General features: G+C 37.3%; 1 protein-coding gene across 4 annotated transcripts; it reads left to right on the forward strand.

Moving 5' to 3' along the window:
• Positions 1 to 10,724: 10,724 nt before the first annotated feature.
• Positions 10,725 to 119,790, forward strand: LOC121321868 (protein bicaudal C homolog 1-like). 4 transcript variants are annotated; one of them, XM_041261165.1, is made up of 22 exons: positions 10,725 to 11,198; positions 50,436 to 50,482; positions 78,799 to 78,868; positions 94,735 to 94,814; positions 97,017 to 97,175; positions 101,122 to 101,175; positions 104,563 to 104,751; positions 104,910 to 105,161; positions 106,488 to 106,619; positions 108,316 to 108,490; positions 108,684 to 108,845; positions 109,360 to 109,547; positions 109,658 to 109,799; positions 110,054 to 110,101; positions 110,560 to 110,716; positions 111,530 to 111,695; positions 112,247 to 112,286; positions 114,454 to 114,608; positions 115,019 to 115,175; positions 117,706 to 117,866; positions 118,365 to 118,464; positions 119,084 to 119,790. In XM_041261165.1, the coding sequence occupies exons 1-22, from the start codon at positions 11,006 to 11,008 to the stop codon at positions 119,212 to 119,214; spliced, it is 2,958 nt and encodes a 985-aa protein (XP_041117099.1). In that variant the 5' UTR covers positions 10,725 to 11,005; the 3' UTR covers positions 119,215 to 119,790. The 4 variants fall into 4 exon arrangements, with proteins under 4 accessions (XP_041117099.1, XP_041117100.1, XP_041117102.1 ...); XM_041261166.1 differs by having other exon boundaries at positions 111,530 to 111,686; XM_041261168.1 differs by lacking the exon at positions 110,054 to 110,101.
• The last annotated feature ends 22,365 nt before the right edge of the window (positions 119,791 to 142,155 follow it).

A 142,155-nucleotide genomic window follows, 5' to 3' on the forward strand; every position in this document is an offset into this window, starting at 1 on the left:
ATTATATGCAAACTTATGGAAACTATAATAAGATCCAAAACTGAAAATGACCCATATAGTAACAGTATCCTGGGAGAAAGACAATGTGGTTTTAGGAAAGGGAGATCGTGTCTAACTAACCTGCTTGATTTCTTTGAGGTTGCAACATTGATAATGGATAATTGCAAAGCATATGACATTGTTTATTTAGATTTCCAGAAAGCTTTTGACAAAGTCCAGCATAAAAGATTAATTCTCAAACTGAATGCAGTTGGGATTCAAGGAAATGCATGTACATGGATTAGGGAATGGTTAACATGTAGAAAACAGAAAGTACCGATTAGAGGAGAAACCTCAGAATAGAGTGAGGTAACCAGTGGAGTACCACAGGGATCAGTATTAGGTCCTTTGCTATGCCTAATCTACATTAATGATTTAGATTCTGGTATAGTAAGCAAACTTGTTAAATTTGTAGACGACACCAAAATAGGAGGAGTGGCAAACATTGTTGCAGCATCAAAATTATCTAGACAAGATTTAGAAAAGGGCAGGCACATGGCAAATGACTTTTAATAGAGAAAAGTCTAAGGTACTGCACACAGGAAATAAAAATGTGCATTATAAATATCATATGGGAGATACTGAGCTTGCCTAGTACGGCTAGGTCCCCTGTGGCTCAAAATCATTGCCAAAATTTGCGCTCTCTTGATTCCTCACCATGACTGTACAGCAATGTTGGCACCACTATGTCACTTCCATCTGATCCCATTTTTTTTCACCAAGCATGAACAAATTATCACAAAATCCATAATATCTCAGTTGTTGTCATATATTTTTTCACCATTTAAAAAATCATTTTGTTTCTATTGTAAGTATTTATAAGTATTACTTGTCTCACTGAAAACAGATGGACTTTAACAATGTCTCTCTCTCTCTCTCTCTCTCTCTCTCTCTCTCTCTCTCTCTCTATATATATATATATATATATATATATATATATATATATATATATATACACTGATTCACAATGAAAATGCAACAGTCTGCATTTTACATCAATAACTCATTGGGCACATATATAATGTTATTTACATTTTAAATAGTGGGCAGGTTTGTTGAGTAGTATTGTTCCTTGGGATAAAAGTATACTGAGCTCAAGGCATGTGATTTCATAAAAACACCAGGTGCTCAGTGTTTGTTATTTGAGTTGAGTTAAAATTGCCAAAATTAGTTGATTAAGAATCTGTATAAATAGCCATTTGAAAATACATTATTTTAATTAATGCAAGGACAGAGATTACAATTGCACGACTTCAGAGGTCTTGCCATGGCCAGCTTTTTCTCCTGACCTGAGTCCAGTAGAACATCTGTGGGACCAAATCGCCAGTGCCATCCACAGGAGAGAACTGGCTGCAGCTGCACAGCAGTCTATCCAGAGGCTGCTCAGGTCTATGCGTCAACGCTGCCAGGATTGTGTTAATGCTCAGGGAGGTCATACCCATCACTAACTTTGTAATGTTTTCATTTTGACAGTGTGTCATGTTTCATACTCAAAGCTTACCGTGATTCTTTGATCTGTATTTTTGTTCACATTGTGATTGTGTTTGATATCTATATTTAAAATATTTGATTAAATCCATTAAACCTGAGTGGCGCATTTCTTTTGTGCATCAGCATATGTACAGTGCCTATAGAAAGTCTACATCACCTTTCAAAATGATCACCTTTTGTTGCCTTATAGCCTGGAATTAAAATGCATATATATATATATATATATATATATATATATATATATATATATATATATATATATATATATATATATATATATATATATATATATATATATAATTTTTTTTTTTTAAATTTATCTACACATCCTTTGTAGAAAATTAATTAAAAATAAAAACTGAAATACCTTGGTTGGATAAGTGTCCACCCCCCTTGTAATAGCAAGGTGGAACCAGTCGCCTTCAAAATCACACACCAAGTTAAGTGGCCTCCACCTGTGTTAAAATGTAGTGATTCACATGATTTCAGGATAATTTCAGCAGTTCTTGTAGGTTCCCTGTGCTGGTTAGTGCATTTCAAAGCAAAGACTCAACCATGAGCACCAAGGCACTTTCAAAAGAACTCTGGGACAAGGTTGTTGAGGCACAGATCAGGGGATGGGTATAAAAAATATCAAAGGCCTTGAATATCCCTTGGAGCACAGTTAAGACGATTATTAAGAAGTGGAAGGTGTATGGCACCACCAAGACCCTGCCTAGATCAGGCTGTCCCTCCAAACTGGATGACAGAGCAAGAAGGAGACTGATCGAAGAGGCTACCAAGAGGCCAATGGCAACTTTGCAGGAGCTACAGGCTTTTATGGCCAAGACTGGTCAAAGTGTGTATGTGACAACAACATCCCAAGCACTCCACAAATCTGGCCTGTATGGTAGAGTGGCAAGAAGGAAGCCATTACTCAAGAAAGCCCACCTTGAATCCCGTTTGAAGTATGCAAAAAAACACTCAGTAGATTCTGTAGCCATGTGGCAAAAAGTTTTGTGGTATGACGAAACTAAAATGGAACTTTTTGGCCTAAATGCAAAGCATTATGTTTGGCGCAAACCCAACACAGCGCATCACCCAAAGAACGTCATCTCTACTGTGAAGCATGGTGGTGGCAGCATCATGTTATGGGGATGTTTCTCATCGGCATGGACTGGGGCACTTGTTAGGATAGACGGGAAAATGAATGGAGCGAAGTACAGAGAAGTCCTTGAAGAGAACCTGCTGCCCTCTGCAAGAAAGCTGAAAATGGGCCGGAAGTTCACCTTTCAGCATGACAATGACCCAAAGCACACAGCCAAAGCTACACTGGAGTGGCTAAGGAAAAAAAGGTAAATGTCCTTGAGTGGCCCAGTCAGAGCCCCGACCTAAATCCAATTGAAAATTTGCGGAATGACTTGAAGATTGCTGTCCATCAACACTCCCCAAGGAACTTGACGGAGTTTGAACAGTTTGGTAAAGAAGAATGGTCAAATATTGCCAAATCTAGGTGTGCAAATAGAGACCTATCCAACAGACTCACAGCTGTAATTGCTGCCAAAGTTGCTTCCACCAAGTATTAACTCAGGGGGGTAGAGACTTATCCAATTATGATCTTTCAGTTTAGTATTTTTAATATATAATTTTTTCTCACTAAAAACTTTTTTTCTCCTTAACAGTGTGGTGTATGCTGTGTAGATAAGTGGAAAAAAATCCTCATTTAAATGCATGAAACTCTGAGACACTGACACAACAAAATAGGTTTCTATAGGTTTTCTATATTTTGATGTCAAAGTTTTACTCCAAATGATTTTTGACTACCTCAACATTCTTATTTGATTCTTGCCTGAACAGATTTTCTGTACTGTAGTTTAACATCTGCTAGCCAATATGGAATTAGTTTAAATTGGGATATTTTGAAGTGCAATAGTCAGATGCAATTATAACTGAGTTTTAGCAGATCATGAACTTCTTTATAAAACTGGTCACTTTAGTAAATCAGTAGGAAAGTAGTCAGAGACAAGGAGGAGATTCTTGTAAAGGTTCTGTAAAATCAACATCCAAGTTACAGAAGGAGAACATTAAGGTAAGTAAACCGTCTGATCTTTAACCTTGTCAGCACTGTGTAGTCTCAATTAAATGACCAGATTGCAAGAGATAAAATGTTACCAATTATATTCTCTGCCATTATTGAAAGGGTTTGGTCTCATTAAACTATATCACGCCGGGAATCCTAAAATTGCATTAACAGGTGGTAATTCCCCAGTGCTGTTAAATGGCTTACACACATTTTTATTGGCTAATATTTAATATTTAAATGATTGATTTAGGTTACATACACATCCAAGTTTGTCTTTGTCTGTTGCAAATTCAGTAGGGCTAATATTTTGTCCATGTCCATCCAGGTCTGAGTGTGTCTGTAGTTCAGTTCACTTCTGAAACCCATTGTACTGTCCATTGCACGACAACCTTTTCCTAATACCCACACACTAAATGATCTGTACTTAGGGGCATTGGTAGCACAAGGGCTGCCACTGTAGTATAGAACCACAGTAACATTATGAAAATGTTTCACCGTGGTACAGTGTGAACCAATACACATTGGTTATCTATTGATGTACCATATCAGAACCACTGCCGTACTTGTTCCAGAACCATTGTGTTAGCATTATTGTTAATGCTTATTCTAAGGGTTATTTAAGTTGATATACTGATATTGTAATGGTTTACCTGCATGTTTTATGCTCTAAAATGAAATTTTGTATTTATTTTCGTTGTCTTATGTATAATTAAAGTAACAGGCCCTTTTATGTTAAGGTCTACCCTCAATTATAATCTTGCAATATATAAAATACACCACTAGGTGTCACTACAATATTTAGTGTACACTGCAATCACACAGATTGTGCACCAGTACAATACATTATTTAATTAGCTGCCTTTCTGTGAGGTTGTCTGCTCTTCGACATTTCAACAGTATCCTCTGAGAAAATGTCATTGTATTTGTGACCTTATAATGCTCATGTTTAAAATATCAATAGGCATTTCAGGTAAAATGCTGCCAGAACTGCAAAAACAGCATTTGATAAAGGGTGATGTCCTTTTTTTAATTTTCTGTTTTGCTTCCTGGACTATATCATAGCCTGAAAATGCCATCATAACCTCCTGTTGATTGTATCTGGGGTCTATTTTAATTATCTCAGAAGTGTAATTCTGCGTTAATCTATATTAACCTCCATAGTAATGAGGATTCATATGGAGTTGTTCTCCATAGTTTATTTATTAACATAATTTAAAACAATAAAAAACTGATTTCTGTTATCATGTCACTAAACAGCTCATTAAAATAGACTCCAATGTTCCTTTGGCTCACATAGTGATAGAATCATAAGAAGTTCTTAAGGTGGAAGAAAGCTTGTCGTATGAGAGCTAGAACTACAATGCGAACAAACCAAACTGCCAAAAAGGTCTTTTGACAAAGAGAAAAAACAGTTCACAGAATGCTAAATTATAAGAAGAATGCAGTAAATAAAAAATAAAAAAAGGAATTATTTGGCAGCGTAAAACTGAATGTGATTCTGCATGGGCTCTTAAATTAATTGTCTGTAAGTAAGTCAGAGCAGGACTTTAGGGACAAAAGTTTAGTAACTTATGTTATTCAGCTCTCCAATAATATGGCTTTGTAATTTAAAAAAAAAAAAGTGATTTACATTTTTGCATATTTATGTAAACAACAACAACTTCGCTGATAAAAATAGAACCTTGAATTTAAGTCAAAATACAATAGCAAAGCAGATTTGTACTGGTAAGGGACAAGCAATAATTAAAATGTCATTGTAAATGAATTTAATTACAAGGAAACATGCATTTTTTTCTGATAAAAATTAGCTTTTTTTCACTGAAGTTACAGAGCCCAGTCATATGATAATTGTTTCTAAGCTATAACTCTCTGGAGCAACTGAAAGGCAAACTATTTGTCTGTACTGGAGAATTTATGAACCATTATGTTAGCTGAAGACCAAAACTGTGCCCTGGAGCTTCTTTGTGCAACCTGTGTGTTTATGCACATCTGCCTTGACATAGTGTGTGTTTTATAAAGCAATCCGTGTGGTAAAGAAGACTCATTAATTTCTAGTGTCTTGTTTTGTCACGTTGTTTTTGGAAACATTTGTCTAAACAAGCTTTTGCATGAGTCTAAAACTTTTTTAAATGGGTCATAGTTTACTCAAGCAATTATAAACCATTTGTACAACGGAAGCTTGCATACTGATCATAGGAACAATCAGCATACTGAGTGCTGAATACAATGACACTAAGTAATGTGTGTGATTTAGCAAAAATAATGCAAAGAAAATGTTCTTTAGAATTTAGATCATACAGTAGATAGTTTTTATAATTATTATATTTTTTTGTTTTAGTTTCAATCCTAGTCCTTTCTTTTTACTTTATCCAGTTTAAACAGTTTTTTTTTTTTTTTTTTTTTTTTTTAAGACAAGCATTCTGAGTCAATTTGGGTTTTATTAAACTCACATTTAAGAATATACCTGTTGCTTCTAACATATAGCATAGAAGGGAGTGGGGTCTTAGTTTAACATGTTCTGGGTTTTGTAAGTATAGACAAGGGCCAAACAACCAGGACTCTAACCAACTCCAAGAGATTCAGTCCAGGGAGTTACTGTACAGCAGGGATGAGCAACCAAAGCATGCCTAAGAGTTACACATGCAGCTGCAAACAGCCAGACTCCTTACAACACTGCTCAGGCGTAAGACATGTAATACACTTGATGTTTTAGACTGTCTTTTAGTATTTTTTTGATCATACCAAGGTTTTCTTTTTAAGCAAAAACAGAAATTGATGATTTGATGTCTATCTGAGGTAGGATGGGCTTCAGATAAAGGGTTGTACACACTTGGTTTAGAAAAGTATGTTGGTGACATTTTATTCATAAATAAATATTTAATTGATGTTTATTTGACCATTTATTGAATTAAGTTTCATGTTCAGTCCGTTAGTGTGTAAGTTATTGTTGTTGTTTAATAATAATCTTTATTTTTATATAGCGCTTTTCATAGTGGACCACCATCACAAAGCACTTTACAAAATACGAGACTGGGGTGTGTGAACCATGCATCAGCTGCAGAGTCACTTACAAGAACGTCTCACCCAAAAGACGGAACACAAGGAGATTAAGTGACTTACTCAGGGTCACACAATGAGTCAGTGCCTGATTTGAACTGGGGAATTCCTGGTTGCAAGTCTGTTTCTTTAACCACTTGACCACACAGTCTCCTATGTGAATACCATACTTGTATTATTATTAATAATAATAATAATAATAATAATAATAATAATAATAATAATAATACCACCACCACCACTACCATTAATAATGTTTGTATTTACTTCTTCAGATAAAGTTTCCTATTTGCTTCTTGTGTTCCACTTTAGCAGTGGTCTTCTTGTCATTTAAAAAAAAAATAAGTACCTCCTACTTTTCTCACAAATGTGCATTTCCCCTATAGAGTAAATGCAAACTAGCACAGCCACTCATGATTATTTCCTTGTGTTGCCCTCAAGAGTCAAATTACTATCGTCCCACTGCACTTAAAGGCTCTATTACTTCCCTTAATTTCCTCAAGGGGTTGACCAGTACAAAGAAGATGTATTATGTGGCATTTCTTTCCCTTTTATTTGAAATGAAATTATTATTTGGCTAAAGTCTTAAATTCCATGGTCATACTCTTATACAATTGTACCATAGTAAAAGCATAGCATAGTGAAATAAATGTGAAGCCCAGCAAGGTATAGTATGGCAAAACATATTAAGAAACCATGGTAAATGCATAGTATAATAATCTTGATATAGTGCCTTTCATAGTGGCCTACCGTTACAAAGATGAGAGATACAAAACTAGGGTGTGTGAACCATGCATCAACTGGAGAGTCACTTACAAGAACATATCACCTGAAAGACAAGGAGATTAAGTAACCAGCAGGGTCACACAATGAGTCACTGGCTGAGCTGAGATTTGAACAAGGGACCTTCTAGTTACAAGCCTGTTCCTTTAACCACTAGACCACACAGCCTCCTAAAACCTTCCATCACCATGGGAATAGCTTGGATATCGGCAAATGTACCATGGTTTATAGAACCGTTCTGGAAAGGTGTGATGAGCAACAAGATTTCATAGTTATATTTAAGAAAGGGGTTTCCTTATATTAACCTGCATTGAAAATATCAGCTCTGTAGGTGTTTCATGTAAAAAAAAAAAAAAAAAAAAAAAACCTGTCAGTATGAAATGTGCTTCTCTAGTATATTGGAGCTTGCAGGTGGATTCCAAACACCCCTGCTTCTGTAGGTAGTATAGTACAATCATGCTTGGGTTCAATGAGAGACTAAGTGGCAAAAAAGCTTCCAAGAGGGGGGCAACTAGCGTGCCTGGACCTGACCCTACCTTGAGGGGGTATATTGTATACAAACTAAAAACCCAGCAGGATTGTGTTTCTAGTTAAGCAAAGGAAAAATAAAAGTACAGATAAAGGACTGGAGAATGTACAGTAGCAGACAGTTACCCAGGAATCACATTTAAATGTGTGGTTGCTTGTTGAGATATAATCAATATCCATCTCTAACAACAGCATGGTGTATCAATATTTGTGAAGATCCCCAAGTTTTATTTACAGACATCTAGACCTGAGACAGGGTGTTCCAGAGGAATCTACCACTGCTGCAAGTATCAGCAGGATCATGTCTATTGTGCACAAGCACAGAAGAAAACAAAAGCATGAAATTATATTTTAGTGTGAAATAAGAGAGAGGCAATGCTGAACATATATTAGATGCAAACGTGTTTCTCTTTGGAGCTTTACATCTATGTCTGGAAGAAATTGGTGAATGTATCTTTATTATTATTATTTTTAGTTAGATTGATAACTTACCTCTGCCTCACAGTAGAAACAGCTGTGTAACCACCAACAAATTGCAAAATATACTGTGCAGGTTTAAGAGGAAATGGGGATATGAGAGCAAGGTTAAACTAGGATTTCAGTGCCATTGAGTTAACAAAAATGGGCTCTGACATCTCAACTACCTAATTAATTTAGTGACTCAGTCTTAAGCACTGCACCATTATGGAGGAGTAGAAATTCCTTAAACCAGAAAAATAAAACTTTCCCCAATTGTTTAAAAACGTAAGAAAAATAGATACTGCAACTATGACGAATACAGAGTATATATATATATATATATATATATATATATATATATATATATATATATATATATATATAAAATCAAATAAATATATATACACACACACACACACACACACACACACACACACACACACAGTGGCTTGCGAAAGTATTGACTCCCCTTGGCATTTTTCATATTTTGTTGCCTTACAACCTGGAATTAAAATGGATTTTTTGGGGGTTTGTATCATTTGATTTACACAACATGCCTACCACTTTGAAGATGCAAAATATTTTTTATTGTGAAACAAACAAGAAATAAGACAAAAAAAAAAAAAAAAAAAAAAAAACACAGAAAACTTGAGTGTGCATAAGTATTCACCCCCCCAAAGTCAATACTTTGTAGAGCCACCTTTTGCAGCAATTACAGCTGTAAGACTCCTGGGGTATGTATCTATAAGCTTGGCACATCTAGCCACTGGGATTTTTGCCCGTTATTCAAGGCAAAACTGCTCCAGCTCCTTCAAGTTGGATGGGTTCCGCTGGTGTACAGCAATCTTTAAGTCATACCACAGATTCTCAATTGAATTGAGGTCTGGGCTTTGACTAGGCCATTCCAAGACATTTAAATGTTTCCCCTTAAACCACTCGAGTGTTGCTTTAGCAGTATACTTAAGGTCATTGTCCTGCTGGAAGGTGAACCTCTGTCCCAGTCTTAAATCTCTGGAAGACTAAAACAGGTTTCCCTCAAGAATTTCCCTGTATTTAGCACCATCCATCATTCCTTTAATTCTGACCATTTTCACAGTCCCTGCCGATGAAAAACATCCCCACAGCATGATGCTGCCACCACCATGCTTCACTGTGGGGATGGTGTTCTCGGGGTGATGAGAGGTGTTGGGTTTGTGCCAGACATAGCGTTTTCCTTGATGGCCAAAAAGCTCAATTTTAGTCTCATCTGACCAGAGTACCTTCTTCCATATGTTTGGGGAGTCTCCCACATGCCTTTTGGCAAACACCAAACATGTTTGCTTATTTTTTTCTTTAAGCAATGGTTTTTTTCTGGCCACTCTTCCGTAAAGCCCAGCTCTGTGGAGTGTACAGCTTAAAGTGATCCTATGGACAGATACTCCAATCTCTGCTGTGGAGCTTTGCAGCTCCTTCAGGGTTATCTTTGGTCTCTTTGTTGCCTCTCTGATTAATGCCCTCCTTGCCTGGTCCGTGAGTTTTGGTGGGCGGCCCTCTCTTGCCAGGTTTGTTGTGGTGCCATGTTCTTTCCATTTTTTAATAATGGCTTTAATGGTGCTCCGTGGGATGTTCAAAGTTTCGGATATTTTTTTATAACCCAACCCTGATCTATACTTCTGCACAACTTTGTCCCTGACCTGTTTGGAGAGCTCTTTGGTCTTCATGGTGTCCCTTACTTGGTGGTGTTGCAGACTCTGGGGCCTTTCAGAACAGATGTATATATACTGAGATCATGTGACAGATCATGTGACACTTAGATTGCACACAGGTGGACTTTATTTAACTAATTATGTGACTTCTGAAGGTAATTGGTTGCACCAGATCTTATTTAGAGGCTTAATAGCAAAGGGGGTGAATACATATGCACGCACCACTTTTCTGTTATTTATTTTTTAGAATTTTTTGAAACAAGTTATTTTTTTCATTTCACTTCACCAATTTGGACTATTTTGTGTATGTCCATTACATGAAATCCAAATAAAAATCAATTTTAATTCCAGGTTGTAAGGCAAAAAAATAGGTAAAATGCCAAGGGGGGGGGGGGGTCAATACTTTTCGCAAGCCACTGTGTGTGTATGTATGTGTATATATATATATATATATATATATATATATATATATATATATATATATATAAAATCCAAGTCACTGTAGTTGGTTTGTGCCTGAAAGACTGTATACATCATCTGGACCCCTGCCTTAAAATCAGTGGGGGAGGTTAGTGTGTATGACATAAGCTGTGGGTTCTCGTTCAGCAATATTCGTTTGCTGGAAGAGAGATGCTTCGCTAAACTTGAAGAGTTACATTGCTCAGTCGAAATAACATGGAGAGGGTTCTCTGGGCGGCGCTTTGCAGCTGTGGCAAAGTCGAGTGCTCGAGGAAATAGTAGAAGAAAGAGTACAAAAAAAAACAATGAGAGTAGGCAGAGAGTTTTAGTGAATGGGACGAGGAATGAGAGTGATTAGTTTGTTTTTTAAGTCTAGTATATGATATACGACTAACTCCGTGTGCGGCGCAGTGGGGACTGGTAGCGGTGCTCAGCAGACGCCATGGCTGCTCAGTGCGCATCTTTGAGCGGGTACTTGCAACAATCGGACCCGGGCTCGAACAGCGAGCGCAGCACAGACTCTCCCGTCCCCGTCTCTGAGGATGATTCAAGCGGGCCCCATGTCACATCGGACCCAGAATGGACCGAGGAGAGGTTTCGCGTGGATCGCAAGAAACTGGAAGTCATGTTACTAGGTAAACGAAAGGAACTGGCACAGTCCAGATTGAAACTCGCCTGGAAAATTGGTTACTTTTTTTGGTGAAAAAGTTTAAATACAGTCAAAACTGTTGATATGAACCAGTAACCCCATTAAATATGTAGTAAGAAAAATATGTAAAGCAGACAACATGGTTTTACTTTCAGAGTTGTGCAATTTACAGTGAATCCAGAAGGATGTAATGTTTGGAAATTACGAGTTTTGGTAGTGCACTTTGAGTCAGGGCTTTTACAATTGTTTATAAGGTCAACGTGAATTTAGAATTAGTACTTAATGCATTACAAACGTTTACAATGTAACGAAGATCTTAAAAAAAGACAGGAAATTACTTAAATACAGTAGTTTGAAACAACCATTATGTTTGACACGACAATGTTCAAACTAGTGAAACAATCTCTCCGGCCGAGAATGTTGCACTGATGTTTTCAAGATGATTTTTTTTTAAAAATTGACGAAAAACTTTGAAACTTTTAACGGTGAAAAACACAACCTCCATTGCTTTCTGTTGGTAAATGACTTGGTATTAGCAAACACATGTTATGCATAGTAACATAATCTCAAGGTGACTGTCTCAAAGGTTGAGTTACATTCCTGCAGTCTGAACAATCTGTTTAATTGGTAAACCAGTATAACTAAGAACACTCGGTTGTATCCAACATTTCTGGTTAACGATTCCAAATTTAGCCGAGGGGATCTGAAAGTAGTCAAACTTATAAACAAAAAGTTTAATCAGTTTCATGCAGTATTTAAAAATGTTTTCCTGCACGAGTGCACGTTTCATCAGTATAAACTGCATTTCTAGTCCCGATAAGTTTCGTATTAGTAACATATTCGCATTACTTTAATACAGTAAAGCACAATGAATGTCCTTTCAAAACACGTGGTTGTCATTTATTTCATTCACATCATGTTTTCTGTACATAATGATTGTCTTAATTATATAGGTAGTCTCAAAAAGGTCATGTATGTAGCAAATGTGATAATTCAGATTTTAACCCCCATAAATACCTGAAAGGTTGAATTGTGGTTTGTCTGCATTTCTCATGCGCAGTGGGGTGTAATATTGCCAATCTACATCATTTACATATTAATTGTTGGCTTCAATATAACTGAGCTTTAAAAACAAATCAGCAAAGTCTGGCTTTCAGGAATTTGATATGCTCAGTCACTGCTATGTTTGAAATACAGAGCTGACATAAGCCACTTCCGCACTGGCATGCTCCACCTGCTCCTCTTTCACACTGGCATGCTCCACCTGGATGACAGAAGTAAGTGCACAATGTGCCTACACAATGCCCTGCAAGCAGCAATGTTGATGTGACCACCCTTTCATCTGTTCAGGCTTTCAGGATGGCATGCTTGTTACAGATGTTTCCATCCAAGCTTCTCTGGATTGAATCATAGCTCCAGATGTTGATTTAGAGCAAATGTTTCTTTATCGCTCCACGCCACCCCAGCAGCAATCTGGATCATGGTGTGTCTCAATCAGCAAACGGTGAATAAATAGAAATGCTTGCCTAAGTGAAACCTTCACGCAGGCGTCAGCGTTTGTTATTTCGTCCTCTAATGAACGGCTGTCATGCATTTTCTCTCGCACGACCCACGTCAAAGCGTGTCAACCGACATCCTTAGGTTGGTCGCTGCCAACCTGGTTTGAGCTAGGGTTGACCCGGGTACATGGTTTCACACTATGCGGGATTGTGACCTTGGTAGTCGGAACCCGGGTCGCAGCACCAGTGAGAAAGGGACTGTGGTTGCATTTGGGTATAATGACACAATAACAAAAAGCCCATGGGGGTGTGGTTGAAGCCCATATCATTTGGTTAACTAACTATGAGTGTTAACTTCAATGTTGAATGGATAATCTGTAGCTTCAAAAACACAGCTTTCTAGCTGCTCAGAGCTAATTAGCTGAATGATATGCACATATTTACTTCAGCAACTGTTGTTCTTGTTCCATACTGCACACTGCATCGGCTAGATAAGGCGCAACATGTGAACATACCCCAAGCCAAGAAACATTGTCAATCCTGTGCAATTAAACAGAAATTGTGGTACTTGTCTTAAATTATTGTGTTTAGGAAATGAGAAGTTTAAATGGTATCCTTTTATTTTGTAAATCACTAACTATTCTGTTATAATGGGAAATCTTCAGGTAAGTCCTGTTATCGTGTTCAGATATATGCGATCATTTTGAAAAAGTAATTGCGAATGAAGTAAATGGCAATTATGCGGTTTCAACACATGTAAATTGTGCATTATTTAGGTAGCCTTAACCCTTTTACATTGGCTTAGCTTAGAGAGCCTTAGAATATTGAATAACACTGAGACCTGCAACTATATGGTCACAAGATTATTAAAGGGTTGCCAGCTGTTAGTGATAATTAGCAGTTTTGAAGGGTGCTAAAAAAGGGTTAAGCTTGACTTTTGTTAACCTTCTACTAGTTCCCCAGACCCTGATTAGCACTTGTCTTGGGCTAGCTAATATTATATTAGCTTCATCCAGCAGTTTATGTTTCTGCTGAAACAAATTAAATATATCTGTCTCGTGTAGGATTGCATACCACAGTTTCAGTCATTTCCATCAGGCAATGATTCACTACAGATAAGGATTATACAGCAACTATTGCCTGTGTGATATGGACCTGTATCTTTCTAGAAGGAATTGCTGTTTTAAAACATAAAACAAGTACATATTGCTATACTTACCGTTTTGACTTTAATGGACTTGGATGACACCAGTCTCTCTTTCTGTATTCATGTGAATGACACTGTTTTTCCACGAATCAGAAACTCACAGATACCAAAGAGGAGCATCATGTTTGACTGCATTTTCTTTGCGATCTACAAATGTTACTACAATTGTCTATGTGATTATAGTGCAATATATATATATATATATATATATATATATATATATTTTTTTTTTTTATTAATTGTTGTAATTGTTCTCAATGCAGTTAAAGGAAGCGCCATCTTCCAACAGAACGTAGCAGAGTTTTTCTTGGAGACATGCAGTACTGTAGAATCGGTTGTCAATTTGAGAATTGTTTTGCCTGCGTATTTTACTTCATGAGGTGTAGATGGGAATAGGGAAAGGTGCTTCTCCTTTGTTCTATTGAGCTTTTTGTGCTTCATTATTCACACATTTAACCACTAATGAGTTGAACAATCCAGTATCCTAGTGTTGGATTCAAAGCCTAAAACCCTGAGGTCGAAGCTGAGACCTAGGCTGGGATTCTCAGACTGATGCAGGCGCCCTTTTAGAACGAGGCCAATGTCGGTGTATAGGCTGAGATTGATTCATTATATAGGACAATATATAATGAATATAATCAGTCATACATACAGTTCTGTTTACATTTTTTTTTCTTAAATAAGAAAATAACCAAAATGAGCTTAAGTAATGCATAAGAAATGCACTGACAATTTGAAAGAACAGCGAACCTGAGTGCAGGGTCAAGGCTGAAAACGAAGGCTTAATTGCCCTGAAGTCGGGATTCCAAAATTGCAATGTATTAAACTTTAACAATCCTTTTTTTTTTTTTTTTTTTATTATGATGATTTTTTTTTTTTTAATTTAAACTATAGAACATTAATATGTTTCATATATAGCTGTGTAATTTTTGCACTTCAGAACAAACCATGTATTTTTCACTTTTTAGAGATGGACAGCTTGTTTAAAACTCAACATGAGTCGGTTTTTATTTGGCAGTGTCTCACATTCCTATGTATGTCTCCATTTCGTGGGTGGGGAGTTGGTCAGCGATAGGATTGCGTAGTTTATGCTGTCTTATTTTTTGTAACTTTAAATACAATTCTCCAATTTGTTTTAAACTAACTTTTAAGAAGTGTGTCTTTACAGAACGAATAACAAAAACCCTGATTGTTCAATTTTTATTCGGAATTTGATATATTTTGCAATGTACAACTGGAACCTTTTTTTCTTCCTGTTTATTTGATGGGATATTTTATAGCATGCATACATGCTGCCAAAAGATAATTGAAATACATTCTGTGGAGTGTTTATGCTTACAGCAAGGGCAGTGTGCCAACAGTGTGCTGTTCTACTATGTGACCAACATTCACTGAAGTTGCTCAAGACATAGTCTAAAACACCAAAAATCTCTAATGCAGTATATCTGCTCTACCCCATTAACCCTGTCTGTGACATGAGGTAAAGGAACAATTCTAAATCTGGTCTGAAATAATGTGTTGCTTTTGGCAAAAATGTCACAGTGCTCTTGACCTCTAAAGCCCTGCATACCTGTACTTCTCAGGAAGGAAAGTGAAAATCTAAAATGTGCCGACATTGGTTTTCATTTTTGTGACCTCAAGGGATGATTTTGTTGTTTTCTGGCCTCCCGATGCCTCGTTGAGTAGGTTGCTGCTGGTTTAAAATGCAGCAGCCAGTCTACCTCTCAAATTTCCCCATTTTTAAGGTCACTACATTGGCTTCTACATTGCTACCTACTTAAAAGGCTATTATGCTTTTGGTCCTACCTATTTGCATACTCAGACCTGCCAGAAATATGCTGGCAATTCCCACAACTCACCTTAAAAAGCTATGGTGCACTAAAGCTCTTTTACTTAGGAACTCGCCACGTTCTATTCAAATTTCTGAGACACTCAATATTTTATAAATCCTAAGGTTTTGTTGATTTGGTCTTTTGCTAGCAAGCAGTTTAGAGATATTTTTAGTTCTCCCAAATGCTCTGGGATGCTTGTACATGGAGAATGGTGTCAAAATTAAATAGTTTGGTATTGACGTAAGCTGTAAGCATTTTTCACTTTTGACAAGTTCATTTTGAGTCGTTTCCATGCAAGTGAAACAATTAGTGGGTCATGTTACTCAAGCTTTAACTCGGGTCAGTAATCCTGAAACAGTTCTTCTTTAAGCATTATGATAATAACCCAATGCATAGGTGAAGCAGTAGTGCAAGCTGTTCTGGAGGAAGATGTGACTATTCCTCAGCGATTACCTCCAGTATTCCTGCAGGGGAGTTGTGTCTTGGAACCCGCCGCTAAGCCTGTTCTCTAGGATGTTTTGGATATAGCTGCTTCAAACCGTGAGAGTAAACGTTCAAGTTCTTTGTTGTTGTTAAGCCAGACTATTGAGAAGCATCGTTACTGGACAGCTTCCAGAATGCATGCTTGTTTAAAGGCTACCAAGCCTGTCGCAAATTAACTAGCACCTTAAAATGCCTCATTTGTTCTCCTGCTTAAATAGTTACAAAACATGTCGCTTGCATTTAGTTGATGCCTTTGTCCTCTGCCAAACATGCAATATTATGTGAGGCGATCCCAGGCTTATGTCCATATACTTGGTGTATTCACAGTCATTGCAGTATCTGGTATACTGTGTGTGCTTGCATTAAACTATGCACACATCTTGTCAAACTGAAAGGAACACTTGATTGTATTAACTAAGCTGTATTGGCAATTGCCTTCCATCTGTCATGTGGGTTATCATTTTGAGGGCAAATAAGCCAGATGTGCAATGCTAAGTGATTATTACTAATGTAGCTTTTATGATCAGTATTTGCAGTGCGGTTGTTTAAGCAAAATGAACAGTAGCATAACTTGTTCTGTATCCTCTGTAGCATATAGCTTCAGTTGTATTACAAACTTGGAGTGGCATAGTCTATAAGTGTAAATGGGCTTTTGTCTAAAAAATATTCATTAAAAAACCTTTAGCAAACTCGTGTTAAAACCTATGTGAATGGGGCCCACAATGTCACTTTTAAGAAGACTATTTGAATGACAGACTACAGTGTATTAAAGAAATGGAATGGGGTTGAGGCCTTCAGTTGGCTATTTAGTTAAAATATCAATATACTGTTTAAAACAAAATATAAACCAATGTCCTCATGCTTGTTGGGTTGTTATTGTGGTCAAAAGGTTTGGGAGGTTACGGTAGGTTTACTGCATACCGTTTGTTTTTTTGACAAATGTACCTTCAAATAAAGGAGGACAGTTTAATAGTAAGGTTATTGGGATATGTCTACTGCCAGTGTGTCCCATACCCTGAGTCGCTCAGTTCTATAGCATGACTGGCTGAGTTCTATAGCCGGACTGGCTCCGTTCTATAGCCGGACTGGCTCCGTTCTATAGCCGGACTGGCTGTCTGTATGGAATTTGCTTGAAGTGGGTTTTCTTTGCTGGGGGTAGGTTAATCTTTAACAGTCCGACATTCTTGCTATAAAAGCTTCTTAACAACAAAATGGAGCTTGAGCTTCACATTTCTCTGGGCATATATTTTGTTTTGCAGTTGTCAAATGTGAAATATCATCAAATACAAGTGGGAACAAATTCACAAAGGCATTTGGCAGTTTTAGAAAAAAAAATACTCTGGCCGTTCCCCTAGTGCTGTTACAAAAAAAAAAATAGTAGTCCTGTATAGTGGTACCCAAAAAACAAGAGGGACCAGCTTGGGGTGGGGGGGTGATTATCGCAACCTGTTAAATGTGTCAAATAGCACAGATAGAGGAAGGCTCTTCAACGTTTTAGTTTCCTTTGATTTATGACCTTTTTGTATAGAGTGATAAAAGCAAATGGAGCCAATGGAACAGCGCTCTCTGCACGTCACACTTGTCTGCTAGAAAGACTTGCGCTATACTGGTCAGCATGGTGCATTGTTGGGGTCTTGGCAACGCCCTGGCAGACTGCTAGCTCAGTAGCTGTGGCATTTGTATTTTCAAGGCCCTTTGAGTCTTTTATCCACATGTTTTAATGCAATGCCAGTGTTGCTGTCAGGCCCTGAAAAATATCCTCTTAATCGTTCACCTAGAGAATGTTTGTCTTTTGTCTGCTCCACTTGTTGAGCATTGTGGCCCTTAAGCAAAGAAAAAATAACTTTATTACTAGACAGGCTCCATGAAAAATGGAACTGGTTATTTATTACCACTATAGACAGCTACAGGAACCTTAAGTGACGGAAAGCGAGATTGCTTTTGAAAAATGAACGTTTTGTTAATGGAAAATTGTTGGTTATAAGCTGGTCACTTGGTTATACATTATGTCAATGTATTTCAACAATATAACTTTACTAGTTGTATGATTTACCTTGCACATTTCTGGTAAGGGTAAATAAATAAATTACTTTTATTTATAAAAAAAATGGATGTTCACCTACTTCTATAATGAAAGTTTAAATTCTTTAGATTTTAGTCATTCTAATGTACTGTGTTTCAGTGCATAAAATGTTACTTAAGTTAGTGTACTATAAAGCAAATTAGAGGCCGTTTAGTAATTTTTTTTAGAAACAGAAATTTTAACTGGAATTATCAAACTAGTTTCAGTGGTGGTTGTGCACAGTTTTACAAGTTCATGTGGATCTTATCGTTAAAAAAAAAAAAAAAAAAAAAAAACCCCCCCATTATAAACGATGTCTCTTATAACAAGGAACACCCTACACGTGACTTAAGTTGGTAATAATAGAGGAGGAAACAACACACACGATTCAATGTACTGTAATACTATTTTTTTTTTTTTTTTTACGATATACTGTGATTCGTAGTACAATTCAGGAGGTGGGGTGAGACGACTTAGGTTTTACAGAGGACTTCACAAAGCCCTAAGCTACAATGAGTATCACTTTTCTAACCATTTTTTAATGGGGCATGGGTGGTACTTTATGACTGCAGTGAATATAAATATTTTTTTAGAAAATGATTTTAAGCATCTCCACATACTCATAGAAGGTACTGTAACAAGCAGAAGTGTGTTTTTTATGACTAATTAAAATATGTTTTCAATTACTTGAACATCATCTGGCAACATCATTTGTATGGTGTTCATGCATTTCACAAAGCCTTGTCAGGCAGATGTGTAATTCTTATATCAGATTGTTTTGAGACCAACTGTTTATTTGTTTTGATTTTTGAAATACAAAAGTATTTTACCTCAGTGTACCAGGTTTCAGGTGTGACAAACAGTCTGTGGTTAGAACTGGTTTTTCTGCATTGGTTTTGATTGGCTTATGAGTTGCTTTCCCTAGGCCTTTTACAGTTTCAATAGTATTTCAACCTCTCATGTTTTTGGCTTAAACAATGCTGCTGGCTGTGCACATTCCTCAAATATCAGCTTTTCCTGGAAAATACACTTCAACTGTAAGCAATGTTCCATGCCACCAATCTTCTATGAATCTTAAGTGTGGCTATTGAGTTCTGTCAAAAAGAACATGCTTATAATTGGAGGAGAAATTGTTCACAATTGCAAGCAGATATACAGAAACATCTCGATTAACCTCGACGGGAGGCTGTTGGGACTCTATATATTCAGGAGGGATACAACACTATTCTGCATTCTGTGTTTTACATGGTTTCTGTCATTTAAATTTGTGAAAGGAAAGCTACAGATGAGCCTTCAGAACGCCTTTAAGTCATCACTTTTTTGATTTTTCCCTCATGAAACATCAGTCATTTGTGAGTCTGAGCCAGGCAAAAAAATGAACATTCATTTGTGCAGTCTTGGTTTCCAAAAGGTACAGGTATATGTACTTTTATCGCTCTGTCAGTTCTGCTCTCTTATCTATCGTTATGGAAGTTGACTATTTCTTATTACAGTCGCCACCGCTTAGAATGGGCGTGTTTGTGTTAACACGATTCACCCTCAGTAAGCGATGGACGGTATAAACTCCCATACAATAATCTGAAATTCAAAATGTCCTGTAATCACCAGTACAGTAATCAAAACAACAAGAGTATATGTGTTTAAAAAATCTAAGACATTCATTATGCTAATAAAAAATATGTATTAAAACCTAGGAATGTAGTAAAGTACAGTAATCCATCGCGTTTCAGACTGCGATGGCACCACAGTAAGAGCAGAGATGTAAAAAGGCGGATAAATGAATCCTGTTTTAAGTACCATTATACACAGTTGTAACAATTACTGTGGTATTATTGTTTTGAGATTCATTTTTTATTGGGGCTCTCCCCTAAATCCCCTGTTTAGAAAGATACAGGATATTAGTGCCTGTGAGAGCAGCCGTTTGGAGGCATGCTGCTGAGTGACAGGCAGGAGACAGAGGTTGAAGTTGATATGCCCTGCAAGTGAACAGGATTTATATTATAGCACTGAACTGCAGGGTTTCCAGGATATAATGAGACAGACAACAGTTTTGGTTCAAAGCAGTAGGATTTATTATTGTATTGTTTTTTTTAGCGTTGTGAACAATGGCTCTCAATCCTCTCCCCTCACTCACAAACTGAATTCTCTCTCTCTCTCTCAATTCTCCCACCGCCAGATCCCGCTTCTCTCTTTCGAACTGTCATCTCCACCCACACACACCCAAATCCCTCCCCCTTCCTCACTCATTGGTCCAACACTCTATATCTGACTGCATGTTTCAGACCGTCCCCCACCTCCCTCAGTGACACACTCGCACAGTCTTTCAGCTCTAGTCATACAAGCACCAGAACACACAGAGTACGCTAACAGATCTGAAAAAAAAATGAACACTGTTTACAAACAACATTATTTACAGAGTACTCCCATTCCCTTCCCCCTTGCATAATCAGGTCCATTCCCACACTGTCCCCAGCTTTTTGAAGCAACGTTGCATTGTTTGCTGATTGACAAAGAGTTCCAAGCATGCTTTAGCAAGCGCACAACATCTAACAGAGACATTTTGTTTACACTGAATTATCTTGCTGATGCTCATCGCTTTTCTCTTTCCAGCCATGCTTGCTTGCTGTTGCAGTCAGTGCTAAATAAACCTGACACTGCGTACAGGGATTAAATAGCCAAGGTACAGTACAGGGATAATTGCTCAGTAAACAGCTGACTGATCGATCTGTCAAGCTTATTTAACAGTAAAGTGCTGCTTTTTTATTGAAATATGTGAATGGCAAGGTAAGGAGGTGAAAACAGCTGAGTTTACCCAAAATGTACGGTATAAACAATGTCTGTTATTGAATTCAATGGGAATGGCAAAAGCTATTTGTCCGAAATATAAACGGCTGCCCGAAATAACCCTGTACGGTACAAGTGGTAGATACTGTACTAGATTTCATTGTGTATCTCCTGCAGGTGGCCTGTGGAATTCACTAATTGGGGGAAATTAATTTTGTGTATATTACAACTGGGTCACTGCAATTACATCAAGTCTGCTAAATGCAATATGCTTAGTTTTTTTTTTTTTTTTTTTTTTTTTTTTTTTTTTTTTTTTAGTGATTGACACAATTTAAACAAAATGTGATGTCAACATCTGTCAGGATGAACCTGAACTTGTTTGTGTAGCGAGTGTCCATATTTATTAATATTTTTAGTAGTAGTGAAATGTGACTGTGAATGATAACCTGCTTGGAACAGTGACTGTTAAATTAAGTTTGTTTTGCTTAAGTCCACTGCAGTTAGTGCTGCTACAATTCAAGCTTACTCTCAAGCAGCATCAATTGCGTGTAAATAAACAATGTGTATTTTTATTTAAATTATAAAGTCATGATTACTGTTCTACATAATGTATTTTTAAACTGCATATGAATGTTTTATTCAGTTTATATGACCTGTAAAATCAAAGTTTTGCAATCAAATATAAACAAGTAGCTATGGTGACGTCGCCAATAAATTATGCAAATTAGTACCATTGAAGGTTTAAACCTTCCTTCGTAATGTGTTCCGAACCATCAAAGGTCAAAATGTACCCTTCGTTGTAGTCCTAATAAGTGATATTGGAAATGTAGTATGTGCACTAGCCACAAGTCACAGCTTCAGCTATGGCCCATAGGGATACTGTATTCCACTATTTAATTGACACAATTAGTGGTTTGACGATCAGACCTTTTAGTTGTATACGAATCCCGTAGTCCTCTAGAGTTTAAATGTATTTGACACAAACATATTAAAACATTATTGAATACATCATACAGTTTGCATTTAATTTAAATTGATCTTATGGTCATTTGTTCGAAACATCTGTAACCTGGTAAAGATATTTTGAGAAAGGACAGTTGAAAGTATAATTTCGTTCTGACCTTGTTTTTTCAATAATTTACAATGTTCAGTACTTACAGACGTGGGCATGTTGATCTCAAAGCAGAAAATGAACATCTGCTTGTATTTGCTCAGAAAACACAAGCAGTGAATTAGTAGAAGCATTGGGACCATATTATACTGCCTGCCAGTATTGTATAGTGACCCCTACTGTGCATGCAATTGATCTCTCCGGTACATGTAATGATAAGCATGGTCATAAAAGGTGTTCTGTGAAATAAGAATTCGTTCTTGGGCTGTTCTAATGTGTGTTTTGTAACCTTTTTAATAATTTAGGATAAAAAATAAATGCTTATTCATTGATGTTTTTCTTCTTCCTGCCGTACCAGATGTATAACTCCCTGTCGATTTTACATTTCCTGATCAATACCAAAAGCTAATTTTGTGTGCAACTCTGGGTTGTTAAGTTTTGCTTGGAAATATTTATTCTGGAAGCAATTGATGTCAGCAGTATTCTACTTGCAGTACCAAATAGACAGTACAAATATAGACCGTTTAAAGCTGAACGATATTAATGGTGTCTAGGTCCACCACTGTGGGTAGTCAGGTGCAAAGTGTTTACATTTGTTCTGGGGGGGAATGTGACCATTTCTCAACCATATTGCCGAACTGCTTTATGTAACAGGACTCCTCTTGAAATCAGCCTTCGGTTGTTTTGGGTGAGATTTATAATCCAAGTTATAATCCAGCGCTGCTGGTATGTTCTGTATAACTTTTTGTAGTCTTCCTTGTTTGTTTGATATTTATTCACTGCCTCAGGGCTGTGCGTAAGGGCATGGTTAATCTTTTATTCCATGGTGTTGAATAAAAGCTTTTGGAGGATGTGAATGCAGTTTGGAATGTACTTTAAGCTTGTAGTGTTCTGGAGTGGGGCCGAAAACAGGACTGGGTTGGTTAAAGAGTTAAGCATAGCATGTTTATTGGGTTACTCAGTTAGAGAAGCTCATACAGTATGTTGGGTTACTCAGTCAAAAGCATTCATACAGTATGCACCTATCCATAACTAGTTACAGATATCCTTTTCAGCCATGTCTACATGTCTACTGAAGTTAAAAAAACAATTTTAGTTAACCTCGTTAAATAACTGTAGCCCTTTTGTTGAAGGCTCCAAATCCATAATATAGCAGTGTGGCAAAGTGCCCGCCCCTGTGTGTATTTTCTGTTATATGTAGTGTGTTAATGTTGGTGTATAGTCATTGGTACACAGGATATAAACGGGTCTGTGTAACACAAGTGTTTAAAATGTATATTTGTATTTAGGCACAAGGATTGCACAGCACTTCACGTGCAAGTAAAAAGTAATATGTGAGCACGGGGAATTGCACTTTATTAATTCACGTGCAGTTGTACCGTGACTCCAATTGAATGATTGATTAGCAGTCGAGTCTCGGTACATGCGGAATAAAAGCAGCATGTTTTCACCCACTCGGGGTTGTGTGTTTGGTGAGTGGAGAACGGGATTTGAGACAGAGGTAATTGTAAAAGCAGTAAGAAGTTAAATATCTGCTCACCGTGTTTTGTCTGTATAGTTCGTTTTGTTTTGGCGACGAGTGCCGTGTCCTGTGTGTTTTTGTCTTACAACCTTTTTATTTCCTGACTGTCTGTTCACTTACTAAATGCTGAGCGAGACCATTCACTCAGCCCCTCGAAACTCCACCTCTCTTGTTGTTTATTTCCTGGCTCTGGTCTGACGCCACCCATTCCGGCCGTCTTTGACAAGCAGTTATTGGTCATTTAGCACCAATTTGAAATGACAATAAAAGCTACATAGAGAGGTAAACATCCATCCATACAACAATTCTTTTCAGTTTTACTAGATCTGTTTTCAACATTCTTCCATAGTTTATCCTTCTGTACACTCCAGAAACCAGACCTTAAGACGTTGTTGCCTGTTTACATTCCCTAAATGTAGTTTCAGCTGTGGCCACACAAGTTTCATCCCGCTTTCACAATGCAGCTTTCTTGACACTTTGTCGTCTGGTAACTAAACAGACAAGCCCCCCTGCTACTACCTACAGCAGCAGGAGCTCATGGATATCATGAACACATACAGGCTCTGCTGAAATCTCGGGGGGGGAAACTAAACAAAAATATTAACAAGTGTTGGATTGGGTGTCATTCATACAGTACGTTACTATCTGCACAATTTTCCCATAGAGACTATTTTTAAAAGAAAGACATACAAGACTAGATCACAGGTCTTTCTGATTCGTTATACATTTTGTGAGCATCTTGCTATACAATTGGTCCTTATTGGAGAACTGTGCTTCTAAGGGGAGTCGTAACATAAGACTGACATCCAGCTTGCATTGTTCTCCTCCGGCCACTCAGTCCGGCTGCGTTAAATAGCTCATCCCAAATAAAGAACACATTTAAGTGGCTCTGAAACCTGAAGGTTTCACAGTATTTTCAATGAAGAAACTGAGTTTACTCAAAACAAATCAGTTTTGAGTGATTTATGACAGTATTTAGGTAAAAAAATAAACATTGAAAAGTTCAAGCTGTAAATTTAATTTGACATTAGCTTTTTTGACTGCCGCTTGCATGCTGTTGCACTCCATGTTTTTGGTAGTGCAGCTCGCCTAAGACACTGGTCATTTCAGTTGATCTAAATACCATTTAAATATTGCTTTTTACTTCTGGTTAAAAAGACAAAAGATTATGAAGATAAAATAACAGTACATTAAAGATACTTGCGGAAACTTAGTAGCATTGTTTTCAACATTGGCAGTATTTATATCTGCTGTTGTGAATAGATCTGTGTGGTGACATTGACCAGTCCCATGCACTAATGCAGAGTTTGGCTATGTTCATCAGTGCAGTTTAGAAATCTGAGATGGACCATCAAATGTTATCCATCAGTGCAAACACATGATAATACCCACTCTTCTAAATTTGAGCTTTGATTGTAAAAGTAGTTAACTATGGGGCAACCAGTGCTTGGAAATGTTTGCTGGCTTCACACTTACTCATGAAACTTCTGTTCATACTGTTTAGGGCACTACTTTACTTTGACAGTCAAGCTTACAAGATGTAATTGCATTGATGTCTTCAGTTTTTCTATCCTAAAAAATATATTGAAGTTTGATTTTAAAGTGCTTTTTTTTGTGTAGATCTTAGCTGGACCACTTAACCTCTGCACCTTTCTGTTCAGCTGCATTGTGTTTTTGTATACTTTTTATATACGTTATAAATCCCCCTCAAGCTGATACAAACTGCCCAGTTCAGTCAGAGCAAGAAACTCCCATTCAACATTGACATGCATTTTAAATTCCATTTAATATTTTGCATACAGAGTACAATATAAATTTCATATAAATGGAATGTTCTGAAGCTGCTCAGCCATATTCAGTATGCTAGTGTGCTGCATTTTCTAGGTGATACATGCTTAAAGTTCCCTTTGCAGTATGTAGTATACTGCTGAGATTCTTGCAAAAAGTTTTGTTTGAAACATTGCTATTTAAATCCCATTATTGTTGAACATTGTTTGTTTTCAGTGCATTCTTAATCTCATAATATGTAAATATTATGTTTGATCAAGCAGTTTTGTTTATTTTTTTATTTAAATAATGTAACCACAATATGCAGAATACATATTCCTCTTGCATTCTGAATGACTGGCTGAAATCTCTTAGAGGAATGGATTGGAAGGTTCACATTGCACACAATGGTTATAATGTTTACCAGCTTTTACAAAGATTCTTTCTTTTCTTTTTTAGTTTTTTAATTTTTATATTGGCTCCAATTGGCTGCTATTTGTTATTGCAAGAGCTGGAGTAGGCCAGAACAATCTGGGGAGCCAGTGTGGTGCTGTGTGATGTGGTTATAACTGAGTGGATTCTGAGTTTGTCAGGAATGAACTGTCAGATTCAAAAGTATTGCTTCCTCATGATTTTACAATGCATTTGATTCTGTGGACACATTTTAAAATCTCTCCCTTAGTGTAACTATTTCATTGCAATGCTGTGGTCATCACTGGTGGCCAAAACGAATGCAGTGGCATAAACATCTAAAACAAACGAGTAACTTAAAGTCCTGTTTTAATTATCTTACAAACCTTCTCTATAGGGGACCTCTTAACATTGGTTCTAGGTCTCACTCGTGCATAGATCATTTATAATGTAGTGTGATTGGGCAGCACCAGGCTGTGCGAACTTCTGATTGGCTGAACTGACAATCGGAATCTAATGATGTGAGTAGAGGTTCGTTGCTGTGCTAACGCCTCCACTTGTACCTAGATGAGGGTAGCAAAACAAATAAATATGGGGGAAAAAAAATAATTTACTTCAAATGTTAGACTAGTAACATTTTACAGGAAATGCCTAAACAGTCCATATCTTGAACATGGGATTTCAAGTAAAAATGGTTTCTTATACCAGAAGGGACACTACACCTTTTAAGTCGGGTTTGCTACTTGGTCTAAGTGGATTATTTCCACACAACTAGGAATTTGCTGAAATAAAGTGGCTGCATTATTTGGAGCTCTATAGTTAAATACTGTTTAATTGTGGTTCTGGTCACTCAGATGCACAGGGTTATAATAGTGACGCTAGCCCTTTATTTGGAGGTATACTAATGCCATTTATGGATGAGTGATATTTATTGAATGTGTTTGGCATTGCATTTGATTGTCGATATGCTGTGATGTGGCAGGTCCAATCCAGCTTATGCCAGAGCAACACAGAAATATTTAACCAAAACATTCTTGGAGCAGAGGTCATTGCTCTGGGCTTAAACTCTGCAGGCACACTGGGGGTGTCACCTGTGTGCTTACCATATAGAGGGGGAAACTGCAGTTTGACTGCGATTCATTTTGTGTGTTAACAGCAGGGCCTTGTATTCAGGTGCAGTAAGGCTCGTCTACATGGTCACCTATTAGTCAGTAAACCCTGGAATGTATTTTCTTGTTCAATACAAAAGAGAGGTGGCTGCACCTTGAAAAAGCAGCCATAAATGCTCTCTCATTCACTAGTGACTGGGTAATTCAGGTATGACTTCCTCTACATCAACTGTGAGTGCCAATGAGCTAGCAGTTTAGTTAAACCCATACAACCAGGGAAACATAATGCCTTTAAAAACTCCAAACCATCAAGTCTGAAGGGGGGAATGGCTTTATAGAATACAGTATGTAATGCATTAAATTAAATATATACATCCACCATCCTGAAAATAGTATTGTGAATCTGGCCCAAAGTTTCTGAAATGCATTGAAAACACAGTGCGTCCCCTTATAATGCTGTAGTCGATAGCCATAGTTAAGAGACTGTGCTGTTTGTGTTCAGCCTTATAACGAGAATACTAATGTTAGTGTAATGGCATTATGGGGCAAATGGGAGCCATGACCGTACCACCTTATAACCTGTTCCGCAGTATAAAGGGCCATCTTATAAAGAGGGTGCACTGTATGTGTTTTGTAAACCGAAAAGTTGGGGGTTTAACTTTGTTTAACCTTTGTATGATTAACAAGTTCATGTTGTCTCATAAGGTATTGAACAGTGTATGGGTTAAATCAAAAGACAATGTAAACCGTAAATTGCAGGTAACCGCTTTGGTAATGTAGGCTGTATATTTCAGCATCATGCAGCATGGTAAGTTTTTTAAAGACAGCGGAGAGTGAGGGGGGGGGGGGGGTGCGGGTGCCACGACTGCAGCTTATGCTAACATGAGACTCTTCCTGTTGGCTCCAAAAATACTACAGCTAGAAGAAAATCTTCGGTTCTCTACCAAATCCTTTGGTGCACATTGTGCATGTGTGTGCAAATATTCTGCAGCCTGCATACAATTATGTAGGTACTGAGGTCCTGAATGCCTCACCTAGTCATGTTCTCATGATGTCATTGATTGGATCCCACTAGTGCAGAGTTGGGGATGTTAGGACCTACAGTGTATAATGCAATGACTTTTGTGGTGAGGGAGGAAAATTGGATGGGGAAAGTTCACCTCAGGCATATGAATAGCCAAGCTGGGCCTCACCTCCAAGGTTCAGTAACTTGGCAAAACCCATCTTTAGTACACTGTAACTCTGTTGCTGGAGAGGTGCTGTGTGACACAGTGTAGCAATTAAGTAATTATAAAAGCATGCACACCAACCCTGATGAAGTCGTCAGTGGCAAAATGTTAGCAAGGCACTGGAATCTGGAACAGAATCTGGAAGTCAAAAATACGACGTGATGTTGATTAATTGATTTAACTGTGCTCCAGTACTCTTACTTTTCTTGAGTAGCCCAATGTCATGTTATTTAAACGTATGTTACCACAGGCTTTGGGCATTATTTCCCAGTCAGTGTTTATATCATTAATCCCAAATGGATCTGTTTTCCACTATAATGTGAAAACTGCAGCCAATGTTTATTCTGTTAATCTACCTATGATGTCATAGGGCAATTGTACTTTTAACTTTTAACTGAGGGCAATAGTTATTTGACTGTATTGACTGCTAGAGTGACTAGTGGCTGGTTTGTAGGCTTTGCACAAACTGTTTTTGATCATGTGGCAGCGTATTGGCCAATGAGATGATATCTGTGTTGTAAATAAGTTGCTCCAGAAGGATTGCTGGAATTTAAAACTGATCTGTTTTAATTGTTTATTTAACAGGGTTGTGTGGGAGTATGCTAACACATTCACCAGGCCTCAATAGCTGTGGGCTAAATTCGCTCAGCACCATCAACCATATATTATAGCATTTTCCCAATGATTTCACAGGTAAATTGAATTGGTTTGAGTTTTGTAAATGGGCAGCCTGCTGGACCGTTGAGTACTAGAAAGTGAGTGGGCTGCAATGCATACGGTACAGTCTGTGCACACAGTGTCGCAGACAGCCTTTTTTTCTTTTCTGTAATTAGAATGCTTAGTGAACCGTAACCATAAATTGTGACTCCAAGGAATTTAAGGTCCGTATTTCAGCTTTTCTAACTTGGAAAAGTACTAGAAATAAATAATAATACATCCAGGCTCTTCTGAATTTGAATTTTTATCTAATTTTAAATATTTATTTTGCATTTATTTGTTTTTAAAGATACGCGTGTGACCTCACATTTTTACATTACTTCACAGGTTCTGTCTGTCAAACAGATTTCCAGTTTACAGGTCATAATCCTACAAATATATAGCCTCTAAACTCAGATTCTTGGAACTGTAATGCAATACAAATTTAAAATAAAAACACAAAAATAAATGTTTAGTGCATGCTAGCAAAATTACCCTTGGCAGAAGACATTAGGATATTGGACAAGGATGCTGGGACCAGGTTCTAGTAAAATTTAAATAGTTACTAAGCAATTTTAACTGGAATTTGTAAAAAGGTCGCGCATACCCTATACTTCAAGACACCCGTGATGGTGACTGTTAAGACAGGAATGACTTCGACTGCTGTCCATCTTTGGATCTCCTGTCTTTTTATATTTGATTTGATGTGCTTGTCTACAGAAAGTGCTTCTCTGTTAGAGATGCACTGCTGTTCAATCACAAATGTCGGCTGGTTACGCAGACCTTGATTTAAAACTTATGTAGGATTGCCCAGTGTTAACCTAATGCAATGTTGATACTGATATCTGCCATGTTCCAGGTTTAAAATTTGAGAAGCCCGATGGTTCTCGGTCCAAATCAGTGCTTGATTCACTCACTTGAAGCATAGGAACTTATCAGAGCATTTTATGAAAGTCTAACCTTCGCTACATCAATATCATGTTCCTGGCAAGCCCAAGAATGTCTGTGTATTTATCGACCCATCACCACAAATATATGGATTTTGCATCTAGTCAGACATTCTTGTTTTTTTAAATGTAACAAGCATACCATTTTTATTGACTGGCCCAGTCACTTCATCCCATGTTTTGCTATAGCACCCAGAAAAGACAAGGTGGTGTTGATGCAGTTTTTTCATATCAGATTATTTTCTCTTTTAATCAGTTATAAAGACTAACTATTTAAATATGTTATATGCTATATGCTATCATTTTTTTTTTCACAGTAGTGAAACAGGCCATTGCCAAGACCCGTTATAGGGAAAGCTACACCAGGAAGTTGTTTGCTGTCTGATTCTCAGCACCTTGAAAGTGGTATGCAGTCAAAGGGGAGTGTTTTAAAGCTTTGTGAGTATCAATAACTTGTCTGTGAATGAGGCATTGTATCAACAGCTGCACGTGTAATGATTAACAGTAGCACTGCAGATTTAGAATGTTTAAATGGCTACTTCCTGTACTGCAGGTCACATGGTTTGGTTGTTGGTCTAGAGCAGGGGTGTCAAACTCGGTTCCTGGAAGGCCGCAGTGTCTTCTGGCTTTGGTTCCACCCGAGCTCGCAATTACTTAATTGGTCTAATTATTTGATTAACTGGCCTCATTTAACACTTCTCTTCAGGCCTCAAAATGTTTCATAGGTAGTGTACCTTGAATCAAGTGCATTTTTAAAATCATCAACTGTAAAAAAAAAAAAAGTAAATAATAATTAGGTCAGTTATGTTAATTGAGAGCTTAAGTTGGAATGAAAACCAGATGGACCCTGCGACCCTCGAGGACTGGAGTTTCACACCCCTGGTCTAGAGTATTGAAGTAAGACTTCCCATACAGCACAGGAAGTGATACAGAAATGCGGCAAAAATGTGAATGTTGTAACCATCATGTTTGTATTCTTTTTTTTTTTTTTTTTTAAATCTACATTAATGTGAAAGAAAAAAAGCTGGTACTAATACAGCACTCTTGTGAAATCATTAAACATTAAACTCATATGTACATTATCGAATTGTGAATTAATGACGGTGGGTACAACATAAAATTAAAGACTTAGTTTTCAATCCCTTTATTGCCAACCTATCAATCTTCTATTGAGAGCCAGAAAGTATGACACAAAGTTTCAAACCAGTTAAACCACATTCTGTTTGAACCATACGTGAGTGGATCCTAAAACAAGAGACAATTGTAACAACAGATATAATTAAAGATGACATTTCTATTGTCTTTTTAAAATGGTTGTGACTGGGTACGTATTTAAGATTGTTTTATAAGCTGAAAACAACAGCTCTATAGATGTCTGAAAAATCTAATAACCAAAAGAGTATGGTAGACACAATCGGAACCTTGATATTCCAAATGCATCTGTAATCTGAACCCAAACTGTAAAATTTGTTAGCGTGTGTCAGGATGAGTACGTAAACATTTACAGTTTTCTCTGGGTATTACCGAGTTTTGATGAAAGTGGTATAAAAACATTCAACAAAGACTAGACATGGCCTAGTATCATATTTTAAACACTGTTGTAGTACAGTTGGAGGTTTTGAATAGTTTTGTTGCTGTCCTTCATCGCATTGAATCTGCTCAATGTTATGGTCTTAAAATGATTGACTGTTGCACAGTAAATATTTCTAAGTCTAGTGTGTATGTCTGTGCATGTAAGTGATGTGAGACACTATTTCCATTACAACCTGTGTAAAGTTTGTGACACATCTTCCAGTGAGCAAATATAATTTGGATCTGAGGTTTGCTTTTAAATGTGGTGCAAAAGTACAGAGCTGTGTGGTTGTTTTTTTTTTTTTTTTTTTTAATTTTGGCTAGCACAGTAAACTGAGCTCTCTGTGGGGACCTATAGGTTCATCTAAACTACCAGCTGTTAGCAGCATCCTCCAGCACAGGGTAAACTCTTAATATCATGGGTCGAAGGTAACCACAAATATTTCTTAATCTACCAGGAAAAATACTATCCTACCTAAAACTATCATACCACTTTCTCTGATTTGTAATCCTTGCTTCCAACGGTATTTTGTCCTACTGTATACTGTTAATATTTAGGTTTTTAGGTGTAACATTTTAAAGGGTGTGCATTTTTTTCTCTCTGCCATTTAGAATTCTGACCTGTTCTGATGTAATAAATCAGAACTATGATAGCACAATGAGGTATGTAGGTGATATACATTTCCTGAAATAATTGCATGACATTTCGGTCGTTTTTCTTGTTGAATCAGCTGAAAAGCTCCTTAAGGGCACTGCATGCCTGAAAGGTAATAGCACGTGAAGCCGATGGGATGTAAATGTGGACTTAACAGCAATTTTGTTGGAATTATAATTAAGTGTGTTTAATGAACATGGTGGTGTAATTATGAAGTCTTACATGAGGTTCACACAAATCCCAAAAAATGAAAACCTTGCATTAAAGATAAATCTTGTAATGTAGTTAATCATTAGTAGGCAAACCCTCCATTTTGTCAAACCCTTATAAGAAAAATATTGAGCACATGTATGATACCGCAACCCTCCGCCCATTTACAACCATACACACTATATGTACATACATGCATGCATGCATATCTACACACACAGACAACTTTATTTAGGACCTGCCTTCCTGACTGAATTTGACATTGCCCTGAATTGTTGGCATTCTTTCAGATCAAGTCCACCCAACATTATTTGTCTGTTACCTGTACATTCTCAACCTGAATGGCTAACAGTCTACAATCTGTAGTAGTCCACCCTCTCTGTTAGACTGAGTTCTTGATCACTCATAGGATCAGAGATATTTAAGCATTTGATTGGTTCACTGAAATGCCACTGTAGAGACAGAGCCAAGAGTTAGAGGAATGAAACAGATTGCATGATTTCCCAATGTTATATAATATGACCACAGTGCAATGTACATTTGATTTACTCAAGTGTAGATAAGATGATTATTTATTTATTTATTTATTTATTTATTTGCTTCGCTCAACTCCTCCAGCTCTTAAGTGGCTGGCATTTTGGTCTATATGTGCCATCTTTACTACACCCAGATAACCACTGGGCACATGCACAGCAGCTTGGAACAGATCCTGGCAGTGACAGTTGATAGGATTGACAACTCAATACACAGAACATCCCATGAGGCCGTTTCACCACAAGTACAAAACCTACGCCACATAACCAACACTGAAGCGCTAAAGGCAGGACAGAGAAATGGCAATGATTTTCCCTGGGTTCAGTATTCATGCATTGTTGAAATAAAAATATTCAACATAAATGTGTGTGGTGGCTCAAAAGTAAGACATTGAGGGTGTATTGAATTAATCTAAACCGTGGCAGATTTTTCCACTGTTTTTAGATAAATAAACAGGGATTCTTTTTGAGTATCAAATTCAGAAAAAACTTCCATGAATTTAAGTATGATTTTAGTGTAATTTTGTGTAAAAATATAAATACATTAAAATAGAAAGCATCCTAATTTTAAGTTACAATTGAGTATATTTTATGATACCTCCAGTTTGTCCATCAGGACCTGATTCCAGTACTTCACGCTGCTCTTTGTAAATTTTAAACAAAATTGCATGTATTCCTCTTTAAAACTACTTATACTAGTAGATACTTTTTCTTTAATCTGAGCAAAACTTGATGCTGTTGCACTGTTCTGGACAGGCAAGTACAGTGCATCAAATACGTGAATGTGGGGAAGTCGTACCTTCTTTTCAAAATAAGGGAGCTTTTGTAAACTGTAATCTTAGTGGTCTAACTTGAAGTGAATACCTACATAATTGCTTTTAAAAAGAAAAAATATCAAACAGAAAAACAACCATGACATGCTTCACAGTCAGATTCTTTTGGCCCCTGTGGTTCTTACTGTAACTGGTCCAGTGGGCGTTGTTATTTTCATCAAACAGCAAACCTAAAGGCTGAGTTTGGTACTTCACATTGGCCTCGTCATCCAAGGACGAGCTGTGGCACCTAGTTTATAACAAAAAAAAAAAAAAAAAAAAAAAAACACAATTCAATAAGTCCATCATAAAAAAAAATAAATTAAAAATTAAAAGCCAAAACACACAGCAATGTGGCATTGCAACATTATTCATTACACTACACATGTTGTGGATCAATAATACCACTGTTAGTCAAATGTCATTAGCAACTAACTTCCATTTTAAATGAACACGCTATTGCTGTATATAAACACATGTTATCAATCAATCTGAATTTCTAGAGCAATGTTGAACTGTAATAGAAACTTTCTTTCTTTGTATGTGACTTTGCTGCAGAATACTTTTCAATCTGTGAGTCTGGGAACATGTCCACTGCAGGTTAGCTGAACTAGTGCTAACATGCAAAGAGCCCTGCATATGTAACTTTCTTGATTTCCATTTTTCTTTTGGCAACAAAAGATGTTATTGAAGCACTGGTTTTCTGAGCGTCGCTGGCTTAGTGGTGTTTCTGTGATCATTTCTTTTGTGCTTACAACACACGTCATCATTCTAGCTCCCATATCCCACTGTTAACATGTCCTGCATTTTTCCAATGTTGCTTAGGATTATGTGAGAATATATTGTGGTCCCAGAAGCATGACATTTGGAAATTATATATTTTATATATATTTTTTTTTTTTTTTTTTTAACCAGACCAGGAGGGCCTTCGCAGATGGTCAGCTACTGAATGCATGCCCACCACAGGGCTCCCTAAACCCTGCTGGGTACATATGGGGACTCTAGTAACCACAGACTGTACATGCCTTTTGCAGGAATTAAAGGTTTGCTGACATAAAGGGGTTTAACAGTAGAGTTTTCTGAGCAGAATATGGGGGGAAAAAAATCTGCTCCGGGAGTTGTCTGGGAGATGTGTCCAAAAAACGTGAGAGTCCCGCTAATAAGAGAGAGTGGACAGGTCTGAGAAGTGCAGTTTGTTTGTAAAATGATCATTCATAGCATTGCGATCAATTGTTCTGTCAGGATCAGTAATCGATAGAAACCTGGATGAGAAGAGGTGGTGCTCTTCCAGATTTGAAATTGACCTGTCCTAAATCGACTACTTGTGTGAACTCTTTAATGATGGAATTGCTTTGTGTAATGATTCCAGCATATGTTGGAGCTTAATAGTTTTGGCACAAACCCTAGCTGTAGAACAAATAAATTCAATAAAACTGACTTAAGTTTCATATTCTTCCCTGACCTGGCTAGAGAATACAGCTTTGTAGAAGTCTTGAGTGTGACAGAACAAAGAATTCAAATTGGGGTTTTGCCGTAGGAAAGAATGTTTTCCAGCTGTTCTTAATTTTAGCCACAATCATTTCAGTGTTTGACAAATGTTTCTGACCATTTCAAACTTCAGTAAAAAGGCAGCTCTTGCAAAAATGTTACTCTGCATTACTGGGAATGTAAGAAAACATTCAACTTCCTGTTCCAAGGATTGAGTTCTCTTTTTTTTTTTTTTTTTTTCTTCTAGATGGTCTGTGGCAGCAACTCTATACAATGTAATATGAGATGTGTTGTGTTACATTATAGATCAAAAGCTATGCTCTATAAATCGCTTGTACTGTTTTATCTGTGTATCCTAAATGTCTTCAGTAATCTCATCCAGTTCTGGTTGTTATCCCACCAGTAGGTGCCTGCAAGGGATATGAGTTTTATATATTTTAGCGTGCCGGTATTGAGATCTGGCACTGTTAGATCATTAAAATAGACATCTCACAATCATTAGATGAAAATACTATTAAAAAACATTTAAACGATCAGTGTCTTCATTGAACTTAATCTGAAATGATTTTAAAGGCTAATCTGCAATACTGTTGTGGCTCTGTCACACTGTACTTTGAGTCTGAAAGGCCTGAGGTCAACTATTTTATGCTATGCGGTACTACCAATCTGTGATAGTAAAAAAAGTCCACATTACATAAAAAAAACAAAACAACAAAATCGTATTAATTCAGTGTCTTCCTCCACTGTGGTTTTACAATAAAACATTTTGTGCATTTATTTTTTTTTTTTAAATACCTTTTGCTACGATTTTTTTGTCAGTCAGTTATTTAGTTTTAGTAAACTAAACTAACTTCATGTCACAGTTCATTCTTTTTCTTCCATAAGTAATATTTATATATCTATATATAATAATTTTAGCAAGAGGGCTCGGAGGGCGTCTGCAAACATTCTGTGTTTAAAAGTCTTGGCTACTTGAGTGTGTGCGGTAGCCATAGCTATAAGTAACATGCAGTTTCTTTAAATGCAGAGACACTTACCATGAACTTAGTTCTGTATTAACAGAGTTTACGAAGTTCCTAAATGGCACTACTGTATTGCTCTGAAACACTGGCTTGCATCCATATGTCAGAGATGAATAGTTCAGTTTACCCATACGTGAAAGGAATGCTGTTTTTCTCTGTTTTATAGCCAAATCGTACATGACGTTATCTGGAAGGGTTCAATTAAATGGCATTTTCTGTAGTTATTCATTTCAGGATGTTGAATAAGATCACAAAAGGTGCAACTTTTAACAAATTCCAGTGTTATCTGCAATTCCAGCTCCAGCAGTTTTAAGCTTCAAGGTCTAAAGCGTAACATGTCGGAGAATGTTAAGGACTCGGGCGCGAGAGGTAATGCGTGATATGTTTTAAAAGTACATTAGTTACGTCTGTGTGCATGTGCATGTGTGTGTGGCTCAAATGAACAGTTGATGGAGTGACATCTACAAGCTGATGCCTTCAGTCATTAAATGGTTACCAACAGTAAAAATGCAGATTGCAACAACTGTTTCACTTTGTTTAGTACACATTTACCATGTCTGTTATCTACACAGCTGTTGCAAAATCTGTATTAATAATATATAATCTTTATTTTATATAGCGCCTTTCATAAACAAATATCACAAAGCACTTAACAAATGAAAAAGGACAGATAAAATAACAATAATACAATCATAAAAATGTACAGATAATACCAAGGTAGAACAATAATAAAAACAAGACATATCAAACACAAAAAAAACCCCCAAATCTACAAAAATGCCAATTTAAATAAATTAGTTTTTAGGCGAGATTTAAAAACAGGCAAGAACTCTGAATCTCTGCTCTCGGTTGGAAGTGTGTTCCACAGCCTATGTGCATAATAAGGAAAAGCCCTGCTTCCCTGTTCACAGTTTAGTCAGAGGATGACTAGTTGTGCAATTAAGCAAGAGGTCAGAGATATAAAGGGGAGAAATTCCCTTATTGGCCTTAAGTCAGGAGCAGAACTTTATAATCAATACGATATTTAACTGACAGCCAATGTAGTTTTCAAAATGGGTTATGTGTTCACCAGAACGAGTCCTAGTCAACATCCTAACGGCTGAATTTTGAACATGCTGCAGTTTTTGAGGGCTTTTCTTTGACACCCCAGCAAGTAGGGCATTGCAGTTGTCAAGTCTGGATGAAACAAAAGCATATACTAGTTTCTCTGCAGCAAACATAGACAAGACCGGGAACAGCCGCACAATGTTCCTAAGATGGAAAAAGGAAAACTTGGTAGTATTAAAAGCATGTGGCTCAAAAGTTAAACCAGAATCAAAAATGACCCCCGATTTTCTCATTTTGGAACAGAACTCGGTTTGAACCTCATCAATGGTCATGTTTAGATGATTAGATTTTCACAATTGATGCAGATAACATAACCTCGGTCTTCTCACTGTTTAGCTGCAGAAAGCGTTGTTGCATCCAAAGTTTCACATCCAGCAATGCAATTTGTAAGCACATAAATAGCCAGGTTAATATCGGGTGAAGGTTGTAAATAAATCAGGGTATCATAAGCATAAATATGGAAGTTAACTCCATGATTTCAAAAAATTTGACCCCATGGGAGCTTTTATATATGCTAAACTGCAGAGGTCTCAGTATGGAGCCCTGAGGAACACCAGAAGAGGCGCACCCAGTAGCAGACCTGAAACCATCTAAAGAGACAAAGTCCTTTCTCTCATAGAGATATGAATTAAACCAACTAAGAGCAATGCCAGATATGCCGAGCATTGTCTCCAGTCGAGCAGGGAGAATATTAGGGTTCACAGTGTCAAAAGCAGCACTAAGGTCCAATAAAACTAAAATAGAGAGAGAGCTCCTGTTTCAGAAACCATCAAAAGATTGTTAACAACCTTGACCAGAGCTGATAAGTAGAAGTATTGATAAATAACTGGAAGTTTGAAAAATAAATCTGAGAAGAAAAATCTTACCAGTTGGACAGCTAAAGGTTAGACGTCTACTCCAACAAAAGACATTTTATGTGTGGTTAATATACAGTATGTATTTAACTAATCAGACTTTTAGTCCTTGCTGTATTGTTGTTGCGATAACAGCTTGTTAAGATAAGAGAATGTAAACAATACTATCTCAGGTAAAACACTTGCCCAGGCCAGTCCGCTCCGTAATTGTGGCATGGTGCGTTTTCACCTGCAGGCAAATACTAAAGGAACACCTATGCTTCCAGGAGCCCACAGAAGCCTCATCTTTTTAAATCTCAATTTTACCTCAAACATTTAACCTAGTCCTAACATTAAAGTCATTGTTAGATAGCAAAACTGCTATGCAGTGCTCCCAAGTGTTGTGTCTAGTAAGACAATGTGGGGAACATTAGTGTTTAATGCAATGTTCACAAGCAGAGTTGGGATTCTGGTACATCTTTCTGTATTTGATAGATTTTGTTTTTCAAAGAAAAGCAACAGCAAGGTTTGCTTTATGGTTTTGAAGTTAGGCACCACCTGTCTATTTTAAATAGCATTTTTTACAACCACAAGAGACCATAGGGTTTACTAAGGTTATTGATTTAGTTGAACAGCTCTTCATACACAGGCAATGGAATGTTAGATACCTTGTAGAATAAGTATCACTGTGGGCTTTCTTGAGTGTGGTGAAAACCAGCTTGTATCTAACATATATTTTTATAATTTACAGTCGAATACTAAACAATGCAGATAATCTTAATGTGGTGTAATTTCAATCTAATACAGTTTATATTTTGCAACTACATTTCAGAGGTCTGTAATACAACAATATTATATATACTCACACACACACATTACAGTTACAGATGTATAGAAGTTCCAGGACATGTTATCCTGTGTACAGATATCAGCAAGTGCAGAGAATATGCAGCACACTTGTGATTTATAATTTGTTAATAATACGGTATGTTGTGTGGGGTGTCTCTTGTTAAAAGATGTGTCATTTCTGCAGTTGCTTTGCTGTTCTCTAGGCCATGTTTCACGAGAGACACCCTACATGCACCGTATTAACTTTTCTCCTTCTGAAACTTTGTCATTTAAAAGAACAGGTTTCAGCTCCCCTCCAGATTCCAGACCAAGTCTCTAATTTTGGCCGGGCTACACAAAACTAGAACACTTGTTGGCTCAGTTTCCATGTCCCTCACCCCTCTAGATTGATTGATTTATTTTTTCAAATTTAAAAATGGATGTTCCATCTAGCATTACTTTCCCTGGTGATGTGAGTCTTGAATGTATTGGCAACATAGTCCATCTCCTGGGTGGTAATGCGGTGGTGTGATTACATGATTTAATCACTTTATTTACTCATATTTTTGTTGACTGAACATGGGTCACATGCAAGGGGTCGAGATTATATGTCCCCGAATGGAAAGAGCTGGTGCCTTTTATAGCAGGTGTTTTTTTATTCTTAGGCATGGCAGCAATGTGGTCTCCCAGCTTTTCAACAAGTTTCACTTCCAAAGACATCCTGAGAATATTTAGAACAAGAAATGTGCTTGGAACATTTACCACACAGTGTGTAGTGTATAGTGCTGGGGATAACATGGGCTTTTTAATTTTTTTTTAATTTGTTTTCTTTTACTATACCCATGCCTTTGTAGTTTCTTTGCAAGTGAAGTATTATTTTTTTATTAGAAACAAATACGAACATGGTAATTTTTGCCCCTGAATACATTTCAAGGAGTGGTTGTTTGAATGTTAAACTATATGTCCTAACATTAGTAGAATGTGGGTTTTTTGTGAGACTGAACAATGAATAGTCTTGCTCACACAATGCTGGGGCTGTGTCCAAAGGTTCTTTCGCTACACAGGGATTGAAAAGTTCATCAGACAGGTTCACGCCCTGTGTTTTTGGGGTTTTTTTTTCTTCCTGTTTAATAAACTGTTTGACAATGTGTGAAATACAATAAATCACATATTTTAAATGTCACTTGCATGCAAAATCCGATCTTTTGATTTGTATAATGCATATTACGTAAACAAACGTTATTAGAATCCACTACCAAATCATTATACATTACGTACAACTCTACATGGCGCCACTGCCATGTATGGAGCAGGGTATAGTATCCAAAGCAGTGGGCTCGTACCTCTAGTGGCTGTATTGCTTCAGTAAAACATGTACTGAATACCTAGTGTACAAGACCGTGTAAGAGAAGTGCTATGGTAGAATATGTTTGAAACATACAAAATGTACGCTAATGCTGATAATTTTTTATTTCGAAAGGCCCCTCCAGCTTGTGTTAATCAGAAGCAAATTTCGTCATTTGCCGTCTCGACAGCAAAGCACTAGAGCATAAGCTGTATTGAAAGAGATGTCTTGAAACCCCTTGCTGTTTGGGATTTTTTTGTTAAATGCCCAGACGACCAAAAAAAAAAAAAAAAGAAAGTTGAAGGCAAACTGCAAGCGACTCGTATTATAGAGGCATAACCAATCTCTGGGGTCACTTGACATGTGTAAGTTTATTTATTATTGTTGTTGTTAGTGTTATTGATATTTTTAGTAGTAGTAGTAAACTGTGACTGATAAGCTGCTTGGAAATACGGTAACTGTTAAATAAAGCCTTGTCCACTGCAGTTGGTGCTGCTGCAATGCAAGCTTAGTGTACATATCACAAGCAGGCTCAATTGCATGTAAATAAACAATGTGTATTTTTATTTAAATTATAAAAACATGATTACTGTTCTATATATTTTTTTAGTTAACTACATGTGTGTTTTATTCCATTTATATGAATTACCTGTAAAATTAGGATTTTCAATCAAAGATAAACAAGTAGCTGCGGTGACGTTACCAATACATTATGGAAATGAGTACCATTGAAGTTTGATCCTTTCTTCGGTAATGTGTTCCGAATCTTCGAAGGTCTGAATGTATCCTTCGTTGCAGCCCTAAACAATGCCACACGTTTTAAAGTATGTTTAAAAGTAAACTGGTGTAGAAGTATGCATCAGGACGCACATTTTTTTTAAAGCTATTAAGCCGTCTTCATAACTATCTTTCTCACTAAACAGTTGTTCTTGTGTTTCTCCTGTCCTCATGTTAAAGGGTACATAGGGACCTTTTTTATTTTATTTGTTGCATGTTCCCATGTGTTGCTACAAATCTTTACGTAAGATGTTTGTATTGTTTTATTTATTTTTTTAACATTTTGAACACTTTTAAATTGCATTCCCTGCCTCAGATGGCTTCACATGGTCATCTCAGATCTACATTTCCCATCATCCTCCTGCTCACTGGTAAGTCCATCTTAGTTACATATGTGAGCAGGAGGATGATGGCAAGTGTAGTTCTGAGAGGTCCATGCAGGTACATGTGAAGCCATCTTGAGTCAATTTAATTTCAATTTAAATTTAAATTTTCAATTTAAAAGTTAAAGTGGTCAAAATGTAAGAAAAAAATAAAACAATACGCACACCTTATGATAACTGTAGCAACACACGGGAACACGTAACACAATAAAATAAAAAGGTCCTTATGTACCCTTTAAGCACCTGGAATATGTATTGTGTGTACAGGTCAGTTCTTACCAGTTTTTTTTGTAAATGTGTAGTCCTGTATTACATCAGGCAGGGATGCTACTGGTATTGAAGGTTTCCAGGGTTTCATAGTTTTTTTTTGTTTTTTTTTCACTTTTGGCAGGAATAATGATGAATATTAACCCTCCCCGGAAATGTTTTGACAAATGTAATCCTTTTACCTCTTTTACCTTGATCTATTGCATGAGAAGGAAACTTCTATTGTAAAAAAAAAAAGTTATTTTCCTACAGAGTTCTTTTCCAACAGCTACTACAAATACCTGTAAATCATTGAAAATGTAGCAGAGGCAAAATGATTTATTAAGATAAAATGGCCCAGCCTTGCTATAAACTGTACTAAACTGCAACAGGAGGATAGTTCATTTTGTAAGGAATGCAGTTTATTTAACGGTCAAATTTATCTACTGCACTTTAAAACAAAATGTAAGAAACATTTCTTTATGTGCACACGGTTTTGATAAACAAAGACTACGGCTGTTTAAACTTATGTCCTCAGTCTGTGCTAACTTATTTTGTGATAAAAATGTGCTATACATATGAATACTTGTTTCTATTGCATGTATTGCTGCAAACTTTCAATTTAAATATAATTATAATACTTTCCATGGCAGGGTTGAACAAAAAATTATTAAATTAAAAGCTATGGGAGCAGCCCTTTTGCAATCTACCTAAATTGGGTTAATACAAAGATCCAACAGCATTTGAAAGAGGCATGATAGTGGGTGCACATGGAGGTGAGGACAGCAGTGTTGGTACTGTAAGCTGCCCGATGAGTAATCATTAATGGCAAAGAGGAGGGAAAGGGTCACCAAGACAGACGTGTCACAAGCGGTTAGTGACTAACGGGTAACAGACCGGTATAGAGGCTTGTCAGATCTGAAACATTAATGAAAAGTCAGATTAACATCCCTTTCAGCACCTTGTGGAGTCCGTGTATAGTTTTCATTAATAAACCTCTCTTCTTAATTAAAATAACGTATCTGTTTCCTTCATTTTTAGGTACAATCATTATGTGCAGGTACATTATGAAGGCGTCTACTAAGAGTAGATCACTTGTCAACATTTGGAAACTGTTTAGCGGAACGCTGATCATATATATTATCATATAACAGACGTATCCCCCAACTCAATACCACAAGACCATCATGATAGTAAAAATAGAGAGAATGAAGCGTTCTTACCTTTTGTATAAGTTAGTGATCAGCAGATGTGTCATTCGCACAAGCACAACGTGTGGTTTTCACTAACTATTGTGCAGAATAAATTTTTTTTTTTTCTCCCCCTGATGATTACATAGTCATAATGGTTTTGATCAGAAAATGGAAATAGAGGGAGGTTTTTTTTTGTTGTTTTTTTAAAAAACTTGCATGACATCAACTTCCTGTCTGGGAAGCAAGCACAAAACTAAATGAACACATAATTTTGAGCTTCTTCGACACAAATGCCAAGAACCCCACTTTTTTTGTTAAGTTTTATTTATTTGTCCTGCTCTGACTAATTAGATATGCAAAGGTACATACTTTTCTTTTTTATTTCTAATTTGTTAACCTAGCTTTTATAAAGTATTATAATTGAAGGAGCATTTTTTTCTTTGCTTAATTTCCTTTCATCCAGAAGCAATAGACTAAAGATTAAAGGAATGGGGCAGATAGTAAGTGAAAATTTAGAAAGGGGTGTTTTTGGGAAGGCTATTTCTTTATCGCTGATACAATTCTGTGTTCGACTCGCCCCATCACTATTAACCTCCCACACAGGAACTTACTGTTGAAGCACCAGATAGACAAGACGGCCTGGAATTTAACTTGCATCATTCTTCCTTTTCAGTACATTTGTTTTTAATGGGAATTTGGCAGGAAACAAACCTTCTTGAATTAAATCTGTTTTATTTAAAATGTACCCTGGCTGTATCGCTGAGGAGAATGCTGAACGTGGAGTTTTTGTTTTTAAGGAGGACTTTTTAAAAAGAGGAACTGTGGTGATTATTCAATTGATCTAAAAAGAGGTAGCTCTAAATACTGCTGTCATTTAAATAATTAGAGTAGCTTCAAATAGATTGTTAAAACCTGCCCCTTAAGGGTCTGTGACTATTGGTGTAGTCTAGGCTAGATACTGTAGGAAAAAGTGACTATTAGTAAGTGACTTGTGTCTGTGTTACATGCATCTGTGACAGGCAACTAGAACTGAAGAGCAGCTGCTAAACTATAAAATATAAAAAAAAAAAAACAAAACAAGATCTCTGTAGTTACAGTAAGAATCAATTAGAAGTATTACTAACATCATAAAATGGTCAGGGGAAAACATAAATATCCCCATGTGTCTTCTGTATAATTCCCTGTAGCAGTTTCTGCACCTGTTTGTAGGTAGGGATGAGCTCCCACGTTGAAATGTTAAATGTTGAGCAGCTTTGGTGCTGCTACATCCGAATGAGACACAGCAAATCAGGAGCTTAATTGGATGTTTGGATAGACCAGATATATCAAGGTTATTTTTGAGGTGCTGGAATTACTCCCAAATTGTAGCCTGAAAATGAATAGGAACTGTGGCAGCATGGATATAAACTTGACAAAGCACAATTCTTGGGAACTGTAAGATTGCAGTGAGTTTTGGCACCATAACAAACCATTTCACTTTCTTCACTGTCAAATCCTTAGCAGCACTTACCTATGGGTAGCAATTAGCATAGCTAATTATAACCGCCCACTACATATCAGAAACCATTCACGTTCATACATGCTACTTCCGTGTTGCAACCACTTCTCATTTTACTCACATACCGGTCTATTCATGTCTGCAACCCATTTTATTAGAGCTGCCAGTCACCTTTTTGTTCATAAAAACTGCAGTGTCTAGTTAGTTGTTTTAAATGTGTCCAAGTTCATCCCATATGTGCTCAATTGGATTGGGTTCTGCAGATTGTGGAGGCCATGGTAGATTCCTGAAGTCTGTCAGGCTCCTCAAACCATTGCTTCACACTATGACTGGATGAATAAATCCAGCTGGGTAGACTAGTTCTAATAAAATAGCTAGGCAGTGTATATCCATAGGGAATGTAAAAGTAGATATTGGAATTTTTTTTTATTCCCAAGGAAACATTTACGCTTCCAGGCAAGGTCAGATTGAAATTCCTTCTAATAGTGGAATAAAGTCCTGAAATTAAGTTTAAATATATTTCCTCCATCTGGGTAACACTGGTCTTCCAGCTTTAAAAACAATGCTTTTGTTTTTTTGGCTTTTGCAGTGAAGGCAGACAAGATGGGTCATTCCACACAACAGCACGTGGCTGTAAACGTAGCTTTGTGCAGTAGTCTTTTCAGACTCAAGCTTTGTTTTATCTTTTTACCACAATAAACACTTTTTAAAAAAAATGTCTTGTAATTTGAAGGTTATATTTTATTAGTGCTAAATTGTTTATTCAATAATAATAATAATAATAATAATTCTGTCAAATTACATACTCTCAAATCCATGAAGAAGCAAAACATGTTTAACATTGTGAAGGTTATTGATGCGGTGAATCTTGAGGGTGGGGTTTACTCCACAGTGCATTAAAGGGTTTCAGTGAGTGGGATGTACTCATGATAACACTGTTCCCCAGGATACCTCAAGATTTACACAAGAACACAGATCCTGTCATGTAATGTCTTTTAAACTTCTTTAAGAGCATTCAACTGTTTTGGTAACTGGATCTGATGGATTTACTTCTAAAACTGCTTGTCTGCGTGCTTGACATTAAGACTAGAAATGAAATGTTAACACGTAGAAAGTTTTCGATAGAGACTCTAGAAATTAAGTTGCCATGGTTATGGTTATGTTTATGTTATTTTTTATTTTTTTTTAAATTAGGTTTTACTTGGCTGAAATAGTATCCCTTGATTTTCCTGCTTTCAAGATGTTGACCTCTCACCTGCTGCCTCAGATTCTACATAATACTTCAACAGCATGCCTCTATATTTTTATTAGATATTTAAATAGTAAACAAAAAAAAAAAAATCCTGCACGAGAACATTATTACAACTGCCTTGTGTATGAGAATATGGTGCTCCAATATTGTGATAATACTTCATTCATACAACAAACTGTTCCAGTATAAGTACTTTAGATATTGAGAAATACATATGTTCTGAAACTTGACCTGCAACTGGCAATGAGGGACAGAAAAAAAAAAAACCATGAAAGACATAACGGTCTTTTGAGTTGATAGATAAATAGCGAAGGTTTTGCAAGGAGGCAGAGATGTGTGCTGACATTCTATGTTGAGTAGCAGTTTTGATTTTTTGGGAGGTGTTTTCTGTTTAATTCATTTTTCTGATGTGCAAAATAGGTATACTATGTCCCAGATATTCGAAGCGATGCGCAATCCCCACAAAAAATTATATTTTCCAACACTGCACAAAACAGTTGCGCAAAGTTGGAAAAGAGCAGTTTTTTGCATAATGCGCAAATGTGTTTGTGCCTCGCGTTCATTACCAAATGTGCAGAAATGGAATACTACACGATAATGTAATGTAAACATTCTGTGCATTGCAAGCTTGTCACGCTTATCGTAAAACCTAGCCCTTTTCATTCAAATTTGGCCTTCGGAGCAATTCAAATTTTTTGGTGCACCAGCACACATTTGTATCTAATGTTTATCATTATCACAGCTAATAAGCTAAATATTTAAAGGTCATCACAAATTCTGTGGAATTCAAAGAGATGTATTTATGTTGTGCTGTTTGCTCAGAAGTAAGTTTGATTTCTCTGCTTCTGTTGTTTCCTATTCTGATTCATTTACATTTTTTGACTTTCTTGTTTTCTGTTACAGTCCCATCTGTTTTTTAACCCCCTGAGTATTAGCCGTGATCCCACTTATCAAACCGCTGTTGCTCCCTGTCTGGACTGATCAGATTTTTGTAATGTGTTTTTTGTAAGAACTGGAAGTCGTCTGTTATAAGAAAATACATACATACATACATACATACATACATACATACATACATACATTAACAACAACAATAATTAATCATCCAGCTGGAACCAGCTTTTTTTTTTATTGCATATACTGTATATATCTGCTGGCTCGGTCTATGTTACATACCAGCGGTATGTACTGTGATACCGTGCTATACTCTTGGTTCTGTTTTGGGAGTTACTCTTTCCAAAGCACCAAGAAAGCATGCTTTGGAAAGTGATTAGTTTTCTTTCGGTCCGAAAGAACGATCATGATTGCAGCTTCCCTGTTTATTTTTTAAACATATACTAACACTAGCGATGCTGCGATCACAATTGTTCTTTTTAATAAAATCATTATATAGATGTGGACCGAACCTTGCATGATCTCTGGGTGTTTTCCATTGTTGTACTACCTCGGAAAGCACCTGCATTTCACGTCAGTGTTTTGGGTTAGTGAGTGATAGAGTGATGTGCTTTGAGTTAAGGCTTGCTTTTTAAAAGCGTTATTTTCTGCCTCGCAAAACTGGTTTTGTGCTTGGCGCATAGTTTTGAACATGGCAGGATCTAGCAAATTGTGGCCACTCCCACCAAGTTACGCATATGTTATTTGTGCATAGCGCAAAATATATCATAAAATATATCTCTTCAACCTCAAGGATGGTCTTAGCCAATCAGTTTCTCAGTAGAGCTGTCCTCTAAAGTGAACAGGACTTTAACATATTGAGACTTGCTTGAAATGGGCTACTTTCTACTTTTGCTCAACGACCCAGTCCAAAATATAACATAAAAACACATTATTAAAATCTGTTCACACACAAAAAAAACATTTGTTTGGTTTATATACAGTGTAATAGCATCAGTGTCCTCTGCAGCAATCATTACTTGTATATAATTGACCTTTGGTTAAGTGCCCATGCCTTTGGCTTGGGTCAGTCTCTGCAGTCAACTATTTAGTAGGTAATGACAGCTATGTTGGACATTGTTGCTTGATTTAATCTTTTAATTGACTTCCTTCATAGAGAAATATAGCTTGTCTTTGATTTATTAGGGATGTCCTATTACACACAGTCTGTCTGACATTGTTTACAATCTGACAGACATGACATATAGATGGGATGTGCTCTGTTACCATAGGCATGCTCATATGTGGAAAGTTTGTATTGGTTACATTGTATTCATATGTGGTTCTAGCCATGCCTGAATTATTTATTTAATTAATTAAATGAATTATCCTGCATTTCAGCCCTACTACCAGAGGCTCTGTCTTTTATGTAAGGATAAGTTTGTTTTTGCTGTTAAGTTTGTTTAAAGCAGGTTCTTCATGACTGCCACGTTTTTAAAATAGGTGAATTAGTTTCAAAGCCAGTTGACACTTTGACAACCATTTCAGAGTGCTGGTGTATAGATAGCTCAAGCTCCATTCATGTCTCCTTTTGTGTTAATATTGTATGTCTGCCAAAACGATTCATTTGTCTATTTGCAGAAGAGGTGAGAGCTGTAAACGCACTACTTTCATACCAATTAGAAAGCATATGCTTCAGAAACACATACTTTCTAACTGTTTCATTTAAGATGTGCTTTCAGTGAAACCAGCTGCAGATTCTGTGGGGGAGTAATTACAAGCATATGTGTGAGATGTAATTTGATATTCTGTATGTAAGCTCAATCTTCAGCCAACCGCCCTCTCCATTATTAGGACTGTAGTAGTTCATGCTCTTGAGACCTTGAAATACTTTTTATTAACCAGTTTGGTTGTATGTATAATGCATGTGCTGCTGTACATTTTGTCTTTAATGTGAATGGCACAAACATCACCCTTTGTATGGTTCTGTTTCCATCTTGCAGGCTGGTGTGTGTAGTTGTATGATCTTGAGCACAGCTGCGCACACACACACACACACACATATTGGTAACACAGCAGGGAGGTGGGTTAAAATCCTCCCTGCATAAAAACATACGTTTGTTTGTTTAATTATAATTGGATTATTTCATTTATTATTAATTAACACCGGAACCTGGGTATCGCTGTAAATTAGAGCCAGGTGTGGGGTATTTAAAGAGAGCAGCCAGTCTCGTTGGGGCTGCTGTGTGAAGAGCCCAACTGTGTAGTCCTGAAAGGTATTGTGCTGTGTTTTTTTTGTTTTGTGTTTTTTTTTTTTTTTCAGCTGGTAAACAGCTTACCTGTCTGGTCATTCACTTAGGTTCCTGATTGTGTTAGTCATTGCTCGAAAAGAGCTAGGTGTTTATTTTCATTTTATTTATTTTTGCAAATATTTAAAGTGCTAAACTTCCAGTCTGTGTGTGCTGGGTCTGTGAGAAGAGTGTGTGTGGTGTTTGTATTTAATATATAATCTATATTTATTATTTCATTTATTTATTAGCTAGCGTATTAATTTTGAGTATAAATATATATAATATATATACCAATTAAATAAAAATGTGTTTGTGTGTTTTGAATATTGCAAATGAAAACTCCCTCAAGCGGAATGAATGACCATCATAGAAATCCATTCAAACATTGACACATTGCATTTATAAATGCAATGTGTATTAGTAAATAACTTTTATTGGCTGCTTGGGAGCTAGAAGAAGAATTGTGAGTGCCGGAATACCACAGAATGCATATTTAACAAAGTGAATGCTTCAGGACGGAATGGAAAGTATTTGTTGTTTGCAGCACAGATGTCATTTTACATTCTTTCCAAGAAAATCATCAATTTAATAATGAGCTATTGAGGGGCTCCCGAGTGGCGCATCCAATAAAGGCTCTCCACATGGAGTGCAGGATATGCCCTATAGTCTGGGATCGCAGGTTCAAATGCAGGCTATGTCAACAGTGGAGCTGTCAGATCGGTGTTGCCCTTCGGCGCTATAGGTCTGGTGGCCTCGCTGTGGAGCCGCAGTGCAAAAAATGACGGACTGGCAGGAGCACGCTTTGGAGGACGTCTGCTCCAGTCTCCGTTCCCCGAGTCGGGGGGGGGGAGCGAGCGGTGAGCCGAGGATACAGATAATAATTGGGCACACTAAATTGGGGAGAAAACCAGGGTAAAAAACTGGAGATGACTAAATTTATATTTAAATAAATAAATAATAATTCTTACAATTAATAAGCCCATGCACTGTTAACATTGGAAACAAGCCATGTTTCATGAAGGGGATATTCATAATGGAACTAAGAGGAGGGCTTGACCTGCTATTAAAGTGTACATCTATCAAACCAGCATCATTTCATGTACAGTACATCATACTTACCTGAGGAGTGCCAAGCGGGCTGTGGGGATTGAATCCGGTATCGCTAGCACAAAACCAATAACCCTTACTGCTTGAGACTAATCAGCATTTAACTTTTACACTGATTAAAGTCCCGTCCTTCGGGCTTGATGTAAAACAAAGGTTCTATTATAGGTAACTCTGCAGCAGCAGTTGTGATGCATAGTTCACTTCCAAGTCTCAGGAATTCACTTTAGATAAACCTGTGTGTTAAATGACTAAATAATAACAATACGGAGGTAGAGGAATGATCCATTCAATACTGCTGACCGCTCTAGTGTTATTGTAAAGATGTTGAAGCTATGTAATTAGGACAGTCTTTCTGTAAATTAATGTAGTTGCTGCAGATGTAGCTGTAAAGTAATATGCCTTCTGTGGCCAATTACCATTACATGAAATCACTGCCGTTTTAAAGAGGCTTCACGAATGTTTTAATTCCATTTTTAACTTTGGATATCAGTGTAATGTATCACTGCTTTAAGTAAATGTATCTATTTTCATTTTTACAGCTGCCACAGAGGGGAAGGTCAACGGTGGAGAAGATTTCTTTCAGAAGGTAACTGCAGAATAAACAGTTGTGCTGCCTGGTCTGATTATGCAATGCAGCGTCTCGCAGTACAAAAACAGCTGGAAAATGTGATCTGTTTGTATTTAATCCATTGTTCCTTTGTTGGTTTTTATCGCCCATAAAAGGAGTTTTGATTTGTGTTTATATATAATTTCATTTTTTGTGTTTTGTGCTGCAGAAATGTGATTGTGTTTCAAGTCCATCTTCATTTAATAGATACTACTCATAATGGATACAAAATAAAATATTGGATACTTTTATTATAATACCTATTGCATAAGGTTGTGTGACATGCTGGACTGTTTGTTTTGTTATACAAACATTTGTCTGCTTTGGGGAGGATTTGATCAGCCAACATGTACACTGTCCCACTGCGGTAAGACACAACTGGAGTATTTCACAGCATTGGAGTATTTAGTGTTGTATTACTGTAGAAAAGAATGACATACATTGGATGCATGTCATTTATGCATAATGTAATGTACATTATTCTACAAGCCATTATTGCAAGTATGTTAAATTGAGATTAATTCTAATTTCCTATGACACCATCATAACTACATAAAGTGGGGTAATGTAACCCAGGGTGATGCCCCAGTGCTGTCAGATTCTTTAAAATGAAAGTCTCCGTATTATACATGTACTTGTGATGGAATTCAGGAAAAAGCTGCTACCGCGCTACTAGTTTTAGCTCCATTGTCTCTGATAAACTCTGAAAGGATTAAAGTCTTTTTGGAACATTTTAAGGTATGTAAACTGTGTCTTTTAAATTAAACTGTATGAGGAGCTAGGTGGTCTCCTCATGAACAGCTGAAGATAATTTATTTTAAACTCTGCTTGTATACCTGTGTTGCCTTCCAGCATACAGGCTGCTTAGTTGAGGCATTGATTGACTAAATGTGCTGGTCTTCATGAGTCATGCTTCACTGTATCTGGTGTATTGGGATTCAGTATCGACCACAACTAACAAGCCCAACCTTGAAAAAAAAAAAGTTAAAATACAAAGTTTCTTAGTTTTTTTTTTTGGACCAAGACGAAGAAAACTGTGTTTCCTGTATTTTTAATTCAATTTATAAAGCTTTTTAAAAATACATTTAAGATGGAATCTTAAGTCTTAATTTGCAAAGCTTGAAAGCATATGTAACAGGGTGTGCGTGTACAGTACATTACAGTATGTGCTGTTCCAGTCATTTGTATTGAAGGACAGCAAATTAGACTCGACTTTTTAACTCAAAATTAACACCAGGTGGCTGTCTGGAACCACTCCTCAAGAAAACATGTGTTCGCATGAAATTGTTGCAAATGTAATGATATGTCCATTTTTAAAAAGACCTAGGTCTGAATTTCACATGTTAGAACATAATCTCATGCTTTGCTTTGTTTTAACCAGAAGTGGGTCCAGTGAATGAAACCTTGTAATACAGGTATCATTTTAATCAAGTCTAATTTCAGCTGTGAAGCCAGATGTAGCTAGTATTATGGCGTGGTAGCTGGCCATGTTTGAATAGTAAGAGTTTAAAACACAGCATTCCAAAAAGGTAACGTAGAACTGCATTAAAAATAATTTGGTAGATGTTTGTAATCTCCTTCCTGACAAGCTGAAAATACTCACTAACTAGGTTCCCATATGTGGTCTTGTATATAGTATGGTTAAGTGATGAAGTAATACACAGTATATTGAAGATATGTAAGAAACAGACTTGTGTTCTAATGGAACACTGCCAAAAGATATATTCTTTATTAGAAAAAGTTTCTGGGCTATAGTTCCTAATATATAATATAAGTTAAGATTTTACTTTAAAATAAGGAGCAATATTGAAACAACATTCACAGTTAAGTTTTGAAAATGTGACGACTATATATTTTCTAGGTTGTGTGTAAAGGGTGTTACTGTAGAAAAGAGGGACACAAATTGGATGCATATCATGTGATACCAATCTACCAATGTTTATTAACCCGAGGTAATAGGCCCAGTACTACTGACACCACCATGACTCACAGCACAGACTGACTTTATGACCATGATGCCACCTCCTCAGGAATTTCAAAATGATGCTAATTGAAATTAAGCATGGTAAAGATAAATTTACTGTTTTTTTTTTTTGGGGGGGGGGGGGGGGGGGGGTTGATATAGTTCAGATATATAAATATGAACTGCAGCCATACGCAAATAGGTCCAGGTTTCTGCATCTCTGACTCTGACGCCTAAAAGTAAAAGGAAAGTGTACCCTTGTATATTTTAAGATCTCCAAATTATTCTTGGTTGTAGATTTCTCCTTCTACCCTATCAAAATAATCTGTGCGTGCCCAATCATAATGCACTTTTTTTTGTTTTATTAGAGGAATGCAGAGACTGTGCTTTTTGACTTCCGGACTACCTGTTCAAATTCTACAATGATGCCTCTCTTCCTGCATTTAGCAGTTGATAATATGTTTATTTTTACATCGTCCATTGGGTGGAGATCTATATTTCAGCCTAAATGCTCCAGACCCAGACAGGAAGACAAACAATTTGAAACACATTCCCATATTTTACTTTATTTATTCTGACCAGATCATATTATGTGGGGCTGTGGCTGGGTACAACCCACCGCTGTGTGTATTTTGTATTATTATTATTTGAACTGTATGGTTTAGTGTTAAAATTACAATGTTTTGTTGTTATTGTTTACAGCCTAGATGGGGTTGAAATGCCCCTTCCAGATAAAATTGTGAGAATATGTGGTCAACAGCGAATGATTATTGACAAACTGGTTGTTGACCACGTGTATGAGAAAGCCCGTGCCGAGTGTGGTCGAGGGATAAAATAGGTAATTGATAGCCAGTTAATCCCTCGGCCACAATATAAAAACAAGCCGCTTTGGCTGAACAGGGTTAGTGTGTTCACAGGCGGAACGAGTTGTGAAAAATGAAACTAAAACTCAAAGATAACAATTGCTACCCGTGCTGGTTTTACACCAGCATGATAGTAGTTTTGTTCTGTTTCGTGTCTGCTTTGCTTGTCTAGTTATTTTGGTCACCATGCTGTTTTGTTTTGTAAAGTATTTGTTTTGTTTTAAACTTTTTATTTATAATTAAACGTGTGAATCAGCACTTTCATACACTGCAGTACTGACTGTCTGTGTCCATTCTCTTCCGGATCTGACGTCACCATGAAGCTATCCTGCAAAAAAAAAAAAAAAAAAAAAAAACCTTTACCAGAGGTCGGTTGTGGTTTATATTGGCTTATAGTTAGGGTTCCCAGTTATCTGGGTTTATATTTCTTGGTGGTTTTTGGTGGGTTTTTTGTATTTTTCTATTTAATTGTTGTTATACAATAGCCAAGTTGAGTGAATAATAATAAAAAAAAAAAAAGTCTCGAACTAAATGCAATTTGTTTGTTTTACAATGACAAACCACTATGCAAGTTACTGTAGCTACATCAGGTTACAGATCATGTGTACTTTTGCATGTGAAACTGTTGTGGTGTTTTCTGGCTTGCGTGTCTGCGTTTGCAGTTTTATTGCAATACCATCTAGTGATTGAATGACAAACCATGACGATCTTACAGAAATATGGAATGTAGTTTTCCAAAATCTGTAACTCTGATTAATGCCTGGAGATATTTGGAGGCTTGTGTCCATCAATCCTACAAACCCATAAACAAACAAGATAATCTGCAGATTATTGTTGACACAATTCCTTCTAGTTATGTGATACTGACGTGTTTTTTTTTTTTTTTAAATGAACTTTTTTTCCTGGCATTTCATTGGGTAGTACCAGGAGGTAATAAAGTACCAGTATAAGTGCCTTTTCACCTGGACAGATTTCCTTGAGCCACCTACTTGTTCAAGTTTTAAACCACAAAACCTTTTTCTGTCTTTTTTTTTTATAATATTTTTTTCAGAAGTTTCCGCTTTTCTAAGCACAATAAGACCCTTCAGGATGGGTGGTATTGGGAAAGTAGGCTCATGGGCATTCCAGTAGTATTATCATTTATTATTATTTATTTCTTGGCAGACGCCCTTACCCAGGGTGACTTACAATTGTTATAAGATATAACTATAAAATATCAGATTGCAGAATATCCTATTACACGTAAGAGCAGTTATAAAGTACAATAACATTTGTAGAAAATAAGATAAAGTATCAAAAATAATCAAAATAAAGAATACAGTAAATTACATTTAAGAGCAAGTGCGACTAAGAGCAGTTAACTTAAAATAAGCAAATATTTGCTTAAGTCCAGTAAGAGCATGTAGTAAGTATTATAAATGGATGAGAATGATTTCAAATTAGAGCAATTACAAAAAAGTTTGAATTTGGATACCTACAGGAGTAAAATCAAATACAAGATACAGGCAGTAGTTATAGTTAAGAGCAGTAGTAGAATACTGCAAGATATGGAGCAATTCAGTACAAGTACAAGCTGATGCAAGTACTAGTACAATCCTTGTACCATATAGTCCAGTATAGTTGAGAGGTTTACAAATGCTATCTGAACAGGTGTGTCTTGAGGAGGCACCAGAAGGTGGTCAGGGACTGAGCAGTCCTGATATCCGTGGGTAGGTTCCACCATTGAGGGGCAAGTGTTGAGAAGGAGCAGGCTCTGGAAGGGGGGAAGCTGAGGGGGGGTATAGCTAATCTGCTTGTGGTGGAGAGGAGCGGAGGGGGCGAGAGGGAGTGTAGGGAGAAATGTGAGATGAGAAGTGTGGAGATAGAAGGGAGCAGAAAGGTCAAGACAGCGGTGGGCGAGTACAAGAGTTTTCATTTGGATGTATGCAGCGATAGGGAGCCAGTGCAGAGAGCGGAGCAGCGGTGAAGTAGAGGCAGGGAGGCCTGACAAGAGGGAGTTGCAAGAGTCAGTACCAGGGCCTGAACTAGGAGCTGCGTGGAGTCATCGGTGAGGAAGGGGCGAATTCTGTATATGTTGCTGAGGAAGAAGTGACGGGAGCATGCCAGAGTACTGCCCACCCTGTTGGTTCTTATTGCTTACATACACAAACTTTGTTTTTCCCATCAGCACATGTACAAAGTTGTTTATATTATGCTAGTATAGTTTGTTTATTAAAAATATTTCAGTCTAGGAAGAATTAATTTAATTTCCAAGAGAATCCATGGTATTAACTGCAACACATGCAGTGAAAGTTCATGTGCCATTTATTAACTTTATACAGAACTAAAAAACATTTTTAATGCAGCATGGCTTTAAACAAGTATTTTTAACAGGAGGTTCTGTCTAAAAGAACAAAACAGTACATTTTAAAGTGACTTTTTTTTTTAGTCATCTTTATTCTAGGCTAAATAGGCCCAACACACTTTATACATTATTTAACATTTGTATTTAATTCTCCATGTTTCAGCACAGTTCTGAATCTAAATCAGTTTGGTTTTCCCTGGCTTCAGAATAGACATCATTTTCCAAGTTTATGTAAACAAGAAAGAGCAAGGGTCCCAGCTGCAATACATGGCCCTAAAACAGTTACTTCCCTAACAAGTACTCTCTGCTTCCTTTTAACCAGTTTAGTAACTAGAAAAGCTGTTCTCAGCTGAATAGACTTCATAGACCTGTTACGGACAGTCACTGTTTTTCAGTCTAGATTGTGCCATATAAGTAGGCTGTGGCCTTGCCTTTAATAGCTATTGCTAAAGGTATGTGCATACATTTTATATGAAAGGGCCTACACACTGCACTGTTTGATCATCATCACAAAAAAATTTGAATAGCTTTTAGTCATTTACTTTATTGCTATAATCCAGACCTTTTTAATGTGCATCAGCTGTTCATTTTGGTGAACTTCTGACAGTTAATGCGTCTGTTGTTTTGGAAATCGGTTTGTCGGGAGTCTTGCTTCCATTAGTTTAATTTTATATTCAATTAAGATTTCAGACATTTTACCCTTATGTGAGATGTGTAAACACTTTGGAACTAGTGTCCAGGTCCCTGTGTGTCATATATATATATATATATATATATATATATATATATATATATATATATATATACACACACACACACACACACACAATAACTCCTTGTTGTGGCCAGTAAGCTTTTTATTTTCAGTTCTGGATTCAGTTCTGTGGCTTGGTTACAGATAGCAGGAGCTCCTCATGAGCTAGATCCCAGACTGAAAAAAAAACCCTCAATCTGGCTTCAGATCAATGTTTGACATTAGAGTATAGGTTCAGCAAATGGAAGTGACCTGTAAAAACACAGCCCATTTTATAGGAATGCCCGTTAGTTATTCTGCTGTCATTTTATGTTTTTTATAATGGATAATAATTCATCCCCAGAGATTTAAAAATAAAGTATGTGTTTGCATTATTGTTTTTAGTTAAAATATGTACCTTACTCAAAATGCAAACAGTTGAATATCTTAAAAAAACAAACAAAAAAAGTGTGTGTGTGTGTGTGTATATATATATATATATATATATATATATATATATATATATATATATATATATAATTAATGTTTATTGGTATATATGTATATAATATTATATATCGTGTAGATCTAATGCTGCATCACATAGACAAAACTGCACTGACTAAACTGCACTTAAAAATATTCTTGATTTTTGACACTGTAAATGCTGCCATTGTTTTAAGACTTTATAAAGGTCTGTCTTGAATTAACATTTTATGGCGAGCGTTACACTAACAATACAGTAAATGTGTGTTTTGTATTTGTGTTCTTGTGTTGTCTTTAAAGAGTAGTCAGAACTGCTGTAGTTAAATTAAATATAATAAGGTTAGCCCTAAATACATGTCAGCCTAAAAGAAAACATGAATGCATTTACTAAAAGAGCTGTTTTTATCTACCTGGTCTTTTTTTAAAGCTTTGGTTTAGTGTAAATGTTCTTGATTTTTACAAATAAATCACTAGTTCCAGTTGTGCAAGTGGGATTTAATTGATTTCATTGATCAATAGTCCAGAATTTGCAGAAAAGCAGTGAAAACGCATTTGCTTACTACAGTATTAGACACTGTGTTTTTTATTTATTTATTCAAATACTAGACACCAAGCAACATGCCCTATATGCTAATACAGGATTTAAGAGCCGATCGTGTACAACGCAGAAACTTCTTCGCAGTACCTTCACACACACTTATCTTTTTTATTTATTTAATTTATTTATTTTATTAATAATGTATCCAAACTAAAAAGAAAAAAAAAAATCCCTTGGGTAAACCATTATGGTAATAATGTCATCTCTTCTGTAAAACTCATGCCTGTACTAAGCGTGATTTAGTATTACTCGGTTGAACTTATTTAGAAAAAGCATAACATAAGTGCATGCATGTTTTTCATTTTGGTGAGAATCAGTGTGCTACATCATTTTGCCAGCAAAACCATTATTTTGCATTGTGAATTGTTGTTGCCAGACCGTGATGATTTATGTAAGTAAAAGAGATTGTTTATACCATCTCCTTAGTTACTTTATAGATTGACCGCAGCTGGTAAAGCTAAACATTTATCGCTTAATCTATAGATTTACCGATTTTACACATGAAACGTAACATATATATACTATTATCTTGTACTGGATCTGAAAGTTTTGTTCTGAGGTAAAACTAGGCCTGGCATCCATTCTCTTTTGGCTCTTTCCATTTGTTTAACATGAGTTAGTGATTGGCATCCGGCTGACCTTACTTGAAGAAGGCATTCGTAGATAAAGAGCTTCCATTGGGAATGCAACATTTTGAAGTTACTGTAAAACAAGAACATTTTGCAAGCTAGAAATGTTTGCTAATTTCACATTTATTAAAAGTCTGCAAAATTGTGCCGTGAGATATATTATTCATACATGTACTGTACATTTAAAAGAAAAAGCGCATACATTTATTGCAGCAAAAATGGACCTTGAAGGCCATTTGCGACATTTAAGTTGCCGCAAAAAAAAAAAAATCCTGTTTTCCAGTAAAAAGCAAAAGAGATAGAGAAGTGACATTGTGCTTGTGTGCATGCAGTGACACGTGTATATCTGTTCTTCAGGTGTGAGAATCTTATTATTCTGAACATATTGTTTAAGTGTAGGCTACAGGCAGGATGCAGTCTTTTTTTCTTATTGGACTTGACTTTGTTTAAAGTCTTTTAAGACTGGTTCAGACTTCAATCTCGGGAGCAGCCATTTTGAAAAGAGCTTTGAAACAGACTTTAAGGTTTTATAGGTGTAAAAAGTTATTGATTTTTTTTTTTGTTAATGAAAAGAAAAATTACAGGTATGTTCTTTAAACAGTTGTAGCAACACGTGGGGACATATACCACTATTTTTCTGAACCCTGCTACTTACTCTTTTTTAAAGTGTGTACCTGTGTTCATAGAAACAAAGCAATTCTAACAACCACCCACACTATGTCGCACACATGCTCATATTTTTTGAGTTGCTGTTTGGATGTGTCATGGCAATATGTATGGATAAGTTGGCCATAAATCATAGTAATAAAAAAGTGTTTCATATTGACACACACACAAAAAGTTTAGTCATTGAAGAACATAAGAGATTATGTTCCAGAGTTCCTGGATGCTGTCTCTTGAGTTTCACAGATGGTCTCTCCTTCTCTTACTCACTGTCTGTGGCTCTTCCGGTTTGTGCAGTAATAAGCAGTTCTGTCTCTACAAGCTGTTTTTGACCGATTAGAAATGCATGGAGTTGTTTCCTAAGTAACTGGTAGCGTTTTTCCAGAACTGGAATTGAAGCAGAATGGTACTGGCACCTAATTCTAGGGGTTTTTTGTAACGTTTTCTGAAAAGTATTTCAGAAATGTTTTACTTTTCAGCAGCTTTTAACTTGGCCAAAAACAGGCCTAATGATGCTCTTTTTCACTTTTCACCAAATAATAAAGATCTTCTTTTATAACCACATTGGGTATGAACCTTAAAATAGTAGAATAAATACATGACTAATCCTGTTATAGGGGCTGAAGCTTGGCTGCTTAAAGAGATTACTCACAAAATTTGTTTCGGGGGCCCCTTGTACAGTTTGAAGGAACTGTGTCAAGCTGCAATATTTGGGGCCCATGACACCTTTGTATTGCTGCTGTCCCATTTGCATTAGTACATTTTAAAAGGTTCCATATTCCAGTTTTGTCTGATTACGTTTCAGCACAGAATGGTATTTGGTGGGGCAAGCAAGAGCAGGTTGTTGTAAATGATATAGAAAATATTGCAGCTTAAACTAAAACTGAGTTCTGAAGCTTGAACTATGCAGTAAACACAGAAATAAAATTCATATTAGGCTTTATAGAAACACCGGCACCATATATGGCAGTCTTTTATTTATTTAATACATTTAATTTGTAGCATTAATAGAAGCTTTAGTTCTACATTCACATCTTGCATTGTCAGTTCATTCCACCATGTCCTGCGGCTCCAAAAGTTAATCCAATCTCTAATCAACTTGGTTGATCCCACACACATGCATATACTTTTGAAATGAGTTTGGAATGAAGCTGTGACACCTTGGTTCCCCTAGTTGGATAATGTCTGACTATGACTTTGTGACCAGCACCACATTTGAAATAATAGTAACTACCCCAAAAAAATGTGTTGTACCAACTTAGGAGCACTCAATAAAGGGAAGACCTTGCACCAAAATGTGTGGGCCATTTCATGACTGTTTTCCACCGCTTTAACCCAGACCAAATAATTGTGTACTCTTCGAATAAATGCAAATGATTTTAATGTGAAAACCATCATACAGAAGCAGTAGTACCCAAAACTGTTTTCCATTTTGTAGGAATTTGAACATTAATCCAATTCCCCCACTTAGTATTTCCATGACTAGTTATCCCGTCTTCAAAAACAAGCATGACTCATAAATGCAGTGCAAATATTATCAAATGTAATGCAGAACAACTGGGTGGATTGTTTAGGTTTTTTTTTTTTTTTTTCTGAAATGGTAACTGCCAAGACTGGTTTCTCTTTGAATAAAAACAGGCCCCAAACTGGCAGGGGTGTCCAAATACTTTTTGTAGCAACTCTGATTACTGTAAACTGTAATTATACAAAATACAAACTTCCTGGTATGGAAGACTGCTCTGGTGATTCTGTTTTGTTTTTCCCTCAAATTCAGCTTGTCCACAAACCTTGCTGTTGAAGAATTTTATGTGCTATAAATGTGTTAATACTTGGTGGAAGCGCTTTTGGCAGCAATTACAGCTGTGAGTCTGTGGGTTAGGTCTCTACCAACTTTGCACTCCTAGATTTGGCAATATTTGACCATTCTTCTTTACAAAACTGTTCAAGTTCCTTGGGGAGCATTGATGGACAACAATCTTCAAGTCTTGCCAGACGTTTTCTATTGAACTTAGGTCGAGGGGTTTGACTGGGCCACTCGAGGACATTTACATTTTGTTCCTTAGTCACTTCAGTGTAGCATTGGCTGTGTGCTTCGGGTCATTGTCATGCTGAAAGGTGAACTTCCGTCCCAGTTTCAGCTTTCTTACAGAAGAACTTCTCTGTACTTTGCTCCATTCATTTTCCCTTCTATCCTGACAAGTGCCTCAATCCCTGCCAATGAGAAACATCCCTATAACATGATGCTGCCACCACCATACTTGTGGATAGTGTTCTTTGGGTGATTCGCTATGTTGTGTTTGCGTCAAACATAACGCTTTGCATTTAGGCCAAAAAGTTCCATTTTAGTTTCATCAGACAACAAAACTTTTTTGCCATATGGCTAAAGAATCTTTTGAGTGTTTTTTTGCATACTTAAAACGAGATTCAAGATGGGCTTTCTTGAGTAATGGCTTCCTTCTTACCACCGTACCATACAGGCCAGGTTTGTGGAGTGCTTGGGATATTGTTGTCACATGCACACCTTGACCAGTCTTGGCCATAAGCCTGTAGCTCTTCCAAAGTTGCCATTGGCCTCTTGGTAGCCTCTCTGATCAGTCTCCTTCTTGCTCGGTCATCCAGTTTGGTGGGACGGCCTGCTCTGGGCAGGGTCTTGGTGGTGCCATACACCTTCCACTTCTGAATAATCATCTTGTCACTGCTCCAAGGCCTTTGATATATATATATATATATATATATATATATATATATATATATATATATATATATATAAGGCCTTTTATATATATATATATATATATATATTTTTTTTTTTTTTTTTATATATATACCCATCCCTGATCTGTGCCTTTCAACAACTTTGTCCTGGAGTTCTTTTGAAAGTGCCTTGGTGCTCGTGGTTGAGTCTTTGCTTTGAAATGCACTACCCAGCAGAGGGAACCTACAGAAACTGCTGAATTTACACTGAAATCATGTGAATTGCTACAGTTTAACACAGGTGGAGGCCACTTAACTTGGTGTGTGATTTTAAAGTCGATTGGTTACACCTGAGCGAATTTAGAATTTTTAGTAGTTTCTATTGCAAAGTCAAGGCTATTTGATAGATTTAGAAAGGACCTTTCATTAGGCCCTGGAGTGAAGTTCCACTGGATGTGAAGCAATGTTTTCTGTTTTTGTACTTGGGAGTATCCGTGGATGTCTAAAAGCAGATCAAGTAAATGCTCATTTGTAGCCAGTAATAACAGTTGACGAAGATTGTTTTGCACCAAGTTATATTATGATTGGATACCAGTGTATCAAATAATTGCCCCTTTTGAGATGCAAACAAATTACAGTTTACAACTTTGTTAATTTAGTAAAGTATGTTAATATAATTAATATAAATATATTTTCACCCCATTACCCTATCTGCATGATTGAAAAAATAGCTCTAGTTTGAATATTATATATTCTCTATACTGCATATTTTTGTGTTAAAGGTGGGTGACATAACATTCTACAGATACAGATGACTTTGAATTTGTATTTATAGCTGTGGCATAGGGTATCCAGGTTACTGACACAACTTTTTGTTAGTAGTGAAACATTTTATTGAATGATTAGATTGGGATGCTGAGATTGCAAGTGTTTACATGGTTAAGTCACCATTCGAAATACTTTAGAAAGTCTTGGCTGTGGATTCAGCAATTTTTTTTGGTGAAATATTTTCAACGTGTATGCTTTTGTCAAATGAACTGCCCCGACCCATCAGTTTGAGTCATTAAGAGAAAGACAATGCTGGATATTATATACTAGGAACAAAGTTTTTATAGACCAGGTTGCTTCGATCATTACATTGAGACACTGGACAGCTGCCTGAAAAGAACATGCGTCACACAGAAAATGTCAGTCTCGTAACTCTTCAGAACAAAGGTTTAATCTTTTAAGCAGAAGTAGCATTTGTGGGGAGAATAATACAAAACAATAAACGAGAGAACAATGTAATTAAGAAGAATACAATGAGGATAAACTCAGTGTAGCCTTTGTAGAAATTACATTTGATTGTATTTGATGTGTAGCCTGAAGGAAAAATAAAAACATAATTTTATATAGTTTTAATAGCAGTTTTTATGTACTTTTGAGTTAAAGCTGTTGTGTCCTACAGTCATATTACGTTTTATACTCCTTCTTGGCTATTTGTTTGCTTAATCCCTCCATTTGTACCTTTCTGTGCCCTTCAAAAGTAACCAGACCTTGGTTTTCCAGTATTGCATTTCCTAAATGATGTGTATTTGCAGCTGTAGACGGATAACCTTTTTTGAAGCCTTCTTGCTACTCTGTCATGAACTAAACAGCTGTGCCCCTCCTAATACCTGCAGCTCCATGTTTTACACATCCTTTATAAGCTGCTGTTCAAGTCAGGGCCAATTAAAGGGCTGTGCTTTTATTTCCAAATAAGAGTTAGCAAGCAACTCCCATAGACTAATGCTGTATGTTGAACATTGGCTTATAACATAACCTTCCTGCACACACACGTAAAAATGACTACAAAAGATTTAGAAGTGAGTAGTTTTTCGAGATTTACGATAATACTGTAAATACAGTATAATCGTAAATCTCGAAAACTACTCACTTCTAAATCTTTTGTAGTCATTTTTGTATTACTTTAGTATAAATACATGTTAATTTGGATTCATATGTTGTTTTTTTTTCTGACTATATGTGAACGAAAAGACACACTTTTGCCTGTTTTCCCATTGGAAATAGTGATATTTTGAAATATCACTGTCCTGGTCACAAAAGCAAAGTTTGTGGGGAATAATAGCCATTTTCTATATTTTTGAGGCATAAGCAATTAGGAAATAACACTTACTACCCAGGAACAAAAATTGTGTTACATAGTGTTATCAAAAATGTATCCATTAACAACAAAACAGCATACCTTAAATTGAGTTCTTTATTTGAGCTGTGTACTATAAAATGATACCCTGCTTGAGGTGGCACATCCAGACTGTCTGTGTGATTTCCATCTTAATCTGAGCTAATATTCAATACATAACTGTGTGAATAGGTAACTATCTTCAGCCTCAAATCGGGACTAAATAACTAACTTCAGCCCTCGATTTGGGAATAAGTACCAAATTTCAGCCCGTTTCTTCTGTAAAGCTCGGAGCTCCCATCCAGAACTTGTCGTCTGTTGAGTGTCAGTTTTGGGTTCCAACTAAAGTTAGCTGCGATTTGGCTAAATGTGTCGACACACAGCAAGAGCAAGCCCCGATAACCTCGATGGATGTGGGTGAGGCTGAGGCGAATGATTGACACTTTGTGCTTGCACAGTTCAAATAAAAATGTATTTAAGTAAACTGTGGAGCAAAAGTACACGGCTCAAATAAAGATCTTGTGTCCCCTTGCGTAACTGAATTTCCATTTGAGGGAAGCTGTTTTTTATGCACGGCTCAAATAAAGAATTGAATTTCAATCTAAGGTATGCTGTTTTGTTAATAGATTACTTTTTTGTTAATGGATGAGTTTGCATTATTTACTTTTTGTTACTTTCACTTATCATAGCTGTGTGGGGAGCTTATTTAATTGTACAAATCCACCATTTCGCTGCCTTAGTGTTCTGACCTCTGGACATTTAATTATGATTTTTCACAAATTCATTTAACTTCTGTAATACATTCCTCTTTGGTTTTGCCTTCATGGATTCCTTTATTTTTGTTCTAGCTCTGGTTTGCTGTATAGTACTTGTAAGCGATTTGGAATTTGTCAGTGCTGTTTATGAAATTGAATATACAATGCAGTCATCAACTCTTATTACTGCACTGAAGTGTTTCATAGCAATTGTACAATGTTATGTGGTTTCAAGATTAACTTTTAAGGACAATAGGGTATTTAGTTGGGCAGCAAAATAGATGAATAAATAGCTAGGTGGAGGAGGAACTGCTGTTGATTAAACTATTTAGATGCATTGTTGCTTATTGGGCAGGCTTGTAAAGAGCTCAGAACCTCTATTTTATTATCCAATTCAGCATTTGTTTTATCCTTATCAAAATAGTCAAATCAAATCTGAGTTTTAGCTTGCTATAATGACTGAATGTGGATCATTTCTAAACAGTAACTGACTCACCCGTCCTATTCAAAAACACCAGAATTTCTTTATCACTTAAATCTAAACAGATGGTTTACATTTTGGTAGTCAACGCTGAACTATGTGTTCCCCTGGTGGACTTGCAGGAAGTGAGGATCGTGAGCTAACGATTTTGACTGTTGACCCTTGAAGAGCAGAATAGTCACCTAGCCACAGTAAAACACACATTTAATATTACAAAGCTGCATGCTAAAAACTCAGAATTGTTGTTTTTGGGCTGAATTCGTTGTCATATGTTCATTATGATGTGATGTATCTTCATCATACCATTGAAGTCTAATTACATCAGACATTTTTCAAATGTTTGGAAATAAATGATGTAGCTCTTAAAATATTAGATGTTTGGGATACGAGGGGAGTGTTAACGTGGAAAGCAGACTTTTCTTGTAGTCAACAGGGTTAGTTTTTGAGTTAACAGAACTGTTTAGCCAGGCCGAAAAGAAGATATTTTCCACCATGAATTCAGTGTGGAGTGCTGACTAGTAGTAGAAATTTAAGAAGGCTGAAATGAAACACTGCACATGTTGAGTTAATGTGTGCCGTATGCTTACTTGAGCTAGCAAAGTCTTTAAAAAATGTCCTCAGGAAGAGAAGGGACTTTATTATGATGTGAACCATACTGTCCAAAATCAACATTATACAAAAGGACTAAGGGATTTGTGTTTTATGTCATCAACCACACCCGAGTTAATAGTCCAGATTTTCGCAATACCCATAAATTCACAATACCAATAAATTCCTAACGACTAGATTCACAGATTTAAATTTTTACCGTTTTTCCTGCCTACTATAAATTCCAAGTAACTAGATTCAATTTTTCGTTTCAATATTTCCTGTTACAATGTCTAATTTACATGTGGCCTAACAGCATTAATTTTCCATATAAACCCCTTGTATTTCTCTGACCACAGTTCCCTTTTTTAGGAACATGGTCTAGATGATGTGATTTATAGCAAATACACTATGGGAATTACATTGGATGTGGCTAAAAAGGGTATGGAAAAGCCTCGAAGCATTAAAAAAAAAAAAAAAAAAAAAAAAATCCACAAGTTATTTACAAGGTTTGCAACCACCCCTCCCGCCACCACCCTACAAGCCTCGAAGCATTAAAAAAAAATAATGCACAGGAGTTATTTATGAGGTTTAACTTCCTATGTTAATGGGAAACTAATAATATATGCAACTGCACTTTTTTTGTTTGTTTGTTTTGCATGGCCCTCAAGCTGTACAAAGCATCCAGTGCACTGTAATGCGCCACAGCCAAGGTGAAACTTCACTGCCATTCAAAGAAAAGATATAATAATTCGATCTGTCTGACTGACTTTAAAAATAGAGAGAGAGTGTGTTCATCATGAAAAGAACAGGTATGCAAATTACCCCAAAAAACGTATTTCAGAAGAAAAATCAAAGTGAAATGGAGAGCACCATCCAAATACCAAAGGTAATGCAACAATATTTACTAAATTGTATGGAAGAGTATGGTAAATTATTGCATGTGTTACACACATTCATTTATTGATAGTTGTTTCTTTTCTTTAGTATTTTTATTCTGCTGTCAGTTCACAAAACTGTAACAGTATCACATGTATGTCGTTTTCTATTGGGTGTTACATGTATTACTATGAAATGTAGATGTCTGAAACATTATGCACTTACACGTGTGAATTATTAAAACAATTTGTTAGCTACCTATCAGTCTATCAGTATAGGGTTAAATAAATGCCAGTAGCATTTTGTTTATTAATTTGATAGTTTACTGGGATGATGAATTTACTAAATGGGGACAATAAATCACTGTCACCTTTTAAATTGTTGCTTGTGGATTTTGTTTAAGAATACAGAATTGGATCAGATTTATTTTTGTTCATTTTATGGAACATTGGTGTTAGTGCGGTGCGTTGGGGGTTTGCTGTTACTGTTTTGTTATGCGCGTGTCATGTCTGAAGTGTATGTGGGTACTTCAGATGAGCACAACATGAGCTGTTACCACTGATAAAACCCGACTGGTTTCGTGACAATGAACACCAGTAATTAATTAACAGAACCGCCACGGTAGTCATTTTGATGGTTTTCACTTTTAAAATTTAAATTGCTCTGCGTATGTTAAGGATCTGCGGTTGTCTGTTCTTTACTTTACCTAAATACATATATTAAATACCCTGATGGCGTTTGAAAGTCAGAATAGTAAAAATAAAAGGTTCTAAGCATGTCTACCCAGAACTGCCAAAATTAGTCATTTTGACGACTTGTTACAATACGTGCTTTTATTGTCAATATAACCTACAATACTCTCTTTTTTTGTATGTATACAAGCCAGTTTGTTATGTCTACCTCTGCAGAGTTTACAGCAGTATTTGAATAAAATATTGCTCTTGAAGTCTAGATATGTGTTATCCAAATCTCTATTGTAAGCCTATCAATTCCTTGGTGAACTGCCGTCTGGTTATCTACGTGAGCATATATAGGGCCCTATCATATGTAGGGAAACGTGGGTAGCATGCAGCGTTTCCATCGACGTGTGGATGTGAATGATGTGAGGCACACCCAGCAACAGCAACCCCGACATAGGCGAAGATATGCTGAAATGGTGTACCGGCCTCGGCACACACATGAGGATCTCAACAATGAGCAAATAGTGTCCAGGTATCGTCACGACTCATCTATGCCACATGCTGGATGATGACCTGGCCAGCACAAACCTGCGCAGTCATGCCTTGTCTGAACAATTGGTAGTGTCTGTCTGTATGTGTATCCTGGCTACAAGGACCTTCCAGAAGGTAGCAGGTGATACAGTGGGGATCACCCAGTCAGCCGTGTCCCGCCACCTCGACCGGTTCATAACCACGTTGTTGCGACATGCTGAGGAACGTATTAAATTCCCCAGTACCAGAGCAACGGTGAGGAGATAATGCATGGTTTTTATGAGGTCGCGTGGTAGGTTGTAGGTGGAATTGACTGCACCCATATTGCTATCTGGGCACCTGTTCCAGTTGTCCTGTTCTGTCAGGATTTCAGTTGTATTTGGAATAGTGGGAAACTTGAATAGCTATTCCATGCCATGTAAACAGGGAATTCCAAATGAATCTGTCCATATTCTGGATACCAGTATTCCGAAAACGTGATATGAATACCCACTTAGTATTAGGATACTATCAGAATACTAGGCCTTCTAGACACTTTATTCAGAAAACTTTTTTTTTTTCTAGATGCAATAGTCGTCATTTTATAATCTATAATATATAAGACGACGACTTGTGTGCCCAACAAAGCCTTTGCAAAAACTGTGAACAAATATTAGTACGTGTAGGACCCCAAACTGGGTGTAGACTATGCAGTATCTATCTTCCTTTTATCTCTTTTTTTTTTTTTTTTTTTTTTTAGTAGATCAACAGTCAATACCAGGTATGGTCAGTCAATCATTATATATTCTATGATATATATATATATATATATATATAGATATATATATATATATAATATTAAAAAATATCCTTATAGTCACATTGAGATTAAAACCTCTTTTACGAGTGAGACTTAGCCAAGCAGGTAGCAGCAAATCAATCAGACAACAAGTACACGATAAAATACAATTAAGACACAGGCAAATTGCATTTAAAACAATAATCAAAATACACCAAAGTAGTCAACTATTTAAAACAATTACAACTCTGTCATGAAATCATGCAGTTTACTCTTAAATTGCAATAAAGATATTTGGGTCTTTGGACTGGAACTCATTCCAGGGCCATGGGGCATAATAAGCAAAGGATCCTTTACCAGCCTCAGTACGTACCTTTGGGATTTTAAAAATGCAAAAAAGAGATCACTATGATCTCCGAGGCTATGATCACTATGGGAAGCTATAAGGTATCCATTTAAATAAGACTATTCATATAATTTACATTGAATAGCCTAATATACCAGAATATACCAGTGCTTCAACCTATGTAAAGCCAAAGTCATCCAGCCTACCAAATCATATAATATACAATGATGAGTATTAAATCTTGTTTTTGTATTGTACCTCAATGCTGCATGATATAGCGAGTCCACTTTACCTAAAGTTGATGGTGATGCAAACCTATGTACTGCGTCACCATAGTCAGTTTGCGGCAAAAACATACAAGCAATAAGCCTCTTTTTTTGTTTCCATAATAACATTTATAACATGTTCATATCATAGTGACGTTTATAGTGTATTCCCATGCCCAACAGACTCGCCTCTGTCCAGCACACTGCCTTCCTTCTGTTCCTTTTAATACGGTCCTATTAGCACAAATTTAGCAACACAGAAACACTCACCCCAAAACACCTCCCACAAACAAAGGAATTTCCCCCTTTTTATAGCATGTGGCTGGAACCTAATTATCAATTACTCAATTAGCTCCAGCCACATTCTCACATGTATTTTGGCAGGGATAGGAAATTAATTAATGAAGATTGAGAGAAGGATGAAGAGGACTGGGGGGTCCTGCCTGTTATCTTTGCTGTGTGTTGCCACACATCTGTAAATTAATTGTAGAAATACGTCATACACCCATCTTGTGGCCCATTGCTTTATTTGGCTATTCCATAGTTTGCAGTGCATTACGGGTGAGGGGTGGGCAGCTGCAGTTCAGAGAGCCAAACACCAACAAGGCACTCTTGCTGTGAATGACATGCTAACGTTTTCGTAAAGCCAGACCGGTGATATGATCTACCAATCAAAGACCTGTATTTTCTCTGCAGCAGTCCAATCGTAAGTTAGCTGAGGCGGGACAAACAGTTCTGTTAACTGTAATTTTTGGCCGTTTTTATGCAGCTGTCCAGTCTGCTGAATGTCGGTTTTGCTAATTGTACAGAGACTGTTCATTTATTGAGAAATCATAGTAGGCTACAATTAACATTTTAGGAACGTTTTTATAATTATTATTATTACAAAAAAATGGCATAATGAAAAAAATCCATTCCGGCGACACAAAACCTTACAAACGGGGCTTAATCATGATGTTCAAATGGGTGAGTAGAATGAATAACATAACACATTTATGTGTATCGTGTATATAAAATTGCTTGATTGATGTGTACTTTGCAGGTGAATAACCTTGTTACATTTACAAATCAGAGAGTGCTCTACCACAGTAGACTTTGTCACGGCACGACTTATAAAAAAAAAAAAAAAAAAAAAAAAAAACATTCAGAAAAAAAGTATCCAAAGCCTTTTTTTTTAATTTTATTTTACTTCAAATACATACAGCTATGTCGGATCAGCTGGCCTTTAAAGAACCCTATATAGTATTTCCTTGTGATACAATACTGTCCATATTCAATAAAACAGTGGCATTATCAGTACATTAATTTGAAAAGTCAGCGCCTAGCTGTGGAGCCAATTGTATATTTGAATGGTCCGTATGTATGTGTGCACAATATATTGTGTGGTCTTGTCTGCTGTCATATCGGTACATACTGTGGCAACACCAATGATAGCAGCTTGTCGGGGTAATGCCATTACTAATGGTGACTGTCCATCATTCTGCATTCTCGCTTGGCTGTTGTGTGCAGTTGCTATATTGGTAGTGAATGCGCAGACGGTTTTGCGAGGCACAAACCAGATTTGCGAATTGCTCAGAAAACCGCTATATTCCAATGTCTCGGAACTGCTTTGTGCCGTTTTGGAATATCTCTCATTTTGTGCCAAAGCACTGTTTTTTTGCAAGGCGCAAATTTAGCAAGGGGTTTGCGTGGAGATCGAAGATTGGGCCCATAGTCTGCTGTTTTATAATACTACTATTACAGGACTTTTTTGAGAAGTCTTGATATTTTTGAGTTTTGATTTGAGAGCAGCTACAGATATATTTGCATTGGCAGCAGGAATTTGGAATGATTTCACTGAAAACAGCGTTGCCTATTTCAGGCTAAACATAAAACAATACATGGGCAAGCAGCTGTTTCCGACAAAATCACGGTTTCTCTGGATACAATACACGTCAAACAAACCTGTTAAATTTGGGTTCAAATTTTGTCTGGCAGCGGACCCTACCCCTACCTGTGCAAAGATGAAACTCGCGAGACTGGGTGGCAATGTGGTACTTAGGCTGATGTAACCATGCTTAGGAAAAGGGATGAATGTTACCAATGACATTTTTTTTATTTCACTGTAATTAGCAAAACAGTTGAAGGAAAAAAAAAAAAAAAACAGCCTGGTTGGAATAGTAAACAAAGCGAGAAGTGAGTTTCCACCATCTGCACAAAACTTAGTACTCTGAAAGCAATCACTGGTGTCCAGTTGCTGTATTTTGCAATGTACTGGACATGGCAGTCTTCGAGGATAATATCATCTTATGATGCTAGCCACGGAGCTTTGGCAGAAACATTTAGATCAGAAAGCTGCAAAGCAGCAGGGAAACACAGCTCAACCTGGATACAGTGCGCATCAAGTGACACACGCAACTGAAAACAATGCCAGGTAAATAAATGCAATAAAAATAAAATGCCTGATATCTGTACCCAGTGTGAAAGAGCAGTATGTGGTAAATGCACATGACAAGTTGATAAGCGTTGAATCTGTGTGGATTGTGTTAATATGGGGGTGTCACAAAGATGGCTGCAGTGGATGAGGTTAGACCACACACAGACGTTTGGTGAAGCTGAGCGCTTGGTTGCACTCTGCATTTAATAATTAACAAACAGAAAATAGTAGGTTTGAAAGACAAATAAAACACTGGATACTGCACTGGCAGCCAAAACAAAGAGCAAATAAAAACGGACTAGACAGACAAACACGGTGAGCTGCTATTATTATAACTATTATTATTACCTCCGTCTCCAATCCCGTTCTCCACTCACCGAACACACAACCCAGAGTGAGTGAAAACATGCAGCTTTTATGCAGCTGTACTGAGACTCAATTGCTAATTAATCATTCAATAGGTACAACCTTGGTGTCTTGGTACAACTACACGTGAATTGATAAAGTGCAATTCCCTGTAATCACATATTATTACATTTTACCTGCACTGAAGAGCTGTGCAATCCTCGTGCCTAAATACAAATATACATTTTAAACATTCGTGCTCATAACCCACATTATATCCCATGTACCAATGACTATACACCAACATTAACACACATCATATACCACAGAAATACTCACAGGCATGGGGCAACATGCCACAGGGGGCTACTTTTTGAAGTAGTTTCCCTGAATGCGCATTCCTGTTACGGAGTGTAACAGGGAGAGATCTGTGCTGACTCTGCTGGCGTGTTCACGGGCTGCAGGAAGAGGGCGGCAGTCGCCCAACAACCGCCTGTGAGTCATGGCAGTGACACGGGGAGGTGGGAAAGTGTGAGTGTGGACTTTCCCCCTCTGAATGGCCGAGAGGCGGGTCTTGGGTGATTGTCGGTCCTATAAAATAACGCTCTGTTGTTTCCTCAGGTCTGCCCACTTAGACGCGCTAAGGGTGCGGACACTTTGATTCGGGACCGGGAATCAGCGAGACAGAGAGAGAGAGCGGGGAACCTTTGGGCAGACCCCGGCGTATTGTGAAAGAGCAGGCGAGATAGCCGAGAGAGTAGGACGGTGATCCGGGTCGTGCGGGTAGCGGCGACCGGGATAACGCTGCCGAGTGCAGCACCTTTTATTTGTAGTTTTATTACTGTTTTATTTTCCCTTGTTCTTTTCGCCTTCTGTTTTCATTATTATTTCTTTGAGCACCTGCGAGTGCATTTGCAGTTCGTGTACCAGCTGTGGTATTTCCGTGGTGCTGTCTATCATCGTTGATAGGCAGCCCACGGTCAACAGTGCCCTCTACCGGAGAGAAAAATACAAGAAAAAAAAAAGAGCCGGTCTAAAATAAAACTGGGCACCTGTGTGGTGTTTCCCAAATACACCTGTCTGTCTCCTGGTCAGTGAATTACCCACACCCCTTCCACACGTGGTGTCCGAAGTGGGATTATGTCCTTGATTGCCGGTACCAGTAGTTCTGGGGCGGGACTGTGAGCAGTTTAAAGATTGGTTGGCTGCTCTGACAGCCCCGTCTTCTTTATTGGCTAAGAAAGAGGAAGTAATTGGAGAGATTTTTCCCTTTCGCGATCCAGAATTGTTTTGCCATAGATTTAAACCCCGTAAAACTAAACGGGAGCGTCGGATCGCTAAGAATGAGGGCTGGCAATGGAGGGAGTCGGAGAAGTTCCAGGTGGGGGCGGTTGGTGAAGAGTCCGGGGGGGAGGTCGCGGAGCCAGCGCAGGCGTCTGGCTCGGCTGCCTCTGCTCGGGACCGACCTGACCCCGAGTTGGAAGCCATGGGAGCTGATTTCTTAGCTCGCTCCCGTGACTTCCGACTCGAGCAAGGGCGTGACGACGTGCTGGGCAGGCTCTTTGACCAAGCAGCGGTGGTTAATGGTCGGGTGGTCGAGCCCAGACGCGCCGCCACGTACCCCCACTTTGAAATTGATCGAGACCTACTGTACCGTGTTGATAAATTACCCCAGACCGGTGAAGTGCGTCATCAGTTGCTCATTCCTCAGCCCTTTAAGGAGGATTTGTTGCAGCTGGCTCACGCTATTCCCCTGTCTGGTCATTTGGGAAGGGATAAAACTAAAGCAAGGCTTGTGTCACGGTTCTTCTGGCTGGGGCTGGATGGCGATGTTAAGCGGTTTTGTGAGCGTTGTGGGGAATGTCAGAAGGCCAGCCCTAGAGCCGTTCCACGAGCCCCTCTGGTGCCTTTGCCCCTAGTGGAAGCTCCGTTTGAGCGTATTGGGATGGACATAGTTGGGCCACTAGAAAGGAGTGCGGCAGGATACACCCACCTACTTGTCATTCTGGATTACGCTACGCGTTATCCAGAGGCAATTCCCCTCCGATCTATGTCCGCTAAGTCTGTTGCCAACGAGCTTGTGAAGGTTTTCTCCCGGGTGGGGATTCCCAAAGAGATACTAACCGATCAAGGCACCAATTTTATGTCCCGGCTAATCCGCGGAACATGTAAGCTTTTGGGAATTAAGACCATTAGGACCTCTGTGTTTCATCCTCAGACAGACGGTTTGGTGGAACGCTTTAATAAGACCCTTAAGAACATGTTGCGCAGATTTATTCGTAGTGATGTGCGTTACTGGGACCAGCTGATTCCTCCCCTTCTCTTTGCGATCAGAGAGGTTCCCCAGGCTTCCACGGGGTTTTCACCATTCGAGCTGCTGTATGGGCGGAGACCCCGGGGCGTGCTCGATCTGGTCAGAGAGATGTGGGAGGAGCAGCAGGACAATTCGACCAATACAGTCCGGTATGTGTTGGACCTGCGCAAACGTCTTGAGTCTGTTGGGAAATGGGCGCATGACAATTTGCAGCAGGCGCAGCACAGACAGGAGACACAATATAACCGAGGAGCCCGGTTGCGCACATTTCAGCCGGGGGATAAGGTACTTCTATTATTACCCAGTTCTGAGTCGAAACTCTTGGCTAAGTGGCAAGGACCCTTTGAGGTTACATGCCAGGTTGGGAAGGTGGACTATGAGATCTGCCAGCCGGAGCGAAGGACAGAGAAACACATTTACCATATCAATCTTTTAAAGCCTTGGTTACAGCCAGAGGCGTTGTTAGTGGCGCATGCAGATGACGTCACGGACCTGGGACCTGATCTTTCTGTGTTGGCAAGAAAAGGGTCGGTACAGATTGCTGAGAATCTGACACCAACGCAGAAATGTCAGGCTCGCGGTCTGGTGGCGGAGTTTCCTGACGTGTTCTCTTCAGTCCCGGGGCAGACTCGAGTAGCCCATCATCACATTGATATTGAGCCGGGGGCGCTAGTTCGCCAGAGGCCGTACCGTATACCTGAGCGTAAAAGACAGGTAATAAAAGCGGAAATTGACGAAATGCTGAGACTGGGGGTAATAGAAGAGTGAGTCGGAGTATTTGGGGTATCGAGTCGGGGGCGGCCAGATCAGACCGCTAGTTGCTAAGGTGAAAGCCTTGACTGACTGGCCGGTTCCTACAACCAAAACCCAGGTGCGCTCATTCTTGGGACTAGCGGGCTATTATAGAAAGTTCATCCCGAGTTTCGCTACGCTCGCTGCTCCCTTGACAGACCTCACCCGGAAGGCTGCCCCAAATACGGTTCAGTGGACGGAGTCGTGCCAGAGGGCCTTTCTCGCCTTGAAGCGGAGGCTGTGTAGTAAGCCAGTACTATGCAGCCCGGATTTTGGTAAGAGGTTCACCCTGCAGACGGATGCGTCAGAGACAGGTCTCGGGGCAGTGTTGTCTCAGGAGGTTCGGGGAAGCGAGCACCCGGTCCTGTATATCAGCAGGAAGCTCCTTCCCCGCGAGAAAAATTATAGCACCATCGAGAAGGAGTGTCTCGCGGTAAAATGGGCAGTCGAGTCACTCCGGTACTACCTCCTGGGGCGACACTTCACCCTGGTTACAGATCATGCCCCCTTAGCATGGCTTCACCGGATGAAAGATAGCAATGCCAGAATCACACGGTGGTACTTGGCCTTGCAGCCCTATGCCTTCAGGGTAGTCCACCGAGCAGGAAAGCTGCATCAAAACGCAGACTTTTTCTCTCGGGAAGGCATGGGGGTGTAAGATTTTCGAATGAACCGGTGGTGTCATTCTGAGGGGAAGGATATGTAACAGGGAGAGATCTGTGCTGACTGCTGGCGTGTTCACAGGGCTGCAGGAAGAGGGCGGCAGTAGCCCAACAACCGCCTGTGAGTCATGGCAGTGACACGGGGAGGTGGGAAAGTGTGAGTGTGGACTTTCCCCCTCTCTGAATGGCCGAGAGGCGGGTCTTGGGTGATTGTCGGTCCTATAAAATAACGCTCTGTTGTTTCCTCAGGTCTGCCCACTTAGACGCGCTAAGGGTGCGGACACTTTGATTCGGGACCGGGAATCAGCGAGACAGAGAGAGAGAGCGGGGAACCTTTGGGCAGACCCCGGCGTATTGTGAAAGAGCAGGCGAGATAGCCGAGAGAGTAGGACGGTGATCCAGGTCGTGCGGGTAGCGGCGACCGGGATAACACTGCCGAGTGCAGCACCTTTTATTTGTAGTTTTATTACTGTTTTATTTTCCCTTGTTCTTTTCGCCTTCTGTTTTCATTATTATTTCTTTGAGCACCTGCGAGTGCATTTGCAGTTCGTGTATCAGCTGTGGTATTTCCGTGGTGCTGTCTATCATCGTTGATAGGCAGCCCACGGTCAACAGTGCCCTCTGCCCTCTAAAATAAAACTGGGCACCTGTGTGGTGTTTCCCAAATACACCTGTCTGTCTCCTGGTCAGTGAATTACCCACACCCCTTCCACACGGAGATATTTTCTAATTTGTAAATAATAATTTAGATTTTACAATTCTGTATGTACGCCTACATATAACCAGTTTACGGCTGGTTACGCAATATTTTCTTTTGTAATGTTTATTTTATTATGGTTTTCGTTTTTTGAAGTCGTGCTATGCAGTAGGCTAATGTGAAAAAGCCTTTTGTGTTATTTTTGTAAACAATTACTTCGTTTTTACAATTTCATATGTACATATAGCAGTTTACACTATCTTTCCTTTTGAAATGTTTATTTTATTATAGTTTTTATCCTGTGAAGGAAGCTTGTATGGGTGTGTAAGTTTGCTGCTACCACTACAAATATTAATATCTCATAAGCCATTTCAGCTAGCAACATTTTTCTTTAGAAGTTCTGTGTGACTATTTGCTTTCTGGCAACTGAAGACCTCACTCTTCCAGATACACCACTGTATTCTGTGGTTATCTCAGTCAAGGTGATTGCGGATATTTTGCAAGAAAAATGAACGTGCCCGTTATTTTATAAAGCTGCCATCGCCACAGTGTCCTAAGTCTCATATCTCCAGAATTTGAGGCAGTGAATTTATAATATTGCCAACGTTGACCACATATAGCTGCTGTATTGAGGTTGTGACTGCATCAGTTTTATTCCTACTTTGTCTCTTCTTGTATACCTTTTTAAAATATCAGATTTATCCTTTTCATAAACATTCAGTAGTACCAAAAGTCTGCTCCTTGCTTGGAAAGTACATGTTCTGTATAGATCCTATGCCAATGCTTTCCAGACCTAAAACAATTAATCAAGAAATAAATTGCTGATTGGGTGAATTTCTGTAGAAGTTATTGAGCTGAACTAATCTGAAACATGATCTGAACCCCCATGGGTGCCTTTAGTTTTCACATGCAACAAACTATACTTTTTTATAAGTTCATCTGACAGACTAAAACCAAGGGCAATTGGAATCCCTCAACATGCACACTTGGTGAGCTAATGGCTTATTTGATAGAATTGGCAATTAATAAAACCCCAATCCTTGTTCTCTGCACCAGAGTAACATGCTGTGGTAATAAAGATGTATTATTCCTCTTTTATTCTGTTATATGGAAGGTGAACTCTTCTTGTTGTCACGTCAGAGCAAAAAAGAAAAAAAAAATTCACTACTTGCTACAAAACAAATACCACACAAATAGACATTTACCACACATTTGGTCTCATTTAGGGAATTGTGAGACAGGACTATCAATTTCTGAACTTTACATAGGTAATGTATATCTTGTTGCTTGTAATTATGGTGGTTCATGAAATTTGAAGTCCCTGAATGTAATACGATGTGTTTTTCATAGTTCATACCCATTTTATGTGTATTAAGATAAATACATAACAATGCATGTTAGGTAACCTCAAGCAAATATTTGAAAATTAGGAAGACCTGGAATATACTGTTTATCAAAGCAGTAAATCATATTGCTTACATATAGCTACTGCCTTTTCTCACGTTCTCCTCTGGTGACTTTATGTAATGTCTTTGCCAGTTCAAGCCATTTGACATTGTCAAGAGAAAACGTGGGTTTCCAGACATCATCATTTCAGTAGTTATTTAGTCTCTTTCAAATGTTTACATTTTTATGTTGCCTCAAACTGCAAAATATCTTGTGTCAAATTACAATATTCCTCTTCAGAACTTCTGTTTGCTTAGAGGTCTACAAGATATAGTTGTTATTTTTATTATTTTTTTTTTTAAATCCAAGAGCACAGTAGAAATAATAAACTGGATCCTTGTGCTTTTAAGCAGTTTTTTTTTTTTTTTTTTTTTAATTTGCTTCCAAACGAAACATTCAAGTTTTATACCCTCTGCAGGCCAAAATAAATTTCATTTGATACTGTACTTTTCGTGTTAAAATAATGTATAAAATTCTAGGTGGCACATGATACTTGTTGTTAAATATATCATGTGAAAATTCACTAAATATTAGTGGCAACTCCTGCAGCTTGTTTTAGTATGCAAGTCCCCATTTATGCATGTCAAATATAATTATAATGCTTGTTGCTGTTCATGATAAAATGTATTTAGCAGATTAGGAATTAATGTACTGTTTCTGCATTATGGGAATTAAATACGTAAATATTGCTACAGTAACTGAACTTGTGTTGCAGGTTGTAATTGCATACATAAGATATACAGTATGACAACAGAAATAGTGAGAAGTTAATTCTATGTTTTAAATTCGAGTTATTTGGCCCCTGTGACCTTTTAGTTCCTGAGATCTGAGGTGACTAAAAATCATTTTGGCTAAAAATGCAACCTTGAACAACTTTTCATTGGACTTCTGTTCATGCTAAGGTCATTGAATGGCTCTTTCAAACACTAGTCAGGGATTTGGTGTGTGTTACGATTCTCGCGGATAAGTTCCATTACCAGTGTTATACGCTGTGGTACTGTACAATTCAGATCAAGCATGGTTTTACAAATCAGTTTTTACAAACCATTCAATTACAGTTGCAAGTCCTCTGACGTTGACATTGTACCTCCGGGGGATGTCTTATTTTAATTGACAAACCCCTCTGTTTCTACTTATTTATGTGCTTCCTTATTTCTTAAGTAATTTTCAATGACTGTTTTACAGGTTATGGAGGAAACTAAAACCCAGATTGCATGGCCTTCTAAGCTGAAGATAGGTGCCAAGTCTAAGAAAGGTAAGCATTTTAATATACTTGGATAGTTAATAGCAAAGAACAATCTGCAAACAGTATACTGTAAAAAGTAAATATTGGTATTTCATTTTTTTATGTTTAAATTTGGAATATGCAAATAGTGTATTTTAAAATACAATGATACTGGTTCTGCTTTCTGGTGCCTAATCTCTCCAGTGGTCCTGCTGTCTGACCTACATTACAGTGATAGGATGTTGCAGAGTAGTATTTCAAAGATTTGCAAATACTGAATTTAACACAAAAAAAGTAAAATAAAGCACAATGAAGTGGAGCCAGTAATGTTCTTGAGGTTGTGGGTTCTAATACGTAACTCATTATTGTTAAATTGTAAAGAATGGTGACTTACCTAATTATTTTATATTAACAAACCAGATTCACAAAACCAGTTTGAGACAATTCACTAACACTGGTTTGTAGCCAACCTCAATTTTTAATAAAATGCTTTTCATGGAAGATAATAGTAGGTTGGTCTAGCAGCCATCGCGAGTGGCTGAATGTTTTATAATGCGAGTCTGTGTGCAGTTGTACATTGCGTGGTTTTGTTGAAGATTTTAGACAGCTGAACCTAATTTATATAACCTGTAGATCGTGAAACGGGTCTGAATAATTTGCGGTGTTGGTGTATGTTGGGCTGGTTATCGATTCATCCACTGAATAAAACCCCATGAAGAGCCACAATTCCAGGAGTACACAGAAAACATCACGAAGGGGTGAGACTCCTAACTGTAAACTGTGCGACTGTTTCATTATTGCTGTACGCCTGTGAATGGCAGACACAAGTTTGTATGGTTTTTTAATTGAATTCAAGCACAAATAATCCTATTTTGGATTTTTTGTTAGTTTGTCTAGGCTTTCATTGACTAACATGAATGAATTAAAATATGTGTTTTTTGTGGGGGTGGTTGCAATGGACAAATCCACAGTCGAACAAATGGACCGTAGTAGTCACAATATTTTAATTCTAATCCTTTATTTAAAAGAGAAACACTAAAACATCAATGTACGCAAGGAATATGGAAATAGGAGATGAAAAAAACAGACAAAAGACATTCACTTCAATAATTCTCAATGTAGTGCAGTTACACCACGAAAGCAGCAGGTAGCTTGTAATGTAAACGTAGGCCTTTAAAAAAGGGAGTTCCTTCTGTGAACTTTCTAAAATTTTTTTAAGCAGCCTTTCCTTTCATTTAGCTGCTTTCAAACCTAATGCCTTTTTATTCAAGCTTAACCCAGGCTAACGGAGTTGTTTTGTGAATTGCTATAAATCTGGGAAGGAATGCAGTTTGGCATATTTGATTTTCAAGATGAGTTTAATGTTGCGTTGCAGCTTAATAAAACATAATTGACCCTCCTGAAGATGATAACCTTCAATGACTTTTAGATATAAATGTAAAATATTAAACAGTGGTGTGTGGCTTAATAGCAAATGTTGTTCTGGGTGAGGGAAAGAAACACACATACACTGTGCTTTTTCATCTTTTAAAGGTTTTTTTGTGCATTGCTGTTTTTCATAAATAAGGTTCAGGGGGGGCTCCCGAGTAGCACATCCAGTGAAGGCGCTCCGTGTGGAGTGCAGGATGCACCCTGTAGCCTTGAGATTGCAGGTTCGAATCCATGCCGACCATGACCTGGGGTTCCTAGGGGATGGCGCACAATTGGTTGAGAGCCACCCGGGTAGGGAGGGATTAGGTCGGCAGGGCAATCCACAGTTTACCGCCCACCAGCAACCCCTGTGGCAGACAGGACGCCTGCGGACATGCAGTCAAGCCATTCAGATCTGTGTTGTCCTCCAGCACTATAGGTCTGGTGCCTTCAATGTGGATCCACAGTGCAAAAAATAGCGGATTTTCAGGAACACATTTCAGAGAACACGTGTTTCAGCCTCCGTTACCCGAGTCATCCAGGGTAAAAACCATTGGCAACAACTAAAATTAAAAAAATAATAATAAATTAACAAAAAATAAATAAGGTGCTATCAAGGTTAGATACTGTGCAGACAGTCTCTGAATAACACCAGCTAAAGTTTAAGTTGCTTTTAACTAATTGTTCAGAACAAATAAATTAAGGACAAAAAGCATGTTGTGTCAGACCATTATTTCAGAGGACTAACATATAGGGGTTCAAGTTGATGCCTTGATGTTTGCAATGATTGCTGTTGTAGAAGATAAAAAAAAAAAAACCTTGCCCATAATTTACCTTGTGGGGGTGCTAGTGTACTTTTTGGTGGTCCACAATTAAATGATACTGTAGAAACCCTTCTATCTCATTGTTCAAGTTAAAGTGGGAAAGGTTTTTATTTTTTTATGAAGTCTGAAATCCATTTGTACAACAATTATACAAATATGGTTTTATGTTGGATAATTCTGTGTTAAGGGGCTTTGACTGAATTCAGGAGCTGCTCTTCAGTTCAAGTTGCCTGCCATAGACATGTGTAATTTAGACTAGATCAGCTGAAATGTTTTTATATTGGTAAATGCACAGGAGTGTATTGCCAGCAATACAAACGCAAACCTGATTCAAAGTAACTCCTTACTAGATTGTGCCAATTCTTGCTTTTGTAAAAGCACTTTTGCTGATCTAGCCTGTGTTACATATAATTGTGGCAGGCAACTTAAACAGAATAGAAAGCCATAACAAGGTAAGGGGCAATGTACAAAAGCTGAATTAAATTTGAAGCTACTTATTCTCCTGTAACCTGTCAAAACTCAAGTGGATATTTATTTATTTATTTATTTTATTTTATTTTTTTGCCTTTTGAAAAAAGTGGCATTGTTACTAATAGCACTTGATTTTTAAGAAATGACCTGCAGTACCATTTTACCACTGGTATAATGTACAGTGTGCAGTAAGGGCAATATATTATGAGTATGCCTGAGTTCTTGCTATAAGTTCACATCATTCAAATGGCACCTCCTCCTCTTCCTACAGACAGTTCTACTAATCATGTCCGTCCCATTTTTAGCTCTGCCCAGCTCTCTACACTCCACACCTGTGTGGATTTTAATGCATTGCATGTTGAAAGGACTAAGATGGGTGTGGATAATGAGATCGCTGGCACTAATGGAGTGCTTTTGGCAACTGATTGATGATTATATTCTAAAAGTGAAAAAATGAAAAAAATAAGGTCTGGGGGGAAAAAAATTAATAAATTGAAACCCACTTTAGTTGTCTAGCAGTTAATCTCTTGTATTGATGGTGAAAGGAATTTAGTTTGAACAGGATACTTGGGGCCTTATAGAGCCCTTTGGTTTAAACTAGGCAGGGGGTTGAGTAAGAACCTAAAACAGGTTCTAGTTAAGGCTAAACGTGTAAGCCACATGCAATAAAGATGAAATGGCTGTGTCTAAATGCCAGAAGCATCAGAAATAAATTGTTAGAGATAGAAGCACACATGTCCAATGAAAAGTATGATGATGTTGGAATCACTAACTTGGCTCAGTCCTGAAGATGGGGAGTAATTCGACATACAGGGGTATGAACTATTCCGAAAAGAAAGTAAAAAATAAAAATAAAACATTGATTTGCCTCGGTCTACAAACCAAAGTAAATCAGTTTGGGTAGAGCTATTGGTGTATGTTACAGACCACCAGGTCAGAACAGAAATGATGAAATTATTGTACCAAGCAAATAAAACATCAATGTTCCCAATAAAAACTGGGAACGTCCAGAAACTGAAATGATTGATGCAGTAAATGACTGCTGTTCACAAACCGCAGGGACATGCTATGTAGTATATAAGTAGTAGAACCACTGGGGTCAAGTGATCATACCATGGCTAAATTTGAATCTTCTTTTTTTGAGTTTTTATTTATTTATTTATTTATTTATTTATTTCCCCGTTTGTGCACACTGGTCTTGTGAAGATTTCAGCATCAGTGAAGTAGATTTCAGCAGGAGTTGCAGGAGCTAAAAAAAAAATCACTGGATCCAGATAAGATTTATTCAAGGGTGCTTAAAGAAACAAGGGTAGAAATATGTAGACCACTGGCTAATATCATGAATAGTTCTATAGAAACTGGTGAAGTCCCTGAAGACTGGAAGCTTGTAAATGTTGTCCCCATTTAAAAAGGGGGGTAAGACAGACCTAGGTCATTTTGTAGACCTAGTCAGTAAACTTAAAGACTATTTATACAGCAACAATATTCTAGGGGATAACCAGCATGGATTCAAAAGAGGGAGGTCGTGTTTAACTAACCTACTTGACTTTTTTGAGGACGTTGCAGCTAATGTAAAGGATGGCAACTTTTATGATATAATTTTATCTTGATTTTCAAAAAGCCTTTGACAAAGTCCCACATGGAAGACTTAAGTGAATTTAAAATCTGTAGGAATACAGAGAAGGACATGTAATTGACTACAGAACTGTTTAAAAAACAGAAAACGGAGAGTAATTGTGGGAGCTGGAAAATCTTATTGGGTGGGGCTGTATTCAGTGGGTTACCACAAGTGTTAGTACTTGGACCCTTACTGTTCCTCATTTTATAAACATGAGCTGGACCAAGATACACATTAAAAGATTGTCAAATTTGCATGTGGTACAAAATCTGCAGCCCAGCTAATTCAAATGGATTTGGACCTACTCCTATAACTGGGCAAACTTGTGGCAAATTAATTTTAATGTTAAATGTAAAGTGTGGCATATTGGGCAATGAACAGGATGGAAATAGGGGACGAATCCCAGGGTTAATAGTGGAGTCATCATTAAAAGTATCTTGCCAATGTGATGAGGCAGTTAAAAAGGAAAATATAATATTAGGCTATATTGCAAAAAGTGTGAAAGACAAGTCTAGAGAGGTTGTGCTCAGATTATGCAATGCCCAGGTTAGACCCCCACCTAGAAGACTGTGTACAGTTTTGGTCGCCTCACTACACAAAAGACATCATTGCACTTAAAAGGTACAGAGGAGGACGACTAGTCTGATCCCAGGACTAAGGACATGAGTAGGGAGGACAAGTTAAAATAAGTAACTCTTCAGCCTGGAAAAAGAAGGGAAAGGGGACTTGATTGAAATCTTTAAAATCATAAATGGTTTAGATGAAGTTAGCCAAAGACACTACTTCAAATGTATCACAAAGAGAAGAATAAGAGGACATAAGTGAAAGCTGCATAAAAGTGCGTTTAGAACAGAAGGGAAGCACTTTTTTTTTTTTTTTTTTTTTTTTTGTTATAAAGAGCAAATGCATGGAATAGCCTTCCAGGCTAAGTAGTAGGATCTAAAATGCCCGGAACAGTTAAAAACAGACTAGATTCTGTGCTTTTAAATTAGTTTCCCCCCAGTAGGGGGAAAAATAATTGTGATTCAGATTAAAGGGACGTAAATAACGTTTGTGAATGTTCAACTGAAGACATGTCATCATTAGCAATGTCTGCAAAGGGCTGATAAGACAGCTCATCGTTTGCTTGGATTGAAAGAACAGTAATACTCGGATATCGCTGAAATGTTAATACAGACTGCTTCTCTTGACTTGGGGATATCTCTGAAATACAGGCCACATAGTTGTATTTTTTTTTTTTTTTTTTTTTTTTTTTTAAATACAGCACTAAGTGACCCAAAATAAACCAAATGTCTCTCTTTTATGTATTTCTTTAATTTTTTTTATAAATACATGACAGTTTAATACATAACTAGACAGCATGGTAGCATCCAGAGCTGTTGCCATAATACTGTTGTCTCAGAACAAAACATAATCTCACAAGCGTAGTGTTATATTCTATACTTTTTATACTGATATTTTGTACTTGGATGCAATCCACAGCTTTTTAATGTTTTGTACTCTGTCTTGACGTTCAGAGCCCCACATACATTCTTGCATGTTCCAGACTTTCAGAATAATTTATTGTCCACCACTGGGGATGCATATTGCACACTTCACTTGCATAAATGTGGAGGCTTGTGTCAGGCTGGTAGTTGTTGGATGAACCCAATCTGTCTTGCATTTTATCTATATGTCACACATTTTAACATATCTAAAAGCGCATGTTCAGTTGTGAACAAAATTAGTTAGCACAAGTAAAATCTAGCATATGAAACCATCTGTCTGTATCTGCACGTAAAACTTTCTATGTCAGTAACAACATCTAAATGATTGGTCTAGAAAGGTATCGCTGGTGCACTAAGTAATGTTATATTAGCAGTTTAATTTAGTGCCACCAGGTAGCCAAATGTTGCATCTGTACAGTTTTAAACTGGACTATTCAAGAATCATTTTCTACCATTCTGGTCTATTGTAAGGATCTAATTGAGTTTCAAATTTCCATCAGACTTTCAAACCCACTCTCTATCCAATGTATTCTGCATATATTTAGTGAGGTAAAGGGTGTCAGCTGTGATTGAAAACCCTCATGTTATTTATTGTTTAGATCCGTAGCAGTTATTTTTGACTTGTGTAAACATATTCTAATTCCTTATGCATATTTTAGTATTACAATAGGTATGTTTTAAATACAGCATAGTTAACATATTGATAACTATTAAGGATGTGTCCATGTTTACAGATTTGTGTTGTAACAACATGACCACAGAGTCCGGACAGGCACCTCGATGCAGCAAATTCTTCAAGTGGAGAGAGAGAGAATGTGTGTGATTTTGTATGTGTGATAACTAAAATTTCCCAATCAAGTTAAAGAGCAACTCCGGTAATTAGAAAGATGTTCAATTTTGCATTGTGAAGAGTTTGAGTGAATGAGATTGATTAACATTCATAAGTGAAGGTTTAATTTGGCCATTCACCCACGTTTAATCCAGTCTTGCCATGTATCTGTATGTTAAAATAAAAAAGGGTTGTAATGATGAACACTAAAGTATGCATGTTTTTTTCTAACAGGCATAACTAAAGCAAAACCGCTGTATTTTACAGCTGCATGGGAGGTGTGTGTGTGTGTGAGAGATTATTTATATATATATATATATGGCATCATTGTAAAAAGGCAATAGCATGCATGCTAACATTTGTTCCCAAGTTACTGTTGCCAAACCAGTTTACTCTCTGCAATAAATCTACACCTATGCACCAAAATTTACAAGCAGACCAGAGTGGAAACTGTCATTATGACTGTGAAGTAAAATCTGAAAGATGCAGCAGCTGTGAAAACAGGCTGTGCCGCTGTGGCCTTATCTCACTTTCTTTACTGCATGCTTAATATGTGTGTGCTTTGGGTTCCATGGTTACCTGCTAGGCAGCTGAATCATGCAGCTTGGTATGCTCTTCTGTCAAAGCCCACTGGTGGAGGGGGGATTTAAGCCTCCATACTTTTTATTTATTTTTTTTATTTAATGAGGCCTGTGTTCTTTTGTCAGCAGAAATTTTTGGAAAAGACTTTCAAGCCTTTTGGTTCCCAAGGGTATAAATTGCAGGGACTGACTGTTACAGTGCAGCATAGGCTTTTTTAAAAAGTTGGCAGTTTTCACATTATTTTTTTTCGACTGACCCCATGACAACAGAACTATTGATAAACCATGGGGGAAATTATTTTGGCTGTAAAGGGTGGTGGTTGTTGTTTTTAATGACATTTTCACTTAAAAAAATAAATACTTAATTAAATAAAAATAAAAACAAGTCATGCAAGTGCGCACTTTCTGCAGTGTCCAATAGAGAGATTTGTCCTTGCTTAACAAAACTATGCATATGTAGGACATGGAAAATACATATTTCAGGTGCAGGCCTGTTAGGATATGGCTTAAATAGTAAACATATAATCATTTCATGTGTTAAACCAGTGTTTCTCAAACTGGGGTTTCCGATACAAAAGGGGGTCGCATGGCTATTGTAGGGATCACAAAATATTGTCCTAACCTTAAAATCTTTCATTACAGCACATATACACTTAATCCCTAACCATAAAATATGTATTATGAAGCCAGCCCTCCCGCTGTGTTTTAGTGGTTAGGTAATTAACTTTTTTTATTTTTGTTTTGTTTTGTTTTACTTGACTAGAGATATACCACAACCCTTAACAGCATCTCGTCTCCCCGCCCTCCACACATTCCAAGCTTTCACAGTCACAGCCTAAAACATTTCCAAATGGGGGCCCCCAGCAAAAAATGTTTGAGCACCACTGTGTTAAGCTATTGCTCTGGCACCTGCAGTACTGTAGGCAGACCAAGAACCAGTAGCTTTCTGTTACAAACCCAACTTATCCAAAATCTAACATGTATTTTCTTAAGCTCAGGTATGTGTCTCATTTTATGTACAATAGATAATAAGGTGCAGTGAAACTTAGATTCTCAAAGCTGTTTACTCCATATCGTCCTTAGCACATTTTGTGTCTTAAAAGAAAAAAAACACCACATACAATTCTAAAACAAATTGGAAACTTGAGACTGCTCCCAAGCCCCTACATTAAATCTCCAGAGTTTTTGTTTGGTTGTTTGTTTGTTCCTGTTTTGTGTCTATATTGGGTGCATTTTTACTTCCCTAACACATTTGGAGTAACTAGCTTTGACACTCTAGGCAATGTGTTGTAGAAAATAAACTTAGTAAAATGGTTTGACAAACATTTCAAAGTCTTTCTCAGTGTCTTCAATGGTGAAAGGAGCTCTGGGTCAAGTTCTTATACTTTAGAGGAGGGGTGGCCAACCCTGGTCCTGGAGAGCCACAACCCAGCAGGTTTTATATGTAACACTAAAATCATCAGTTTCTGAAGAATGTTGATCAATCTATCAAGTTCATTTGTTCAGTTAAATCAGGAGGGGTCAGCTCTGGTCCATGAGAGCTGCAGGGTGTTCAGGTTTGTGTTCCAAATGATCTGTGAATTACTTTAATTGAACAAATTATTACTTAAAGTGAAAAACTTACTGCTTAACTAGTCAAAATTAAATTGTTCAAAGGCTTTAGAAATTGATGATTAAGGGTCACATATACAACCTGCTGGACTGTGGCTCTCCAGGACCAAGGTTGGCCACCTGTGCCATAGAGTTTGGTTGGGTCTGCGCCAGCAGGTGGCAAGATGTGAAAATCTCTTATTTCCCCTTTTAAGAAAAAATGAGTGTGTGCACTGCTCAATTCACAAAAAAGAGTTTGAGTTGGAACTTTAAAACACGAAAGAAAAAAAGTAATGACAATGCCCATAAACTACTTCTGTTTTTCATCAAATATTAATCAGCAGCTGTTTTAAACAGTTTAATAAAATGTACAGTATTTAAGCTTGAGCTGACAAGTTCTGTTTATGTGTAATTAATACTTAGTTGACTTAGCAATGTGGTAATTAATCTTTGGAAATGATTTAACAGGAACACTGTTCTGGATGAATGGTCAATAGGCTGAATTGAACCCATGACTTCACATTGAGGATATTATGAATCAGAGTGCAATATTGTTCATCAACATTTTTATGCTTAAGACCAGGGGTGTCAAACTCCAGTCAGAAGGCAGGGTTTATGGTTTTAATTCCAATTAAGCAGCCAGTTAACTTAATTGATCTAATTATTTGCACAATTTGACATGTTTGTTTTTTTTTCTTGGTCTTTTACAGTTGATTTTAAAAATGCACTTGATTCAAGGTACACTACCTACAAAACATGTTGAGGCCTGGAGAGGAGTGTTAAATTTATCCAAATAATCAAATACTTAAACCAATTAAGTAATTGAGAGCTCGGGTCTAAAGAAAGCTGCGGTCCTCCAGGAAGTTTCTAAGTTTCTCCTCTAGGAGTTCTAAAGTGCTTGTTGTTTTCTTTCTGTGTAAGAATACTTGTTGCAGCATGATCCCTATACAATAATATACATTTCTTGTAAATCTTGTATCTATGTATGTTTAAAGCAGAAAAGAAAAAAAGCAAATGATTATTAAAAGACAAACTGCTTGTTTTACAGACCCCGATTTAGGAAACATTATGAATACCGCATTGAAATATGCTACATTCCGGAAATCTACAAAAAATGTGTCTCTAAATTTGAAACAGACTTTCCGTGTCTATAGTTTGTAACTGATCTTAATCCATTAACCTGAAGGGTTGGAAAATATTCCTGCCATTCTGAGTCTGAGTCATCCAGATCTCCATTTCCCACTGTTTTGAGTCTGCCCCATGGTTTTAACCAGTACAAATGATTGAACTATTTTCTTAATCACTGACCTACACAAAACAAACTACTGTAGGAACTGCAAATACAGAGCCATGGATAACAGGGTTATTTTCTACTGTGTACTGTTCTCTGTTCCAAAAAAGGATCACCTTTTTCAAACCCTTTGGAGATGCGATGATTAAGTGTGGAAAAGTGTGTGTGGCAATATTAAAGGCTTTTCTTGACCAAAATTAGGGCGACGGTGATGACTAGAAATATGTGTAAAAATGCAATACATTTGATTAAAGGAAGTCTAATGGAACTGTTCAGAGTTTTGGACAAAGAAATCCCTGAGGCCAGCGCAAGAGTATAAAATTTTTGTCGGAAATGCTGTATAGATGATGGCACTTTAATTATACATAGAGGAAAATTGACGTGGTCATGTTTTTACAGTACAGTATCTACGGTATGCTCACAATAGTTTGTATGGATGGCTTGGCTGTTTAACAAAGAAAGAAAGCTGTTGTACTGTAGATTAATTTAGTTTTTGTTTAATTTTTCTTTTTGTTAACATCCTGACAAGTTTTTACGCTAATAATAATAACTATTTTTATGTAGTGCCTTTCCTAATGGTCCACTATTATAAAGCGCTTTACAGAGGGAGGCTGTGAACTGTGCATTATATGCAAAGTCACTTAGAACAGGACATTTGATTTATCATCTAATCTGCAGGTTGGAGCACAAGGAGGTTATGTGATTTGCTCAGGGTCACACAGTGAGTCAGTCGGTGGGAGAGGTGGAATTTGAACCTGTGACCTTCTGGTTACAAGCCCTGGACTTTAACCACTGGATTACACTGCCTCCTTAAAATGTAACATCTCTCTCAAAGGTCTTTTCAAGATGGCTGCTTAGTGTATTCTGGTTTGAGAGAGGTGTCCTCTCTGATCAAAAAAGAAACACACCCCAATGAAGCGCTCTCTCTCTCTTTCTCTCTCTCATATATATAAACCCCAAGCCAAAATACAACCCCATCTGGATGCAGAAAATTCACTTTACCCGAAGCTGATCTGAATTGTACTTTTGAAATGTAAATAAACAATTAAACGAGCAACCTGATTGGTTCAAACTCTGCATGATCTAATTCACAGAGGACTCATTCCGTTCCTTTTAATGTTCTCTGTGATATTAAACACATTTTCCTTCATTCAACGGAAAATGCATCTGCACAGTTGCATTTCATTTGAAGCAAAGCACCCTCTGTCCGCCTACTCCCATTTCCTCCAGTGTAATCTCTTATGTTTATACAAACATTTTTTTTAATGTCCCTTTTGTAGTTTGAATAAATTCTATTGGTTTCACAGATGGTGATAAATTAACTACTATCCTTACGTAAGCTTAAGTGCCCACTGTCCTTTAAAACAGATGTCTGCCATACCATGGTCTACTGTTGCTACCTGCTGAGTTTTAATGCTTAGCCTCATCCCCCCACCACCTCAGCATATCTAAGACTTGATCAAGTGATTTTAGAACCACTCTGTACTTGCATGTAATGTAGGCACTAGCAGTCATCTTAATATTGCCAAACCTAACTTTCAATTCAATTTTACTAGTTTTACAATGATGAAGTATGTTGTTGCTGCTAAAACATGATTTATGTCTGTTTTGAGGTTTCACTGAAGCAATACAATACATTGTTTTTAACCCAAACTCTTAAATATTAACACACACACAGCTGCTGACTAGTTTAGCTTGGGACAGAATTTCAACAGGTACCAAAACCAGCACAGGAAATGTGTTCTGTAGTTTTTTGTTTGTTTTTGTTTTTGCTTTTTTTAACACAACCGAAGGCCTTAAACATTGTAACATTTTATGAACCTGGGAAGTCCCATGGTGAAATAAGGTTTCTTGGTTTCACAGTTATGTCATAACAACAATAACGTCATCTTAAAGACATGAGCAACTATCCAGACACCTTGTTATCCAAGAAAGTCTGGTATGTGTTTTTAAGAGTTGGTCAGCATGTTTTCGATGCATTTTAGATTCTGATTAGGATTCTGAGTATTTGTTTTTCAGCACAGACAAGAAAGACGTTTGCAGTGTTAGTTTAATCCCCATGATGGATTGACAGGGTTAAGCAAATTCCCTTATTTTTCTTGCTAGTTGGCTGGAGGTCTGCAACACGTTTGTTGCGTAGTAGATCTAAAGCAGTGGTTTAATGCTTTTGTATACAGTTTTGCAGCATATTTCATTCATATCTTCAAAACATCAGTCATAGTCTGTGGTTAAACTTTAAAAGGTCAAGTAGAAAAACGTTTTAGTTAATGCTGCTGTCAGTGTTACGAGTAAAACATTGAAGAAATTGAGGTCTTTTTTAGTAAAGATGTAAAAAAATAGGTGCTTGGGAACCAGTTCATACCTGTCATTAAGAAGGATTGGCCAAATATCAGTGCTTGAAAACCCCAGCTAAAAACAACTGTACACATTAATAGACCTCAGCACCCGATGCATATCCCTGGCTAGAGGAATATAGTGGAAGTAGCCGTGATGAAACTTGCTAAGGGAATTCTTTGTTACAGATTATTTAACAGTATATTACACTGTGGATATATGCTGGCTATGTATTTTTATCTTGTGAACAGCTTGTCCAAATGTGATGAAACCTGCTGAGGGCATTCTTTAGAAAACATTATTGAGAATATGATGATCAGGGAATAAATGGAGGGGCTGTCAGTGTGTGTATAAGTGACATGGGATGTAGGTTGTGATAATGTATATAATACTAATGACTGTCATTATATGTACACAGTATTATGTAGTGCAATAGAGGCTCACCACCTCTATTGTGTCATTAAATTATTTAATCAGGAGCTTTTGATTAGGAATATGGGCCATACTCTTCAAACCACACATTATAACAGCAAGACCTATTTGTGCACTCAATTTGATTGAATCAGTTGCTCAGAGGGTGTTGCACAATTAAGGTTAATAACAGCATTGCCTAGCTCCAAAACAATGATTTATTACAAGCTAGTAGGAGCTATATACAAAAGAATAATCTGTGTGGTTCTGATGCATGTATTAAATACAGATGGCCGCTGGTACTGGTCTGCAAAGCTGATACTGTACCACACCCTACCACACACGCTGGGGGGTTACCATGATATCCTTTAGAAATAAGAAATACTGTGTAGGTGGGTTTAATAAGAAATTAGGGAGATATATACAAACATGTGTTTTGATATAAACTTTTCCCATGTCCCAAGCAATGTTTTACTATGTGTTCAATTATTTAGTCAAAACAACTAGTTAGAGACTCTTGTGTGTTTTTAAGTTATCTCTTTGTACTGTGACACAAAGCACACTATGACATTACATGGACTGTGTACAGTTGATCCTCAGTCCAAATATATGGAGGGCTGATAGTAGCATTTAGCTAGGGGAAAGGGGTTTGGGAAAATACAAACAGCTTCATTAAAATTCATTAAACAGCTTTTTTTTTTTTTTTTTTTTTTTTAATTGAATTTACAATGAAGTTATGATCAAATCAAAACAAATATCACTATTCAAATAATATTGCATGAATGTGTAGTTAACTTTTATTTATTTTTTTAGTTTTTTTTTGTTTGTTTGTTTGTTTTATTGAACTGGGCACATACTGACCCACATATTTGTTAACTGTGCAGTACATTTACAAGCTAGCCCCTCCTTACATCTGTATGCCAACAGTACATCTTGCTATGATGCATGTCCTAGCAGTCAGAGGTTATAAAAGACCTTTCCAAGGTCTGTTATAAGCAAATCAGAAAATACTTTGTTATATAGATAACTTGCCGATGTATTTTAGACATGGTTTTAAAGGGTTAAAAACACACATAATACAATACATGATAATGTAAATATAAAAAATTAAAACAGAAAGGGAGCTAAACTTTTAATTTGGAATATATATTTTTTTAGTTTCATGTATTTATGATTTTTTTTTCATGAATGAGTGTAGTTATTTAAAGCATTGATTCTATATCCCTATTCATTGTTACATTAGACAGGCAGTGTACTGATTTTGCAAAGTAAGCAAGCTTCCAGATAATTGTGATTTGTAAAGCAGCTGGTGTGGGAGAACCCTGCAGCATGAAAGGGCACGTTTTGAGTTTCGCCTTGTGTGACACTAAAAACCTTGAGTTTGAAGGGCTGCTGAGTGACAGAACAAGAGTTTCTGCATTTAATGCAATGCATTGTTTAATCTCCTTTGCAGCACCGAGAAACACCAAACTCAAATTTATTTTTATATATAACAATGCAAACATTCATCATTGTAACTCTCCTGTTTACAGAATGGCATCCCTTCCATTAGAACAATTATAAGGTTAAACGTTTGTTTTATAGCAGTTTCTGAGTACGAGCTTTGTTTGGGGGATTTATAGTAAGTTGATATGTGTGTAAAATGTCTCTTATAATAGCATCCAGCAAAACTGAACATGGTTGAGGGACTCGAAGGTGTTAAACTGCTCATGTGCACAGATTGACTGCAGTGATAATGCTGCAAATGAACTGAGGGGTAACGGCAGTAGATGTGTTTGTTTAATGTGCATCATAATAAGTGCTCTAAAGAAACTCCAATAGGACATTCTCATTTGTCTGATAGGGCATGCAATAGTTCAATTGTATACCTACATGTGGCACATGGAGTTGGCAAGAAAGGTCAGTTGCACTAGAAAAAAATGTACAGTTGTAGACTAATACATCTGTACTGCATTTTACGCTGCTGCACAGGATTGATCTGAAAACATGTGCAGTAGAGATTCCTGGATTACCTAAATTGTAGTCCTTGAAGGCAAACATGTATCTGATATCTGTTGCATTTTATTATTGTTTCTACCTGTGAGGTGGAATAAATAAAACACTGCTTCTTTTAAACTTTGGTAAAGAGTATTTCTTCAATATGTTCTGCATGATGATCCTGTGGGTGCTTTTATCCAGCTGCAGCAAGACATTTCCCATAGTGTTTAGTTTACTGTTTTTAAACAAACATTTGAATATTCTTTTGGAACAAATATTGGCACATTGATAGAAGGATTTACGTCTACCTGCACCAAAAGTAAATGGAAGGGCAATCTACACACAGGGGTTGGTATAATTCTATATATTGGAGGAAAGGCTGTGGTAGGCCCTTAGAACATAGTGGAAGAGAGGGTTTCATCCAAATTCAAATATTATTTTTCTTATGTGGCACAGGGTAAGATGAGTTATCATGACTGACCCCTGCAGCTTTAATGAGGTAATACATGCAACAGGAAATATATCAGGTCTGTAACACATGAGAACCCAGGCTCCTTAACAGAGGATAAGATCTGGCACTTAAGAGTGTGAGATATGGGGTTCATACCCAGCCTCTACTTGTGTATTGGCTTTCTTGCCTCACTATCAATTATCTTCTGAGTCTGCAAAAAAAGAACCGCCGGCATCCACCAGATCGTGTTGTAAAGTCTTAAATCAAGTTGGGGAGAATGTATTAATGCTATTTTATTAACGTTTGTTCACATTCAAGAAGCATTTGGTGGCTGTCTCTTTGCTATCTCCTAATGCTTTTGGTCTTGTATTGCTTTAAACAACCTATATCCTGTAGGGAAGTATTACCATGATCATTTCACCCCTCTGCTTTTGTTGGCTGGTTATTTTTTGTTTACCAAGCACTGCAGCTGATTGAGAGAGCGCTTCAGGAGGCTCTGCCTGGAGTCACTCGGGAAAGTTGGGAGGGTATTTATGCCTGCATGATTTAAAATGTAATTTTTGGATGGTTTCTGCATGACCACAATGATTTTGTGTTTTTTGTTTTGTTTTGTTTTTTTCAGATCCTCATATCAAAGTCTCTGGAAAGAAGGACAATGTGAAGGAAGCAAAGGAAAAGATAATGTCCGTTCTTGACACAAAAGTTAGTTGTTTTTAATATATAAATAAATAACTTGGCCAATGTAGGTCAAATATTCAGAAAGTTAATAATCACAAACAAACCAAAAAAACTATACCTTTTTTGAAGCTTGTATTAACTAACAATAACTCAATTGGCAGCATTGTGACTGGTCGAATTACTACTGTTCTGAGGATATTTTAGTTTTCCCCTATTGCTTCAGGAATAGGATGACTTTTACAATGGACCCTGAAGAGCTCATGCTTGCTGACTTAGCAAGATGTTGAATGAGTTGCCTGAGAGAACCTAAAACTCAAACTGACATGTGACAAGGGAGCTGCTCCTTGTGATTAGGAGAACAGTCTTCCTCTCGGGAGGGGAAATCTGAGGAGTCCTTGGTCTGGGTCTCCTTGTACAGCATAGTTGACACCTTGCTGTAGAAATGAATAGGCAGATATTGTACAGTAGTCCTGGACTTTTTCAGACCTCAGTGCTTTTAATACAGCTGCTATTTCTTCAGCTGAGGAATAGTTCTGCTAGACACAAGGGGCCTATCCAAAACATTCAATTATGTTAAAATGCAAGCCCCACATGTTATAAATGCTGCCATCCCCCTTAGGGAAAAATGTGAAAAGCTATTACGAGAGTGTCGAAAGGGTCATTTAAATGCCAACATATCCAAGAAATAAGCTGTTCATTACAAATAAACTACAAGTAGTGAACATGCGCCCATTTAGAATACGCTGCTAAGGAGCTTTCAGCCAGTCAGTGTGCTTTATTCTTCATATTGGTACGGTTGATGTCACTTGATAGAGAAATTATACCTTCAACTGCAAAATGAACCAAGTATCACAATTAGTTACGTAGCGCAGACACTTAACAGACTTTCCTTCAAAACATAAACAAGTCAACGTGTAGCACAATGATTTGCAAGCCAGTTGGCTAAAGTAAAATGTCTTCTGATTTATAAACATGTTTTTGGTTTTTAGTAATTTATATAGTAAATGTTGCTTAATTTGTTCTGTGTAGTAAGGCAACTTGTGCTCTCAAGGGATTATATTACAGTTTATTGATTTATATGACACATTGAATTTTCAGTTCACAAATTGAGATTATCAGATCTAATTTTAATTGTGTGATTTGATTTATATATATATATATATATATATATATATATATATATATATATATATATATATATATATATATATATATATATATATATATAGAGACACACACACACACACACACTGCTGTCCAAAAGTTTGGGGTCATTTAGAAATGTCCTTGTTTTCCATGAAAACATACATGAAATGAGTTTGAGTAGGAAATATGGCAGCATGAATAGGAAATATAGTCATTGACAAGGTTAGAAATAATGATTTTTAATTGAAATAAAAATTGTGTCCTTCAGACTTTGCTTTCGTCAAAGAATCCTCCATTTGCAGCAATTACAGCCTTGCAGACCTTAGGCATTCTAGTTGTCAGTTTGTTGAGAATCTGAAAAGATTTCACCCCATGCTTCCTCAAGCACCTCCCACAAGTTGGACTGGCTTGGTGGGCACTTCTTACATACCATACGGTCAAGCTGCTCCCACAACAGTGCAATAGGGTTGAGATCCAGTGACTGTGCTGGCCACTCCATTATAGACAGAATACCAGCTGACTGCTTCTTCCCTAAATAGTTCTTGCATAGTTTGGAGCTGTGCTTTGGGTCATTGTCCTGTTGTAGGAGGAAATTGGCTCCATTGGAACACAGGACTGATGGTTGCTGATAATGGGCCTCTGTACGCCTATGTAGATATTCCATTACAAATCAGCCGTTTCCAGCTACAATAGTCATTTACAACATTAACAATGTCTACACTGTATTTCTGATCAATTTGATGTTATTTTAATGGACAAATTTTGGTTTTCTTTCAAAAACAAGGACATTTCTAAGTGACCCCAAACTTTTGAACGGTAGTGTGTATATATATATATATATATATATATATATATATATATATATATATATATATATATATATATATATATATATAATACACACACAAATATGTGTGTCCCATCTGATATGGGATATGTCTGATCAGGTTTTACAAATATTGGACAATGCTCAGTTTTCTCAGATTGTTTCAGGGTGTGAAATCAATTTATTTGGATTGTCTAGACAGACAATACAATCCTTAGCACAAATCAAAGTTTCAATGTATTTCGTTTGAACAGAGTAACCGGGTCACGCTGAAAATGGATGTGTCGCATACAGAACATTCTCATGTGATCGGCAAAGGGGGCAACAACATCAAAAAAGTGATGGAGGAAACTGGGTGCCATATACATTTCCCAGACTCCAACAGGAATAACCAGGCAGAGAAAAGCAACCAAGTAAGTGTTTATTTTATTTATTATACTCATTGAATGTGTGTGTGTGTGTGTGTGTGTGTGTGTGTATATATATATATATATATATATATATATATATATATATATATATATATATATATATATATATATATATATATATATATATATATACACAGCTCTGGAAAAAATTAAGAGACCACTGCAAAATTATCAGTTTCTCTGGCTTTACTATTTATAGGTATGTGTTTGGGTAAAATGAACATTTTTGTTTTATTCTATAAACTACTGACAACATTTCTCCCAAATTCCAAATAAAAATATTGTCATTTATTTGCAGAAAATGACAACTGGTCAAAATACCAAAAAAAATGCAGTGTTGTCAGACCTCGAATAATGCAAAGAAAATAAGTTCATATTCATTTTTAAACAACACAATACTAATGTTTTAACTTAGGAAGAGTTCAGAAATCAATATTTGGTGGAATAACCCTGATTTTCAATCACAGCTTTCATGCGTCTTGGCATGCTCTCCACCAGTCTTTCACATTGATGTTGGGTGACTTTATGCCACTCCTGGCGCAAAAATTCAAGCAGCTCGACTTGACTTTGACTGGGCCACTGTAGGACATTCACCTTTTTGTTCTTGAGCCACTTCAATGTTGCTTTGGCCTTGTGCTTGGGATCATTGTCCTGCTGAAAGGTGAATTACCTCCCAAGATTCAGTTTTTTAATGGAGTGAAGCAGACTGTCTTGCAGTATTTTCCTGTATTTTGCTCCATCCATTCTTCCTTCAATTGTAACAAGATGCCCAGTCTCTGATGATGAGAAGCATCCCCACAGCACGATGCTGCCACCACCATACTTCACTGTAGGGATGGTGTGTCTTAAGGCATGGACAGTGGTAGGTTTGCGCCACACACAGCACTTTGAATTTTAGCCAAAAAGCTCTATCTTGGTCTCATCTGACCACAAAACCTTTTCCCACATCGCAGCTGGGTCACTCTCATGCTTTCTGGCAAAATCCAGACGTGCTTTCAGATGGTACTTTTTGAGTAACAGCTTCTTTCTTGCCACCCTCCCATTCAGGCCAGTGTTATGCAGAGCTCTTGATATGGTTGACTGGTGCACCATTACTCCACTCCCAGCCACTGAACTCTGTAGCTCCTTCAGAGTGATTGTTGGCCTCTCTACAGCTTCTTTCACAAGTCTCCTTCTTGTTTGAGCGCTGAGTTTTGAGGGACGACCTTTTCTTGGCAGTGCCTGGGTGGTGTGATGCAGCTTCCACTTCCTGATTATTGATCCAACTGTGCTCACTGGGATATCCAAACACTTGGATATTATTTTGTACCCTTTCCCTAATCTATGCATTTGTATTATCTCTAACTTCTGTAGAATGCTCTTTGGTCATCATTTTCCCTCAGATTCACAGCCTTACCAATGATCCTTCAGCAGTGGGGTTTTTATCCAGAAAATGTGACAGCAACTTTAATGGTTCACAGGTGGAGGCCAGTGGTAAGGTAATTGTGTCCTCGTTACGGCAATTTCTTTCGTCGGTGCAAACTGGGAGCTTCCACAGCACAGGGGCTGAATACTTATGTAAGCAAGATATTTCAGTTTTTTATTTTTCTTAAAAATATTTCCCAACATAAAACCAGTGTCACCTTACAATAATTGATTCCGAGTTTCAGTGTTTAAAAATAAAATATCAAACAGAATTAAATTTCAATGTACCATTTGTGATTCGGTAATATGAGGTAATTGGTCAGGGGTCTGGATACTTTTGCAAGACACTGTGTGTGTGTGTGTGTCATTATATATATATATATATATATATATATATATATATATATATATATATATATATATATATATATATATATATACACACACACACAGTACAATGTCAACTTTTTCATCATACTGCCATGGCAGGGGATGTATATGTTAACATACTTATATAAATACCTACAGAATTATTCCTGTTGAAATTTCTTAGATATGTATCTTCCAGGTGGCTAACCTAGTAAAAGCACTGCTAATCTTGGCTGGAAACCCATAGGGAGTTAAATTGGCATAGTTTGCTTTGTTGAACTTAACAGTCACTACTGGTCAGGCACCCAACAAGTCCAGTCAATGACTTGCCAGGCATCCATTGTTTAGGATCGCTAGGTGAAAAGAGATGATTGCTTGAAAGGGGGAATGAAAGTCCACCAGTGATTTGATTTGATCTATGATTTTCATCGGTAAGTGGTTTGTAATGGTGAGGCGGAATTAGAATTGTGTGTTTCACATATTTTGTTTAAGTGTGTCGTGGTGACACACTAGTGTAACTTATTTTTGACAATTTATTTTTCACAAACATCCTTTTTTTTTGTTTTAAAGGTCTATAAAGATATGTATTTTTATATTCAAACAAGTCATTTTATATTAAAAAAAAAAAAATGGTAAAATGCAAATTGGAGGTTTTAACATTTTTTCACCACAAAATATCTGCTGAGATTTGTAAATTTTAATACAAAAAATTAATCAAAACGGGAATCTAACTATTGTTGACACAGGTTATGGTTTGACTTGATTTAAAGTGATTGGAGCTTTAAGCTGTAATCCCAACGGCCTGATGGCATTCAATTTCAGAAACTTGCTGAGTCAGAGGTGTAGTTTAATGTAACGTTTTGCAGGAGTGTCGCTGTAACCCCAAACAGCTGGGTATCACTCAGTGCTACTTAGGAAAAAAGAATTGCATCTTAATTCATGAGAGGCTGAAACAAGCACACTTCTGTCCTGCTCTCAAGTCTGAGAGGTGACTTTATGAAGCGATGAAAGGTAACAGTGATGCGAAGCTGCTGGAATACCAATGCTGGCACATATTCCCTTTGTCTTCATCAATAGAGGCTTATGTTGATGTTAAGAAGGCTGTTTTTGAATGAAAAAAATAGAAATGCAATTTTGGTACCATTTAGTCCCATTTATTTTTTATTTGTATTGAAAATCTAATGAAGAACTTAAATAGTTATAGTACAGCTGTAATTTATTAAATAAAATATTTATTTTTTTAGATGATAGATAGAACGAACAAACGAACGAACGAATGAACCTGAAGCGCCAAAACAAATAATAATTGAGGGTTGGTGTCACAAAGACAGCTGGAGTGGGGGACGTCCGACCAGAAACAGGAAAATAAACAAAGAGAGGGGTGGAGTTTGGTGGAGCTGAGCGAATGGCTTCGCTCAGCATTTAATGAGTGAACAGAACAGATAGAAAATAAACGGTGGTAACAAACAAAAACACAAGGACACGGCACATTCGCCAAAACAAAAGAGATAAACAAAACGGACTGTCACTAAACAAAACATGGTGAGCTTCTTTAACGATTATTATTTTATTATTTGTTCTCATTACCTCCGTCTCCAATCCCGTTCTCCACTCACCGAACACACAACCCAGAGTGGGTGAAAACAAGCAGCTGTACCAAGACTCGATTGCTAATCAATCATTCAATTGGAGTCTCGGTACAACTGCATGTGAATTAATAAAGTTCCTCATGCTCACATATTATTACTTTTTACTTGCACGTGAAGTGCTATGTAATCGTCATGCCTAAATACAAATATACATTTTAAACAGTCGTGTTACACAGACCTGTTTATATCCCGTGTACCAATGACTATACACCAACATTAATACACAACAGATAACACAAAATACACACGGGGCGGGCACTTTGCCACAGTTCATTATAATATATGAGTACAATGTGCTACACAGTGGTCACCTCAAGAACACGTGGAGTTGAGTAGAAAGTCTTTACATCTTTCATTCAAGGAGCTTGTTTTTTAATGTATGTTTAACAATAAAAAGTATCTGTTTTTAAAAGAAAATAAGCTCATCAATTGTATGGTGTATCTACTGTAGTGTACTAAGGTTTTAATACTGTTTTTATAAACTGGATTGCTTCTCCTCTCCCCAGGTATCAATTGCAGGACAGCCCGTTGGTGTGGAGGCAGCCAGAGCCAAAATCAGGGTAAATTTATACTTTTACTGTACATTAAAAATCTGTGTTTTCAGTCAGTGCTTACTACCTTAACACTGTTCTCCTTGCTAAAATGCTACGTCTCCATGGTAACGCTAACACCGCTCAGCCCTGGTGTTTATTTTCCCCGATGTAGTTGATGCAGGCATCAACGCTGGCAGTAAGTCTTGTCAGATCTGTTGCTGGCTTGACAGTTCCACAGGCAGAGCCAGACCTCTCGCTGGTTCACAATTTGACTCATCTTAGAAACTGTTTTTATGATCCCAGCATTATTAATACATAAAAACACGATTGTGCTATTTTAACACAATCCATATACCTCTTAGGTAAAAGTAAAAAAGACAAATGTTTTTAGCTAAACCTGTCATCAGTGTTGTGATTGTGTAGTATGGTGTTCTTCCCCCTCCCTGCGAGAAAAAATAAGGAAAAATAAATCATACAAGTGATGGTATAGCAGTAGTGGTTTTGAGTATTAAGGTTAAGGTTTTTTGTAGTAAGACTAGGATAGATGGGGTTACAAATTGATCCCCAAGAAGGGGAAATGATGATGTAGGGTAGAATTGTATGTAAAGGGCATCAATTTTGTGGGTTGAAGAACTAAAATATTTGCATGTTCTGTTATTTTAATGTATGGCTTGATGGCTATTGTATTGTTTTTACAGTTTTTTTTATATATTGTAGGTTTTATTTTTGGATTTTTTTTTTGTTTATGTGTGTGTGCAGCTCCCAACAGGATGTCTGTCTTGTTGACAATCCTGAATGTTGTCAATTTCATCTGGTGAAAATGTTCCTAAACAACTTCACAGAAGCTTTGCAGTACTAAGGGGATGGTGGACTGTTTCTTTGCTACTGTAAAACAGAATGTATTGGGTAGCAGGGTCCGAAGCTTCCACAGTGTAGAATGTGGTTGCTTCCGAATTGGGACTATTAGACTCGGAGCAGGTAGTTTTAAATACTGACGTGGAGCATTTCTCACTGGATGAATTGACAAACTGCATCCTGAATAAACTTTTTTTTTTTTAAATGCATGTTGTTTGAAGGAGTAATTGTATTGCCTTAACGTGTAATCTAGAAGGAAATGGATCAGTACCTGTGAAAACTGTCTGTTACTTCTTAACAGTTGGTGATAAATTAGAAAATCCAAACTTTTTACATTGAAAATTTTAAGTAGTTTGATTTCCAACATATAGTGCTGATTGATCGCTAGAGGAGTTTAAACAATGTAAGCTGCAGACCTGTGGTTTTCTTTTTCTATGTGTGTCGCTGTTTCACTTGTGTGATTTGGTAGTGTCCAGACTCTCTCCTTATATTTCACCATCATCAACTTTCCTAACACACACTTCCTCTCTGAGGAACCAAGAAAAACAAGTTAAAGTGCAGAACGGTTCTGAACATGTGCAAATCTAGCGGAATGCAATTTAATCAAAGATTTGAACAAAAAAAAAAGTGATCTGTTTGATTGTTTACAGAACAATTTTGAAAATATGCTCCAAAAATTTGATTTCTGCTCCAGAGTACATAAAACTGCTGAAAAAGACTGTCTCATATTAAAAAGAAAAGAAACCTTGCCCCATGGCATCTGGCCTACACTGTTCATACTTAACAGCATGTAACATCTTGAGGCAATTTGCCACTCTAGTGTTTTTGCACTGGAGAGTTATTGCTACACATTCCAAGAAATGAGAATCCTGACCGTTTTTTCCATGTCATCCCTTTGCAACTTCTGTGAGGTTCTTAGAGCTCCTTACACTGACACCTGCTGGGTGAAATAGGTGGTGCAGTAATTTTTGTAAACACACTTCTTCAAGTCAGTCCTTTTCAGGCTTAGTACCTTTTATTGAGACCTATTTGGAATGATACAATTTTTTATTTTTTGATTTGGAATCTCCAGTTATGCTAATTGTGCACCGCCCCCTGGGAACTCCCATCCACTGTTGGCAGTGGAATAGCCTGGACTTGAACTGGCGACCTCCAGGCTATAGGGGGTATCCTGCCCTCTACGTGGAGTGCCTTTACTGGAAGCACTACTTGGGAGCCTCTGACATAATTTTATATTATATATTTAAGTTGATATTTAATTGAACAGTAAAACCTCACTTGAGGTCGACCTTGGTATAAAGACCGCATCATAATCATTGCCACTTGTTTTACAGTCCTGATTGACTCCCATTGACAGCAGGGTCACCCTCAATATTAAGGCCACCATTTGCAGTCCCAAACTTTTAGTAATTACTTAACTCTCTAATTAGATGAACATGCCGTAAACTTTTGTGGCGAACTTTTGTTATTAGCAAAGTTTTGCAGGGTTTTTTGTAATTGATATAAATCAAAAGACACTTTTAAAGTAGGCAAGCTACATGAACTATAAAAACAGTGATTTTTTTTTTTTAAATGATAGCTCATGGGATCTTCAGATGTTCAAAAAACAAATGTGGAATGGTAATCCAAAACTAAACTTGAGCTGTGTATATTAGTAGTTAGTCTGGGAATGTTATGTTTTTTTTTTTGTTTTTTTTTGTTTCGATTTGTCTACTGAAAGAACAGCTGCCGTGGTACATAAACCCAGCTACTTAACTCCTCATACCTGAGGAACCCACTACTGCTTCAAATGTAGAATTGAGAAGCATTTCATGACACCACGGTTACTCATGTTCCCATTGAACTTTATTGCCCGTCAGTCTTTACCACTTTAAAATGTGTGTAGTATTTAGGATATATGGCACTATCATAGTTACATTTTTCTGGTTACTATTATTTGTGCCACTTGCTATATTTTTTTTCCCCTTTGAGGCCTGTGTCACCTGATAATAAGAACCTGTGACTTAAAAAAAGCTTTCTGCTACTGAAGAGAACATTAGACTGATGAGACTTTCACTTCATTTAGAACAAAAGTACTTCTGAGCACTTCTTTTGACTGCGTGCCCCATGTTTATTCCCATTATCATGACCAAGCCCATAACAAAAGATTCATAAGAGGGTTTGGTAACATTTTATTTTGAGTGCAATAAATAAGTATTTAATTACTGTGCAATTAACTATTTATTGAGGTTTAGTTACATGTTAATAACCAGTCAATAGACATGCCATGCATGTGTGTATCTAACATTAGACTGCCAATTGAGCTCCTATTTTGATATGTATGTTGCATATTTTTTGAGACTTGGTAGTTTCCTGCTCCAGTAAAAAAAAAAAAAAAAAAAAAAAACTTACTGGTGTACAGCGTTACCGGTATTATTCTAGAAGCTATCCACACTACCTATTGACTGTTTAACTAAGCTTAAATGCATATTAATTACACACTTATTTATGCCCCTCAAAATAAAGCATTACCATGTGCGGACACATCTGTGATTGTCATTGTATCCTGAATATTTGCAGGAGCTTCTTCCCTTGGTATTGATGTTTGAACTGCCTGCGATTATCCAGCCCAACCCGGACCCCAACTCCCCAGCAGTCCAGCACATATCCCAGACCTATAACATTTCAGTGTCCTTCAAGCAGCGTTCGAGAATGTATGGTGCTACTGGCATTGTCAGGGGGTCCCAGAACAACACCACGGCTGTCAAGGTACTGTTGCATCTCTTTTCCTTTGATTGGTGTTAATTGGTGTGTCTCAGTAATATTATCAGGAGCTTGTTTACATTTTTTTGACCGCATATTTGACTCCCATTATGCCGGGACTTTTATATACTAAAATCTCACTGTTTTGTGTGCGTGTAATTTAGAGAGGGACTGCTTTGCTGTTGGATCACCTGGCTGGCAGCTTGGCCAATGCCATCTCTGTGAGCACCCAGCTCGATATAGCAGCGCAACATCACCTCTTCATGATGGGCCGCAATGGCAGCAATATCAAACACATCATGCAGAGAACAGGGGCCCAGATCCACTTCCCCGACCCCAACAACCCACAGAAGAAATCCACCGTCTACCTCCAGGGCACCATTGACTCAGTCTGCTTGGCCAGGCAGTATCTCATGGTAAGGATAAACAAGCTGACGTTCCTTTCAAACCCAGAACTGAGCGCAGTAATACGGGCTTGGCCTGTTTGTGTTACCAGCATGCTGCATTTGAAAAATCTTACTAGCTGAATGAATGGATACATGTACTGTATAAACACAAGATCTGCAGGAATTAAAAAACAGCTATTAATCTGATATCGTTTTTATCTGCTTTTATGAAAACTGTGAACAGTGAACCTCTCAAACTTTAACCTGCTGCATACCTTGATATGTGCATTTATTTTATCATGAATCATGAATGTGTTATTTTGTGTTCTGAAATTATCAAGAAATATAAATGTATGGTTGAAAACAAAAATGCTAAATAGTAGGACTACTAGAAGAAACTAGTAATTACTTGGAAAACATTTCAGATTCTTTATAAATATCTTGAAAAACTTATTGTCAGCATTTGAAGCAGCAGTTGCTGTTTAAGTAAACTAAACTTAGTTGCTCTCTTTGCAATTTTATCTTGGCAACATTTCTTTTCAAACATGTAACAAAGGAAGCAACATAGTAAACATCCATTGATAATACATAGTTGAGTTCATTCCAACATACATTTTCCATTTGTGCCTTGACCTAGTTATTAAACCTTTGAATAAATGTTTTTTGTACGCATGGTTTGTTTAATACATTATTCCTTAAAGGATTATGGTATTTTTTTTTTTTTTTTTTTGGCAAGTAAGAATTTTTACTACTTTATCTACACAAAATTGTGTTGAGTATCAGGTCTAAATACTACTTTCTAAAATAAGTAATTTGTATTCTGCTCATTGCTCAGGGATCTGAGAATGTGTTTGGCACAAGTGCTTTATCAGTACCTGCAGTTAAATGGCATTTGAAAGGAAACTCTGAAATACTGTCTAGTCATAAACAAATGCATTCTTGTGGGTCTTTAATTTTGGCTGCTGCTACAGTATTGGCTTTTTGAATCTAATTGAATAGTGCATACAGTAGAAAAGCTTTTAAGAAACCTTTGGTGTGTAAAAAGTGTTTTACTTGTTTTTATCTAGGAGTGGGTGTCTTTGTGATGAGATGAGCCTGTGCCTTTTTATATGAAGATTTTAAACATTTACAATAACAGAGCAAAGGCATATTAAAATCATATTTCAAACATTAGTCAATCATTTAAATTATCTAGAGAAAAAGCATGACTTATTATTTCACTGTTGCCCTTTTTGATCGATTTTTTATTTTAAATCTTCATCCAGTATATTCTGATGAAACCATCTCCTGGTGCTATTACACTAAAAGTAGCTACAGCAGCGTTTTGTGAAATGTAAGAATGTGTTCTTGTTTCAGGGTTGCCTTCCTCTTGTGTTGATGTTTGATATTAAAGAAGACATTGAAGTGGAACCACCCTGTATTACTCAGCTGATGGAGCAGTTAGATGTCTTTATCAGCATCAAACCAAAGCCTAAGCAGCCAAGCAAGGTATACCACGATGTAAATATATAAGCATATAGACTGCACAGGCGCAGTATGAACTATATTACCCCTGGTCCCCGAGTGGCTCACTTGATACCTACTGTGTGGTATGCAGAGTGATTGATGTGGTCAGGGGAGGTTTACACGGCTCCTGGGTGTGTCATGATTGGCTTAGCAGTGGGGTCGGAGGGCACCCACTGATCTCTCCTGAGCTGCTGTCGGGAATTGCTGTGGTAAAGGACCATACTTGTTCCCTCACCACAAAAAAACAATCTTATGAGCATTAGGACTGAAGATCCCAACCATATCATCACCTTCACTAGCCTCTGCTGTTGCTGCCTGCCATCTTTTATGGTTTAAGTCAAGAGACATTTAAATCTACTTAAATCTAATTAAAATTAAATAATGAATAATGGCTTGTGAATCCTCTGCATATGTTTGTTTAGATTGGATTTACTAGTCTAAAGCTATGTGTGTGGGCTACTTTGTTGAGCTGTTCAAAGCTCTAATTGCTTTTTTGTTTTGTGCTGTGAAGTGTTTGTAATTGGTGACTAGAGATTTTAAAATTCCCAGTAGATCTGTAGTCAGTACATGTAAATCATTACCCGTGTGCTGTTTATTCGCAAAACTAGACAAAAATTTGAACTGGGCTTCAGTTTTACTCCTAGAATACTAATGACTTGCAGCTTGCGATGTTACTGGGCACATCTCCAACACATTCTCGTACGAGGATATATTCTTTAAAATTATTAATAATCCCCTTTAGTGTCTTCTGTTTTTCTTCTTTGTTTGTTGTTTTTGTATTCCTAGTTTATTTGTGTGAAATGGAATGCAGATTTCATTTCAGGTTGATGAACCTGTATTTTTTCATTTTTCCAGCCTTAGTGGATTTGGCAAGTCTTCAATAACAAGGATTTGCAGTGTACGATAACATGTATACTGCGTGCCCTGAGGGAATGCACACCCCTAATAAGCGATGTGTCAAAGAGAATACCTTCCCTCGGACTAACCAAGTTTCCATTTCACACGTAAAGGTCATGTACTCAATAAAAATCCCCATTTTAAAATAGATTTGCTGCTTGTGTTGAAACAAAACTTGAATTTGACATGACATAACGTAATGTATCAGGATAACACCTAATTTGCTCACAGTGTGTCAGCCAGCTTTCACTTTCCTGGGTGTGTCTTCAGTCATGGATTGATAAAAACATTGTTTATAGAAATATCACTTGGTATAAGTTGAGAAAAGATTCAAATAATTAATAAAAATAAATAAAAAATAAATAAATAAAATAACAGTTTACATAGTTTTATCCTCCTGGCCAGACAAAAGAGTTTTTTTCTCCAATCAGTTCGATCAGATTTTGGTATTTTTTTCTTCTTTCTTTTCTTTTCGGACCTGTTCTTTTGTTGTTGTTTAGTAATTAACGTACTTGCACTCTTTGTATGACTTGCTTTGCTTGTTGGCTTGACACAGCAAAAAGTGCACAAGGAGACATGCAAATCTAATTGGAGGTCCTTTACAGATTTCTCCAATCCAGTATAGTTAATATAAAAAATGAACTTCATGTTCTTATTTTATAAGGTAACGATGACAATAATAATAATAATAAATAATAATAATAATAATAATAATAATAATAGTCATCTATATATTTTATAATGTGGTTAATACATATCTCAAATCTGTTGTTTCTTTCAGTCTGTGATTGTAAAGAGTGTGGAAAGGAATGCCTTAAACATGTATGAAGCGAGGAAGTGCCTCCTGGGTCTAGAATGCAGTGGGGTAACGATACAAACAAGCAGCTCCTCCACTGTCATCTGCCCTGTGGGCCTGGATATCCTGGCTTCAGCTGGACTTGGTCTCACCAGCCTAGGTAGGAAACTCTGTTCCTTTTATAATAGCCAAGTACAATGACATTACAATGAGATTAAAAAAACTCTGAATATTACCGGCAGTATAGTATGTAATGTATTACAATGAATGTAATGCACCTGTGTATACAGTATATGATCTCTCTTGACGTGTGTTTTTTTTTTTGTTTTTGTTTTTTTTATAACATATCCTAGGCCTCTTGTGCCCCACATCATCATCGTTAAACAGCTCTACTGCTGCCAACTCGCTCCTGAATGCCCTCAACAGTTCAGTCAGTCCCCTGCAGAACTCCAGCTCAGGCACGCCCAGCTCAGCGCTTTGGGCAGCCTCGCTTGCTAGCCCGACAGGCGCCTCAGGTAAATCACAAAGCAGCTTATATTAGTGCTGTCAGCAGTTTAAACGTTTTAAATAGTAGACAAGTGTAAAAACGTTTTGAATTCTGCCTAAACCATTTTAAAAAATATATATGTCAAATATAGGTGTTCGCCTTGGTGTTTTTTAAAGCCGTGTGTTAGGCACATGTAGTTGTTTTCTAACAACTGTTTATTTAGTTTCTTTATAAACACATAAATGCTGTAAAAGTTCTGTAATTGTATTGAAAAGGAAGTACTTTAAACAGGTTTATTATTAATGTATTTTCGTTTTACAAAGTTAAACGGAATGCAATACTCTTATCTTGTACTGGATGGTTATTGGTGGGATTTTCCATGTAGAGTAGCCTCAGGTAGGTATGAAGGTTGGAGTAATTTGCTGTGATGTGGCTCAAATTGTGCAATTTCTGTCATGGCAGGGGATAGATAATTTATGGAATTCCTTGCTGGTGTTGTGACCCAATTTTGTTTATACATTTTTTTTTTTTTTTTTTTTTAGGCTTCTCTTCACCTCTCATGATGCACCCAGCAACACAGGCCACCTTGACCAGTATTTTCCTTTCAGGAGTCCAGGGTTACACACAGAACACCCCCTCTCCTCCCCCCGGACTGGCCCCAATTGACAGCCAGGTCAACGGTTTACCAGAAACCAGCAAGAATCTGTCATCTCTCAATGGACATGTGAAGGTAACTGTCTCCTCATAAAAATGTGATCATGATCATACTGTGGTTGTGCTGTGTTACTGTAGCTTCCAGTAATAGAAACAGCAATATAGAGTTTTTTTTTTTTATTGCAGCATTCCAGTTCGGTATACAGAAGGTTGTCCGGGCCTTGTCTAGCTGATAAAGTCCTTGGCGGGAACAACACAGACTCTTCAAATGAGAGCAGTGGCCACAGTCCCACAGAGCAACTAACTAGCAAATCCAGCCCTGATGAAGGTAAAATACAAGCTGTGGTTTTAATATGGAAAACGAATACTAAAATATACTACATCTTTTACAGTGAATATTGCTAAATACTGTTTTTGCAAAGCCTTTTCCTCCTGAAGGCCTAGGTAGCTTTACATCTGGCTTTTGGTCAAATGTGAAACAGCCTGGTTCCCCTGAAAAATATTTGCATCAAAATATGCACCTCAACAAGTTACTTTTGAACCCTGGTTGTAACACAAGTGTTTCCATGTTCTGTTGCTTAGATTTGGGGAGACCAGGAAATGGCAGTTATTCTTGGTCATATTCAAAAAGTGAGTAGCATTGACAGCTCATGAGCACCCTAAGTTCAAGGCTAAAAAAGATATAAGTATTTTGTATGTGTCGTAACCCCCCACCCCCACCCCCCTCCAACCTTAATTAGACAGAACTTTATTTCAGTAACAGCTAGTTGCATGTTCATTACAAAGGGGTGGGATTGTGTTTTGTTTGCTATGTGCTTACTATAGAATCTCCACTGAAATTCAAGCAAGGAACTGTAAGGGTTTGGAGCCATTTGAGGCCAACACTCCTTGGAGCTTAACTCTGGTTGGAGGCAAAGAATATGGATAATGACCAAATGGGGTTGAGCTTTAGTTTTAGTGGATCATGGATGCAAGGTAAGAGTGGCCTGAACTGCTTTCTCCTGCTAGCGGGTGTACCCTCCAGGGATGGCTCAATGCATAAGCACTGGGCAATGTATGGGAAGCTTAAGTGGTTGCTTATTTTTCAGGTTCGAATGATGCCTTTGTAGAAGTAGGCATGCCAAGAAGTCCATCGCACTCCGCAAACAGTAATGAGCTGAAACAGATGCTGGGTTCTTCAAAATCATCGGCTGGCAAGAGGCAAGCAGTGGAGCTTCTACAAGGCACCAAGAATTCACACCTGCAGTATGTATTGGCAGTCCCATTGTTATATACTGTTGAAAACACTGTTTTTAAAATGAGCCAGGCTGATATGTCATTAGAGTGTGTATTAAAGTCTAATTAGTCAATGTATTTGATAACAGCTCTGGAAAACAACCAAAGAAACAAAGCATGGCATTGGTGTGGTTAGCTGGTGCGTTTCACTTATTGAGGTCTGTGTTCAAGTCGTTCCTGTCACAAGTGAAAGGAGCTTCAGTGGTCTCAATCCAGTGGACAGTCCGCTGCACAATGGTCAGGATTGAGGTTGCACAGCTATAGTGAGAATCCTTGACAGTTTCAAGGTTACCATTCAGCCTGGTTCTGGCGTGCATTCCTGTGGGTTATGATCTGTGTAGAGGTCACTAGCCACTCTTCAAAGAGTGTTCAAATAAAATAACTGAACTAGATCACTCTTAATTAGGGTGGATTGCAGCTTGGTTCGTCGGACCAAAGCGCCTTTGCCTTTCAACTTGATTTGAAGAAAACTGTACAGATCAACTCAAAGAGCACCATTTTTAATTTCTAAAGTGATTCTATTGACAAAGACAAGTGTACACTTGGTTAAAGTCCCTAACCAATAATGGGAACTAGATGTTAAATCTCAACTGGGCTATCCTGAGGCTCAGAAAAAGATTTGCTCTGTGAGGGTTAGATATGTTGAGCAGGGATTAATCTCCTAAACTTGCTTTTATCCTCTAGAGGCCTTGAGCCCAATGAACAAAACCAAAACTGAGTGGCAGTGATTGTTCTGCCGTACTATTCCGTTGTTGTTGTCTAATACCTGAAATGTTGTTTCAGCACATCGGACCACTTGCTTTCAGATTCAGATTCCAGTGCTTCGGAAAGCCCACTGGCTGATAAGAAGGCTCCAGGGAGCGAGAGAGCTGCAGAGAGGGCAGCCCAGCAGAATTCGGAGAGAATTCGCCTGGCGCCGCCCTCTTTTGCCAACATGCAGGTACTCACTGTAAGCGAACCACTCCTTATTTTACTTTTAACATTGCCTCCAAAGATTGGATGTTAAAATACAACACAATGCTGGAATAATAACAGCTTCTTTGTACAGTGCTCCCAAGTGTTTCAAAGTCTTGTGTTGGTTTAACCTACATATGATAAAGATGTGAAATTGGTTGGGGGAAAAAATGAGTCTGCGCCTTTCAATAAACACAGTATAAAATTGCAGCAGTATAAATAAATTAGTGAAAAGTTATTCAATCAGAATTTATTTTTAACTTTGAGCTACTGATTATACTTACTACATGTCCACCCTTTCTGTTATTTTAACCTAATTAGCTGGTGTTGAAGACTGCTGTAATTTAAATCAGGCCCTCCATTTGGCTGTTGTCACATTATTGAACAGTGCTTAGTTTCTGCCTAGGCAGGCCCATGGACTCTGCTAAGCATATCCATTCTCCTAGCAGAAATAATAAATTATAAATAAACAGAAAGCAGCATGCTGCACAGACATTTAGTCAGGGCCTTACTAAAGACGTCTGCCTTTATTGATTCTTTTTTCAGGCATTTGACTACGAACAGAAGAAGCTGTTAGCTACCAAAGGTATGTGGCAATGTATTGCACTGCACTGTTTGTCAACATCCCAAAGAGACCTTGTTCTAATTATTTATTTACAGTGCCTTGAAAAAGTCTTCACACCCTTTTTTCACATTCTGCTGCCTAAAAAGTAAAATTCAAAATGCATTAAAGTTGGAGTTTGTTTCATTGATCTACACAACATCATCTATACTTTCAACGTGAATGAACCATTATTGAAATATTCAAAAAGTAAAAAAATTAAAAAGAAAAAAGTCTTGATTGCATAAGTCTTCACACCCTTTGTCATAGCAAACCCAAATTAGCTCAGGTACAACAAATTGCCTTAACAAGGCACGTGATAAGTTAAATAGATAACCCACCTGTGTCTAATCACAGTAGTTCAACTGATTTAAATACTTCTGGATGAAGAATCAAGCTGTTTCTGTTGTAAGTGAATTTCAAGAGTACTCCACAAACATGGCCTGCATGGGAGGGTGGCAAGAAGGAAGCCACTGCTGAAAAAAAGCCATATGATGTGCCGCATAGCTTTTGCAAAGAAACACTTAGGGGACACTGCACGCATGTGCGAGAAGGTATTGTGGCCTGATAAGACCAGTGGAACTTTTTGGTTTCAATGCTAAGTGAAATGTGTGGCGTAAACCAAACACGGCACATCACCCTGCTAACATCATCCCTGCAGTAAGGCATGGTGGTGGCAGCATTATGTTTTGGGAATGCTTTGCAGCAGCAGGGACAGGGAGGCTTGTGAAGATCGAGGGGAAAAATGGATGGTGCAAAGTACAGGCAGATCCTGGAGGAAACCCTGTTCCAGTCTGCCAGAGACCTGGGACTGGGGAGAAGATTCACTTTCAGCAGGACAATGATCCTAAGCACAAAGCAAAAGCAACAATGGAGTGGCTCAGCAAGAAGAAAATGAATGTCCTCGAGTGGCCTAATCAAAGCCCAGACCTGAATCCTATAGAAAATCTGTGGCAAGAATTGAAAACTGCAGTCCACAGATGATCCCCAGCCAACTTGAAAGAGCTTGAGCTATTCTGCCAAGAAGAATGGGCAAAAACTGCATCATTTCCGCTGTGCTAAGGTGGTAGACACTTATCCAAAATGACTCATGGCTGTTAATACTGCAAAAGGAGCTTGCACCCAGTACTGACTCAAGGGGTGTGAAGACTTATGCAACAATTACTTTTTTATTATTATTTTTAATGACTTTTTGAATATTTCTATAATTGTTCTTTCTCGTTGAAAGTGTAGGTGATGTTGTGTAGATCAGTGAAACAAACACCTACTTTAATGCATTTTGAATTGTATTTTTTAGGCAGTAGAATGTGAAAAATGTTCAAGGGTGTGAAGACTTTTTTCAAGGCACTGTATTTATTTATTTTTTTCTGTTGGCCACATGATTGTGGTTTGAAAACACCCAATACAGTAGTTTGTTTCAGCAAGATATTTTAGTTCTACAGGTTCTTGAAGTTACTCGACAAGTTCACAGATATGCAGGGAATTAGTATTAATCGTACTTTAGATTAATATAACTCTGCATGTAGTAACAGTAGGCTGTGCGGAAGAGGAGGGTATGGTTTGGACCTTTCCGTATCATCTCTGTATAGTTGCTGTTTACTACTTTATGGCAATGATAGAATCATTTGCAGATGTTTTATAGCATCCAGGTCAATCCGCTGTTGATTTTTTGCTATGACTGAGGCCCCGTGACTCAAGCCTGGTGTCGGCCATACCATTATCCATATGGCCAACTGTTGCTGCCTGCAAAGTTTCATACATTGAGTGTGGGGCTCATGTGAAGTCATAATACTTGCAGGAAGTGAACAATGAAAAGACATTGAGTACTACCAACAAAGTTATAGTTGGTTCCAGAAACCATGATTATCATTATTCTTGGGTTACCATACCTTATTTAGCTGTTTTTGCTTTTAAGATACTGATAGGATGTCAAGATTTCTTTATTTAATTTTTAGAATATCAGAGATGGTGCATTAAACTTTAAAGGCTAGTGTTTGGCCCTTCTTCTGTGCCATTGGGATCCATGATAATTAAATTTTCCAAGTTGACAGCATACCTGAAATAACCACCTCTGTGGATAGAGTTTATTTCATGACAGGAAACCTTGTGTGTCATCCTCTGGTTGATAAGTATGGTCTGTGTTTTTTTTCAGCAATGCTGAAGAAGCCTGTGGTAACAGAAGTGCGAACGCCCACAAACACCTGGAGTGGGTTGGGATTCTCCAAGTCAATGCCGGCAGAAACCATCAAGGAACTCAGAAGAGCTAATCATGTACCTTACAAACCCACCATGTCAACCACTTATGAGGTGAACTTCCAAAGCTTCATCTTTCCCATTTGACAGATATTGTAGAAGTCTGACTGCAAAGAAGCCTTGGATCCATGAATACATGTGACGAAAAAAGAACGAACAAATTTAAAGAAAGTTAAATAGATTTATTCAGTGTTATACTCCTAGGTGGTCAATACCAATGTGTAGGCATTGGCTTTCTTAAGTAGCTAAACTGTTGCCATGTTTAAGTAGTGTATCTGCTAAAGAGTTGTGCAACGGATGGCTTATGAGCAGTTGGGTAGCCCTGATTCAGTAGTTCATACCCACTGTGGACAATATTATTGCTCAATTTGAAACATGGCATCAGTCTGATTCTCTGCACTGTACTGCACGCATATGTATGAAAGTCTATGTTTTTTTTACTGACTTTGTGTTGGTTCCTGCAGGGTGCTCCCCTGTCCCTGTCACGTTCAGACAGCCGGGAGGGTTTGGGAAGCGGCAGTGATTCTGATAATTGGAGGGAGAGGAACCGAAATGGCACCTTGGCTCACTCTGAATTCCCATCAGCCATTGGCAGCCCTAAAAGAAAACAAAACAAATCAAGTAAGCATTCTGGCATGCACTGAAATGAAACTGGGGCCCTAAACCAGCATTGACAGAGTTCAGTAGTGTGTATTACTACACTTACACTGTCAAATCAGTTAACACAAGACAGACTTTAGCTGAATTAGCCAGTGTAAAAAAAATATATACTGATGCACAATGAAAACGAAACAGTAAGTTTTACATCAGTAGCTCATTAGGCACATACATAATGTTATTTACATTTTAAATAGTGAGCAGATAGGTTTGTTTATTGTTTGAGTAGTATTGTTCCTTGGGATAACAAAATACTGAACTCAAGTCATGTGATTTCATAAAAACGCCAGGTGCTCAATGTTTGGTATTTGAGTTGTTAAAATTGCCAAGATGAGATGATTAAGAATCTGTATAAATAGTGATTTGAAAAGACATGATTTTAATTAACGCAAGAACAGCAAAAGATATTACCATACCCCGCTGAAGTCATGAAGATCGTCTGGTTGCTCTTGGCATGATTTTGAAGGCGGCCTGTCTGTGAGAGAAGTTGCCCAGAGAATGACTTTGGCACCGATACCAGCATTGTGGAACAACACATGACCGCCCATGGTATGGTAGACCACGTTTGACAACTGCAGCCCACAACAGGTTTATATTTGGTGGTGGGAGTGTCATGATGTGGGTAGCCATCTCAGACAGTGGCAGAACCAACCTTGCTCATGTTCAAGGCAACCTGAACGCTCAGTGCTATTTTCATGAGATCGTACAGCTTCATGTGAACCATCGTATCATCATTTTCTAGCATGGCAATGCATGACCGTACACAGCCCGGACCACCACAGCTTTCCTCACTCAGAACAATGTTACAGTACTTCCCTGGCCGTCTCGATCACCAGATCTGAACCCCACTGAGCATTTGTGGTGACGAGCTTACAAGGACTTTTTTAGGTTGCTATTCCCCGGCATGTTGTCCAGGCTCTGATTCGATCCATGGGCAGGAGACGTCAGGCTGTCATCGAAGCCAATGGTGGGCATACCCATTACTGATTTCTCTTGACCTTGAACTTTGTTTGACCTTTGAAATTGACTTTATTGAGTGTGTCAATGCTTTCTGTACAGGTTAAGGTTCTTTGGAACTGTCTGTTTTACTATGCAAACTGCCATACTAATGCTATAAAAAGTACAACAATTTCAAAGATTTTACCGAGTTACAGTTCATATAAGGAAACTGGAACACGCTGTCGTACACGTCGATTCAGAGCATCCCAGACATGCTCTATGTGTGACATTACTGGGGAGTACGCAGGCCATGGAAGAACTGGGACATTTTCAGCTTCTAGGAATTTTGTACAGATCCTTGCGACATGGGGCCGTGCATTATCATGCTGAAACATGAGGTGATAGCGGCGGATGAATGGCACGACAGTGGGCCTCAGGATCTTGTCACTATCTCTGCATTCAAATTGCCATCGATAAAATGCAATTGTGTTCGTTGTCCGTAGCTTATGCCTGCCCATACCATAACCCCACCGCCACCATGGGGCACTCTGTTCACAATGTTGACATTAGCAAACCACTCGCCTAAACACTGTCTGCCATCTGCCTGTACAGTTGAAACCGGGATTCATCCGTGAAGAGCACACTTCTCCAGCGTGTCAGTGGCCATCGAAGGTGAGCATTTGCCCACTGAAGTCTGTTACGATGCCGAACTGCAGTCAGGTCAAGCACTTGGTGAGGACGATGAGCACGCAGATGAGCTTCCCTGAGACAGTTTCTGACAGTTTGTGCAGAAATTCTTCAGTTGTGCAAGCTGTAGTTTCATCAGCTGTCCGAGTGGCTGGTCTCAGATGATCCCGCAGGTGAAGAAGCCGGATGTGGAGGTCCTGGGCTGGCGTGATTACATGTGGTCTGTGGTTGTGAGCCCGGTTGGACGTACTGCCAAATTCTCTAAAACAACGTTGGAGGTGGCTTATGGTAGAGAAATGAACATTCAATTCTCTGGCAACAGCTCTATTGGACATTCCTGCAGTCAGCATGCCAATTGCACGCGCCCTCAAAACTTGAGACATCTGTGGCATTGGGTTGTGTGACAAATTCCACATTTTAGTGGCCTTTTTATTGTCCCCCAGCACAAGGTGCACCTGTGTAATGATCATGCTGTTAATCAGCTTTTTGATATGCCACACCTGTCAGGTGGATGGATTATCTTGGCAAAGGAGAAATGCTCACTAACAGGGATGTAAATAAATTTGTGCACAAAATTTAAGAGAAATAAACTTTTTGTGCATATGGTAAATTTCTGGGATCTTTTATTTCAGATCATGAAACATGGGACCAACACTTTACATGTTGCGTTTATATTTTTGTTCAGTGTACATTGAAAACACCTATGTGTTTATTTTTTTGAAGAGTACTTGCACATCCTAAATAATAAAGATCGTCACTTTTAAAAGGGGTTGATTAATAATGTTTAATAAAGATTAGAAAGTGTTGGTTAGCAATCCTTAAAATATGCCGGTGTAACCGAACTCTTTAAACCCTGTTTGCTTTGCAGTGGAACACTATCTAAGCTGCAGTAACTACATGGACTGCATCTCCTCAATGACAGGCAGCAACGGCTGCAACCTGAACGGTTCTTTCAAGGGATTGGATCTGCCTGAGCTCTTCAGCAAGCTGGGGCTGGGGAAATACACAGACGTATTTCAACAGCAAGAGGTCTGTCTGTCTGTCATGCCTTCGTTTCAAACATTAAATCGTAGCATCATCGATAGTCATAAAGGATACTCCATTTAGTTAAACCAAAGTTTCCACATGAGCTTATTCAGTGTTAGGGACAGGTACCTACCCCTTTATTGTGAGCAGGTGCCCATCCTTACTAAGCATATATCAGATTTACATTTTTACAAAGAAACATAGAACAATTTCTCCTGATGTGATGGAACCCCTTTCCATTCATCTGTCCATATAATGCCTGCATACACATGGTCACTTTATTAGGACCCGTCTACCCAGTTAGATTTGACTAACTCTTTACTAACAGTACTGTACAGTTTTGCCTATATCTACAGAACATGCAAGGATAAAAAGTTGCCTGCATGTCTGCCTCTTCCATTTTTACATGCAGACAATATGGGATGCACATATTTGGATTGCATTGTTTTAAAGACAGGTGCTCTTTCCCTAAACTTCTCCTTTTCTGTTTTTAATGTGTAGATTGATCTCCAGACATTTCTAACGCTTACAGATCAAGATTTGAAGGAACTTGGCATTACTACATTTGGTGCTAGAAGGAAAATGCTGCTTGCAATCTCAGGTGTGGATGACATTGGAGGTTTTATGACATTATGATTAAATGTAGGAAATCTTGTTTAATTCAGTATTTTTAGGATTTGTCAAAACTTCTATTGGAATATGTGTACATTACCTGCCAATATTCATGTAAAGTGCAGTAAAGACAGAAATGGTGTGGGTGATGCTGTTTTTTGCAGGTAGTACAAACATGGAGGAGTTAAGGGCAGCTTCCATGTTAAGAAGAAATGGCTAAAGGCAATTGTTTACGACCACACAACTGCTGTGTTCTTTCTGTTCAAAGTCAATATTTGCAGTATTTAATTTGAGAATTGCATGTTTGTTATATATATATATAATATGCACGCACACACACACACACACACACACACACACAAAGTATGTGGTATGATTTAATAACCATGGTGGAGTATTCAAATTTGTGTCAAGATTAAAGGATCAGGTACAGTATAATGTACTTTTGTTTTAGGAGCTTAACTTATTAGAAAAATGTGTGCTACTTTTCACAGGTGTTTCAACAGCTAGGCACGCTATTATGTGGCTGTTTTGTCGGAGTAACATGTAAAAACGAGGAAAAGAGATCTGAATATTTCTCTTTTACAATCTTTTTTTTTTGTCTTCAGAACTGAACAAAAACAGAATAAAACTTTTCGAGCCTCCAAGCATCCGCTCCTCGTTCCTGGACGGCGGTGCCAGCGGGCGGCTGCCTCGTCAGTTTCCCTCAGACATTGCCAGCGTTAGCGGCAGATGGTAGTGGACTTTGTTTTTCCTATCGAGTAGGACCAATCTTGCAAAACTGTTATCGACTCAAGTGCAGCTTAATCCTATGGACAGCTTTCACTGCACAGATCCATCTGCACTTTTGACATCGTGGACCAAAGCCTACCTACCGTACAAGTGCTTTTGCCAAAAAAAAAAGAAGAAGAAGAAGAAGAAGAAGAAAAAAGCACCGGCTAATCATTTTATAAATGCGAAATATAGTACTGTGTTCTTATATTTACATTAGAGAAGATTGAGTATTCAAATGTGTATGAGAGAACACAATCCAATGCACTGCTACTTGTGGGATCAAAAGAGGAAATATCAGAATGGCTAGGAAAATATCTGTGGATATTATTTATAAAAAGTGCCTAGTGTTTTTCTAGGTGAAGTTTTAAAGCCCCCTCTGCACTTTATAAATCCTAGATTCATGGCCTGTGGAAATATATTTCTCTGATCCCCATATACAAGTGTGTTTTGTTAGTAATGCTTCATGTTTCTAGGTTATGTGACCAAATGTAAGCAGATAGTTTTTTTTTTTTTTTTGTTTTTTTTTCATAGCTGATAAATTCAGAAGTCCTCATAAATTAGTTAATTGCTTTTAACAGCAATTCGGTCTCCATGGTAACCCGAAAAGTTGTTGGTACACCATAACGCAGCAGCCCACTAAACTTTTTTTTAGTTTTAATTTATTTTATCCTAAATAATTTTATATCATTTTTTGGTTTTATTTAATACATTTTCTTTCTTGATTCCTTTCCTCTTTTTAGTTTACAATTTTTAAATGTAAAATTTGTGTAAACTTTCCTTGTCTGTGTTTTACTGTGCATTTTCTTCCTCTCTTACGAAATTTTTTTTTTTGTAAGTTTTGCCCTTTTTTTTAAATCTTTTCAAATCAAACCTACTACCAGATTGGCTGTGTTTGTTCCTGGACCAGCAGCCTTTGTTGTTGGTTTCAAGTATATTCGCATATAACCTCTCTCTTTCCCCAAGTCCATTCTGAAAATAGACAGCCATGGCCCTCTAGTTATTCCACAAATGAGGATGGCTTCAGACTCGGCACCCCATGAATATTTGCTCTGTTGCGTTAAATAGAAAAATAAATTATTCACCATTAGAACTCTCAACAAACATTTGTTATATTGTTATTATGATTGCTATTATCTCTATTCAAAAGTCTTATTTTTTTTTTTTTTTTTTTTTACTTGGGCCTCTAGCTCTGTTTTCTTGCTATAGGAAGGGATAAGAGAGGTAGTTCACTATAAATGTCGAGTTAGTGCTAAACGCATACTGTAGGTGAGTAGTGTTGACAGTACTGCAGCATGCTGCCTTACCCTGGGAAATATTTTCACTCTCTTGCTGGAATTTGCTGCCACTGTCCTATTGGTCTCCCTCTAGTTTAATTTAAAGGCTGTCAATTGAGCCAGTACACAATACAGGGGCAATGCAACAGCATGGATGGAAGAGTTTGGAGGAGTCATTCTGACGTCAACATATCTATGTACAATCTACATGCTGTAGTTATCTCTAGTTTATAGATTTCTCTTTTAGTTTTCTGTCAGCAACATTATTATATAAAACATGGATGTTTGCTTTTTGTAATACAGGAAAGGAAGGTGTATATTGTTTCTGGTCAATGTAAGAACTGTGTTTGATCTTGTACTGTGAATTTCAAACTATTGATGTATTTTATTTTTTTGCCAGTTTTACACATGAAGAGTTTATGAAGGGTTATTTTGCAAATGAAGTATAACCATCAAGTGCCTCTTTTATTACTTTAATCATTCGAATATCTTGATTGTCTCTCAGAATACTTTTTTTTTTCTGCAAGGACCATGAAGTATCTGTACTGTGTTATTAATAAGGTACAAACTTTTTGAATCAGATGTTAACCACTGAAGATGTGTTCTTGTAACTAGCTTTGTATGATCAATCTCTCTCTCTCTGTTAGGTGTTAATGTTGTATAACAGTTTCCTAACAGTACATTTTCAGAGGGAAGTATTGCACACAAGATGAAGAAACACTTCATGTGCCAGTGGACATGCATGCATTAATTGTATTTCTTGGGTCATATTGTATAGTTAATCATTTTCTCTGTTTTACATAGCTGGTTATACAGAGTATCTAACTGCATTACTTTTTATGATTTAATGGGAACTAAAAATATAATCAATACTCTCCCCTTGTTTCCACATGTTTTTTTGGACTAGTTTAGTAGACATTGACTTTAAAATGATGAATCTTTACTAAAATGTGCACTTACAAGCACTACGTTTTCTGATATCCGGTGTGAGGATTGAGCTTATTGGCTGATTTTTTTTTTTTTTTTTTTTTTTTTTTTTTTTTTTTTTTGGACAGACTTGGTAATTGGATCTTGTATTGATTCATTTCCATTAAAGAGTGATATCCAAGGCTTTAAACCCAGTTTTGATTGAACTCCTATTAGCAATAACATCCCTCCAGTCCTCTTGTTTTTTTTATATTTTTTGTCACTTTTTTTTTTTTTTTTAATTTGTGGTATCTAACAAAACAATTTAAAGAAATCTTACCACTTGCACATTTGAGACTTACAGTACATTTCTGAAAGAAGCGCATGTTATAACAAACTTAAATTTTCCAGGTTAAGCAAAAAATCTGTTAGCAAGTTTTAAGTTTAGAGTCTTACATGTCCTTGGTAATTTCACGTGTTCAGTGAGATAGTCCTTTTAATGTCTTGTCCTGTTGTTAATAAGCAGTTGCTTCACCAATTGACTGGCATGCATTGCAGCCAGTAACCTGCTTTGACCCCAAAGACATTGCTGATGTGAAATGACCCAGGAAGTGAAACAATAGCAGTACCTGAAAGAAAGGCAAGAATATTGAGTTAATTATTTGCAATTTCATGTGCTTCTTTCAAAAACTGCATTAAATAGTGCACAACAGGAGAGATTTGTGGAATTATTGTGTTGCCTAGAACCACTGTAATTAGGCATGTACAGATCTGACAGCTTTAGAAAGCTTGTAATTCTCTTCATGGTGCTGGATTATTTCCTCTATCAGACTCCCTTATATGGTCTCCCAGAGCGAGACCTTCCCAGATACTTGGACTTGACCTTTGCCACTGGAAGTGATATAGTAGTGGGGAGAAGGAAGGGTTAAGAAGAACACAAAGACTGTCAGCACAACACTAAGTACAAGTCAAGCAAACCAGATTTCTCAGAAGCCCAATGGCATTTTTGGAAAAAGTTGGAACTTTTATAGCAAAATAACTGAAACCAGGGAAAGGTAAACTAAAACAAAATGGCATTAGTCTTTTCACTGTCATACAATATTCTGCCACTTAAAACTGGAACTCGTTTTTATTTAAAACAAATAAACAACAAGTACAAATCTAATCTAAAAGAAACCACATTGGTAGAGTGAAAAACTTTTGAAAAGGATATCAGAAATGGTGTCCGAGTTGTCCTTATTTTTAGAAACTTCTAAGCTTACAAGTACTGAATTGAAAAAAAAATAGATAACTATAAATATCAAGATTAAGATAACAATAACATATCGGTTCGGAACTCTGATTGGTCTCCGATAGCAGAGACTAGTCAATTTCACAGAACCTTTAAGTTTGCGAAAACAAAATTAAACAGTTTTGTAACTGACAGAATTCCCAAGTGGAGACTTTTCCAGTGGGAAGGTAGAAAATCGCAGGCTTTCACTCCCAAAATCATTACAAATCGGAGTATTGGGTTCTATTCGAAGAATTAATTAAGCTCTTCAAATGGGAGAGGTCATAAGAACTAAAACTTAGACATGGCCTTGTGACATGGATAAGCAACATTTGTAATTTTTAGTAAGCACCAAAGTGAAGGATCTCTCGTAAATGGAGGCTAGAAATGACTCGCTTCCTTATACTAGATAAAGGGACTATATGACAGTTGATGTAAAATATTGTCTAAACAACATTTTGTATTATGCACAACACTTTCAAATCAATAGCTTCAAATGAAGGTTAGTAATAAGTCAGTGACTTTATATATATATATATATAATCTGTAAGTATAGCACAGATAAAGTTGTATTTGTGTGGTTTGTGTTCTTTAAATAAAGTTCTTAAAGATTTATTTGTAAATTGAATCTGTTAAAGCATTAACTGCTTCATATCAAAAATAATAAATGTATATTAATCCTGTTTTGTTGTATATTAAGCTTGAGTAATTTTACTGTGTTTTGTTGCTGTTGTCACAGCCCAACTACAGTACAATGGTACCCCTGTTGCAGAGGTCAGTACAGGGTAGTGCAAAAGTCATGTGACAGATTGACTTGATTTTTGAGCCTACAAAACAAACATCAAGTGGTAATTTACCACAAAGGACCTGCAATTCCTATGGGAATGTTGTGTTCCATTGTAGGGATCCCACTGGGGAAACCAAATCATATTCACAAAGAGAACTGACAGACAATTGTTCCCCAAGTGTATCTGGTGACAAGTTACTTTAGAACCACGGTCTTTAGTACATCTTCCCTTCCATCTGCATTGAATTGTTCTGACCCATATGATAATAAACATTCTGTATGCTATATTACCTAAACCAATCCTGCTGCAGCTCAGGTAAGTTTCTGTTGTGTTTGAGTGCCTCGTAGGTCTCAGCTGAACTATGCCTGTTTAAATTCCACTATAGACTTGTGCAACAGCTGTATTATATTTGGACAGATTATATTTCCTTGTTTCCAGTTAACTTAAAGGGACCTAGACTTAAATAAAATAGACTTTTGGCTGGTATGCCAGCAAAAAGCAAATAAATAAACTGAAAGCTTTGTTTTTGTGTGCAGTGTTCAACCACCTTCCGTTAATAGAATTCGTATGCACAAACAATACTTTATAGTCCTATTTAATACCCAATTACTGTAATAAACACAACACTTTAATAAAGCTCGATTATGTTGGCTGGGTTATTAAGAGAACCATCTTGTAGAAAACCACTTTCCTCTGCCTACAGTCTGTGTTCGACAAGGAACGCAATTTCAAATACATTGTAGTTTGAAAGTGGTTAGTGTAGTGACTGTGAAGTTAATGGTAATAACTGAAGACATTAACTAACATTACATTTTTGATGGCGTTTGTTCCTTAAATTCCTCCCACTGAAGGTAGGTACTGTGCTTATTTTTTATTTATTTATTTAAACTGACAACAATGCCAAAAATGCAATGAAGGAATAGGCGTGTTTGTTTGATTGTGTTTTGTCCTTTAAATCCTGTATTCCAAAAGGCTTAATCCTGCTACTATGTAAAATAGTACTTACTGAAAATGTTTCCCAAAAAATGGCTAAATATTGAGCTGATGTTTTTAACATGGGGTTTTCAGGAAAACCTATTGAAGAAAAAGTCATATAACAAATCCTTTTATAATATTGTGATGTTATTTGTTATCTCCTTTTATTATTTAGATATATATATCTTGGGATTACCCAAATAAATGTCGTGTTAGCCCACACAGTAATATCACATTCAATAAAGACTGAATAACTGTTTTATATTTGTATTATTTATTTGGCGTCCTGTTGGAACTTTGTTGCTCCTTGACTCCATGTGACCTCGCCCTTTTTAAATTGTCTGGCATTAACCCAGTAAGTCTGTGTCTCGAGGTGGCTTTTCTCTGATATTTTTGGCCTGCGTTTTTTTTTTTTTTTTTTTTTTTTTTTTTTTTTTTTTAAATCTTCTCTGGTGTCTTGCTTTCAACTACACTGTTAAGGACAGGTTTCTTGCATTTGAGGATTCAAGGACACTTCAGTGTAATTTGTGTTGCTGTTTACCTGTTAGGCTTTGACTGTTGCAAACATGAATACTCTAGAGAATCCTTGCTCTTAACTAGCTGTCAGGTGACTGTTGTAGCACTAATAAATTAGGTTTATAAACTTTGGAGCAAGGACTGTCCCCTACAGACACTGCGTCATTCATTTCTGGCCTATCCTTATGTGCATATGATTTCACACCTTTCCATTAATCTGGGCTTATCCAGTAGGTCATGAAACTTGATATTAACGTTATTTAGCATAAACATTCTTGGGATACATGGTGGTGTCTGTTAGTCCCTACATCTATCCGTTTTGTATGTCACACTTGTATTTGTGCATTCGTCTGGAGAACCGCCTATCGAATTGTCATGGAATTTGGAGAATCACATATCAAATTGTCTTATTCTATAATATTCTGTACATACTGTTGATATATTTCATAGTCACCTACTTGTTCTTCATATTGATACCATTTCCAGCCGTGGTGTGAGATTTCTGTTACTGACATCATTGTTAGAATTATTCTCGCAAAGCCAGTTATGGTAATGCCATAGTGAATCTGTTTTGAAGCGAGATATCTGGAAGAGGTATGCATTGCAATGGCATTGTGTTATTTAATAGTTACCTGGGAAGACCATTATTGTAAGGCTCCTGACAATTCCGCTTTTAAAAGAGCTTATGCATTTCCTTACCACTGATTTTAGCATGAGGAATACACTTCCGCTGGCCCTCTTTCATTGTGAAGACAGATTGGGTCTTTGCTTGTTAATAATATGGATGTACAATCACTGTGGTCATCTAGGATGTTGAAGCTTATTCAATGATGATAAGCCTGCAAGGTTTTGACATTTTTTCCTAAACTTTTCTTCAAAGTGGCCAGTTGTGTTTTTGTGACCTTTTGGATATGGAAGCACCTGTCAATCAAGTTCTTACTTTCAGTCCTCTATCAAAGTGTAGAGTTTAATGTTTAAACTGTTTATACTGAATACTGTATGTAGTAATACTTTTGTTCTTCTACGTAGGTTGCAATGCACCTGTTTAGTGCTATCCCTCTTAGCCTGACACCCCTCCACTTACAAGGTAGCTTGTGTTAAAAAAAGAATGTAATACAGTATGTAAGCCATTCACCTCACTGTACATGTCAGCTTGGAGCGAAAGCCTATACTTCCACTAATCCAGAAGTGCTGGATTTCAGTAATCCATTGCAGTGAATCTTCTACCAGGGTATTGTTATTAGCGAATGCAAAGCTGTTGCTGTTTTTTTTTTGTGTGTGTTTTGTTTTTTTGGTGAATAGGTACAAAAAATTATTCAGTGTTTAAGTACACAATGGCCTATTAGCAGATTTATTTAATTTTTTTTTTTTTTTTTTTTTTTTTTTTAAAACACTCTCTTTAAATCATTAAAAGGATGAGACAAACCCATAATTTCCAATGGTGTGTTTTAGTCTTTTAAAGTAAGTACAATGCCAGGTTTGGCCTGAATATAAAATGGAAACGATGGCGGTACTATCTGCCACTGTTTGGAGTAATATAGTGGACCCCATTGTGCTAAACTATTTGGTGTTCATTAAATAATTTGTCAATCCACTTAAGGTTTAAGAATGTACTGTAATGTTAAAAAAAAAAAAAAAAAACTGGAAGGCAAGATAGTAACAAACTATGGCTATTCAAACTTGTGGGGCCATTGTAGTCAAAGAGAAAACCATTGTTTAGTTGTTCATTATTTAAGTTAATTATTTCTACAGTGACTAACAGATCTGACGTGTATGTATGAAGCATTTGCTGTTGAATGCTCCCTTGTGTTTTACATCGAGGGTGAAATCAAATGAACCTAAATTCAGCAGCATTGTCTGAGCACATAAAGGTACATTTTAATCTTAATTCAGTATTGCTCACACAGTCAGTCACAGGTGCAACCACACTTTGACATAGAAAATAAGCTAAAGGATTGAAGCTTATCCACAAGCAGTGACAATGACCATTTCCCACAGTTCCCCTCAAATATGCTTCAGGAGTGACCAAGTGGAACCCCCTTTTTTCCTACAAGAGGAGGCAGCAGTTCAGTGTGTCTCCCCAGCAAATGTGCTCTGTGAGGTACCATACTGTCCAGTGAGGGCAAAAAGATGGATTTGAACACTGCAGAGGTTCAATGCTATTACATTACCCCACTGTATCCACGTCAACCGCATACACTTCTTACCAGCCTGTTTTGCTGTCCATAAACAACTTGTATAAGTAATGAAATTAACACAAATAAGGTGGGTTGCTACAATTTTATGAAATCCATACCCATATCTTAAGGTCTTTTTTGATAATATTTTATATAAATTACTTTAACAATAAGCAAAAGACGTGTTATCATAATGTATGAGGAATGTGTCTAATTTATTTTTTCTTGTTTCTCTTTTAACACATTACTAAATCATGTTTTTGTACATTTAGTGACAATGTTTTGCTGCTCTTGACTCCTGCTATCTCTGTGGTAGCAGCCCTTTGGAATATACAGTAATGTTAAAGCTTGTTAGCTACTCAGCAGCTGCTCAAGGTCATGGCATTTACACCTACCTGTATGCAAAGAAATGAGATACCAGAGGGCTGTGACCCTGTTTCTCTTGGATACCTTCATCGCATTTTCAACTTGCAGCATTTTTATTATTCAGTGTGGGAGTGGGCTGAAGATGTACTTTTCTTAAAAGTCCACTAGAGGTCACTAAAACTCAGAACTGACCTTTCAATGCACTGGATCTTTCGATTAAGACTAAGTGTTTTAGCAATGCTTCTGAGAAATTTAACACCTTGGATTTATTTATAGATTATCCTTTGGGTTTAACAAGCAGCAAGGTTCAAATCCTCCATCTGCAGAATGAAACAAAAAACACACCCACAATCATCACACAGATGTAGGATCATTATGTGACTAGGACTATGTGAAACGCTCAAAGATTAAATATCATTGTGGCAGAGCAAAGCTTTGCCCTTTTTAAATTGGCAGGGATGGGGTTAATTTCCCCTACCTGCCTGGGTTTATTATGTTCAGGTGGCTGGGGTTGATTAGATTATTAACTTAATTAATGATCAATCGGCACCCAGCCACCTGACATAAAAGGAGGTGTCTGCTTCCCATTAAGAGGAGCTGAGGAAGTAGGTTGGTGTTTTATGGTTTCGAAATTTTCTAAATCCAGTGAAGGCATTGGCCAGCCTGGAAACCTTTATTTTTGTGAGTTTTGTTTTATTTGTGTTTAAATATCTTTTATTTTGCCCTTGTGCACTTTTATTTTTGTGTTTATTTTATAATTTTTTTTTTTTTTTTTTTTAAACTGCAGTCTGTCTCTGGGCCTCTATCCACTCGCCAGCCTGCCACAATCATATTCATAGGTTTGCATATAAAGCACAATTACCAATGTTGTGTATTTTATCAAAAATGACCAACACCATATTTTCTAATATGCTCTATATCTTCATGATTTGCATTGTATATTTACAAATTATGCTGCTTAAAGGAGCCTTAAAATATCTACCAAAAATATGTATTAAACAAGGACAATGCATTTTTATTTTACCCAGGGTCTGATTTTGAAGGGAGTGCAACATTTTGGGGGAAAATACAGTACAGATATTATAAACAAATACATATTAGCAAAGGTAATTGTAGGTATTTAAACAGCTTTCTGATAATGTTCTACATCATGTTTTGCTTAGAACCAAAAGAACATTATTTCTAATGCAAAGATACAGTAAAGACATGTGCCCATCAAACTGATGTTTTCCTGTGTAGCTCTGTGCTAGAGTGATGCACCTGTATTTGCCTGGTACTGCCCTTCCCGGGAGAGAGCTGTGCTCCGCTGGGCAGTAGGGATGTTGTTCCTCCTGCCATGAAAAACAGGCTCTTCAATTACCTTGATGGCAGGACAGAAAATAATGGAAAACAAATATTTTTTCTTTTAAATTAAGAAAAAAATGCATGGCTCACTTTAATAATTTTAAGTTTACAATTTTTTTATGATAATTTTCCTTATTAAATAGGTTAGTTGAGCAAAATATGTGACAATTATGAAATTTGGTATGTATTTTCAACTAGTCTTTTAAAAAAACCACAAGACCAGTTGTTTAATTTGCGCGCTAAATCGGATTTCAACCCAGGCATTAAAAGATAGTGTTAATCAATTGTCTCTCCTAGGCCCACTTTCATTGCATGTCCTTGTCTCTTAAGATCTCATCTGAAATGGGTTGATTATAATACAAAATAGAGAAACAATTATTTACCTAACTAGGTTGAGAGTTCCCTTAGCATACATAATGAAATTTCAGCAGTAACTACACACTTTTTATTCTGTGCAATAAATATATACAAAGAAAGCATTTTTGGAGAGTTCAAGCTATGCATATTACATTTGCAGCAGCTCAGCCAAGATGCTAAGAGGGGGTGGAGTCTAGTAACCTTGAGAGATTGTACAGTAGCATTTCAGAGAACTAGTTAGAGAGTCTGTAATTGGGAACTGCCGATGCATTCAGCCTATTAAGCCTGTCAAAGTACAGCCAATATCATTGAACCGGTGCAGATATTAGGGAGTATTTTTCAATAAATGTCATAACGTGTTTTTTCCTCCTCTCCATCTATGTTTGTTGCAAACTATTTAGCATCCACACATATAACCATTAATTTGTAATATACAGTAGTCTGTTTAGGTGCTTTGAGATAACTTCTGGCATTGGTGGGTGGGGTGGGGTGGGGGGGGGGCAGTTATATAACACCTGTTCTCTAGTAATGTTTTTGTATAACAAGAGAGACTGGAAATTACAGAGGCTTGCACCTCAGCTAGCCAAGTTTACAGTTTTTCGGTTAAAATAAACCCTTGCCCACGCCCCCCTCCAATTAATTGCAGTCAAAATAATATTTTACAAAAATCCAAATATTCCTTTTTTCTCCCCGATCTCTTCAGGATGTCATTTATTTCAGTAAGTAAATGTACTAATCTCAGAACTATCTAACTGTAGTCTCTGAAATGCTGTTACGATTTGATTTTATCTGAGTTTATAAGGGAGTGTAACAAAACACTGCTGTTTCCTTGAAATTTTGGCAGCTAGGTAAGGAGGCAGTTTGGCTGCCAACCTTTCCAGGTGAGACCAAAAATGTGGAAGGTTGGGGTGGAGGAGGTAAATTCAAAGCACAGCACTTACTGTAAAGCGAGTCAACGTACATGTGGCCTTTACCACCGTAGTCTGCATGACTTGTGGTGATGGTTGCAGAGTTTTTCTTGTCATTAATACTGTCATTATTTAGATGGTCGTGTCTGAAACGTACATGGCTTTACAAAGTGGCACAGATTTTTCTTCATTTCCATTTCTCTAGCCACCAACAGTGCATATAGTAAAACAAATCAATAAGCCACAGATTGAGAGTTTCCTGTGCTTTCAAAATGATATCCTATGCATTGCTGAAATCTGAACACCGTGTAACTGAATATCCCTATGATAGATGGCAATCTGCTACAGAATACAGTAAAAGGAACCAATATGCATATGTGTTCGGGACTTGCTTTCTTCCAAGTGTACAAAACAAGCTAGCCCATAGCTGTTTTACAGGGTGAGTCATACACAGGGGAGAGCAGGTTTGTGTCCTGGCTGTGCAAAGTTGACGGTCTTTAATAGGAATTCGTCACATTGGCTCCTGTGAGTTAGGAAGGTAAAATCTCCTCACAGCACTACAGTGGACCCTACTGGTCAGATGCCTGGGGAGCTCTAATTGGACATCTGCAGGAATACTCTTTGTCCTCCAAGGGCTGGTAACTTGCTGACATCCATGTTGAGCTCCTGGGTCGAAAGAAATGAATCAGAATCGGAAGGCGTCCATTAACTTCAATTTAGCTGTTCCTGGGGCTACTGTAGTGCAGGAACTAATGGCTTGAGTTGTTGTGTGCCAAAGGGTGACAAATGCAATGTCTCCCCCTTCATGACACACAGTAATTTACCAATACACAAATGTAGAAGTCAGAAATAATTAGGTCACTAAATGACTTCTTTAATATGACTATCTGGGCATGTTCACATGGACAAAGGTTTATTACAAAATGTGTTCCTCTTTTCATTATGTGGTTGGCAGTTAGCTAATTACATCTGCAGCACTTCACCTGCCAAGAAGCATCTCCAGAGTCTACTTGGTGGAGATTAACATAATTCACTTTATTGATGATGCAAAGGGGAGAAGCTGTTGTTGCATCAATAAACACCCGTATCAACTGGTCACTTTATCCTACTGGGGGTAAGCTGCCATGTCTCCACAATCAGTGTTTCAGTTTGACATAGAAATACTTTGTTAGTTACAGTTCCTCATCCATCCATAGCTCATAACACTATCTTAAATTGTATACAAAAATATATAACGAAGAATTATTAGAAGAAAATAAATAACAGACAAACCCCTTCACACGTTATTTTCTGTCATTAACTAACCATCTGCTTTTGCTCATGACTGACAAGCTTTGTAGCCAGTGAGATGCATTGATCCTGAAGACATTGCCAAGGTAAAATGACCAAGGAAGTATAAATATTACACTACTTGAAAGTTCATAATTTCAGCAACAGGGTGAAAAAAAATGTATGAAAATATCTCTAATCTACTTGGGTCTATTTTGAGAAAAAAGTTGTCGGGGAGCATTGGAGGACTTTAATTTCTTCAAACCAAAATGTTCTATTGTGTTACTGCAAGAGATGCATTTTTAACTCCTAATAAGGGGAATGGGGTAGAAATTAATGATGAATAACCTGGTGAAAAGATAAAATAGTACTAATATGCATTACTAAAAGCAGCCTCTAGTAGGCAGTATAACAAATAACAGTAAACTCTCCCAGTTTGTTAGAGAGGCATTGGATAAACAAACAGTTCTATTTTCTGGGCAATACAGGCTGTGTGTCCTCGGTTTTGCAAGCTGTATCAGTTCCATTTATACATATTTCAATGTATACTTTAATACAATCTTGACAGGATGTTGGAAAGTAAAACCATCAATCCCATTGTTTACTGCACAGGCGGTTCCACTATTTTATTGTCTAAGATGAAACAAACAATTCAAAGTGTGAAACCCACTATTTATTAGCAAGTAAGCCTTGTTTGCTTTATTAATGTCATTTCATATAGGAAAAGGCTGTAGATTTTTAACTGTGTTTTCTTTGATAAATTCAGTTTTCTGACTTATTGAGCAGTTTTAATATGTTACTGTACTGTACTGACACAGACAATAGAGAAGGCTGCCAATGGTACCACAGCTGTAACTTTGTTCTTTATTTTGACAAACTAATGGTGTCTCAATTGTGTGAATAAATATACTCTAAGTTGCTTATGATGGCAATACTGTGGTCTATAAATGGTACAGTGTTCCCCCTTTTATACCACTCTAATCAGGAGCCGCACAGTTATTAGAACCTGCTCTTTGTGTTTCGCCTTGTAAAGAGAAAGAGCTTCTGTAATGGAATTATGGACAAATGGGAACCCTGACCACCTCTCCTTAAAACTTCCTCTGTGCTATAAAAGGCGAGCACTGAAGTTAAATTAAGCAACTCGCGATGAACACTAAGGTTATTAGTCATATACAGAATGCAAATCTCATCCAGGGAGAGTAACCTGGCAGATCATTGGTTGGCAGTGTTGTTGGTTTGGTTTAGCTTCTTGATTCTTGAAAGTTGCATGTCTGACTAGATGGCTCAGTGGAATTGTTCTTTATTTACCTTTCAGGGACACTTTAAATATAATTAGAGATGTCAATTACCTCTGTCACTTTGTGATATGATAAAATATATTGAGGGAAACAGCAGCAAATAATCTACTTTGAGATGCATGAACAAAATGGGTCAAGCCTAAAACAATGGCATTACATGGGCATTGTATTAGTAAGTTATAAATGTTGCTAAGCAGTATGGTGAAATCCTTTTTCCTTGCTCCTAAGTCTTTTCTTGAGATGTGTCACTAAAATGATCAGGTGCCAACAATTAGAAAAAAAAAATCATAGCCGTGCTAAACTGATTAGACTAATTACTCAACCAGTAATACACTCGCCTGAGTCTCTAGGTCTTTGATTACCTTACTTATTTTAATTCAAGACTTATTGTGAAGCAGGGGCCAGATTAGTCTCTGAAGTCGAACTATGAAGCAAATCTGTAGCTCAAAGCAGGCAGAATCAGAAGCAGTGTGTTGGTTTTTGATGATTTATTTAATGTGTGGGCCAGTTCTGGTCAAAGTATAGAAGATGATTCTTCAGGATGACGCCAACTCTACAAGCCACAAACATTAAGATGATCAAAGGAACAGACTTGTGTATCTCAGCACAGGAACAATTGATTTCAGTTCAAACCAACTGTTTACATTGAGAAATAATTCAGATCTGCTCATTTTCTGTCTTATTTTGCCTTTACTTCCATATAGTTGCAGAACATTTTGAAGTTGGTTCAAAATTTTGTTTTGTATTTTCCTTTGTGAATATATATATATATATATATAAATGCCATATTTACATAATGTTTAACAATAAAACAAATTCACACTGTAGATGTATAATTCAGCTATATACGTTGTTTGTGTGCTGACAAAAGTTCACCTCATTTTAACCATTCTGATGAGACACTTCAGTATTGGCACGATGTATATTAGAAGGCTCTATTTTTAAAAAGTAATGATAATAGAGTCACTTTGCATGAATCAACATAAAAATAATGAAAGGAGTTTATTCATGATGGTGCCAGTATAGTATCACATTCTTTCCTATTTGTATTATTTATTTCAATGTCTGCAGGAGATGGGTATTCCTCTGGTTGAGCATATAGTGAGAGATGGTCTATCGCCAAAGAAACACAAAGTGTAAGTATGTGGCTAAATAAACTGCTTGTTGCTGTTTTTACCACATATTTCAGTGCCAATATGGTCTGGATGAATTTCATACTTTCCTACATGTTGTATGTGAGGTTATTATTAATTGGTGTTCAGTACAATATTCTGAATAACAAATTACAGGTGAAAAAATAGTTCACAGAATCTCATAACTAATGTTGCAGGCTTACAAAAGCGACAGCAGTTCACTCAAATAGATTTTAAAGTTTCTTGATGCAAACGTTCATGCAAATTCCATTCAAATTCTGGAGGGACCTCCAAAGTGCTTTCCATGTCCATCAGATTTCCTGGAACACCTGCATTTTGTAGCACACACTTTTTGCAAAACTGTATTTTGCGCTTGTGTAAGAGGCAGTATTGTGTGACACACTGCGTTGCACATTCTAACCCCTCTCTGTGAGATGAGGTTAAAAGCTCTGTAACCACACCTGCAGGCACACCTTTTTGCATAGTGGTTAAGTCTCTTGCTTGTGGTCACCGTTTCGTACCCCAAGATAATATTTTATCCTATTTGTTTTTATCCACATTGTGTGTGTGTGTGTGTGTGTGTGTGTGTGTGTGTGTGTGTATGTATAGTGCCTATAGAAAGTCTACACCCCCTTTCAAAAGTTTCACCTCTTGTTGCCTTATAGGCTGGAATTAATGCAATAAAATAGTTTTTTTTGTTGTTGTTTTTCATTTATCTACACATGCTACCCCACAACTTCCAAGTGAAAAAAATATTATAGAAATTTGTAGAAAATTAATTAAAAATAAGAACTGAAATAGCTTGGTTGGATAAATGTCCTGAGACTGATCAGAGAGGCTACCAAGAGGCCAATGGCAACTTTGCAAGAGCTACAGGTTTTTATGGCCAAGATTGGTCAAAGTGTGCATGTGACAACAATATCCCAAGCACTCCACAAATCTGGCCTGTATGGTAGGGTGGCAAGAAGGAAGCCATTACTCAAGAAAGCCCACCTTGAATCTAGTTTGAAGTATGCAAAAAAAGAAAAAAACCACTCAGGAGATTCTGTAGCCATGTGGCAAAAAGTTTTGTGGTCTGACGAAACTAAAATGGAACTTTTTGGCCTAAATGCAAAGCTTTACGTTTGGCGCAAACCCAACACAGTGAATCGCCCAAAGAACACCAATCCCTACTGTGAAACATGGTGGTGGCAGCATCATGTTATGGGGATGTTTCTCATCGGCAGGCACTGGGGCACTTGTCAGCATAGAATGGAAAATGAATGGAGCAAAGTAAAGAGAAGTGTATATGCACTGTATGTATAGGTGTGTGTGTGTGTGTGTATATATATATATATATATATAGTAGATGAACAATATATATAGTAGATGAACAATATATGTCTATGATAGCACTGTTTCAATTTGTAATTCATATTTGGGCTGCACACACACAAAAAAATAACCTATTCTGGATGACACATCAAAGTCAAGTACACTGATTAGCATATCAAATCCACTCACTGGCAAAAATGTGAAGAGAGCACTTTTACCCCATTAATGTAGAGATCTGTAACTCTGTACAAGCTTTCCTGTAGAACCACAGTACACTACCCTTTAGTAAATACATTTGATTATTGTTCATTTTAGGACTTTGCACAGGTAAGATGGTGTTATAATTTATACCTGTCTGAGAATGTAATTACAAGTCTTGAAATGTCTATCCCTCTCACTAAAAGGAATGTAGAACAAAAATGAGACACTATACTGTCCTGAAGAAAAGTACTGTTTAAACTACAAAAAAATAAAATAAATAAACTTTGACTAAAATCCCTTTCCCTTTAAAGAAACGCTAACCTAGGTATGAAAATAAATGCTCTTACCTCTTACTAGCACTAGTTACATTACCATGTGCCTCCCTTTTCCTCTCTATTGAAAATACTTTCAATGTGTAATGTGTAGCTATTTCAAAGACCACGCTATAGATGGAATTTGTTGGTACTTCATCACATCCCTTGTTCAAACTCGCTCCAATGGTGTGGCTGCAATGGTATCAGAATGCATTCTTTATCTATACTGTTGCAGTTGAAATATTTGCATATACTGAATTGACCAAAAAACAAAGATTCTCAGCACAATATCAGGGGAAGCAGTAATAATGTTATTAATGTAACAGGCAAGAAATTTATGGTTAGCTCTTATTTGATGTTCTAAGGTAGGATTGAGTTAACAGGACATACTGCACATTTTACAGTAAATGCTACAGAAATGCTGCACAGATCGTTCCTAATGCTATCTCAGTCTACCAGGCAGACTTATCAAAAGCAAAGTACATAAGCTGATTGGTAAAATGTACATTTACAACATCAAAAATAGTGATTTAGATGCATAGATACTGTGTCCTTTTCATCCTAGTTGGAATCTCAACATCCAGCTGCTGTAAGTTACAATGTCAGCAGACTAACATATTTCACAGACCACACACTGTAGTTCTTTAAAAACAGTGTATGTTCTGTAATGAGAAAAGACCTCTGCAGTACGATTCAAATCAACTCTTTAGAACCTCCCTCTGGAACCTGGATATCCATTTTACATATCACACTGAAATAGCTGATTCATCATTTTTGGTTTTCCAAATACATTTTTTGACTTGACCTTTTTTAAGTTAATAATTCTTTGAAGCAAACCCTTTCTACTTTTTAAAAAGATCTTCCTCCTTTTGATGTGCCCCTATTAACCCCTGAATTCATTTTTGAAGATAACAGATTCTCTATCTTTTCCATCTCTGATACCTCGTCACTAACCTTTTTCTCTGTCTAATATTTAGTTGAGTCCCATGTTCAATTCTGTCATACTGTATACTAAGCTGTAGTCTACATGTTTACTACATTCTTCCACAGTTTACACTTCTGTGCACTCTTCTTTAGCTGTCCTTGTTGGCTTTCCAGTTTGTTTATACCCCACTGATGGTTTCAGCTTCAAACACATTTTTGCATCTTTTTAAAAAAAATACCTTTTGCATTCATGGCATTTTCTTTAGGTCCCGCATTCTCATAGTCAGAAACACCTGTTCAGATTTAACAGGGGTTGATAATGCCAGTGAGTGCAAATGGGAGATATTAAAGATCTGTGTTCTATAAAATGGCAAACTGTGGTATAAATGAATTCCTAAATTGACCAATTCCTTTTTCACTGTCTCTGAATTTTCATCTCTGAGAATATTAGTGTCCTATAAATAAGTTATTCCTTTTTGACGTCACTTTTGCTTTATGAAGCTGTATTCTTTTCTAATCTCTTTTACACAGCAGTGTCTGTCGTGTTTCCTCTCTGAGTTTATTTCTTCTGTGTAATCTCACCATGACCTGAATAGCCTTGATTCTGATCCTCTGGAATCTTACCCCCCACATTGTGAATTCACTGCTATTATTTTACAAAACTTTTATTTTGTCATTTGTGTGGCAACTTCCGTACTTTGGTTCTTTGTTTGTTTACTTTAGAGGTCGAATTGAAAAGCTTTAAGAAATTGAATAATGTGTGCAATTTGATCTCCAAAAGGTTTGACCATTTCAAGAAGCCTTTAGTTCAATACCACACAAGGGCTTTTTGCATCATCAATGTTAAAGAAAAGATGAGTGTGAGACTAATGTCATGATCGTCTTCAACACCTGTAGGAATTGCCCTGCTGACAATGTCTTGTTATGCACTGACTGAGTGAAACTGCTGATGTTAACTAAATACATTGTGTGCGATGCTTGCTTGCTTTGTTTGTTTTATTCTTGGTGGTGTGATAGTGAAGTTGCTTTGGGAGAAACCCATGATATATGATACATAAATTATAATGAAGTATACTTAAAGAAGTTGCACCAGAGGAGAACAGCGTGCTTGTTGTTTAAACAGGATTAGCAAACTATCTGAACAATTCTCTGTATGAATGAAGCCACTCAGTTGTTGTAATGCCAGTGGTATTTCAAAGTGTCTTCGATATACCTCCCTTACTTCAGACCTTCAGACCACGGGTTCCCAAGCATGACATTAGGCATCTGACTGAGGACCCTCACCCAATGAATCCATAGAAATGGAGTTCTTACTTTCATTGCAAACAACTTTTTGAAAGGATTTAAGAAAATCAATTTTAATGAAGTAATATTCTGCATCATTTAAAAATGTAGATTTGAATACATTTAGTGAGCGAGGTTTTTTCATTTGTACCAGTAGAACTATTACTGCTTGTATTATGTTCAATGACTTTTCTCGGATATTTGAGAAACTGCTCCGGGCAATGTAATCGGAGTACATAATCATGTAATATAAACCTGCCTGTAAAAGGAAGCGAGTGCAGTATGGTTTATTTTATTTATGTAGGAGGAAAGAAAATATATCAAGAACTTCTATTGAAAAAACATACAGTGCCTTGCAAAAGTATTCAGACCCTTCCTATGGTGTTCCATTTTGTGAAATTACAAAATGATGCATACATATTTTTTTTTTTAATATTTTATTTAAAACTTGAATGCTCAAACTGAAGACTTTTAAGGGTAAGATAAGTTACAGTAAATGTCAGCAAATACTAAAGAGAAAAATTGCATAAGTTGATTGCATAGGTATTCAGACCTGTCAACTCAATATTTGGTGGAAGCACCTTTTTGGGTAAGTCTCTACCAACTTTGAACACTTGCTTGGTGCAATTTGTACCCATAATTCTTTGCATATTTGCTCAAGCAATCTCAACTTGCTTGGGGATCGCTTATGGACAGCAGTTTTCAACTCTTTCCACAGATTCTCAATAGGATTCAAGACAGGACTTTGACTGGGCCACTCAAGGACATTCACTTTCTTATTCTTAAGCCACTCCAGTGTAGCTTTGGCCTTGTGCTTTGGATCATTGTCCTGCTGAAAGGTACATTTTTGCCCCAGTTTTAAGTCTTTAGCAGACTGAAACAAGTTTTTCTCTAGTATTTGCCTGTATTTTGCTCCATCCATTTTTCCTTCAATCCTAACAAGCTTTCCAGTCCCTGCTGAGGCGAAGCATCCCCATAGCATGATCCTGCCACCACCATACTTGACTGTAGGGATGGTGTTGACTGGGACATGTGCTGTGTTGGGTCTGCACCAACCGTAACGCTTGCATTTAGACCAAAAAGTTTCGATTTAGTCTCGTCTGCCACAACACCTTTTGCCACATTTTTGAAGGATCACTCAGGTGCTTCGTTGCAAACTCCATGTGGGCTTTGAGATGTCTTATTTTTAGTAGTGGCTTCCTTCTTGCCACCCTGCCATACAGGCTACTTTTGTGGTCTAGATATTGTTGACTGATACATATTTTCTCCCATCTCAGCCATTTAACTCTGTAGCTCTTTCAAAGTTGTCATTGGCCTCACAGTGGCATCCCTCACCAGTTTCCTCCTTGCCTAGCTGCTCAGTTTGGAGGGACGGCCTGATCTAAGCAGTGTCTGGGTGGTACAATGCACCTTCCATTTCTTGATGATTGGGTAGACTGTGATCACAGGGATATACAGAGAATTTGGTATTTGTTTGTACCCTTCTCCTGATCTGTGCTTTTCAATGACTTTATCCCTGACTTGCTTTGAAAGCTCCTTGGTCTTCATGGTTGAGTCTTTGCTTGAAATTCACTACCTGACCAACAAACCTCACAGAGACAGGTGTTTTTATTCTGAAATCATGAGAACCACTAATATTGCACACAGGCAGAGGCCATTCAACTAATTGTGTGGGTCATTTTGTGCACCTGAATTTAGGTTTCCCATAGCAAAGGATTTGAATACTTATGCAATCATGACTTTTCCATTTTTATTTCATATTAATTATCTATTTACTTATTTCCTTTAGTTTTTGGTTTGAATGTGTGGAGTAGGTTGCGTGTATATAACACATATTAATTCCTACTTCAAAGTGTCATGACTACAAGCTTTAAAGCAACAAAATGTGAAAACTGTGAGAGGGTCTGAATACTTTTGCAAGGCACTGTACATTGGCCAAAATCCTTTATTTTATGTTATTATAAAGTCCATCATTATAGTTGCCTATTATATTCTCCTACAATCACTGCATTTTGTTGTATAATAGGAGTCCAGCGGTTAAAGAAAAGGGCTTGTAAAGAGGAGGTCCCCTGTTCAAATCCCAGCTCTCGTTCACTGTATGACCTTGAGCAAGTCACTTATACTTGTGCTCCGTCTTTGGGGTGAGACGTTGTTGTAAGTGACTCTGCCGCTAATGTATAGTTCAGTCTCTAAGTCGCCTTGGATAAAGGCATCTATTGACATGAGTACAAGCTCATGTTGCATTTAAAATAACTCCAACAGCAGCATTTAAATTAATTGATCCCCCAATCTGGGGAAAGCTGCTTTGTCAGAGTAATTTAGGAGAGACATTTTTTTGTATCTGGGAAGGCCTCCTGAAAACATCTTGTGGCCCCTAGTTTGGGAACCCCTGTTTTATACCTTTGAAAGTCTAATACATCTTGGCATACCGACTCTGCAGTATGCTGGATATCTGTGGCTTATTTTTCCCACAACGGGCAATTTGCCCACTCCATAATAAATGCACGAAATGGGCAATTTGCCCACTCCATAATAAATGCACGAAACAGGCAATTTGCCCACTCCATAATAAATGCACAAAACGGGCAATTTGCCCATAGTATAAAAGTATGCCTAGTGTGTCTTTAGAAGTAGTTGCTTGGTAATTGATGGAAAATCTCTTCTCTTCTTTTTTTAATTTTCAAAATAAGATTATCTCTATCCCTCTGTCTACAGTTTAATATGCAAGCCTTCAGCAATTCTTAGATAAGTTCTCAATGAGGGCAGGTATTTGTGAATGAATGAATGCTTTTTAACCCTGATTTTAATTAAACTTGAAGTGTTAATGTTGAATACTGTTGGACCTAGTAACGGCAGTTCTGGGCTCCGACGGGAAACCTGTGAACATTACTGGAGCAGAAACACTGAGAAGGGTGGTAAGTAAACTGCAGTAGCAAAGGCAAGGTATCTACATATTGCAGCACAAAGTGCTCTTACTGCCTGTGTCTCTTATGCAGTCACACAACAGGGAAGGAGAACAGCATTCAGGGATATTTACCAATAATCCAACATGACCCTTCCTGGGGGGCAAGGGGTTAGATTCTTGCAGAGAGAAAATAATGGAACTAAAGTGAAGGTAAAACATTGGGCACAGTGAAATTGTGAGTCCTATAAAAAAATAAAAAAAAAAACTGGATAGAAATATTTTATTAAATACATAAATAAATGTTAACACTTTAAAATAATGTCTGCTATTTCTTCTGAATTGCAGTGGAATAACGTTTATACCTGGGCTATAGATACCTGTATACTGTAAATAGATATATACACAGAGATAATACATTATTTAAGTAACCTTGCCTCAAGCCTGCCCTGAAGGAAACCCCTTCTGGGGGTGTGGCGACTGTCTGGCCTATCAGTACATTTGTGATTTGGGCTAGTGTCTTCTGAGAGCTAACATAAGACTACCATACTAATGCCATTCTCACACGGATTTTAACCTGGGCCTTGATAAGTGAAATGTTAGTGAATTGCCAAGCTTCAAGTGTTTGTTATGGTAAGGAGCCACTATAGAAATAGCGATTGTTTAATATCTGTGGGAGGTGTTTCCTACTGCATCATTTAACACAATTAGCTGTTTTTTTTTTTTCTCTCCAGTTTCAGTTGTGCAGTAGGTTGACTCCCCTTGCACTGTTGCAAAACCTATTCTGACAGCTGTTGCATTCTTGCAGTGCTGCTCGCTTGATGCACAGAGGGGGAATTAATTGTCTACATAAATAAAAATGAATTCAAAAGAAAAGGGAATGGTTAAAGGAAAAACTATTGGACAAAAAAAAAGAATTTGAAATTAGATTAAAACTATGGGCTGTATGTACCACACAAGACTGTGTGAAAATGTAAAAGCTGCATATCCCTGGTGCAGGTTAGTTTCAGTCTGGATGGTCAAGACAGCAGACCTGCAAACTAGAGAGAGTGCTTGGCAGTGTTAAGTGGGGGGTGTTTTTGTGTTGTGTCCCCCCCCCCCAAGAGTGGTCACATTTTTCAATACAGTTATTAAATATCTCTACAGTATATGTACTTTGTTGCCAGTGTTCTGGTAGCAGGTATTTCGATTTTGAAAGTTAATCAGCTGTAACACCAATAAACAGTAAATCAAGTGAGAGAGAGAGAGAAAAAATGAAACCGGAATTAAAATGAGAAGAAAACAAGAATTGAAAAAGCAAATTACAGTAAATTTATTTATATATATATTATGAAAGCGCGTGTGTGCCTCGCTTATGTGAAACTGGTGATGACTGCAAAATAAGAC

Source organism: Polyodon spathula, chromosome 10 (genome assembly GCF_017654505.1).
Source record: "Polyodon spathula isolate WHYD16114869_AA chromosome 10, ASM1765450v1, whole genome shotgun sequence".
NCBI lineage: Eukaryota > Metazoa > Chordata > Actinopteri > Acipenseriformes > Polyodontidae > Polyodon > Polyodon spathula.

Excerpts from the sequence above, each read along its gene's own strand:
- LOC121321868 (XM_041261165.1), top strand. The coding sequence starts at position 11,006 with ATGGCTGCTCAGTGCGCATCTTTGAGCGGGTACTTGCAACAATCGGAC. Across the intron at positions 97,176-101,121 it reads AGGCAGAGAAAAGCAACCAA|GTATCAATTGCAGGACAGCC; the intron begins GTAAGTGTTTAT and ends TCCTCTCCCCAG. Across the intron at positions 115,176-117,705 it reads AAGAAAACAAAACAAATCAA|TGGAACACTATCTAAGCTGC; the intron begins GTAAGCATTCTG and ends TTTGCTTTGCAG.